This window comes from Rhyacophila brunnea, unplaced genomic scaffold (assembly GCF_057557595.1).
Source record: "Rhyacophila brunnea isolate RB1 unplaced genomic scaffold, BYU_Rbru_1.0 scaffold_15, whole genome shotgun sequence".
NCBI lineage: Eukaryota > Metazoa > Arthropoda > Insecta > Trichoptera > Rhyacophilidae > Rhyacophila > Rhyacophila brunnea.
The window spans coordinates 1,370,349-1,505,710 of NW_028232806.1; the positions used below are offsets into that span (position 1 = coordinate 1,370,349).

At 33.7% G+C, this 135,362-nt stretch overlaps 3 protein-coding genes and 1 non-coding gene across 6 annotated transcripts; 2 read left to right on the top strand and 2 right to left on the bottom strand.

Moving 5' to 3' along the window:
- The first annotated feature begins 12,202 nt into the window (after window positions 1-12,202).
- Window positions 12,203-54,004, top strand: LOC147074757 (uncharacterized). Of its 2 annotated transcripts, none has more exons than XM_085943168.1 (5): window positions 12,203-12,380; window positions 49,398-49,582; window positions 50,742-50,820; window positions 52,735-52,956; window positions 53,764-54,004. In XM_085943168.1, exons 2-5 carry the CDS (start codon window positions 49,432-49,434, stop codon window positions 53,789-53,791), a joined length of 480 nt encoding a protein of 159 aa, XP_085799294.1. In that variant the 5' UTR covers window positions 12,203-12,380; window positions 49,398-49,431; the 3' UTR covers window positions 53,792-54,004. The 2 variants fall into 2 exon arrangements, with proteins under 2 accessions (XP_085799294.1, XP_085799295.1); XM_085943169.1 differs by having other exon boundaries at window positions 52,750-52,956.
- Window positions 54,005-60,689: 6,685 nt separating this feature from the next.
- Window positions 60,690-87,716, bottom strand: LOC147074758 (presequence protease, mitochondrial). Of its 2 annotated transcripts, XR_015070026.1 has the most exons (4): window positions 87,572-87,716; window positions 76,132-76,571; window positions 73,227-74,067; window positions 60,690-61,680 (listed from the first exon to the last, which is right to left on the bottom strand). XR_015070026.1 is itself a non-coding variant. In XM_085942595.1 (2 exons), the coding sequence occupies exon 2, from the start codon at window positions 84,964-84,966 to the stop codon at window positions 81,841-81,843; it is 3,126 nt and encodes a 1,041-aa protein (XP_085798721.1). In that variant the 5' UTR covers window positions 84,967-84,986; window positions 87,572-87,716; the 3' UTR covers window positions 79,783-81,840. The 2 variants fall into 2 exon arrangements, 1 of the variants encoding a protein (XP_085798721.1); XM_085942595.1 differs by lacking the exons at window positions 60,690-61,680; window positions 73,227-74,067; window positions 76,132-76,571 and adding an exon at window positions 79,783-84,986.
- Window positions 87,717-93,022: 5,306 nt separating this feature from the next.
- On the top strand, window positions 93,023-110,190 carry LOC147074759 (uncharacterized). The gene is made up of 6 exons (XM_085942596.1): window positions 93,023-93,184; window positions 102,733-102,917; window positions 104,811-104,936; window positions 106,786-106,870; window positions 106,950-107,014; window positions 108,342-110,190. Exons 2-6 carry the CDS (start codon window positions 102,762-102,764, stop codon window positions 109,068-109,070), a joined length of 1,161 nt encoding a protein of 386 aa, XP_085798722.1. The 5' UTR covers window positions 93,023-93,184; window positions 102,733-102,761; the 3' UTR covers window positions 109,071-110,190.
- Window positions 110,191-125,649: 15,459 nt separating this feature from the next.
- LOC147074760 (signal recognition particle RNA) lies at window positions 125,650-125,946 on the bottom strand. Its single transcript, XR_015070135.1, has one exon.
- Window positions 125,947-135,362: the final 9,416 nt, after the last annotated feature.

Sequence of the window (135,362 nt, forward strand, 5' to 3'; positions counted from 1 at the left end):
CGATCGATCATAATTTTTTAGAACTGCTAATTTTTTCAAATACCGTAAGTCTGGGTACAGGAAAATCTCTCTAAAATTCAACGTTTGTTGGATGTAGTATCAATGTTGGATCAATAGTAAAGTTATAGACAGAATAATTGGAAATATTTGCCACGAATATTTTCTTTTCGAAATATGTTAATTCATCGCGACAATTCTATGTAGTGTAATTTGAGGGATTTTTTTTTAGTGTTATTTAACTTTTTTTGGTTTCAGTCAATATATTTGCGTTTTGGCAGCATAAAACCTATACATATTATAATATAGTAGTAAGTAATGAAAATTCAACATTAAATTCATTTCCGAAAAACAAACGTGTATGCTTTCTTAATAATACCGATATTTTGGATTTCTGAAACCGGTATTTCAGTATCAATAAATAATTGAATACCGGTTTTGAAATACCGGTATTTGAAACCCTACATATAATATAATATGTCTTTCAGGACGAAACTGAGTTGTTTCATAATTCTATAACGATTCAACAACATTAGTTTCGTCTCGCATATGTTTATCTTTAGCTCCAGACGAGAGAATAATGGTAATATTTTTATGTCTAATTCAGTATTAATCCAACACCAGCTGATAAAGTTACTAGTAGTTGACAGCTGTAGTAAAACTACACTACATTTATAGACTATTGGGTTTATATCAATAAAGCTTTTTAGTATCAAATGGTTTCTACTTATTAATAATTTATAATGCCACTTAGTGCAACGCATATAGAAAATACCTATGCAGCACGGTGAAGTGAATTTTACGCTCTGTCCTACATTACGTTTAGAATACGTTTATTGAGTGTTAGTTGTTTGGTTGGCATATCTAATATATAAAAATTAATATTTGTTTGTTTGTTTGTTCGTTCGTTCGTTCGCTGCCATACCGTTCATCCGATTGCGATAAAACTTTGTCAACTTATTGCTTGCACTTGCGCAAAGAGTATAGGCTATACAAATATATACATAATGAATGTCTGTCTGTCTGTATGTCTGTCTGTCTGTCCCGTATGCGTTCCTATACAATTCATCCGATTGTGATGAAATTTTGGTTAGTGGTTGTATGCACACCCATGAAGGTTTCTGAATTAGGAAAATTGGCTTGAAGAACAGGTAAGACATGTTTAAGTTCTCTTCTGGCATTCACAGCACGGCCAAGATAGGTCATACATCACCTCTTCACTCTCATCACGATGACTCTATATAACTCATTAGTAAGAAGCCGGCTTGAGAGTGGGTTGATTGTTTGAACCCCGCATCTGTTGAAATACGACCTTGAACGAGTTCAAAAGAAATTTTTGAGAATCCTTTACTTGTGGTTGTATGTTGTACTATCTGTGGCTTTATCCAACTGACTTCCTCTTCGGTATGCTTACATTCTGTAGCTTAAACACTATACGATATTTATATTTGGCCACGTATTTTTTCCGACTTCTACGCGCTGAAAATGAAAACTCTTCCATTTTTCTTAGTATTAACCTGTGTGTCCCTGATAAATATCTAAGAAATCGGGAGCATCAGTTGTTTGTTCTCCCAAGGTGCAGAACTAACCTGCCATTGGTAATGTCAATTGGGAGGGCAATAACCGTATTCAACCAAATCACTTCGGATATTGATATATTTCACCTGCGTGAGGATAAGTATAGGTGAGCATTGTTTTATAAATTATTAAAATAAGGTCTGCTTAGCTCATTCTGTGTACTTCCTTATGTCGAATGTATATATATCATATATATATATATATTTATATCCGACCACATTTAGCGGCTCATGTGTGAATAGACGACCTTCGTCGATCACTATTTCACATGTCATATATAATGACATGGATGAGGTAGCAACTTGCTGTCTTTTTCGTTATATTTAAAACATGGTCAGCTATCACTTAACTATAAATATTATGTTTATACCCAAAAAAATATCATCTATTTTTAATGTCTCTACATTGATCATTTTGATCAACACACTTGTTCGTTCATGCAACGTTGCCAAATTATCTTGAGAGCTAGCTTTGTTCAACTAATGTTTACAGCTGTTGTATTGTTATGATGAGAGTTTTTAAGACCATTTTATATTTGAATGTAAATTACAAGATAATAATATTAGAAAAATAAATAAAATTAAAATTTGTGTACTAACATTATAAGTATTTGAACATTTACAAAAAAAATCAAGTTGATACAGTTGATATATTTTGGAATGAGTTTGTTGCTTTGAAAAATGAAATTTGACTATCGATAAGAAAAATATCTTTTTAGTCGGTATCTTGATAAAATCATGAATAAAAGTATTTAGAAATGATTAAGACGATAGGTATTGTACCTAAATGAATGATGGTGTACCTTAATTATTAAGGTAAGTAGGTACATGCAAAAAAATAATTCGTCCACACCAGGGATATGTACATACTATTGGAGAAGACAGATGAAGGTGTGAACTGTAATAATTCTAATTAGTTTTTCGGCAATTATAAATATGTCTCCAGTGCCAGTGGCACCCATACTACCAAATAATATTTTATATGAATAAAATTATCTTGTGAAGTGCATGTAAAAACAATACATAGCATTATGACCACTGTACTGCTTGGGCTTATTTTTTTTCCACTAAACAATGGCTACCTTTTTTGTTTACTAATAATTGAAAAATTACTCATTTTACGAGATTCTCATTTTATGCCGTGTTTATTCATAAAAACTTTTTAGATTTTAGAACTGTATTAAATTTTATATTTGGCGTTTTTTAAATCATTCTGTTATTATGCCTACTGTTAATCTTTTCGATGCACCCCAACTATTTTATAACTTATTAATATAAATTCTCTACCTAAAAGGTACATATTAATAAAATAACCATACAATTTGAATTTGTGAAATGATACCATCTTATTATTAATTTTTATTTTATGGTTCTGTTTTTCACCCTATGATTATTGGTTTTTCTCTTGTGCAGCACAAATTCAAATGATTTTGAATAATTCATTTTTTTGATTTTTTAGATAAATAAAAATGTGTATAACGCGAAATCCAAATCTGTACCTTAGCGTTAACTTGACCCAAGATTTTATAATATTTGTATGTATGTGATGCAATTTTATGTGATATAATAAATTATCTAAATTTGATGATAATTCACATTTGGAATTTTATTTTATAATTATCTGTAGTGTGTTTCCTGACTAATATAAATGGCTATTTATCCAATATGTAGAAGGGTCGCATGTTACTGTGTTACCATGAAAGGGGGTCGCGATCAATGGTTCATAATAAGCCAACAACTCAATAATACAAGTGGATTTATTTGAAAATTACAAAAAATACACAGAATACCATACATTTTACCTCGCCAAACCCAGGGATTCTACGGAATATCATTTGGGGATAATATGGGGAATACTACTGTAGAACATCATACTGCCCTTAACGTCAGTGATAGGTAAAAGGGCACGCCAAACATCCTGGCATGGGGCCCCAGTTCGGGATGTGGGGACCATGGCCAAAGCATAATAAAGCAAAAAAAAAACTGTCTACGATGAGAATTTTCACATTCAATGACTGGTGTAATTTTGTCAAAGAATGCGGAAATTCATTGTATCAATGACGTTTCAGGTTTTTAAATCATTCGCATCTAAATATGATAACCCAACGCACCATTTAATTTATATTACAAAAAAACATTGTGTGGTAAAATAGTTCCCATATACAATATGGCGTGGTTTCACGTTTGCAGAGATGATTTTGAGAGACTCTTTTTATATAAACATCATTTGAAGAAAATGATTTTATGGTAGTTGGTTAACGACGAAATATAGAAAGAATTCCTGTTATTGTTCCAGATATGCCTATAATAATTAAGAATCCAAAGAAATCATATTTCTAAATTAAAATATCGTGATTTAGTGACAACGCTAAATACATACCAGAGGAATACCAAGACTATTTTCGTGGGCTTTCCAGACAGTGAAGATTAAGCCTGTTTTGTACTATTATTTTGTTGATAAATGCAAACCTAAAAAACAACGAAGATCTTAATGTTATCTAGCTTATGTATCTACCTACAGAACCCAAATCATTAAAAAACAAGAGATTATAATATTATTTATCAATAGTTATATTTTTTGTTATTTTAACCAATATGCAATATTTGAAAAAACATGAGAGCCAAAATTTCTTAAAAACCCTAAATACAGTCAAATTTACAGGTACCAAAACAAAACATTTTTCACATCATTTTTCAATAGTGCACGAACTGTAAAATTTTTGTTTTTTCAAGTGAAAAACAAAATACCATTTTAGTGATGCGTGTGTGTAAGTAAAGTGATTGGTATTATTTTGATTACATATCGATGGTGCAGATCACAAACCTTCTATGTCAAATTTTATGATTTTGACTTTATGGTAAGTATCAAAAAATCAACAAAAAATTAACGGATCTGTTGAACTTTACCTTCTATGTCAAAGAGAAAAATAGCCGAGTTTATTGATCTTTTAATTAAAACTCCTATGTCATATTCATCGTATTATGCTGCAAATAAATCAGTTCTAACCTTCCCCTGTAAAATCGTATTTTTTGACTAAGGAGGTTTGTGATCTGCACCATCGATATATGTAATTATTTTTGTCGGAAATAATTTTCGAAATTTCCATGTCGCGCCAAGTTGCATTAAATGCATTAACCAATGGTTATACGGGTTCAAATCTCGTCGAGTTTCGTATTTGTTTTCAAATATGATTTTTTCTAGTGGTTATATATCTGAGGTGTTTTCAAGTTATGTATGTTCAATATATGGAATGTTACATTCTCAAAATCTTGTGAATTATTCATTGAATAAAAGAAATGGTTAATTCAAAGATGTTTATTTATTGAGTGTATTTATGTATTCATATTGGATCAATACAAGTAAGCAAAATATAAAACATCTGGTAGGTCGTGCCATTTATTTCAACTTTAATAGTATGCTTATAGTTAAGCACATATCTACTAAAATGTAATCTATACAATTATTACGCACTTTTTTTTGCTATTCAAATCATTTGACGACCTCCGTGGACGAACGGTTAAGATTCTCGTCTACGAATCCGGAGATCGCGTGTTCGAACGCGGCGTGCTAAGTCAATTTTATTTGATTCATATGTGTTATTTTACGTTTAATTACTATAAAATAATATAGTATAGTATACTTGCGGCAAGTTCCGGAGCGGTGGATACTCTCAATATCGTATCGTGAAAGACAACAATTCAGAATCGAAACGTTGCTTGAAATGACTTCTAGTCCAAATACTAAACAAAAAAGTATCAAAATACTAAAAGTATTTTGATATCCATTAAAAACCCACTTAGGGTTTTCAAAGTATTTATAATATTACAATTAATAATAAGTATACAGGGTCATAATATTGTTTCAACGAATAAGAAAATGTATTCTGTCTTCATCTATACGTATAGTATTTAAGCAAAGGCAAACGGCCTATCTGAATAGTCTTGATAATGGTATCACTTCATTCAAATGTAAACAATGGACCCGTCTCCAGCACCTGTACCTACAGTAAAAAATATTTCTTATGCAGTTTACGCAAAGGATATTTTCGCATATCATTGAAATTATAAAATTTCACGCACCGTTCCCGTTCCGTCTCACCTTCCTATCACCTCTTCATTGCAGTGGCAACGTCGCACTCTCCGATCAGCTAAAGGCGATTAATAATGAACGGAAATAATCAACAAAGTCACGTTCTATATTCAGGGATAAAAAAGTATATAGGAGCCTATTTACTGCCTTCGAAATTATCACTTACCTTGTCAAATTGAGTTATAGGTACCTACGGTACCAGCTCGTCGAGCTGGTCACAACTGCATATAAATCTATACCTGACAATGATCAAGTAAGTGACAAATGAGCCAATAAGTCGAAATGATCAGGTAACTCCGGTAATTTGTGGACGGTTTGATTCACTAACTGCCCTTAGACATACTTATATATATATATATATATATATATATATATATATATATATATATATATATATATATTTTTTTTTTTTTTTTTGTATTTACACTTTTCTACTGTTTAATAACTTTTATATAATACTGGTTTAATAATATTTCGTTGTTTATAAGTGTCACGTTGTGAACATCTTAAATTAATAATTTATAATGTTTACTACTTATATCTAAAAATAAATAAATTTGAATATGACAGGTTGCTTGATTCGTTCTCTTATTTCATCGTTACTACTAAAGTCATACATCCAGTATACATCGCAAACATTTGTTCTAGACACTCATTATACCTTCGTAAGGTGCAATTATTCGCTACCGTAAAGCACCACCGTCAGAATACAATACTTGATGCTAATTCAAAAGAAAACAAAAGATCTGCTGCCTGATAAAAAATGCCTTATAGAAAATCATTCGTATACGGCCAAATTCGGCCAAGCCATATAACATCCTGGGAAAATTTCATAGTCCATGGCGTTGGGGACTCGAATTGATGTTGACTGTATGTTTTCTACTAATTACAATCTATAAACGATTTATTTTTAGTTTTTCTCTGGAATAAATGTCACATAAGTACTGAACTTCTGACCGTATGATGCTGCAGGATTAAATTTGGAATGTTTCATTACTGTGCTTACAGAAAACATAATTACATCGCCGGTTCTAGGAGGTTCTGCTGCTTGAATAAAGTGGTTATATGTAAGTTGTACGTATTACATTTTACCGTAGCACAGTTCGCCGTGATCTTTCTTATCGGATGATTTTGGCAAAGTTCATTAATTCAAGAATGAAAACCTAACCTAACAAATAATCCAGTATATCGGCTATTTTCAAAATAATTACATGATAAAAAGAACTTTTTATATACCACGTTTTTAAATTTTCGGTTGAATCATATAAACTTGACAATTCTATGTATTAATAAAACTTTTTATTGTACTTGATAGTAATACTGAATAAATATTATAGAATACAGAAATGTCATTTTGACATTTGACATATTGATTTCCATAGTAACGCACGTATATGTTAATAATTTAGTTGCTAGGAACCCCTTAGCAACCAATAATAGTGAGTAGTAAATATTACTTTTAACGATTTTTTTCCGAAACATACAAAACGGATATAACTGAAAATGAATTCAATTCTGCTTAAAGATGGCTAAAAGTATTAAAAGAATGCATTGGCATCATGTTCTGATATATTCTAAAAGTTTCAAATGTCTAGCTAGTCGGGAAGTTAGTTAACAATCGATTGCAAGATTTGTACTGGACAAACAACCACCGGACAAACAAGAATACGAGCTAATAAAAATGTTGTGATATGTTTGCTGCTGGCTTCCTGTAAACCGACGAGAACCGTATTTTATTTAAGTATGAATTTTATCTAAATACTATACGACCCAAATTTAATATGTCATTGTTGGACGGTCTCTAATATACCACCATATATTTCCTATACGACATTTCATGGTAGGCGGCTCTCGTGGTGCAGTGCGTAAGGCACTTGCCTTTCGCCCAAGAGTTCTGGGTTCGATTCCCGGTCAGGCCACAATATTAATGTGTTTTTCTCAAAGCCTGGGTGTTTGTGATTGTTTAAAATTACTAACAACCAACTTGTACAAAAAAAACAAGGACATGGTTATTAATAATTCTAAAGAAAAAAAAAATCATGGTGAAGTGTGATACGGCGAACTGCGTACGTACAAATTTTCTGACACGTAATAAAGTATGAGATAAATAAATATAATTTATAATAGCCAGTACGCACACCAAAAAATTATGTATTGTATTTTTATTGTTAAAAAACAGAAAACGTTTCTTGATCGTTATGTTTTCATGAAAACTGTATGATTTTTGTAATTAAGCTGGGATCGATTAAATTTATACGTCTGAATAGAAATATTGAAGAGTGATCCCTTTTATCCTGGATAAAGTATAAAGTTTTTAACCGATTTCTTCGTATGTCTAATCCTAACCAAGATAATATCCTACATAGGTATAAACAAATTATACAAAATCCTTGTAACCTGCCTGAACACAGATATTAGTGCATAGTTCACTGTTAGATAGTTTTGAAATTCAACACGACATGTCTATACCTGCAGACACTGTTATCTAATTTAATATAATTTGGACAGTTTACGTTATAATCATTTCTGCGATTTAATCAAAACATCATTCCAACTAATCATCGCTAATTCCGATAAAACACTAAAAAAAATCTCCCAAGTATGTGTTGTTTGTTAATAGTTTAACACAGGGTTTCCCAAACCTTTTCTGCAATGGAACACTTCTCAAACCCGGTAATTTTAATGGAACACTTAGCTTATTTTTTAGATTGATTCCTACTAGTTAAAATTAAAAAAATATGTTATTAAAACACATTATTTATTTAGTAATTACATATTTTTAAATATACAACGTGTAATGACTTTGATAATTTAGAGTCCTTGAATTGCATATCTTCTTGATATCAGGCACAATATTGGTAAGTTGCATTCTAATATCTGGAGTGGCGTTGAGCCTGTTCCTACACTTTGACATCGTTGCAGGATAAACAGAAAATCCCGCTACGGATAAATAGGTAGTAGAAAACGTAAAACAATCATGGCCCCCACATCCTGAAGCGGGCCATCAGGCTAGGATCTGATTAACATTTTTCAAATTTTGTTACAGCTCATTCAATGAATTATTAACTATTTTTTTTTCTATTTTTAATACATCTACTTTCACAATGGAGTTGTTGAGTATCAATACGCAATAATCAAAAATTAACAAATGCTAATAGTCATGAAGGATAATAGCGCCGCAGGCTTTTTTTTAAAACTATTAAAGCAAATTTGTGATGTGTATTTATCTTATTTATCTGATCAACTCGCCACGCCGGGCCCACCCAGAGCCCGTGCCCCCAGGCTAAAGCCCTGTCAGCCCCCCTTGTAGGGGCCATGAAAACAATAATAGCTTGTTTTGAAAAATTGGGGTACTCTTCTGACAGACTCGCCCATAAATCATTTAAAGGCTGAACTTCAAATCAGAGTCACTATTTAAATTAATAAGATTTTCATAGTCACGTGCGCATAAGCCTACTGGTTTAGCTGTCACGGAAAATGGATTCCGAACCCAGGAATCGTCCTTACTAGTTTTCAGAAAATATTGCAAGTGTATAAAGCCTTTCCAAATTGTCGCGCAGCACCTATTCAGGTTCGGCGGAACATAGTTTTGGAAACCCTGGTTTAGCACACGTTTTCCATCCGCGATGGAATAATGAAAATCATTTGTATCAAAACGTTTATAACATAATTAAAAATACAAATGTTTGCAAACAGTTTTATACGATGTGTATTTGTTCGTGCCAACATATTTTACTTAGTCAGGACACGGCATCACAGTATGTATGTATGTATGCAAAATTTGGAAACCATTTTCGATATACATAAATTAGTAAATAAATAAACAAATAAAATTGTCAGCGATTAGGTTAGGTTAGGTTAGGTTAGGTTAATAGATACTTATATATACATCATTATAACTAAGCCCATCTAAAGAAGTCTTAAGGAGAGTTGATTAAAATTGAATGTTAAGTAACTATGCTGGAGTGCTTTTGGCCGCCTGAATAAAGTGAATTCCTAATGTGCCTAAAGCGCAAAGTGTTCAACCAGTGTGTGCTTCTCGTAATCACATATCCGTGTGAAACATGGACCCTAAGTAGAAGAGAGATCCAGAAAGTTAGAGTAGCACAGCGTGGTATAGAGAGGTGCATGCTGGGCATAACACGAAAGGACAAAAAGAGGAATGTGTGGATAAGGGAACAGACAAGGGTTTGTGATGTAATAGAGTTTGCTAAAAACCTTAAATGGAAATAGGCTCAAAGCTCGAAGAAAGGTCAATCTTTGGACAAATTTAGTCATCCAGTGGTATCCAAGAGGTACAAAACGTCCGCAAGGTAGACTTAGAGGTCGCTGGATCGATGAAATGATAAATGCGGAAGTACGTGGCAATGCAACGCACAGGACCGTAATAAGTGGAATCAGCTTGGAGAGGCCTTCATCTAGCAGTGGCTGATGATGATGATTATTTAAATAAATTTTAATAATAAAATTTTCTTGCAAGATTTTCCAGATTTATTCAACGCCCAATTCGGCATACGGGGATTGGACTGACTAATCGTTTATCTCGCATTTTACGTCCATTTTTTTTAAATTAAAAATAACAAAGAAATAATATCTTACATTCACAAGATTCGAAATGGGAAAAAAGTCAATTGCCGGGGGAAAAAGTCGCGGGTCGGCGATCTACTCATATCTCGCTCCGGTCCACTACACTACCGGGAAAATAGTATGTTTTTTTATTGTTTTAAAGAATTAGTAACCCGCAGTTTTTGAATATTATAAAGTCAACGAATGAACTATAAGCATAGCTACATAAGAGGAATAGATGACTTGAAATTTGCCGCATTCGAAAGTTATATAAATGAGTAAAACTTAAATTATATTTTCTATTTATATATTTCACACACAGCTTACCTATAGAAATATGTCACTTATATGCAATATTAATTTTATAAGCTCTTTTTATCCCTTTTCAAATGAAAGTCAAGAAAGGGGAGGAGCTTAAAATAAGCTCTTAATATATTATACTGCACCGAGATAACGTCTTGAATTAATAATTCATAATGTATTCATCATCAGCCGGGGTCAATCGACTGTTGGATGAAGGCCTCCCCAAGCTCTCTCGATCCTGTGTCATTCGCTGCCACGCATTTCCGCCGAACTATACCAGTTAGTCAATCCAGCTTCTTTTAGGGAGACCCTGTGGCCGTTTCGTGCCCCTTGGGTACCACTGGATGACAGCAGTGCCCATGGGAATGTGCCCCGCCCATCTCCATTTGAGTTGTTTGGCAACGTCTATTACATCGCGTACTCCTGTCTGCTTCCTAACCCATTCGTTTCTCTTACGGTCCTTTCGCGTGATGCCCAACATACACTCTCCATGCCTCGCTGTGCGACTCTTAGCCTTTGGACATTTCTCGTGTTGAGGGTCCACGTCTTGCAGCTATATGCAAACTATCATGAGAGTAGGTTTCATTTGTTTTCTTTCACGACCCGATTAAAATAAACGATTAATTTTCATTTAATCCTACATTTTTGAATTTACGTTTACGTGTATGTTTAATTTTAATACGTCTTCTCCCCTGGCTCCGCTATATCGTATACATTTTCATTTGTTTTCTCGTATGCGTTACATATAGTTCAAGACAAATATATAAGTATATACATATTTAAATAACATAGATGTTTCTGTATTACGGTTTTTATAATCGTCTACATCTGCGCAACAAGTCGTTTTCGCCACTGTCATTGTATGTTAAAATAAATAAATTTAATTAAAAGGTTAACCTGTTTCGTATAGACACCATTATTCTAAAAGAGAGAATTATTACAACGTTTTTATTAGCTCGTATTCTTGTTTGTCCGGTGGTTGTTTATCAAATATTGTATATTATATGTACAAATATTGCAATCGATGTTTAACTAACTTCCCGACTAGCTAGACATTTGAAACTTTTAAAATACATCAGAACACGATGCCAATGCATTGTTTTAATATTTTTAGCTATCTTTAAACAGAATTGAATTCATTTTCAGTTAATTGTTTTGTATGGAAAGTTATTTCGGAAAAAATCCGTAATCCAATTCACTATTTTTGGTTGCTAAGTGGGTGGTCCTAGCAACTAAATTATTAATATATACGTGAGTTACTATGGAAATCAAAATGACATTTCAGTATTCTATATTTGTTTGTTTGTTTGTTTTTTATTTACTTCATATCAAGTACAAGTTTGAGCATATTGAGCATAATAATTAAACAGAAAATTTAAAAAAGTTGTATATAAAATTCTTTTTATCTTGTAATTATTTTTATTATTTACTTATATAATTTACTTATATAATATAATCGAACCACAGATCGTCAGTTAAATAAAACTAATCCAGTAAGCTATCCGCTATATCCATAGCGCATTATAAAAAATTCAGGCAAACCTTACCCCTCCCCTTCTAAGTTACAGGTACGTGTACACCTACACAAATTAACCGATCCCGATACAGGCGGCGAAGGTACTATATAAAGAAAAGTGAACGCGGATTTCGTCAAGTCCTTTCGCGAACTTTCCGAGTGACACATCACCCATTCCCAACTCGGAGCTCTACATTATATTCATTTCAGCCTGCATTCTAGAACTAGACTCTGTTAGATTCTAGATACATTGCACTTGGCTCTCAGAACAGAAACTGTGAAGTTGAACTACGGGAACCACTCAGAACTGATCGAAAACTGCAGAAACTTTGTAAGTAACTTTATTATATTTTAATATATAACCCCCCACATTAAAATAATTAATATATCGTAAGTTTCCAATTATAATTACTATGTTATTAATTGCATATTGTTTATTTATATTAAAATATTAAATAAATCCAGCGTATATCGGGATTATGACAACTTTACTGATAAACAAACTAACAGATAAAATCTATTACGACAATGCTTACATTACTTTGTTTAAATAAAACAATATGTAGGGAATATTCCACATTATTTAGTACCAGTTTCATTATATATAATCTTGCAGATATTTATTTCAACACATTTTATTGTACAGTATTTATGTAACAATTATTTAATTTACACCCACGATGGCCGCGCAAATTCAGCATCGGCCTATAGCGTCGTGAGTTCCAGATTCGAATCCTTTGTCTGACAAGTACACATATTTTTTTTTTAATTCGTTTATGAGTCAAAGTATGGACATAATAGGTTGAGCAAGTGGCTGACATCCATTTATCGTAAAAACAAAATCTGTTAATACAAACCTCTACTCTGTGGAGGCCCATATAATCTTATTAGGATTGGACATGGTCGGAAGCAGGAATTAAATGAATATTCATGTATTCGATAATTCACTTGCCTTTAAATTTGGTAGTTTGAATGTAAAAATATCCCATTAAAATGGGTGAAACCGATCACGATTATAATTATATAAACGTGGAATGAGTACTGCATATTGTGTTTTAAATTAAATAATACGTTGTCTTTTTATCAAGAATAATTGACAATTAACATAATTTAACTATTAATTGAGTTAGAATTTATTTGGTCCATTTTACAATACAGAATAATATAAATTATGTTAAATTCTACAGTGAAATGCTATTATTTCATTCGCGCCAATAGTAAAATCCAAAGCACTTAGGTATTATCATAGCTTCGAAAATGTGGTAAAACGTACGTGCGAAGCATCAATAATGGTTGAGTTTTAGTTACTAAACGGGTTATTTGCTTTTTTAGATGATTTTAATAAAATAAAACACGTTATTAATCAAAAGGAAAGTTAATTAGAATTTTTATTGAAAAAAGGTGTAAAACGTATTTGTTTGTTTCAACAACTGTAATAATTCACATTCAGGATTGTTTTTCTTTCAAGTCAAACATTCTTACATCTTGTTTATATTATTCAGTATTTAATAATAAATAATTACAAGATAAAAAGAACTTTTTATATACAACGTTTTTAAATTTTCTGTTGAATCATATAAACTTGACTTGACTAGCTTAAACGATCAAAAAAATTTGTACTTGATATGAATAATACTGAAATGTCATTTTGATTTCCATAGTAACGCACGTATATATTAATAATTTAGTTGCTAGGACCCCAGACCTCTAGCAAGCAATAATAGTGGAATGGATTACGGATTTCTTCCGAAATAAATTTTCATACAAAACAGAATTAACTGAAAATGAATTCAATTCTGCTTAGAGATGGCTAAGAGTATTAAAAGAATGCATTGGCATCGTGTTCTGATATATTCTAAAAGTTTCAAATGTCTAGCTAGTCGGGAAGTTAGTTAAAAATCGATTGCAAGATTTTTACTGGACAAATAACCACCGGACAAACAAGAATACGAGCTAATAAAAACGTTGTAAAAATATAATTTCCCTTGATTCTTCTTTCTTTTCGACCATGTCCGATCCTAATAAGGTAATATGGGCCTCCACATAGTGAAGGTTTGTATTAACAGATTTTGTTTTTTACGAGAAATGGATGTCAACCAGTTGCTCAACCTATTAGATCCACACTCTGACTCATACACAACTTTATAAACAATATGTGCACTTGCCAGACCCAGGTTTCGAACCTGGGACCCATGACGATATAGGCAGATGCTTAAGCCGCGCGGCTGTTGTGGGATTATCGGCAATAAAATCTGGAATCTTTAAATAAAAAATAAAATTCTGGTGACTTGAATTGGAAAACGATTGATACAATACGTCATTTATTGTCTCCTAAGCTTTGCAGTTAAGCCTATTTATTTAGGCAGTGGACAGACGAGTGTGTGCATTTATATCATTTCAGTTAACTTTAAATAGATACTTAAATAAAAAAAATAGAAGGTTTAGAAATTACAATAAAATGGTAGAAAAAAGACATTTATCAAATTAAACTGTTTCTTCCAGTTAAGAACATCTCTTCTTTTGTTAAATGATACTTAATATAATTTATATTAAATTCTGCAGGTCCGTTTATTAGTCGATAACTATTTCAGTTGTCACATCATTATCAACAGAAGTAAGATACACACAATTTGTTTCCATTTAACTCACAGAAAAACTCACTCCCTAAGTGTTAGGAGCAGTGGCGAAGGGTGGAGGTAGGCTGTGAAGATTTGACATAAATAGTGCACATTAAGCTTTGTCAGTCATACGTATTTGTTTTTAATTAACTATTTCTTTTATCCAACGAATAATTCACAAGATTTAAGAGTGTACCATTCTGATTATTGAACATACATAATTTTTGAAAACCACTTTCTGAGAAAATATATTATAACCAATAGAAAAAAATATTTTTGAAAAAAGTAAGCCACCCCCGCCTTTTTAATACCCACTCATCAGCGTTCTATTTTTATTGAACTAAAACTACAATTTTATAGAGAGAGTTGGTTAATTAAAAAAAATCAATTAAACCCTGCCTAAGCCAAACCATAATAGTTTCTGTATGCTTTGGGCGATCCGACAAAATTGTGCACACTTTTTCATTCATACTTTTATTTGTTTTTGTTGAATTAAGAATACATATTACACAATATGTTGTTGGTCAGTTTTTTTTAAATTCATTAAGCCCTGCTTATAAAAATATTATTCTATCTATAAATATCTAAAATTATGTATGATGTCATAATTATATGTATTTTATAGATATACGAGTATTTTTTGACTGTTATATTATATTATGGCTATAGTTGAATTTTAAAAACTAACTAACATAATCTGTGAATTGTAGTAGGTATTTTTTTTTTTTTTTTTTCGACCATGTCCGATCCTGATAGGATCATATGGGCCTCCACAGAGTGGAGGTTTGTATTGACAGATTTTGTTTTTCACGAGAAATGGATGTCAGCCACTTGCTCAACCTATTAGGTCCATACCCTGACACACACAAATTGAAAAACATTTTTTTTTGTACTTGCCAGACCCAGGATTCGAACCCGGGACCCACGGCTTTGTAGTCCAACGCTTATAATTGACAAAGTTTAGTATGCAATATTTATATTAGATCTTAATAACCTATCTTTACCCTTCGCCACTTGTTGGGAGCGCTATGTGAAGGTCAAAAATGAATTTGGGATATATTTGTAAGCTTAGCCTAGATACTTTGTAGATTTTGTAGGATAAAATATACATAGTCAATATTAATAAGAACGGTAGGTTAAGTTTAAAAATTTAATGACTTCCGGTGCTTTCATTAAAATCCAATATCCAATCTAATGTCTATGGTAATCACAACTGATGTAGAACACTGCCAACCTTTTTTTGTTCTCAGTTAAATAAATCCCTTTTCTACATACGTACAGCAACATTTGCATTCGTACACCATAAAGAACACTTTAATACATTATATATTGAGAATAGTCTCTGCAAAGAACCAGGAATGTCGATGAAAGAAGAAGAAAGAACACACGGCGACAATCATTATCATTAATTGTTATTTTCTCTCACCGTAGAGACCTCTACGCCGGTCTGTAGAGGTCTCTACGGTGTCTCACCCTTGCGGGCAAAAGCAAACGCCATTGGTTCTATGATATGCGTCTTAAAAACCAGCTGTCCACTTTACCTACTCATGGTAAATTGTTGCAAGTGTGTTATTACAACAAAAAGTTTTATCACAACCTTTGGAGATATAGAGATGAAAATTTAATAAACTGGTATCATTATTAATTTTCCACAGAGTGTAGGATGTATTAATAGATTTTGAATGGATTGTAGGCACTTGCTCAACCTATTAAGTCACTACTTTGGGTAGATACACGCATTGAAAAACAACATGTCAATTTGTAAGACCCGGGATACTAACCCGGCACTGACGACATTATATTCTTTTTTCTTTTGACCATGTCCACAGAGTAGAGGTTTGTATTAACAGATTTTGTTTTTACGAGAAATGGAAATGCCACTTGCTCAACCTATTAGGTCCATACTCTGACTCATACACAAACTGAAAAACAATATATTGTGTACTTACCATAGCCAGGATTCGAACCTGGGATCCACGCGGCCATCGTGGAGTATCAATGTATCAATATTGATCCAGTAGTATTTAATTTATAATGGAACAAACAGACTTTTTTACTTATGTAGGTATCATGGAAATAGTGAAAACCTCCGAGTAATGATATATAGAGAGGGCCTATTTTTCGGCAAAATGAAGCCGTATTTCTTGCGTATAACGCACAGTAGAACCTCGATTTTATTATCATCAACTTAACTATGAAACGTTATACCATCGAGTTGTTTCTCAGTACGGCTACCAAACAACATAGTTAACCATATTATGTTCTACTAAAATAACTAAAAATAATTACCAATAACTTTTTATTTAACACAATAACAATAAATTTCAGCAACACGTGCTTGCAGTTTATTAATGAATGTTATCATTCAGTCAAATCCTTTTTTTCCCGCGACGTTTACAAACAATATTTAATTTAGCCGTAGAAATTCTATCTTACTCTATAGTGTGGAGTTATAAGTGTGCCGAAGGCTTACTCACTCGCACTTATGGTTCATTTTTGTTCAGGCCTTAGTCAAAACGCTAATCAGAAGGAAAATACAATCGAACTTGGGTATTTCGACGAAGATGGGACCGACTGAATTTTCTCATTATACGCATTAGGTACCTACTCGTTATATTGTTATATAACATTTTTCGCGCCACGTTCTATTTAAGCATAGAACATAAAAAATCTGAAAACCACCGTAAAAATCCCCGAAACAAGCATGGCATTCATAAACTACAAAAGAAGTTGTTTATTGTAATGAAGTGCTGAGCCGCCGGCGCTGGTAGGTATCTACTGACGTCACAAAGCTTGGATTTTTTACATGCAAGTTCAATCATATGCGTTGATACTTTTTCAATGTTGTAGGCGAAAACACCAATTAGGTACTTAGACACTTAACTAGTGTCATAAACGTAATCCGATCGCGGCGGCATCCTGCCCATTCGGATTTTATTGCTTAAGGTCGAAAATGTTGTGTTTAAACGATCGACACATTGACAGTTTTGCTCGGTATACCCGAGAAGTAGCTCGTTATGAAAGTGAATAAATGTATGGAGAAATCATAAACTAAAATTCCAACGAATGTTTCTTCGATGTAATCATCCGAAATCTCGCTATTTCCGTGATCGTAATAACCAAGTTCGACCGTATTTCGATATTATAGATATGACACAAAGTTTTTCTTAGGTCGTATTCTTATTTGTCCGGTGGTTCTTTGTCCGGTACAAATCTTGCAATCGATTTTTAACTAACTTCCCGACTAGCTAGACATTTGAAACTTTTAGAATATATCAGAACACGATGCCAATGCATTTTTTTAATACTTTTAGCCATCTTCAAGTAGAATTGAATTCATTTTCAGTTAATTCTGTTTTGTATGAAAAGTTATTTCGACACCATTATTGGTTGCTGGGGTCTGGGGTCCTAGCTACTAAATAATTAATATATACGTGCGTTACTATGGAAATCAATATGACGTGTCAAAATGACATCTCAGTTTTATTTCTATCAAGTACAATTTTTTTTTGATCATTTAAGCTAGTCAAGTCAAGTTTATATGATTCAACAGAAAATTTAAAAAACGTTGTACCTATATAAAAATTTATTTTTATCTTGTAATTATTTTATTATTAGTATAAAAGGTATTAATCGCAAATGTTTAGTTACGCTACGGGTTTTCACGGAAAACTTATCGTAAATAATATTCGAAAAGAAAATTGAAGATTGACGAAATGGCAAAGAGACTTGCTGTAAAAATTGCTCATTTCTTTTCCCCGATAGAATTCAGGAAAGAAAATTCGCGGAGCCAACGTTTATGTTATTATTGGGTAACTTGCAAACAAGAAAACTGTTTTTTGAAAAGGAAAAAAATGTTTTTTTACCCGCTACACACAATATTTAAATCTTGTAAATCATGCAAAAAGAAATTATATAAAATCTAGAAAGTAATATATTTTATAAAATTTATATTATTTTTGTAAGTAGGTATCACGTATTTTTTGTTTTGTTTACGATACGTGTTTTTTTCTAATGTTATAATTAATGTATAACAGTGGCGAAGGGTGTAGGTAGGCTGTTAAGATCCGATATAAATAGTGCACACTAAACTTTGTCAGTCAGTTTTCATTGAACTAAGACTATAATGTGTAGATAGTGTTTGTTAGTTTTTAAAATTTAATTAGCCCCTGCTTAATCCAATCCATAGTAGATAATAATAAAAAAATAATAATTTATCTATAAAATTTTAGATTTTATAGATAGAAGAATATTTTTTATCGAATATGGTTTGGCGAAGTCAGGGCTTAATGAATTTAAAAAAAAACTAACACTATTTATTTTGTAATAATATATATTCTTAATTCAACGAAAACTCATCGCCCATAACATACCTAAACTATTATGGTTTGATTTAGGCAGGGTTTAATTGAATTAAATTAAATGAATTAAAGCCACTCATAAGGGAAACGGCAGCTTTTCGAAACAATCACAAACTGAGTTACTGTACAGATAATGTTCTACGTAAAATTCTGAACCATTTGACATAAATTCAAAAGCAGTATAAAATTTATTTCAGTGTAAAAATCGACATACTTATTATTTTTCGTTTTTTCACGAAAATGGTAGTTATTATAAATAAGAATACAGTATAAAGAGACTCATTAGCAAAAACACAGCATCGATTGAAATGGAGACTAGTTTTTGCTTATACATAAATCAAATGATTCATCCATAGTATTTAAAAATGTATTAAGAAAAGTTAAAAAAAAAACGTAATGTATCGTTACCTCAAAATGTGACTTTGGCAAATAGCTGCCTTTTTGCTTATGTATTGGCAGAATAGTAGATATGTGGGCCGCCTGAATATTTTTTTCAAAAATGACCTCCTACTGTACCCAAAGCGCAAAGTGTTCAACCAGTATGTGCTTCTCGTAATCACACATGCGTGTGAAACATGGACCCTAAGTAAGAGAGAGATCTAGAGTAGCACAGCGTGGTATAGAGAGGTGTATGCTGGGCATAACGCGAAAGCACAAAAAGCGGAATGATCGGATAATATAACAGACAAGGGTTTGCGATGAAATAGAGTTTGCTAAAAATATCAAATGGAAATGGGCTGGACACATAACTCAAGGAAGGGACAAATCTAGTCATCTAGTGGTACCCAAGAGGTACAAATTGTCCGAAAAATAGACCTAGATGCCGCTGGATCGGTGAAGTGGTTAAGTTCTGTGGAAGTGCATGGCAACACAACGCACAAGACCGAGAGATGTGGAATCAGCTTGGAGATGCCTTCATCTAGGAGTGGCGATGTTGATGATGATGATGATGATGTGGGAAAAGAATTTTTGATTACTGTCAGTACAATTTTCCTATTTCCTCTACTTAATTATTTTTATAACTATTATTAAATATAATTTTCCCATTTTATAGCACGATTTCTACACCATCACAATAATTATTATAACATTACAAAAGTCAAACGTAAATTTCGATACTCGCATTATAAAGTCCACTACGTTACCTTGAAACACTTGTCGTAAAACAAAGTAATATTTATACGAGGTATCTGATAAAGTGTTAAAAAATTATAACGAAGTAGCTACACTAAGTAAATATAGAGATTCTTGATTAGATTATAGATAGCATACTTATTGGCATTATGGTTGTAACAACAGAACAGAATAATAAATATAAATGTAAAATCCATCGCCATGGACTAAAGTTTTGAAGTAGGGTACTCTATGACGGTCAGGCCATAAAATCCAAGTATAACAAACTATGCAGACTGCCTTTAATATTGAATGCACGTTACATTTCGTCACCTTACTATTAAGACCTCGTCAGTCCGATATTATGGAAAAATGAAGTTTGTTCGACAAAATTTAAATAAAAAAATATTTTAAAACATATCAAAAACCTCGGTTCTCTAGACTTGTATGCTCTCCAAGTCTCGTGGTTTTAAACATGACATTAAAACCTCGTATTTCACAACCAGTGTTAGCAGATTCATCGATTAGAGAGATGTTTAAAATATTATTTTTATTACGTTTTTTTCCTTCCCTCAAGATTCTTCTCAAACAGACTTACGAGGTTTTAATAGTAAGGTGACCATTTTCGTGACAAACTTTAATACATATTATTATCATACAGACGTAACTATTGAAAATAATATATTCTGTAACACATGTTTGAGTTTATCCGATATTATTTCACACTCGAGATCCATAACCTGTTATACCACACCCAGTAGACCCTGGTTGTAACTCTGGGATTCAGGGATTAATATTTACTATCTTTGGATCCGGGGAATTCATTCGTTAAATTCTGTGTTATAAATTAGTTATAGCAGCCCACTTGCCATGTGAAGATTGCATATCTTTCTCTAGATTCTCATATTCAGCAGCAAAACTTACAATTTTCGAACTCAGAAATTATGTTTCAACAGTGTGTACTCGTGTCAATATCAAATGGAGAAAAAAAAACAATGCTTGACGTTGGTATTGAACGAATTTGTACCCAAAGCTAGGACCACTCACTATTCATGAATTCCGGAAACGGAAAACAGGACAGATTCCTCCAGGCTTAAAACAACTGTGTCCAAAATAATAAATATTATTCGAAACATTGTTCTTTTGGCGGTATTTTGACAAGTTTTCAAATCTTTCATTCATACCTATTTCTAAATTTATGAATAACCACTTAAGTATACCAAAGAGACATAGTTTAAATATTTAAATGCCGGTTGAAGATGAAAAATGTATTGAAATATAAAGTGTTTTGTTCTTCTTCTTGGTCGTATATTCATGGCTGAGGATCGTGACCACTTTTTAATTTTGGTGCCTATCCTTTGAGCGACCAAGAATTTCCATATTTCTCATTTTTTTATTCAGCGAATAATCCACAAGATTTAAGAATTTAACATTCTAATTATTGAACAAACATAATTTTGAAAACACTTCTGAGAAAATATATTACAACCAATAGAAAAAATCTTTTTTGAAAAAAGTAAGAAAGTAAACAGGAGTCGAACCTGCATCTCTCGGGTATCGCGCCCGCGCACATAGGCCACTATGCTAAAGGACCCATACTTATTGCGACAAAATTTAACTAATGGCTTTTAATATAATTCACTGAAGTGCTTTCCAAAATGAGTTACTATTGGCGATCGACTTTTGTATTTTAAATCAAAGTAGGTATTACTTTAATTACTAACCGACGTCACGGATCACTCCAAGATTTTTTGTTGTAACTTACTTGAACTTGCTAATATTTTTTAATGAACTATTTTTTTATTCAACGAATATTTCACAAGATTTATGAATGTAACATTCTAAACATTCAACATTCTTGCGAATTATTCGTTGACTAAAAAATTAGTTAATTAAAAATATATTATAATATGCGTATATAATATTGTAAGTATATGTGTGTTTGCAGTGTCTCTATCAGAATACATAGTAGCGTAGAGTGCTAACATCTTGAGCGTATCTATAATAATATTGAAACAATCTGGTAAAGGAACTTGACATTTGTGAAATTCTGACATGAAAATTATTCAACAACAGAATCATATCTATTTAACGCAATCACAAACCCCTATTATCATGGGTACATGCAGCGGTTTTAAAATGAAACTATAATAGACGGAATGACATTTAAGAGTCCATAGTAATTATAGTTTTTGTCTACTTTGGGCTACGAATGAAGATGCTAAAAATATATTATTTCGTCAATTTATTTAGATTAAGAGCATTATAAAAAATATAATATAAACTGCCACGCTTTCCATTCATCATTAATACTAATGCAAATTTGTTTTGATACTCTTCTGCTGAATAAATAAAAGTGATATCGAATTGCAGAGAGGTATCATTTTACATTATTTAGCGCGAATCGCTTAGGCCATTGAAAATTTTTAATCGTCCAGCTATCCATTATCTCTGGTTGATCATTGTTTTTTTTTCGGGAAAGCTGCGTCAATTATTATTCTACTAAAGATATGTTTGAACAAACTTCAAAAAATTTAATTAAACTTAAGTTAAATTCGAAAAAAATTGGCCAGCAATTATAATATTAATATTAGTACTATCGACCGAAGGTACTTGATGGAATTTGAATTTAAATTCTAATGGATTTAAGTTTTGTGCTATTCCACTTGAGTCGTTTTTTGCGACCCGGGTTTCGCCTTAATTTCCTATACGTTACCATTGTTCCCAGAATGGACGATTTTACACCTCTTGAGTGTAGTATTTTTATTGTTTATAATTACTAATGATCTATTATTAGGTTATGACGATTTATTATACGCTTATCGAGTGTATTTTTATTGATAAGGTAGGGGTTTTTTACAATCACTTCAACTATTCATAATTTGTTTGTTATATTTTTTTATTGTGATCCTTGACTTAATAGGTAGGTGATAAAGTTTTTACCTACTTAATTGTAATGATTTTTTATATAAGTTAGAGTTAATAGTATTGGTAGTCAGTGTGTGTTTGCCTTTAGGTGCTGAAGATGTCGAAAGGCGAAACCCGGGTCGCAAAAAACGACTCAAATGGAATAGTAGAAAACTCATATCCATTAGGATTTAAATTCAAATTTCATCGAGTACCTTCTGTCGATATTATTAATATATGTATATAATATATTTTGTTAGAATTTTATCATTTTTTGTAGACTTCAGATCGGTTTTTTGAAATACACGCCTAATAATAATATAATAAAATTGATTTTGCTTCGTAACTTTGATCAGAATAAGTGATATACTAACCAGCGCTTGCAAAGAGTATAGTGGTGTCGAGATCTTCAAGCCTGAGATTCTTTCGAGCCAGCTTGGCCAGTGGTCCTTTTTTTGCTTACATTTCATACATTTAGGCTCCATCTCTATAGAAGGTTTTATCAACATCTTTGGGTAAACCGTATTTTTAATAGTCAATGTCCTGTAATGGTATTTACGAAAGACGTTGAAGAAAACCCTTTTATATGGAGATGGAGCCTAAACGTATGACAAGGATGGCAAAAAAGGACTAATAGAGATCAACTTTCATACAAATTCTAAAATAATAAGTGTGTGTTTTAATAATTTTGCATACAAGTAAGTAAGCACTTACGTCAAACTGAATTTTTTTTCAGCGATTTTTTTAGGGAAATCTCAAAAATCACTATCTGGAATACGACTAGAGAATTTGTATTAATTTTTTATTTATTACGTAAGTAAGCATTTGTATCATTAAAAATTAGAAATACTCCTAAAGACAATACTAATAATATTAATATCTTCTTTCGACCATGTCCGATTCTAATACGATCATATGGGCCTCTACAGAGTGGAGGTTTGTATTGATAGATTTTGTTTTTACGATAAATGGATGTCAGCCACTTGCTCAAACCTATAAGGTCCATACTTTGACTCATACACAAATTGAAAAAATAATATGTGTACTTGCCAGACCTAGGATTCGAACCTGGGACCCACGACGCAATAGGCCAACGCCTAAGCCGCGCGGCCATCGTTCGTGGGTGTCAGCACTTATAAGTATTGATTATTTTTAATTTTAAAGCTAATTAATTACTTAATTATAATTTAAAACTGGTCAACTGTATCAAACTACGAAAGCATTCATCCCCAAGAGATGTTAACTATTGCAAGTCACGATAGAGACAGCCAGAGACAATATTAATTTAATATTAATTGGCTGATAAATTTTCTTCTTGCCAAAAGCCATTATTTATATAAATTTTCCATTTCCATTAATAATCCCTGTTCATTTAGATTAGATTATTTTGTAGTTACAATGATAAATTAAACCATAGCAAAAGGAATGAAATTCTTTTGAATAATTTAACGAAATCAAGCATTTTAAACGTTATGTAGCTATTCTATGGAAATCTTATTATTATAGTAGGTAATTCAAAAAAAAATGTTTTACGTCTAAAGAAAAAAATAGAAGCACATCTGCATCTCTTTGACATTAAAAACACGGTTTTGTAAGTAAATGAAGACATCCTGTCACCATCTGGTGCGATGCCGTCAAAGGTTTTCGTAATTTCATTAAATGGATAGAGAAAAAGCGCGCGAAAGGACGGTTTCCCGCCATTTTGGCGTTAATTTTCATGGCCGCCATTTCACGGTTGCTCATAAAAGCGCGGTTTGTTGTCGGAACGTTTTTTTAATTTTCGAACGCAGTCATGACAACCTGTTGCGTGGTTAGACTGGCACCTGTTGTGAATTGAATATTCTCTACCATGTTTCACGTAGATAACTAACCCATCTATAATATTATTATACTCGTGCCACTACAGACTACAAGATTAAAGTTTATTAACGACTTTTATACAAGATTGGTTTATAGCTACGTACAATATCAATCATCATATGGTAGACCAGGGATTCTTAACCTTTTTGCGGTAGCGGGCGGATTTGAGATTTGGGATAATAGTGGCGGGCGTACATCGGATTTATAAAAAAACAAGATTTAAGTATTATGTGTTATAGGTAAATCATTCTACAGTGGCACCATGGGTACGGAAAAAGCGACTTGCAGTTGTAGTGGTATTGTTTGTTAGCATTGAATCAGGCATTGCAGCAGACAATTCCAATACACACGCGAAACGCCTATGGTGCCACTGTAAAATGATTTATTTAATTTAATACCTCTATGGATTTACCTATACACATTGTATTATATCGGTAGATTATACATTTAAACGCCTGTAAGGGCATTTACTAAAGAAGCATAAAACACCCATACAGTTGCATATAGAAAATAAAAAGAGATAAAATACAATAAAGAGTGAAAAAAAAATATATTCAAAATAACACAGGCTTTTCGTGCGATCTTTGAAATTGCATTTCACTAACTAACTTTTCAAAGTCAGGAGTGTAAGATGATAATCCCAATCGTAAACAATTATCAAGATTGGTATTAGTAAGTCAATATCTTTCAATCTATCTATCAATTCTTGAAGAATTTCCGCTGTGGAATTAGCAATTTTAGTAATGTCTATGTCTGTTAATGAACGGATTTAAAAAAAATGTAGCCATCGGTTTGATAATGGGAAATTGCTGGAACTTTGCCGGGGCGCACAAAAATGGCTCCGCGGGCACGCGGTTTTAAGAACCCTTGGAGTAGACTATTTAACGCATTCACACCCTGAATCCAAAATACATAACCCACAACAGACGATATTAAAATTGTGTCCACAAATAAACATGTCCGCAGAGTCGGTCCTATCAAGTACAAGATCCGATTTAAGTATGTGCGCACGGCCTCTACGTAAGGGACGCGAATATTATATTAGTAGATAAATGAGGGGGGGAGGTATAACAAGTGCAGAATATAAGACATAAAATAGTGCACACTAAATTTTGTCAGTCATTCGTTTCATTGTTTTCATTGAACACATTGTCGTCAATTGTTTTCATTGAACACATGGTGTTCACATGGTGAACACACACTGCAGATGGTGTTGGTTAGTTTTTAAAAGTCAATTAAACCCTGTCTAAACCAAACCATAATAGGTTAGGTATCCTATGGGCGATCCGACAAAACTAATGCACATCTCTTCAGCCATGCTTGTTTTTTTTGTTAAATTAACAATACATAATATTACAGATGGCGCTAGTTGGTTTTTAAAAGTCAGTTAAGCCCTGTCTGATCCAAACCATAATACATAAAAAATATTATTATATCTATAAAATATTTTTTGAATATTATCCATTATGGTTTCCTTTACGCATGGTTTAATTGAATTTTAAAAACATTCTTTTCTTTTAATCAGATTCTATCTTAATAAGATCATTTATGGGCCTCCACAGAGTGAAGATTTTTGTTTTTACAAGAAATGGATGTTAACCACTTGCTCAACCTATTAGGTCCATACTCTGACTCAAACACCTATTAAAAAACATTATCCGTATTTTTCAGACTCAGGATTCGAGCCTGGGACCAACGACGGTAAAGGCCGACGCTTAAGCCGCTCGGTCATCATGGGCATGTATTTTAAAAGCTAACCAACATTATCTGCAAATTGTAGTCTTAGTTCAATGAAAATAAAGTATACGTATGATTTACAAAGTTCAGTGTGCATTATTTATATCGGATTTTAACAGCCTACCTCCATGCTTCGCCACTGATATACATATATTACTCTTATTTAGTATTAACACAGTAGATATATCATTGTACGCTTATAGCCCATTAATCTAAAGGTAATTCGAAACTAAGATACATTGCAGATACCCTGACGTCAGACGGAACACCCTGTTTGGATTTAAAACAATTAGTAGAATAATTGATCTAATGAGTAAGTACTCTGCGCGTTAGTTCAGAAAGTATTTATTTTATAGAATCTAATTATTAACGGCTTTAAGTAAGTTGCGTCAACCATTATTGAATTGGGATGCTTAGCATTACTATTAATTGCAAATTAAATGACAAAGGTCAAAATCGCTTTTAAGAGAATAATTATTGTGGTGTAGGGCAAAATTTCAAGTCTGACAGCTGTCAACAGTCAACGTAGGTATTATATACATCAACAGCTGTCAGCAATCCCTTCTTAAGTCGGCGCAATTATAAAATAATATTTTGATAGTATATAATATTATCTACTTTATTCACAATATGTTTTAATATTATAGATTTTGATTGGTTTCGTCGTGTAAATGGACATTTTTAAATGAAAATGTCCCGGTTAAAGAAACTGTTTTGTTTTAAAATTATGATGTCATTACAATCCAGATTTAGCTATTTGGAAGCTTTCGTATGTCTGCTAAATGAATGAACTACAGAAAATGAAGATATGTTCAAAAATCAGCTGAGAATATCAAAATGATGATTACAAAAGAAAATACAACTATGCCTTATTCCAAACTTTTATTCATTCATTATATAAATACAATTTAAAAATCACAAAAGTAGAGTAAACGTATGTTGACACGGTTCACTTTGACACGCCCCCACGCCGGGCCCCCAGGCTAGAACCCTGTCAGCCCCCCCCTCCCTCGTGGGGGCCATGACTTACAACTATATGTGTTTGATAGCAGCTAGAAATTATCTTGTATTATGGCTCGTCTTAAAACCTCTTCATTGATAATGTGAATAGCTTAGGATATCTTCATGGTACGCCGGTACATCTCGAAAGCCTTCAGCTTTTTCACTGTCCGGTCCAGGCTTCAAGTCCGTAAACCAGTGCAGGTATGATGTAGTACCAATGACAAATAATGTCATTGTGTAGTACCTACCTATTCGTCCATCATTGAATATTCAGAGCTATATCTAGACCAGTGTTTCTTAACCTTGTTGGATGTACTGACCCCCACCAGTTTCATATGCGCATTCACCGAACCCTTCTTAATTGGAAAAATAAAATATGGTTTTTTTCAAAATCAAAACATAGGTAGGTACCTATATATATATATTACTGGTGCACAAAATGAACCGTGCATCAACATCACTGTGTTCAAAAAACAAAACCATTATGATTTTCACACAAAAACATAATAATGAATATTTACTGCAAATCAGTGTGACTTCTGCTGTTGCCTTTCAGAGACCCGTTCAGAAACGCGCGGCTTAACCTTGGCAAGTGCCACTCTCATGTCATTTTCGCAACAAAGTCTGTTCCTTTTCTTCGTTTTTATGTCCAGCATCCTCAAAAAGGATCGCTCGCAAAGATATGTTGTAACAAACGGTATGAAAATCTCCAGAGCTTTCTTAGCAATAACAGGGTACGTTACCATCTGTTGACACCAAAACGTTGAGAGCGTTGTTGTTCTGAAGAGTTGCTGTTGAACCTGACTCTGTTGAATTTCAATGATTTCATCGAGGTATTCATCATTGACATCTGTTGTCTCAACACTAACCGTGAACAGATAGGCCAAGCGATGTTGCGTGATCACCTGCAGCCAATGATGGCCTAGCGGGGCGTGTCATCACGAATCATATGAGTCGGGTGTGTGTCTTGACCTCCGCCGAACCCCTGAGACTGACTCACCGAACCCAGGTTAAGAACCACTGATCTAGACGATGCAGAAGAGGTGTTTGATTTCTTCAAAAGTGTTTCTTACCATCTTAAGCCAGCTCTCACATCTAAACTCGCCTCGTCTGCTGCACAGACATAAATCAAACCTTCTAGGAACGTCGTTCCGATGTTGCATATGAGGACCGCGCAAATATACCTAGTGACAGTCGCGCGTAACGTATAATATACAATATTTGGATGCGGCGACTGGCGAGCCAGTATGGGAATGACAAATTCATAGGTGTGCATATGCGTTCTGGCGTCTTCGAGTCGCAGCCCAAGATGCATGCGATTTGTTGCTAGCAGCATTAGATGTTTTTTTCAAACTAAAAAGTGGCATTCGACCAATGTGCGGAGCTGTATTTAACAACGTGTGTTTTGTGTATAACGAGACGTCAAATCAACGTATTCGACACGTTGCAGACGAGACGAGTTTTTATGTGCGAGCCGGCTAAATCTGGTCATAATCTCATGGTTTGCGCTAGTCTAACTCAATGTATATTTTAATTTATATATAATTAAATCGTTGACACTAGAACAGTGTTAACATCATTACATATATAATATGTACCATACATAGAAAGAGTCTTATACGTTATTTCTGTTATGACGCGCATGAAGTATCTTTAAGTTGGTAAACTCCACAAATATTAAGATCGCTTTTTTTTCGATCGAATTTTACATGATTGTTCAACTAAATAATGCCGAAGTGTAGTATATTATTATCGGCTGTGTATCTACTCATTGTTGTCTTCTTATGCGCCCTGTAAATTACCAAATAAATTTAATAGAGTAGTGTGAATTTCTTAGCAAATGAACTTGCAATCCAGTCATGTGTAGCCAACTTAATCAGTGGACCAATGGTTCTTTTTTTTATTGAATTTCATACATGTTAGCTCTATCTTTAATTAGTTAATACAATAGTCAGTGTTAACATCATCAAAAATATTATCATCATCAGCCTGAATCCATCCACTGCTGAATGAAGGCCTCTTCAAGCTGTTTTTAGGGGTATTTGAAAAGCACACCCAACCATTATAGCAGGTTTTGAAATTTACCCTGATTTTTGATCATACGTCATCATCATCATCAGCCTGAATCTATCCACTGCTGGATGAAGGCCTCTTCAAGTTGCTTCCACTTCTCTCGGTCCTGTGCGTTGCGTTGCCACGTACTTCCGCAGAATTTTATCATTCCATCGATCCAGCGGCCTCTAGGTCTACCTTGCGGACGTTTTGTACCTCTTGGATACCACTGGATGACTAAATTTGTCCAACGATTGTCTCTTCTTCGAGCTATGTGTCCAGCCCATCTGCATTTGAGGCTTTTAATGAACTCTATCACATCGCAAACCCTTGTCTGCTTCCTTATCCATTCATTCCTCTTTTTGTCCTTTCGCGTTATGCCCAGCATGCACCTCTCCATACCACGTTATGCTATTCTAAGTTTCTGGATCTCTATTTTACTTAGGGTCCATGTTTCACACGCATATGTGATTACGTGAAGCACACACTGGTTGAACACTTTGAGCTTTAAATGTATGGACATATTAATGATAACATAAAATAGTAATGTTTTTAATGACCATTGGATACTATAATTTATAATTTGTCTATAATATAATTGTATTATAATATAATTTGTCGAAAATGTAATGTGAAATAGAATTAACAACATGTTTATACCAGCTTACGTCTGATATGCAAATGTCAGTCAACAGAATTTTATTGTTTTGTGGCATTTTGAGAATTGAAAATATATTTTTCCAGCAGCTGACTTAATCGTTTGATTTTATTTTATTTATTCTCAGTTCCTTGTCGATAATATTGACCCATCGCGCACGAGAACACACGTGAAAAAACAAGATGGGCGAAACCACGTATGTGAAAACATACTGTCGAAATGAGATGTTTGCCGCCACGGGCAAATTGTTTAGTGGTTTTGGTCGCGATTTGAAAAACCAAATGGGAAATGTAAAAATAATATTATGCTTCCATTAATGAAACGGATGAAGTCCGTATGAGGAATATGAAACAGGAATTAAGAATACTTTTTTAAAAAAATATTTATTTTGACAGTAAAGTTCATCTCGCAGAGATATTTTCTTTTGTTTCAAAAAAGGTTTAAAGAATTTAAAATAATGCACGTTATTAGACGCGAAATGGTATTTGGATATATCACAACAAATAAATGAGGAAAATACATAATTTTGAAAACACCCACGAAAAAATATAATATTTTTTTTTTGAAAAAGAGTAAAACACCCGGCAGGAAGCGAACCTGCGTCTCTTGGTTATCGCGCCCTGCGTATTACCACTATGCTACGACTGCCATGCTTAATTGCGACAAATTTCAACTATTGGTCTTTTTATCGCGTTTTTGTATTCTAAATTAAAACATTTATTACTTTAATTAGTAACCGACGTCACGGATCACTCAAATATTCTCTGTTGTAACTTACTTAAACTTATTAATAATTTTAATTAACTATTTATTGCCGATTGTGTTACTTTTTTTTTAAAAGATTTTTTCTATTGGTTATATTTTCTCATGAGTGTTTTCAAAATTATGATTGTTCTATAATTAGAATGGTACCTACATTCTAAAAATCTTGTGAATTATTCGTTGAATAAAAGAAATAGTTAATTAAATAAATGAGGGTTTGGTAGCTTTTACCAGAATAATTATTTTACATCTTAAAAAAACACAACACAACGTAATGACTATTATTTTGTTTTCAATAAATAAGTCTAACAATATTTTTATTTCAACTTGAATCTGAAAAAAGTTAAAAGCATTTATTTAAATTCATTATTAATCTCATCATAGATAACAAATATATTAAAGAAAGCGGTGGTGGAGGTCATTTTTGAGATTCTTAAGTTGTGATCAAATTGAGGTGCATGTCGCCTACTATCACGTGACATCACATTAAGCTGCCCCTACGGGGAAAAAGTGTGTAATGTCGTTTTTCTTGGTGTTTAAAATGTTATCAGAATGGTGGTCCCATTCTGTGGCACATTTTGTGCCTTTAAACGAACGTTGTCAGTTGGCAAAATCTGCCGAAATCACCAGAACAACAATGAGGTCACATCACGTTGAACCGCAGTGCATCGACACCTGCATGACGTGTTGAACGTTTTTATCATATTCTAGATGTCTACACTTTTTCGAATCATGTCAAAATCACGTTTTTTGTTTTAGTAGTTGGCACTATGTATTTTCTATAAGAATGTTGTCTATCAATGGTCTGCAGGTTGGGTACTGTTCAAATTATCTGTGGATATAATATTACTAGTAATTTTAACGTACGCACACGTAGAAACTGTTAAAATTAATTGAAATTAGCATGAATAATAATTCAAAATACAAATACAGAGTTGGCACTGTCTATAATTGAATTTAGAGAGGTGGTGATCGTTCAAAATATTATGCAAAATGAAGAAACCATAGACTAAATTTGCAGAAAGAAACCATAGGCTACTATAAATGGAAATTATTTAAACCTATACCATAGGTAATAACTCATAACAAAGTATTTTTTAGGTTCAGGTAATTAAGTCCACAAATAAAAATAATATTCAAATCTCTATACCTATATATATATAATAGTTCTATTTTTTAGTGTTTATATTGTAAGTACAAAACATACTGTAGATTCAAATGAAACCTCATTCATATTAAAAAAAAACATTTCATAATAATAAATGACTAAAAGATGTAATGTAAACATTTTTGCAAGTATATTATTATTATGTAACTTTTAAAAACTTTCGCTAGGCTGATAATTCGCAATTCTGATGTATGAGTGAAAGTTTTCATGCAGAAGGCACTTTGCTAATTATTTTTTTTTTATTCGGAGCGCCGCATTCAAAAATATGTATCTCAGAAATTTTGGTTTTCGAAACGTCATGTTACTTACTTAGTGGAAAAATCGCCCATTGAGTTGTCGTGGGAAGCCACGTGGGTTTGTAGAAAATACATTGGACTTTATCTTTTAAGGTCATGCACTAAATCAGGGTTTCCCAAACTATGTTCCGCGGAACACCAGTGTTCCGTCGAACCTGAATAGGTGTTCCGCGACCATTTGGAAAGGTTTTATACCAAGGCCTGAACAAAAACGATGCGTAAGTGCGAGTGAGAAAGTATTCGGCACATTTATAATCTCTTCGACACGCGCTAGAGTAAGATAAAAGGTTTACAGATGTGTGAGATGATTTGCTGTGGTGTCGCCGCCAAATCTTAGTTTCTTGCATAGCTAAGCGTCGATAACTTGCGAGCGGGTGTTGCTAAAATTGATATTTTTTGTGGTAAACATAAAGATAGTGTTAAATATTTTTAGTTAATTAAGTAGAAAAGATGACTCTGTGTGTTTTATTAAAATGTGGTAGCCGTACTGATAAGCAAGGAGATGGTATTACGTTTCATAGGTAATTTGATACATGTTCGTGATAATTTATTTGTATATTATTATATATTTTAATATCAGTGACCTAGTGTTTCTTTAAAATAAATTTAATTATGGATATCTTTACCTAATGGTTGCATTTTGACCGCTTAAAAATACTATATGACGAAAAAAATAGAAAATTATATTTTAATTCTGAGCGTCTAGTGCGAGCACTTTCGGCGAGTACTAGCGAAATGGTATATGGTCTCAAACATTTGTGTACGAATGCGTTCGCTCGCCCACAACCCAAACGCACGGCACGCAGCTTCATTTAGCAATGCAATGGGTGGCGTCTAGATGTGTCTATAATCTAAGTTTTATACACTGCAACACATTTAAAGATCTTCTACTAAGTAGAAGTAAAATAAGTAAAACTGAAATAATTAAAGAATCTTCTTCATATTGAAAGGCGAATGATGATCAATCTCCACTGATGTTTATGGCCTCAAGTATCTAGGCCATGGCTCCCACAAGGGGGTGGGGGCTGACAGGCCTCTAGCCTGGGGGCCTGGGCTTACGGGGGGGGGGGGGCGTGAGAGATCAACCAGCCAAGTGATATAAACACACATCACAAACATGTATCAATGTTCGTGATAATTTATTTGTATATTATTATATATTTTAATATCAGTGACCTAGTGTTTCTTTAAAATAAATTTAATTATGGATATCTTTACCTAATGGTTGCATTTTGACCGCTTAAAAATACTATATGACGAAAAAAATAGAAAATTATATTTTAATTCTGAGCGTCTAGTGCGAGCACTTTCGGCGAGTACTAGCGAAATGGTATATGGTCTCAAACATTTGTGTACGAATGCGTTCGCTCGCCCACAACCCAAACGCACGGCACGCAGCTTCATTTAGCAATGCAATGGGTGGCGTCTAGATGTGTCTATAATCTAAGTTTTATACACTGCAACACATTTAAAGATCTTCTACTAAGTAGAAGTAAAATAAGTAAAACTGAAATAATTAAAGAATCTTCTTCATATTGAAAGGCGAATGATGATCAATCTCCACTGATGTTTATGGCCTCAAGTATCTAGGCCATGGCTCCCACAAGGGGGTGGGGGCTGACAGGCCTCTAGCCTGGGGGCCTGGGCTTACGGGGGGGGAGGGCGTGAGAGATCAACCAGCCAAGTGATATAAACACACATCACAAACATGCACTAATAGTAAAAAATGTCGCTTGCGGCGCTGTTTCACTTCAAGCACACTAACATTGTGTATATCAACATAAAAGTGGGTGAATTAAATAAACAAAAAATCGCTAAAAATGCTCTTAATTTTACGTCGAACACCATTTGGAATATGCAACTGTAGATCGTCACATTGCTTTTAATCTGAGCGATAAGTAGGGGGCCCGCCAAAGATCTTCCCAAAGAGGGCCCGCTTCGGGATGTGGGGGCCATGATCTAGGTACAGGCGGAGGACCATGTTTTCTCATACCGTGCGCATGAAAAAGATCGGGTATATTGTTTTTACCTGACCGGCTAAAACGACAGTTGCCAAAATTGACAGAACGGTTAGCCGCGCTGATAAATAACCTAAAAAGTGTTCCGTTAAAATTTTCGGGTTTGCGAAGTGTTCGAGTGCAGAAAAAGTTTGGGAAACCCTGTACTAAATGATACTCTTATAGATATGTCATATGGTTTCATATCCTGGACGAAAACACTAGAAAAATACCACCTAAAAAGGAGAATTCTCAGTTCTAATTAGATAATTTATTGATTGGTGGAGGTAGGCTGTTAAGATTCGACACAAATAGTGCACACTAAAGTTTATCAGTCATGCGTATTTGTTTTCATTGAACTAAGATTACAATAAGCATACAATGTTGGTTAGTTTTTAAAAATCCATTAAACCCTGCGTAAACCATGCATTAATAGATAATAGTGAAAATGCATTTATCTATAAAATATCTAAAATTATACCATTCAATCATACAAATTTTTGGATATTTTATAAATAGAAAAATATTTTTTATTTAGTATGGTTTGGGATATCCACGGCGTAATGAATTTAAAAATAACCAACACCATTTTTGTAATATGTACTAATAATCCAACTAAAACAAATAAGTATAACTGAAAAAGTGTTGCACTATTTTTAGCAGATCGTCAATAACATACCAAACCTATTATGGTTTGGCTTAGGCAGAGTTTAATGGATTTTTAAACACTAACCACAGTGTCTGCTCATTGTAGTCTTAGTTCAATGAAAACAAATACGTATGGCTGAGAAAGTTTGGTGTGTACTATTTCGGTGGGATCTATTATGGTTTGGCTTAGGCAGGGTTTAATGGATTTTTAAATACTAACCACAGTGTCTGCTCATCGTAGTCTTAGTTCAATGAAAACAAATACGTATGGCTGATAAAGTTTAGTGTGCACTATTTCTGTGGGATCTTAACTGCCTACCTCCACCCTTCGCCACTGATAGACGTCAAGTGCTCAGAAAGAGGAAGAGGTCTGATTTATAATATGTTGATTTTTGATGAAAATGACACCAATACTTGGTAGTATAAAATATTTCTTCATAGTATTGTATTCATATACGTAAATCTATATTTTTTTCAACGAATTAGTTTTTTAATGAACGGAGGGAGGGTTAAATTCTGTTGTCATTTAGACAGGGGTGTTAAAGATTTTGTGGCGATTGGGGAGGGGGAATCAAAAATTCATTTGTGTACAAACCCGTTATGTAGGTACTAAACACATTTAATTTTATGTGCTTTGGAATAAAACACCTTAGTTACACCTTAGCGATATAATATGTCACCAAATACATACAAAATGCACAAATTATACATACTAGTATGTAAATTGTAGGCACTATGAACGTATGTCAAAATAAATTATGAATTCTTTGACGAGAAAGTAGTCAGAATTAAATTATGTCCATAAGTATGGAAGAGTGCTTTGGCAGATCGACTTTTTAACAAATATTCAAGAGGTACACCTTCCCTACCTGTGCGCAGATGTTAAAATGTACTTCTGTCAAAATCTTGGCTGAATTCATTGGCGTTCCGTAGATTTTTCACAGTGGGGTAAGAAAAGTCGTAATATCATATATTTTATAATAAAACATACAAATTGTTTTTAATATGCATTAGATGTGAATGTTAAAATTCTTCTGTCTTTCTTTTTATAGACTTCTATTATAAAAATTGGTTTGGGGTATATTTGCTTTTAGTTTCCCTCGCGACATTAAAATGCAACCAAATTGGGAGGATACATTCAATAATATCAGCGGATTTATTTTTTTTCTAATTTTAATGGTGCACACTGGGCATTAACTGAATAAATCGGATTTTTTGCGGGTTTATCAGTATTATAAAGTAAGTGTTATTTTACGGTATCGATAAAATTGATAATTGAAATTTCAGAAAACAATAGATTATAAAGTTATCTAAAAAAAACTATATAATGATTGCAAGAATTGAGTACTAGAACCCTCTTTCGTTAAAATATTTGACTCCGTATATCTCTAGTATTATTTAATATACAGCTATCAAACTTAGCAACCATGTTGGGTTTATCAAACAATAATATCACTCAAAATTTAAAAGTTTCATGTTGGGCATTAGCTGTTCCAATCGATATTCTATTGTAACATTATTACATGTCTTAAAAATAACATAATTACAAGATAAGAATAACTTTTTATATACCACGTTTTTAAATTTTCTGTTGAATCATATAAACTTGACAATTCTATGTATTAATAATTTAGGACAAATAAGGCAATTGTCAACAAATCATTTTTTTTGCTATTTTGCAACAAACAAATATAGAATACTGAAATGTCATTTTGATTTCCATAGTAACGCACGTATATATTAATAATTTAGTTGCTAGGACCCCAGTCCCCTAGCAACCAATAATAGTGGATTGGATTACGGATTTCTTCCGAAATAACTTTTCATACAAAACAGAATTAACTGAAAATGAATTCAATTCTACTTGAAGAATGCATTGGCATTGTGCTCTGATATATTCTAAAAGTTTCAAATGTCGAACTAGTCGGGAAGTTAGTTAAAAATCGATTGCAAGATTTGTACTGGATAAACAACCAAAGAACCAACAAGAATACGAGCTAAGAAAAACGTGGTAATAAAATGCCATATGCCTATCTGTAGATAACCATTTAAATTATAATGTAACTGATTCACACAGATGAAAAAAACTGAGACATCTAATTATTATTTTTTTGTCCCTTTTAGATAATGTAGCGTCCTTTACCGCCACCCTTTTCCCAGGGTATGCCAGAAGAGGCCATACAAAGTTTCACCTTTGTCACGTGTGCTAGCCATGCATCATTCATTTTTTTTTTATATATTCTATCCAAAAAGTCCACCGTACGCGCCGATCACTCTGTCATGCCAGCCGTGGCAAACCATTTCGGTTATTGCAAGTCGAGTTGACAATATTTTCCGCCATTCGTTGCCATCGATTTCAATATCTCGCGAACCTCTGTTAACCGCGTACGATTCAAATCGAATCACGTGAGATGGGGTTAACTTCGAAATATGTTATTATTCGGATACTTATGAATATGTCAAAGGGTGGGAGCTAAGGGAGGTATCTTTTATATTTTTGGAAATCCTAAATTGAAGCCATAATAACAAAATCTAATATCATAGTTATCATAATATCATTAGCGATCGGCTTTTGTATTTTAAATCAAAGTAGGTATTACTTTAATTATTAACCGACGTCACGGATCACTCCAAGATTTTTTTGCTGTAACTGAATTGAACTTGTTAATAATTTTTAATTACTTAACTATTTTTGTTATTCAACGAATAATTCAAAAAATACAAAAGCCGATCGCCATTAGTAGCTCAATTTGGAAAGCACTTCAGTGAGTATTAAAAGCAATTAGTTAAAATTTGTCACAATAAGCATGGCTCCTTTAGCATAGTGATTATAATAATTGAATACGTGTATTAAATAAGGCTCTAAGTACCAAAAAGTAGTATTGCCTGTAGTTACAAAATACCGAGTCATTGCAGTAAAATTTCATGAAGCAGACCTTTTAAAAATGTAGTTTTACAGTGTGAAGCAATCACGGCAGCTTCTATAATTTTAGGTATAAAGAACTCGCAAGTATCAACACACCATCGTCAGCTATTTTATATTGAATGCCGTTGACCACTGCAGGGCTACTTACACCATTATAAATAAAACACGCCAACAGACTTACAACGTCGACAGGTTTAATTATTTTGCTGTATTTTTTTGACTTGCTTGAGGCACTTAGACTATAGTTGAAGTTATTGGCGTTGGTATGTAGAACATTTTTCTATAAAAATGTCAGTTTTTATGTGTTTGGTACTTAGCGCCTTAATTAATACACGTATTCAATGTGCATGGATGCAATACCCGAGAGATGCATGTTCGATTCCTTGCGACTTTTTTCAAAAAGATTTTTTCTATTGGCTATAATATATTTTTTCGTATAGTGTTTTCAAAATTATGTATGTTTTTAGATAATGTTTTAATCACTTAAAATACCTTAAATGTAGTTTTTCATGAAAATTGCATATTTCATTATTTTATAGTCAGATTTCCCTAATATACATATAGTAAATAACATTGATTTACTATATAGATAGGATATACTTTCATTAGTCGACTTATTGGTATTAAATGCTATCTAGCCCATGGGGCGTTGACTGATTAGTATGGAGTGGTTTTCAGGCAATGGGATTTTATATTGCTATGATGTAAGTCAGCACAAATTGAAGGTGGGAAAAATACGATTTTCATTTGTAAGAACGCCTCTATGAGTGCATAAAAATAATCGAAACTCATAAGTAGCACTGCACTCTGTGTTTATCTTTAGTAAACGTACACTATACATAATTTTGAAAACACTCATGAGAAAATGAACTATCAAAAATTATGTATGTTCAATAATTAGAATGCTACATTCTTAAAATCTTGTGAATTATTCGTTGAATAAAAGAAATAGTTAATTAAAATTATTAGCAAGTTTAAGTAAGTTATAACAGAAAATATTGGAGTGATCCATGACGTCGGGTTAGTAATAAAAATAATAAATACTTTAATTTAGTACACAAAAACCGATCGCGTACCGTAACTCAATTTGGAGAGCGCTTATGAGCAGGTATTAACTCATTTAGTGCTAACACCGCGACTGGCGCGTTTGGAGTACTTGGCCATTAGATATAATTAACGTGTTATTTAAAAGGTCAAAAGTGATTGTGTTGAAAAGGCCAATAGTTAAAATTTGTCGCAATTAAGCATGGCAGTCGTAGCATAGTGGTATTGCACAGGACGCGAAACCCAAGAGACGCAGGTTCGATTCCTTCCGGATGTCTTAATTTTTTTTTTTAAAGATTTTTTCTATTGGCTATATTTTCTCATGAGTGTTTTCAAAATTATGTATGTTAAATAATTAGAATGGTACATTCGTTGAATAAAAGAAATGGTTAATTAAACTTACACTTAATATCGTAGTTGTATTCGTTGAGTTCCATCATTTAGTTTTTTTTTTATTATTCTCCCCTTTCATTTAAATATCGAAATAACGAAATAAATAAAGCTTTATTCCGAACAACAGAAATTAAAAGCATTCTAGACTGCGATGTCATTTTGTTTCTAATAGATTTTATATCATTGCCTACGTTATCAACCCATCTAAACAGCATACTAATTTGAGGCAATTTACAATTAACGGTTCGTTGCTTCCAACTGTAACCGCCCTGTGCATTTTCCATGCAACAAATCTGTCTGCTGGAAACGGGAAAGGTATTTCCTGACGGCATTTTTACTTCCGATTTGACACTCCAGCACACCAGCAATTGAAGAGTATGCCGGATAATTCTTTGTCAACTTATTCTTACATCAAAATATTTACAAAGAAACCTTACCAGTAACTACAAAATTGTACCTATTTCACATTCACTTTGAAAATACAAATTATACATAGAAAACACTACATTTAAAATATAATAATATTAATAATACCATCGATCAAAAGTACTTGATGGAATTTGAATTTAAATTCTAATGGATTTCAATTTTGTACTATTCCATTGGAGACGTTTTTTGCGACCCGGGTTTTGCCTTTCGGCATCTTCAGGCGCTGTGTACACTCTCCAACACTTTAACTATACATAAGTTGTTTTTTTTTTATTGTCGACCCTTGACATGATAGGTAGGTAATGGAGTTTTTACCTACTTTATTGTATTGATCTATTATATAAGCTAGACCTAAGAGTGTTCGTTGTCAGTGTATGTTTGCCTTTGGTGCCTGAAAACACCGAAAGGCGAAAGCCGGGTCGCAAAAAACGACTCAAATGGAATAGTACAAAACTTAAATCCATTAGAATTTAAAATATAATTGTTGACTTTTAACTTATCATAAAATGTCTTTAGTTCTAACCATTATCATCATCAGCCGAGGTTGATCCACTGTTGGATGAAGGCCTCCCCTAATCTCCGTCAATATTCTCTGTCCTTCGCCGCCACGTACATCCACCGAAATTTATTAGTTCGTCTAGAAATAGGATTTTAGTGCACTCAACGAGCAAGATATCCAGCCCGTTGCCATCCACTTAGCGACATCACGTACTCGTGACTGCTTCCTTATCGATTGTTTTTTTGCGATCTATTTGTGTTATACCCAACATGCACTTTTCCATGCTACTCGTAATTTTTGATTTCTCTCACATTAAGAATATATGTTTCACACGCATACGTGAGTGTTGGTAGCACATAGTAGTTGGACACTAAAGGTCACTTTTGGAAATACTATCCAGATGTTCAAAACCACTCCATACCAGTTTGGTTCTGAGAACAATCTCGTTATACACAACACCATCAATTGACATTTGTTGTCCAAAATAGTCGTACTTGTTGAACTTTTAGATTTGAGTGCCATTGATTAGGATAGATTTTGGTCCAGTAAATCCATTTATCATTACTTTTATCTTCGAGACATTTATCTTTAGACCTACTTTACGGTTTTAATTAGCAAGCTCCTGCACCCTGTTCTGAATCTCTTCTGGGTCCTTTGCAAAGACAACGATGCCGTCTGCAAAGGGCAGGTGACTAAAGTATGTGATGTTTATTTCGTATTACTTATAATATATCAGTAGCGAAGAGTGAAGTTAGGCTGTTAAGATCCGCCATAAATAGTGCATTTTTTAGTACACTTTGTTAGTCACACGTATTTGTTTTTATTGGACTACAATTTCCAGATGGTATTGGTTAGTTTTTTTAAAAATCAATTAAACCCTGCCTAAACCAAACCATAATAGTTTTGGTATATTTTGAGCGATACGACGAAATCGTGCACACTTTTGCTTTCATACTAATCAGTTTTCGTTGGATTAATAATACATGTTATTACACATATTGTTGGTTCATTTTTTTTAAACCATTATTCCCTGCCTCAACCAAACTATAATATATAAAAATATTATTCTATCTATAAAATATTCAATGTTATGTATGATTGAATTGCATCATTTTAGATACTTTATAGATAGTTTTCTTAGGGTTTTATTAAATTTAAAAACTAACCAACACCATTTGAAAATTGTAGTCTTATTTCATTGAAAACAAATACGCATGACTTGCACCATTTATGGCGGAACTTAACAGCCTACCTCTACCCTTCACAACTGATATATATATATATATATATATATATATATACAATCATTTGATGAGCTGGGTTCCAATTGAAAATTTAACCAAACTGAATACATTGATTTCAAAGATATAATTGTTCAGTTGAAAATTCTATATACCCACCACACTATGTCTACGATATATGGATTTATATTTTGATATTTATTTTTTACCACGTTTTTATTAGCTCGTATTCTTGTTTGTCCAGTACTAATTTTTTCTTGTTTGTCCAAGATTTGTATTGGACGATTGAAGATTTTTATCTAACTTCCCGACTAGCTAGACATATGAAACATAGAATATATCATAACACGACGACAATGCATTCTTTTAATACTATTAGCAATTTTTAAGCAGATTTGAATTAATTTTCAGTTAATTCTGTTTTGTATGGAAAGTTATTATTGTTGGTTGCTAAGGGGGTCCTAGCAACTAAATTATTAATATATACGTGCGTTACTATGGAAATCAATATGAAATGTCAAAATGACATTTTAGTATTCTATATTATTTATTCAGTATTTCTATGAAATACAAAAAAAGTATTTATTAATACATAGAATTGTCAGGTTTATATGATTCAACAGAAAATTTTAAAACGTGGTATATAAAAAGTTCTTTTTATCTCGTAAGTATTTATACCTATATCTACTGCTTCCGTTATTAATTTAAGAATGTATCAGTTTCAATCTGCCAAAAAGACATTGTCATTATATCGTTATTTGAATATATTTTCAATTCAGTATAAATACCGTTAACGTGGGATATCTGATCATCTATTACTGTAAAAATATTTTCTGATATCTGGCATGACTTTTTAAATAATGATAAGCTTTGTGTCAAAAATATCAAGGGCGAACTCATCGAAATAGATTTTAATTATTTTCACATCAATACCGATACATTGACACGCTCTCGCGATTGAATTTTTCTTTTATTTCTATCGCGTAGGGCAAAACAATAAAACAAGAGTACATAAGTCTGCTGACGTGATCATAGAACTCGACGACAATATAGACTCCCTTGGGTCCGGAACGAGGACGCGTTTATTTATTCCTAATTCAAAAAATGTGCGAGACACTTTGATGGCAACATTTTATTGTCTATTAATTCGAAATATTTATAACTTTTTAATTTTGTTAAAGGCTAATAAAAAAATTTTTAAATGGACGCTGGAGAATTATTTATTTATATATTTTATTTGATTTAGTATACTTAACCCAAAGATGTAAAAACCTCCTTTTATAGAAATAGAACTTTAATGTATAAAACTCAAGCAAAAAAGGACCAATGTTCACTGATTAAGTTAGCTACAGATAACTTTGCATTGCAAGTTTATTGATCTACACACTATTGTTATATTTATTTATCAAGGCGAATATAAGACAATATGTCTCGATGAGTAGATAAGTAGCCAATAATATTATACTTCAGCATCATTTTTTTAACCATGTCCGATCGTAATAAGAGAGGTATGTATTAACAGATTTTTGTTTTTTACGAGAAATGGATGTTAGCCACTTGCCCAACCTATTAGGTCCATACTCTGACTCAAACACAAATCGAAAAACAATATTGTATTTTCCAGACCCAGGATTCGAACCTGGGACCCTTACGTTATATTATCATCATCATCATCAGGGCCGCGACAACCCGGTGTGGGTCTTGGCCTCCTCCAACAGCTCCCTCCACCTGTCCCTATCTAGTGTGGCCGCTTTCCAATTCGGCACCCCTAGAACACGGCAGTCACTGGCAGCTCCATCCAACCAGCGAAACTTTGGCCTGCCTCTTCTTCTACGCCCCCATTGGATTGCCGGACATCACTATCTTTGCCGGTTCATTGTCATTCATACGGTGCACATGACCTAGCCATCGCAGTCTCCCAATCTTCAATTTTCAATTTTAATTTATTTTACATATTGTGGACATTACAAATTATAAGTTTAAGACGTTCACAACATGACATTTAGAAACAAATAAATATTATTAAAAAAGTATTATGTAATATTGTAATTATGCAATATTAAGTTATTCTATAGTATAAATGTGTAAATACAAAAAATATGAAGTATATAGGTACAAGGAAGTACACCGGATGAGTTAAGCAGACCCTATTCTAAGAATTTATAAAATAACGTCCACCTATACTCATGCTCACGTAGATGGAATATATCAACATCCGAAGCAATTTGGTTGAACAGAGTTATTGCTCTACCAATTGGCATCACCAATGGCAGGTTAGTTCTGCTCCTCGGGAGAACAAACAACTGATGCTCCCGATTTCTAAGATAGTTATCAGGGACACACAAGTCAATATTACCAAGAATGGCAGAGTTCTCATTCACACCACGTATTAGTCGAAAAAAATACGATTAATCTTAATTGATTGAACTGCGCTGCAATCTTCGTTTAGCTCAGCATTATATCTTCTCCTCCAATTGGTGCCGTCCCTGATCGGTCCATATATACGGCGGAGAATTTTTCTTTCAAAAATGTTCAGGGTTCGTTCATTTTGCAGGGTTAATGTTCAGATTTCCGATGCGGTGAGCGAAGTGTCTTGCAAAGAGTGCTTTTAGTTTAGCGAGATAGTATGCGGGACTTAAAATGTCGTTATATGCCGACGCTTAAGTCGCTCTGCCATCGTGAGCATCATTATTTAGTTGAAAAATCACAATGCACATAAAAAATGGCCAGCATTGCGTACCTATGTAAGAATAATCGGAATGGCAATTGAGCGATCTTAATATTTGTGGAGTTTACTAACTTAACCATGCTTCACGTGTTTGCTAAATAATTTCAAATGTCAGAAATAACGTATAAGGTTCCTTCTATTTATGGATAGTCAATATTATTGGTTTAACCTATGTTAAAATTAATATATGCATCTCTCTTTTGGGCGCGCCTGAATCTATTTATTGCTATACCTAATAACTACGAAAATACCAAAAATATAGCAAATCATGCTAATTCATAATTATTGTTTCATAAATATTCATATTGTGTAGGTAATTCTGTATTTTAAAAGTTAATTTAAGATATTACGGCTTACGAAGTTATGGCAGAGAAGGGATTTAAAGATTTGACACGTCGTCTCCAAAGTACTTTCTTAATAAGACTATTTAAATGAGTACCAGAAACATATTATTAAGACAATAATATTATTATTATTTATGTGGCAACTTTACAACTTGGAATAATATTGTGTAATAAGTCTTTGTGTCTAAGCTGTAGCGTAGTTTGTTTTGTGGGATTAACATGTTTTAAACTAGAAATCGAAACTTTGCACGGATTTCAAAGTTGTGTTTCAACCCTTATAATATTTTGTTGACGTGTCAGTGGTCAATATAGGATGTTCAAATGAGGCATCTGTTGAACAACCGAAAAAAAACAACAGTGCATACTTGACCACCATTATTTTGTCAAAAAACAATAATTCATTAAACAAAGCTATTTTTTGAAACATACTTACATAATTTTGAAAATATCACAACCAATAGAAAAAATCTTTTTGAAAACAGTAAAAATCGAACCTGCATCTCTCGGGTATCGCGCCCACGCACATATACCACTATGCTAAAGGAGCCATACTTAATTTCGACAAATTTTAAGTAATGGCTTTTAATATTTATTTATTTTATTTATTAAGGAAACAAACAGTTAAGTACATATTGATTAAAAAATTTTGAAATATAGTAGTGAAAAGTTATTGCAACCAGCAAAGTTTCCATGTATACATTATAATATAGTTAAGCCTAACGAGATAGAGAGTAAGAATAACATAAATATAAAGAATTATATAAGAAAATTACATGAGAAAAATGAGGAAGAATAATGAATAGTTAAATTATATACAAAAAAGTAACATAAAAAATATAAATATCTATTTATACAAAATTGTGGAGATAGCGCGTTTAAATGAAACTGGTGAATTATTAAAAGGATCAACGGTGGAGAAATACATATTATAATTTAAACAAGAGCGCCGAATAAAAGACTGTTGTGCATAATTAGAACCGCTACGACTAATATGTCTGATGATGATGATGATTCACTGAAGCACTTTTCAAATTGAGTTACTATTGGCGATTGGATTTTGTATTTTAAATCAAAGTAGGTATTGCTTTAATAATTTAATAATTACTAACCGTCAACCGACGTCATGGATCACTCCAAGAGATTTTTTTTAAATATTTTTTTTTTATTCAACGAATAATTAACAAGATTTAAGAATGTAATATACTTAATTTATGTCATAATTTGGAATCGCATCAGAATTATAGGTATCAATTAGAAAATATGACGCCGGACACGACTAATTGAAATTGCATTCATCGGAATCTGGTCAATGTGTTGATATATAATCTATAACAAATAGTCATGCAACTGAAGCACTTAAAAAATATCGACTGTGATTTAAATCAAAGTACAAATATAGACACAGCGTCAAGATTTCTTTATATTTTAGTCTTTAGCCAAGAAAACACTCTTTATACTAAGTTTTTTTTAAACCATATTGGCTCCAAAGGTTATATTAGCATATTTTTACGAGGAGTGATTTACCTTCCCAATCCATTGGGTTCTTATTGTAGTACAACAAACACGTACCTATTGAAAATATACTTGGCAACAATTGTGAGTGGAGTATTTTTATAAACCATAATTTATTATTTTTTAATTAAAAACTATTAGGTAAAAAAATCGTAATACTAATATGAGCTTGATAAATATCGAATTAAAACGAAACACTATTTTGTTTTTATTATGTGTGTATACACAAAGCTTTCTTTAGCTATTAATTTTTTAAACAAAACATTTTACATAAAATAACGTGTTTTAAACAATACTGTATCTTTTCTAACCATACGTTACTTCGGCGCTACAGAGTGTCGCAAAAAAGAGAAACAAAATAATAATTAACACGGGTTTCTAAAGTTTAATCGAGCTCAAAGGGAAGTCTGTTCTTTATGCTTTCGGGAGAATCGATTTAACATAGCCTCGTTTGATGACAGGGTCCTGTGAACAATAGTAAAAATATACCTTTCAAAAGATACTTTTTACATGTTAATATTATTTATTTAATTGAAAAAAAGACTTGTTAAAAAGTCATTTAATTGCTTTTTGAGGTACGTGTTTTTCAATGTCTTACCAAAGTAAAATAAATATTAGTTTTAAATTCGTTTTTAAATGGCTATCCTTCGTGTATTTAAATAATTGTATTATACTTTAAGTTTAATACTGATTATATTGATATTAATTGACTTTTACAAACTTCAGAATTTCATTTAATTTATTGAGTTTTTCGCCAATTATTACAAATTGTATTCAAACGGATAAAGGGTACAAAACATGACATGTTACCAACGAACACAAACATAAGGGAAGTGTGTTACCCTCTGAGTGTGGCTGTAGGTATTAAGTGTGGAGAAATATTCGATAAACTTAAACTTGGTATAAAAGAATATTATGTTATTTTCAATAATTACTAATATGTATAATAGATAACATACATTAATATTCATCACGTAAACGAAACGTGCACATCAATATTGGTAATAATTCAGGATATTCAGCGGATCTTATATTTCTTGCATTTTATTGGCTGACCGTCATTAAATAATAAACCAAAACATGTATCAAATTCTTGGTATAAGGCGACTGGTTTTTGCATTTTTTTTATATTTTGTTATTTTTACATTTATAATGAAGACTTATTTTAAATTTAAGACAATAAGATTGTTATAATTATAATAAATTTTAATCATTTTAATTCTGAATTTGTCAACGATTTCTGAGTATACGAGAAACAGGCGAAAAACCCGTGGACAGTTTCAATACTGATACAATTTTTTTTTGTGGATTTAAGTTTTGTACTATTTCATTTAAGTTGTTTCTTGCCACCCGGGTTTCGCCTTTTGGCATCTTCAATATGTGCACTCATCAATGGTAAGTGCACACTGACAACAAATTCTCGTTCATATAATAAATTCATACAATAAAGGTAGATATAAACCTTATTAAATAACTTAGTAAAGGATCAAGTATAAAAAAAATAATTAAATAAAAACAAATGAATGAAAAGCGTTTGTAAAAACCCGTACCTAATACCTAATAGATAAATCTACTAACTCACTAATAATACACTCAATAAGCGCATAGTCGTCATTAACTGCATTCATTGTTAGTGTGTATTTACTATTGGTGAGTGCGCATAGTGCCTGAAAATGCCGAAAAGCGAAACCTGGGTCGCAAAAACGACTCAAATGGAATTGTACAAAACTTAAATACATTAGAATTGTCCTCGGTCAATAGTATTAATATTAGCATATATGTATTATTTATTACACATAATTTATTGAATACAAGTGAAGTTAATATAAATAAGTGAACATAGTTGTTACATTTATATCAAGACAGTCAAATACAAAATACACATATAATATTATAATAGAATAAAAAGCATTTGTGAAACTATTTGATTTTCGAATGTATAGCTTTTTATTTAAATTATTCCAGTCGTATTTGTGATAATGCATACGGCGTAGACCGTAGCCCCTGATGTCTACGGTATGGCGTAGAGGCCTCTACGCAAGGAACAATTTAACTTAATTTCAACCTACACGATTCAGCATTGGGAAGGAAAAATATGGTTAAATGACAACGATAAAATAAAGATCTGTCCTTTACAATAAAATTATGAATGGTCACCGTATTTATAAGTGAAAATCAGTTTACATGCTGTTATCGCCGAAACATATTACTAATATATAATTGTATCATATGATCGTAATCGTAATAGTAATCATATATCACAGTGGCGAAGGGTGGAGGTAGGAAGTTAAGATCCCCCATAAATAGTACACACTTAACTTTGTCAGTTATAGGTATTTGTTTTCATTGAACTCTACAATTTATTGATGGTGTTGGTTAGTTTTTAAAACTCAATTAAACCCGGCGAAAACCAAGACATAATAGACAATAGTCAAAAAATACTCATCTATCTATAAAATATCTAAAATTATGCCATTAAATCATATATAATTTTGGTTATTTTATAATAATAATATTTTTTTTTGTCAGGGGATAATTTATTTAAAGAACATGCATAATATGTATTCCTAACTCAACGAAAACAAATAAGCATGAATGAAAATGTGTGTACAATTCTGTCGGATTCCCCAAAGTATACCAAAACTATTATGGTTTGGTTTAAGCAGCATTTAATTGATTTTTAAAAACTTAAACATAAATTGTAATCTTAGTTCATTGAAACAAATACGTATGACTAACAAAATTTAATGTGCACTATTTTATGTCAGATCTTGACAGCCTACTTCCACACTTCGCCACTGGCACTACATTATCAATTCATTCAATTAAGACTGACTGAAATTTATATTTTTCTGAAAGCTCAGCGCACATAGGTACTTTAAATATGACTGCGATATGTAGTCATATTTAAAGTCTGTCTATAGATTGCGACTTTAGGCTTAAACTTTCTACAAGAAAATGTAAATTATTATTGTTTGTAGTGTTGCCACTGTAATAATAAATCGATATTATAGTTCAAGTTGTTACATTTTTTTGTTTTCATATTGTTTTAGGTATAGAAATCCCACACGTATACAAACATCAGAGATGTCTTCCGGAAGTGTCCAGTTTTCCGCCAAAATGCTGTCACTGAGAAGCGCGCGAACCATCGCCAAGTTCATGCTGGTCTGCCTCATCATATCGTCAATTTTCTTGACGTTCACCACGGCACAGGAATACGCAGAAGATAAACGAGACGGTAAGAAACCGTATGATATATATAATATATATTATATATTATATTATCTCTAATTTTTCTATTTCACGTAAAAATGTCTTAAATACGTCATTAAGAATCATTGTAATTAAGTCTGCATGAAAATGGCTGTGTAAAACTTAGTATACGTAGGCATAAATTACAAATATCTGTTTACTAATATATTTATAATCTGGACCAAGATGTAGGATAACCCTAGTTTTGAACTGCCTTATAATTCTTATATTATGTAAAATTATTGGATTGTTTTGATAGTATGTATGTATATAATAATATATTGATTACTTTTTTTATTCAACGAATAATTCACAAGATTTAAAAATGTAACATTCTAATTATTGAACATAGATAATTTTGAAAACGCTTCTGAGAAAATATATTATAACCAATAGAAAAGATCTTTTTGAACATCCTGCAGAAATCGAACCTGCATCTTTCGGGTATCGCGCCCACACACATTGACCACAATGCTAAAGGAGTCATACTTAATTAAGACAAATTTTCACTAATGTCTTTTTAATACTCACTGAAGCCTTTTCAAATTGCTACTAACTGTTTGGCGATCGGCTTTTGTATTTTAAATTAAACTAGGTATTACTTTAATTACTAACCGACGTCACGGATCACTCCAAATTTGTCACAATTAAGTATGACTCCTTTAGCATTGTGGTCAATGTGCGTGGGCGCGATACCCGAGAGATGCAGGTTCGATTCTTGCAGGGTGAATTATTTCTTCAAAAAGATTTTTTCTATTGGTTATAATAAATATTTTATCAGAAGTGCTTTCAAAATTATGTATATTATATAATATATATTTACATAATATAAGAGGAAAGGTAGTTTACAACTTGGGTTATCCTACAACAATTTCACTAAAACCAAAAACACTGCCTTTTTAGTTAGCATGGAAGTATATAATACGAGTATTATAAGAGGTTTTTTTCAAAATATTATGTATGTTCAAATTATTAAGGAAGTATAATTTTGAGGCAATAAAACACAAACTGTGTATTTTCGGCATTCTTAAATATTCAGTCTTGGATAAAAAAATACATAATCAAATCATTAATAATTAAGCAGTAACTACCTAATAAAGAGCTTCCAAGCGCATGGCTTGATTTAAATTTATTATTTTTTACAGGTAATTCCAGGCCGTTCTATATGGGATCTAGATATGGGAGGTCAGGCACAAAAGCTACGGTCAAAGTCTCTGGAAGAGGGTAAGTTTGATTGCTGTTAAAAAAACTATACATCACCACGTAAGCCATAACAACGGGGTACGTACAATACAGGCTGCATAAGAATTACTTATTTAGGGGCTACATTTAGAGGGTACGTTTCAGTTACAAGACATAATATGGTAAATTTGGATTGTTTATTTCAAATGCAATATGCCAAATGCCCTATGTTTGAATATGCGTCCGCAGTTTTTGACGCACGGGAATGTCTCAGGAGCGGATACCCAAAACTGATATCACCACGTACTTAAGTGTGCTTTATAGAGACTTTCTAATAAAAATCCCCATGGGAGATCTATATAAATCCCGATGTTTATATATATCACATAATAAGAGAGATATAGATTAAATTAAACTCTCAATAATTTGATTGTGTCACGAGCTGTATGGCATGTTGCACCATCTTGTTGGAACCGCATATTGTCGTCCTGATATGCCTGAAAAAATCAGTAATCATGTTTCTGTAGCGTTCTCCATTGACAGTAACTGCATTGCCCTTTGCGTTTTCAAAAAATTACACCTCCAGACCATAAACTATACCAAACTGTTATTTTTTTTTTGGATATACATGTCTTAATGGGTGTAAATCGCATGTGGGTTTTCATTCCAAATGCGACAATTGTGCTTATTTACGAGGCCATTTGATCAACAATGAGCTTCATCGCTGGAGACGATTTTTTCATGAAATAATGGGAATGTTTCAAGTTGTTCTAAAGCCCAAAGAGCAAAATTTCAACGTACTAAATGGTCATTCGATTTAAACTCTTGCGTTAACTGTATTTTATACCCCTCCAAATGCAAATCTTTATGAAGAATATTCCATGTAGTGCCATGAGAAAGTCTAAGTTTTCGAGAACGACGTGTAATTGATTGTTCTGGATTTTTACACACACTTTGATTCACAACATCGATATTTTAAGCAGTACGTTTACGTTTTTGACACGTTGGATTTTTAATATCACAAACATTATCATTGAACTCGAATTTTCCAATTAAATTACGAATAGTAAGCTCTGTAGGTCAATTGTTTTGACTATAAATTTCACGTGATGCCCCAAACGTAGCTCGAATAGATTTGTATACCCTGTACAACTGTATATCTTTCCTTGATGATTTGCCAAATAATACTGAACAGAAATGTCAATTTTAGTGGGAATCAGATAAAAATGGCTGCTATGACGTTTTTAAAATCTATAGATCCACCAGTATAAGTTGTCCGCTGAGTGAGCGCGCCACATCCTAACATTTGACATATCATTCAATACTTCTTATACTTTGATGATGTTAGTTCTAAATTCGAACAGATTTATGATGATAAATCTATAATTTAAGAACCCTATATTATAATAATATACTTATATAAAAAAAACATAAATACATATTTCTACTTTTCTGTTTTATTAAATTATTTAGCGATGTTTTAAATATGACTAATATCACAGAACAGATAATAAATATAATTCCGATAGGCGATATTCAATACACTACATTTTGAGGCAGGGTTTTGATTGCGCGAGTGTCCTACGAAAATGAAACACACATTATGTACGTGCAATAGTGTGTGTAATACACCAATATTAAATTAGCGTCAATGCATAAACCGAGAGCAGTTATCAGTATTCGGACATATGACGTATTCTTGACATGTGTTTAAGTTTATCCCTGATTCTTCTTTACTCAAGATCGGTTACCTGCTACTCTTTACCCGTTAGGTATTTTATTTCTGAGTTCCCTGACTACTATGTATTTGTCAAATACATATTACGTACTCTTCTTTAGTTATAAGGTTGGGAACCTCTGCTGAGTGTAGATCATACCCATTATAAAAATACACATTTTATTTATTATTTTTTATGATTTATATTGATTATTTCCATCCCCATTGTCAATACACAGCTTCTATATGGGCAGATACGGTAAGCGCACCCTACCACAGCTGTCTCCCTTCGACTCGGCCGAGTCGAGGCTGGCCGGCATGCCGACCGAACTACTGGGCCGAGCTACTGGAAACTCGGGGGACTACACTTTCGGAGAGGCGATGGGTCACACGGCCAGCATGATCACGCCTATGAGGTGCAGTTTCTTCGGATATGGAAATCTTTACAAGTGTGTTGCCAGGTAGATAAAACCTTTTTTCAGTTTTTCATCATCAACGTTTCAGTCGTCCCGCCGGATGTCGTATTTTATTTCTAAAAAAGATTTTTCTAGTGGGTATCTTGTGTTTTTAAATTATGCATATATTATAAATTATTAAATATTGATAATAAAAGTTATATAGTGACACTAATTATATGAAAATAAATACACTGATCTTTAAAGCTCAGTCATTCGAGGGCGATTTTTTTCATGTTCACCAAAACTTTAATAAAACATTGAAATATTTATTCATATCTTATTCGGACCAGTTAATTACTATTTAATTACCACATTTAAATAACACGCTAATTGTATCTAATGGCGACACGGCAGCCGTATGAGAAATAGGTAATTTCGTGGAAATTAAAATTATATTCAGTGAAATTAACAATAACTAGCCCAATTAAAAATTGCTTTACCAACATCGCAAATAAATCCTTAAAGCGCCTGTAGCATGAAAATACTGGCACCAATGGTGTGTTTTTTTTTTTAATTATCGCGATAATAACTGTATACACGTAAAATACTGACTATCTCGCCAATCGCCACTACTGCGCATGCGCACCTCCATTCGAGTGCCAATTATTGCGTGAAAATTCAGAAGCTTCTGAATTTTTTGGATCCATACATGCAATCTTGCAACTTGCACGATAATACTTTTTTACTCGTTCATTTTATTGTTATGGCCGTGATAATACATACTGTCAGCAATAAATCCATGCTCGTGTAAACGGGCTATTACGAGTATGTTGTGAATGAATATTATTAATAAAAATTTTGTTTTTACAGTGATGGAAGCCTCCCTCCTTCTATTTAAGTTGAATAACAACACGAAGACACTTGCAGCGAAATTGGAAAAAACAAGCAATCAACTGAACACACAATTTTAAAATTGTTATATTTAATATTTTTTTATTATACACATTATAATATTATGATTGTCATACACATATAAAAGGTCATTTTATTTCTAACATATTTAATAAATTTATAAATTGATATAACGTTACCCAACTTAATTGTTATTTTACTACTTATTGTTGATATCATTGATATATTTTAAAATTTGTTTACAGGTCATCAAGAATATTTTTTACACGAGATAAAACAAAGATTTATTTTAAAATTCTATATTTTTGCCGTTCTTTTGGATTTGGTTATTTTATTAATACATTGTCTTTAAATTGTTTAAAGGTGTTAATATTTTGAATAGACAATTTAATTATCTAAAGAACGTAAATGACATTCAATTAAACAATTACCCAGAGAGAATAACTTTTAATTGAATATAAACTTGAACTCGAAATTGACTTCAAAACATTTTGCAATAGACAAAATTCAGTTGGAAAAAACGTCTTTATCTTGAAAAATGTTTCTGGTACATTTGTATTCTTTTTTCAAATTTTAATCCCTGAAATATAATAAAACTAAAATTATATATTGTTACGTAAGCAAATGAAACACTACAATATTCTTCAAGTGTTGCAATATAAAAAATGTAAAAAAAATGTTTATTTTTGCTTGTTAAAAAAACAAATAGTCGACGGGGTGAAATTTTTATGGCTGGAAAATTTCTAACTCGTTTGGTATTTGTGTTTAAAATTGTGCACACTGTAAAAATATTAAAATAAGTATATTTATACTTTTTAATTATATTGAAATAAAAATGAGTATTATATGAGAATGAGTACCTACATATTTATAAATACTATATTGTGACGCGTAACAGAATTTTTAAATTAATTTTGTATTGGCAGTGTATGTATTAATTGGTTTATATATTATCATAAATATATCGTTTAATAAAAACATGGTGTATATTGAAAAAACTACGCTATTTCGATAAACTTTTTTTGTAATAAAACTGTAATTAATAACCATTCTCTTGAATGATTATTATAATAAATGAAATCACAAATATAACATTCATAATATTATTATTATTTATTAAAAAACAAACCATTTTGACAAGAAAATGTTACAAGATCTGTCATCAAATTTCTGGGATGACCTCCATTTTTAAATTATAAAAAAATATGTAATGTTTATAATAATTAAAGTAATATTTTATTTAGATAATAAAATTATTGAAAATACATATTATATTATACTATACTTGTTAAATATAAGATGTTATGTATATTTTGAATTAAGTTGAAAATAAATTCAACATTCTCAAACAGCAATATATTATTTTTAATTCCTGTTATATTTCAATTTCAATTTATTTTTTTAACATATTGTGGACATTACAAATATAAGTTTAAGACGTTCACAATATAGCATGACACATTATTATAAAGAAGAAAGTAATAAAAATGAAAAAATAAAAATAGAACATAATATAAACATACAAAAGCAGTGAACATACAATTATACATATGTTCAAAGAAGTACACCGAGTTTTCTAAGGAGACGTGGACAAGTGGAATATATCAACACCCGAAGCAATTTGGTTGAACATGGTTATCGCCCTCTCAATTGACATTACCAGTGGCATGTTGGTTCTGCACCTTGGGAGAATAAGCAACTGGTGCTTTCTATTTCTAAGATAGTTATCAGGGACACACAGGTCAATACTGCCCACAATGGCAGAGTTCTCATTTATACTTCGTATAAGTCGAAATAAAACGTAGCTAAATAAAGACCTCTTCTAAATTGCAGACTGCAGTAGTGCAGTATGTAAGTATACCTAAAAGAAAGTCAGTTGGATAAAGCCACGGATAGTATCCACACAACCTCAAGTAAAGGAGTCTCAAGAATTTCTTCTGAACCCTCTCCACCATAAGGCCATACGTCAACTGATGCGGTGCCCAAACAATAGACCCACTCTCAAGCCTGATTCGAACTAAAGAATTAAACAAAAGTTTTGATATCGTAACATCCGAAAAGACCCGGGAAGTACGCATGACGAAGCCCAATATCTAAAGTTTGTTACAAATAGTAACTAAATGGCTAATAAATGTCAGTTTACTCTCAAACGTAATGCTAAGGTCCCTTATAGATGATATTCGTGACAGAACTCGAGCATCGAGTATGAGTACTGATAGTGGCTGACATTCGTTAGGGGATGGCACAATAAGAAAAATAATATATTAATTAATCTCCACTTTGGCATGTTATCCTCCTCTGCAAGTTTTAAATATCGGGGTGCACAATTCGTGGCAATCGACTGATTAATTGGTATGACCCTTTGCTTGTTTTGATTTTTTGTTTATTAGTTTGTGTAAGATAGCCGAAAATAAATAATACAATAGGTAAGTGGATACCTAACGAATAAGCAGATAATTTTAAACTAAAATTGAAAGGTACTTCAACTAGGGACGTCACTAGTTTTGACCTAGACTCCACGTTGGGTTTATAGATAGTATATAAGTATATGGCCATCGTAGTAGAATGTGTGAGGCACTGGGTTCTCATCTGTAGGCTCAGTAGATATACCACAATACATTTTTGAGATATTCTCAAAGTCTGGGTGTTTCTGGAGAATGAACCACATCTAATGGGAATATCCGGAAATGGGAAAATAATAATATGCTCAAGTAGGTCTAACCAACCATGGCCCCCACGTCTTAAAGAGGCCCCCAAATGACCTAGGTGAACGAGAAGATCTTTTCTCATCGAGAATTGACCGTAGTACATTAGGTATATCGAAGTAGGAATCACGCACACTCTAGTGCACGCCAACCAAGGTCTTGGGAAGTTGCCCCTGGGGTACTTTCAGCACAACTTTGAATAGTGCCTTACGTTCGTTACGCCACGAAATACGCCTGTATAACGTATTGTTTCCAAGTATTGTTTTCGGAATAATATATATCAATTGATTAGAGTCATTTTTTTCGTGTTAATAATTCATCCTGATCCTCTCTCCAATGTGATTTTTGTTAGAATCAGTCACAGTAAAATCAGTCAAAGCAAATTTGATGAGATTCTCAGGCATAAAAAACTGTTGGTGCTTCACATTCAAACGTAAGACCTCGTGATATGCTAGATTAAAACCGAGTGTAGTGTAGGGCGGGTTAGTTTAGAGGGGTCTATGTGTTTGTAGCCTTGGTGATTCTGTGATTGTTTCACTGTTACTATTACACTACTGTTTCACTACTATTGTTATTGAGCTTCTTTACATATTGTAGTATTATTAAAAAGAAAAAATATATAACTTAATTAATAAAATTCAGAGGTAATAATAATTTGAAATGTGTTGTTTTGCCGTTTACTTATATTACAAAGAAACTTAGTGCGTACAGCTCCGTAAATCTTTGTATAAATACTATGCTATATTTAACCGAATATCATAATATTATAATCATCACTGGTCACTAACCCATTGGAGACAGGGTGAATTTTTCAGGATCACATAAAAAGGCAAACTGTTTACTAAAATTGATATAACTCATTTATTATTCATTTAATTCAAATAAATCTTTTAAATATTTATAGGTATTGAATTCTTTTTATTATAGATTTATATTAAAAGTTAACTTTGTGTATAAGTGGAATCAAGAAAACATGTCAAATACTTTTTTTTTGGTTTTTTTAGTATTTTTTTGTACAAAATGACATAGATAAAAAGTCCTTGATAGAACTAAATAATAAAAGAAAGATATACTAAAACTGGAGCTAAATATAATACTCTTAAAGATATTTAGAAGATGAACGAAGGATTCTCTGATAAAAATAATTTTAATTATTTTCTTGCTTTGTTATGCAAGGAGTCATTTAATATTCGTGAATTAACGCACAAAAGGTTCTCTAATTTTGTAATTGAATTTGCTTCCATTGTAATACTATACGACTGTAGTAGTGTAGTACCTAAGTTTATTTTTGGCAAAATCTAGTTGGACTCTGTACTTACCTTTAACAGTTAATAAAGGTGATATCTGTGGACCCGTGTGTACACTTTACTTACAATAATCATATATGCACGTGAAACATATACACTCAATATGATAGAGTTTCGTAAAAGCGAGTTGAGTGATGGAATTTACTTTTAATAAATTTATTATTAAATTTCAAACAATTATATAAATGTATGGAAATATTCTTCCTCTTCTTCTTCGGCCATATCCGCCCCTTAATTGGAGCATATGGACACCACGCGGCGCCTCCAAGAATCCCTGTCACTCGCCAGTCTTCTTGCCTCGTTCCAGTTCAAACCAGCATTCCGTAGCTCCGCCGTATACACTCTATAGATAGTATTTAGCGGCCTTCCAGGACGCCGGAATCCGATCGGCTTGAAGAACAGGCAAGCCAGGTTGAGGTTCTCTTCTGGCATCCGCAGCACGTGGCCGAGCCAGGTCTAACGTCGCCTCTTCACTAGCGTGATGAGAGGCTGCTTGGTGCGTTCTCCTATCTCTTCGTTGCTCTTAAAGTCATACCACCCCACCGCACACCCATTATCCGTCGCAAACATCTGTTTTCGAAGCTCAGTATACGGTTGCTCTGAGCCTTCGTAAGGTGCCATGATTCGCTACCGTAAAGCAGCACCGTCAGAATGCAAGCGTCGAATAGGTGGCATTTGGTTTTGATCGAGTACAATCGTACAAGTCCCAGACATTCCGCATCGAGTTGAACGTTGCTTCAGCCATTCCTATTCAGATAACGAGCTCTTTCTGCAAAATGCCATCTCCCGTGATGTGTACCCCCAGGTACTTGAAGCTGTCGACGCTCTCGAAGTTTTGTCCGTCGCTAATCAAAGGGAAATATTTATGATAACATAGTAATGTTTTAATGACCATAAATTAATGACACCTATTCCGTACCTACATAGCAATCCAAAATGTATCTTTAGACTGAAATACATTACATATTGGATTGATATATTGGTTCTACGATAAACAAAGATATTTCCATGATATAAAAACCTCGCACGGTCCGATGTCTTTAATACTAGTAACACACACCTGTTTACTATAACCATTTATTTCCTTTCGATAACACTTCAGACGAGTATTTTTCAACTATCTTTCTTCAAGGCGTTCTCGGTGTTTACTCTCTTGGACCCCGTAGGTCACTTGAAGTATTTTTGCCCACTTTCAAATGATATCGTTTTCAATCCTTTTGTTTACCCGAATTTATATGCAAAATGCGTCGTCGCAGTAGTGACCTCTCCTGAATCAATTCTCTACCATCGTGTCAAATTTATTAGGCACCAATAGCGAGATCTGAAAGACTAATCAATGCACTCCCAAGAGACGTAGACATTGATTTTGTGTATTTTGTTTTTATTTTATTGAGCGTATGTACTAGAGGTGAGTTGGAAATACTGTCACCAGTTTGTGTACTCAAGTATCGGATGAAACTACCCATACTCAGTACGTGTGGCCCAAAATACTTGTGATGATATCATCGCGAGTCGCTGGATAGTTTGTAGACTTTCAATACTATTGACATTAAATGCGCGCGAGCGAGATAGCACTCGAATACAATTATTATATTTTAATTTATTAGTCTATGCATGTGAATGACATCATCTTATGTATGAACAGAGGTCATAAATTTTCTGTAGTAGCATATTATTCCCTCGGAAATGTGGTGAGTGACTGAGGTGACGCAGTTCACAATAAAAAAATCATTGTTATTCATTTTATGTAAACAAGAATATAATAACATAAAAACAACTCATAAATTTAAATTGTGTTTAAAATTTTATAATAAATGGGACATTTCGAAAAGACCAGCTCAGTGTATTTTTAGCGATTCTATTGAAGCCGATATTTCAAATACTAATCCATAGTTAAGTTTTAGCTCCAGTTTAGTATGAGACTTATGTGGCACACGCACGCCAAACGCTCTATATAGTATTCCAAATACTTGTAATTATTTTGGAACAAGTTTTGATACTAAGTATTTTTTTATACTGTTAGTAAGTATACTTAGTCTTCAAAATCGACAAGTTTTTCCACCTCTAGTATGTATATAATTTTGAAAACACTTCTGGGAAAATATATTATAACCAATAGAAAAATCTTTTTTGAAAAAATTAAGACACCCCGAAGGAATCGAGCCTGCATCTCTCGGGTTTTGCGCCCATGCACATATACCACTATTCTAAAGGCGATTTACCTAATTGCGACAAATATATTGATTATAATATTATATTCTAAGTGTTTTCAAAAGTATGTATGTTCCATAATTAGAATGTTACCTACCTTCTTCAATATTGGGAATTATTCGTTGAATAAAAAAAATAGTTAAACAAATTATTTTATTGTTTTTACATATCTGGTTTGCTATTCAAAATAAAAATCTTAATTTATTATATATGTATTATACAAAAATATAAAAATAATATTAATTAATATTATATAAACTAGATAATAAGTAGATATAACAATCATATATATATATATAGATATATATATATATACATAATAGATAGAACCATAGGTTATATATACATTAGATATAGTCAATTCACTGTCATTTACTTTTTTTTGTAAGAAATAAAAAGGCTTTTTTATTTTTATTATTTATATATATATATATATATATATATCTGGTTTGTACTTATATTATACCTTATTTTAATAACTTGTTCTAAATTCCAGGTCGTGAATGTCTTCAATTGATAATAATTTATGTAATACCCATTTTTTTTAAATAAATAAACAAATATATGCTACAAAGAATTAGAGCGGTAAAATTGTTACTACAATGGCTCTATTTTATATAATTTGGATCACTAATAAATAAACATCGACACGTTTTATTTTAACATATTTTTATTGATTTCAATATTACAAATCATTGATTTACTATATAGAATATGCCTTTTGACTCACATATACATTTTCTGACAATTCGTGAAGCATTCGGAGACATTCATTGGACGGCGTATTGGTATTAAATAGTATGCAGCCAATGAGGTATCGACTGATTAATATGGAGTGGACTTCAGCCAATGAGCTAAGGTTTCCTCAAACTGATGATGGGCAATATACGTTTCTCGTTAAAAAAAATCAAATTCTCATTGTTAATAAAATAAATAAATTCAATAATTTCATTTAGTTGCAACTAGAGCGTGACATCTCGGTGACAAACTGTCATTTGTAACTTTTATAAATTCAAAATGAAGATCTCCAATTGTCACATTTCGCTCGTGCAAAAACGCAATTTTATCTAACAAAACTAAATTTTCACACAACGCTTGTAAAGAGTCCTGCAATTCCAATAAAACAGCAGCTGCATTAAAATCTGCGTCACACAAATCGTCCCACAAAGCTAAAATCTTACGTTTATCGAATTCTAAAAATGTATTATTATCTGTGAAGGAGACGTCATTATTGTCTAGTTTGTGTTTTTCTATACATTCAAACATCGAACGGGCTTCGTTCGGTTTTCCGCCAGTGACATTTTCCTGTTGAATTCGTTTGCTTTGTTCGTTTTGTTCTTCCTCTTCGGTTCCGTGTCGGGAAACAGGATTTTTATTTTTCACGATTGAATCAGTACAATTACTACTGGCATTGTTCTCTTTACAATATTCATTGTTCAGTTTACTTGTCGAACTATCATTGAATTGCGTACTGACATTAGTAAAGGATTTTGAGACATTATTTAAATGATTATTTTTATATTTTTCTTCTGAATTTAATTCTAATACGTATCCTCTATTAATGGCATCATCTAGAAATGATTCAAAATCGCATTTTTTCGATTGAATTTTTCTGACAGCTCTTCGCTTGGTTTTCACTAACTTGGCATTTTCTGAAAAAAAAAATATAAGTAAGTATTATAATATCGCCAATGCAAATAAAATCATGTTATAGGTACATACAATTGCTAGTAAATTCTTTTAATTATTTTAGTACCTGCGCATCTATTCTATACACAAGATTACTATCGGCAGCTATCGAGGGTAGTTTTTCATATGTTTGTATCGAAGTATTATAATTGTTACAATAAGTTAGCCGTCTAAACAGTCAAAACTGTCCACCTGGCTCTAAAATTTAGCACAGCCAAGAGAGATGCTGTTAAAACATACCACTTATTGCATTAATTACAACTAACTTATTGTAATAATTGTTACAGTAAGTGCTAATACTTCGATACAAAAATATGAAAAACTACACTCGATAGCTGCCGATAGCAGCCTTGTGTATAGAATAGATGCGCTGTTGTCATTAACGCGATTTAAAAGAATGGTAGCAAAGATATTAAAAACTTCATTCTATAGAGATGGAGCGGAGCTTAAATGTATGAAATTTATGCAAAAAAGGAACCACTTAAATTGATTGGAGACTGTTTAAACTATGTAAAAATTACTTCGAATTGCAGGTTCATTTGTAGAGAACTTCATACTACTGCTATGACATTTATTTGCCAATTTGCAGGAAATATAAAATATCGGTCAAGATTAGTACATAAGCAGCCAGTAATATTACACTTTGGCATATGAAAAATTCTATAAAAAATATTTAAAACAGTTTATAACTGCAATCGAGTAAGTAATCACAATGAACATAAAAAATGGAATGTTCATATTTGTGGAGTTCACCAACTTATCCATGCTTTACGCGCTTGCTAAATAAATTCAAGTATCATTACAGAAATAATGTATAAGGCTCCATTTATTTATAGTCCAAATTCTTTGGATGGTAGCCATTTCTTCACCAGATGTATAAGGAACGAAAACGTAATAATATTAAAAAGTGGAAAATGCTTCTAATACTTTTTATAAGTTGGCAGGACCGTGGCATCCATAGTCCAGTGATTCCCAACCAGCTCCGCGAGAATTTAAAAAAGTTTTCCACATCGTTTTACGGTTAGTTTATTATGTGACTATAACAATATTATGTTATATGATAAGGATTCTATGGACGACAAAGATAACAAATATCTTTGTTCTCGTGAAAGACCGGGTCACATAATCAGAAAGGACCACAATAATTTAGAAAAAACACATTGTCAGCAGAAACATCGAGGGTCAACGCGGAAGGACGCTACGAGTTTTTCAGTACCGTCAGCCACGCGAACGGCAGAATGCAGGGATCGCTGGAGAGACATAACAAGGACATTTGATATGAGTCAACATTCATTCAGGAACACGAAAACAAAAAACATATGTAGGTATATGTCATCCCACGTAGGTAAGGATTCCCCGAAAATTTAAAAATGTTTCAAAGGTCTACCAACCAAATAACATTGGAAGTCACTGACATATTATAATATGATACAATATTATTCATAGCTATAATTAATGGCACATATATGTTAAAACGAGGTAGATAGGTAGCAGTAGCGAAGGATGGAGGTAGGCTGTCAATATACGCCATAAATAGTGCACATTACACTTTGTTAGTCATACGTATTTGTTTTTATTGAACTAAGACTACAATTTACAGATGGTATTGGTAAGTTCATTAAAAATCAATTAAACCCTGCCTAAACCAAATCGTAATAGTTTTGGTATACTTTGGGCGATACGACAAAATTGTGCACACTTTTTCATTCTGTTGTTTCATATTGATGCTTCATTTTTTTTAAATCCATTAATACCTGCCTAACCAAACTATAATAGATAAAAAATATTATTCTATCTATAAAATACTCAAAGATATGTATGATTTAATTGCATAATTTTAGATATTTTATAGATAGGCGAGTATTTTTTGATTATCTATTATGGCTTGGTTTTTACAGGGTTTAATTGAATTTTAAAAACTAACCAACACCATATTATGTAAATTGTAGAATTATTTCAACGAAAACAAATACGTATGACTGACAACGTTTAGTGTGCACCATTTATGTCGGATCTTAACAGACTACCTCCACCCTTCGCCACTGGTAGGTAGCATAGGGTATTGGTTAATTAATCAATTAGTTTTATATTAGAAACTTATTCATAATTATTCGCATGAAGGAGACTTGCATCGGAAGCTTGAAATGAGTACTTTTCCGACAAGCGAAAGATGTGTATTTCAATACACGATATTATTATTTATTTATTTCTAATACATGTATGTTTTTAGGTTTTCCCAATTAGGTACGTATGTTCTTTATGATTATATTTGAAAAACGAATGTTTTGAGTTTTGAATAAAGCGCCATTGCGTCGATTGTTATATTTAAAAAAAATACTTACATAATTTTAAATGTAATTACATATTTTCATAGTTTGAGCTAAATGTCGCTTGGTCTTTAAATGCATAGTTCAAATATAATACCTACTTCAATTAATTATTAAACTGTTTGTTTTCGATTTAATTTACTAACCTAACAAAACTTTAACTGAATTTAAATGGCCAACTACATTTATAATATTATTATGTGACTCTAAGAAAAGACAATTATTGTCGGGAAAATATGGTCATATAGTGGTAACTAAGAGCAATACGTAAAATCAATTGAATGTTTTTGTGTTATGTTAGTAAGTGAAGGATATGAATTTACTAAAAAAATTAAAGATAACTAACTTCTATAAAAATGGAGCGGATTTAGGGACATCATTTTGAGGCCACTCATGATAAAAAAATCCATGAATTACAACCATCTACGCAACTAGTAAAAACAACAATGTATCCCTTCTCTATCCAATTATTTATTAACGCTTTCGCTGCTGAATAGATAATGAGATTTTAATTGCCCCCTTTAAAATGCACGTTAATTACATCGATCGGCCGCCTGGTCATTACGCACCGTGTGCGTCTTCCGCGTCCAAAGTATTAAAGTTACACTTAATAGTGGTGTATTCTTTTGTGTATGTACAAATATGTAGCTGTTGTTCTTAGTTACACAAAATTTGTGAAAAATATCTACACATATTTTTAAGATTTTGCTATAATTTAATAATAAATATATGACAGTTTTGAACAATTTCGAGGCCCCCTTTAAAATCTTCTGACGAATCGATTGTGTTTTTTGCGTTAAAAAAAATCGCCGCTGTGGAGCCTAAATATGGAGTTACTGCCGAAAGTTTGTTGCAATTTGAAGTTTTACATGAGAAATCATACAATTTTTTAAGTACCAACTAAGTATCTTATCTATGGTACCAACGCAAGATATCAAAGCAGGACTCCCATTTTTTTTATTTTTAAATAATACAAACGATATTTCTATCGCCATAGTTCTGGAATCGCTATCAATTAATGGCGTAATTTAAAAAAGGTCATAATATTATTATGATTCCCTTTGGATATAATCCAATCACTTTTATAGATATTTGACAAGAATAATAAACGAGTAAGGTATATATTATGCAAAATATAGCTAGATTAATTAATAAATTCTTAAATATACCGTCTACAAACACTTTACTAATTTAATCCGATATTCACTACAATAAAGTAAGAAACATTAATATTTTTTATGGTCACATTTTTTTAAGATGTCCGAGATTGGAATCCCTCTGCCCTCCCCCCCTTCGGAATATAATTTAATTAAAAAACACAACAGCAGCGCACGTGTCGTATCATAAAAACGAGTCATAAAAATATAATCTTTTCGAGTACCTTGACAGTTTAAGTAGCAACCGATGGCATTTTATAAAGCTATCCCCAGATGGATACAATATTTCTTATTTAATATTTTATTGCCTATTTGGACTCTTAACATAATTTCCATTAGTCTACGTATAATAATGATTAAATACTTAAGGCTATACCTCAGTTGAGGCACGGTCTAAAAATATCGTGGCTAGGCGATGCGCGGATTGCGGGTCGCGGGTGCAAATGACGCATAGCAAACGAAATATAATTTGTCATATAAATCCAACATGTGTCCATTTAATGTTCTGTTTATTGTTCTATCAGTAATAATAATAATATATTCATTGACATGTTTTCTTTTTAAAGTAAATGGGTAATGTTTTTAGTCATCTTTACACGATTTAAGAATTAATACGCCCGTCGCCATCACGAAACAAATTGACGTGTTTCCTGGTCGACGTTCTCTCTCCGAATGGCAGCGAGTCCAAAATTTCGTCGCGCCTATAGTTGAAAATTATTTGCCGTTTCACTGATGTATCACCAGGATACTGAATTTAAAAAAATTGTGCGTAGTCTCCAGGCGCGGCATATTAAATCAAACTGCTTTCTGCCTTGCTAAGAAAAAAGACACTGGTTTTAGTGAAATGGATACCCAAATTTTAAACTAACTTTTCCATGGAACTCAGAAATAATGGGAACTGAAATACCTAACGGGTAAGGAGTAGCAGGTAACCGATCTCGAGTAAGGAATAATCAGGGATAAACTTAAACACGTGTCAAGAATACGTCATGCGTCGAATACCGGACAACTACTTCTCTCGGTTTATGCATTGACGCTCATTTAATATTGGTGTATTGCACGTGCATAATGCGTGTTTCATTTTTGTAGGACACTCGCGCAATCAAAACCCTGCATCAAAATGTAGTGTATTGAAAATTGCCTATCGGAATTATATTTATTATCTGTTATGTAAACTTTTCTCTTATAGTGTGTAAAATTATTGAATTGTTTTGACATAATCTCCAAATATACAGTGTATTAGAGTAGTACAGAGATTAAATCAAAACAATCCAATAATTTTACACAATATAAGAGAAAAGACAATTTAAAACTTAAAGGTTCTCATTTCACTAAAACCAAAAAACTTTTTTTTTTTACTTAGCAGAGCAGATTTGCTATGAGTGGGATCAGAGTTGTCAACTTTACTGTCATTCACAAAAATATTATGCCAAAAGGATAAGAAAATACAGTGACTTCCCGTGGGGGTAGGCAGGTTGAGCGTCGCTTGGGGGCGGGTGTTACTCGAAGGGCGGCAAATCTAGGAGAATCATTTGGTATATACAGAAATACCTGCCTAGACTAGTAATAACGAAAACAAAAAGTATTAATTAACATAAAATGTATAACAGGACTGTAATTTTTGTCGGGTTCGCGATGTCTAGTACACTTCCTTCGACGTCATCGGTAACCAGAAATGACACGTGCAGATTTGAGAATAATTACAGTCTAACTTATTAACCCAGTGCGCCGTAATTCCTCAAGACAGCAAATTGATGTATCGCAAAAATGACATGTAACAAACCACTAAATTACCAACGTCAAAAAAATCCAAATTCTTAGCGAAAAAATATATATAAATTTAATTTTGTATGTTTTAGTGGTAGATATGTATATATTTTGTTAGTAATGTATCCATACAACTTTTGACCGCTTAATAACGTAAAAAAATAGAAAATTATATTTTAATTCTGAGCGTCTAGTGCGAGCACTAGCGAAATGGTCTATGGTCTTGAACATTTGTAGACGAATGCGTTCGTTTGCCCACATACCAAACGCAAGGCACGCGGCTTCATTTAGCAATGCAACGGGTGGCGTTTAGATGTATCTATAGTCTAAGCATACAACACATTTCTTAGATATTGGAATCATGAAAGGATGTTAAAAAATACTGTGGTGGCATTTTGGCGCTGCCTAGGGGCGGCATTATGTCTAGGGACATCACTGAGAAAATACGCCAATTAATGGCAGAAAAAAATGCTAGATTTTCTCAAATTCCAAAAAGTATCTAGTAACGAGCATTTCAAAAAAATATGTCATAATAATTAACATTGTTCTCACATGAACATAAAGATTGAAGAATATTCAGAAGAACAACTAAGTATGTATTTTCGAAGGTCGCTGCAATATTCCATTTTTATGTACAAGTCTAAAATGAATGAAAGGGCAATGCTAGATCAGGCCAACAGCTCGAGACTCTATCTTGGAGTTAGAAAATGGCATCTGTCAGATTACCGACCGGTACAAGAATTATAGGATTATCCGCAGGTGAACGAGCAACTATCTAGGAAAAATATTCGCATGCGGAAATATACGGAAATGCGAACGCCATTCGCCATAAACTAATTAATACTTTGACATCAGTTTTGGTTTATGACTAAATGAGGAGCAAGTCAATAAACACAGTTAAAACCCTTAGAATGCTACGCAACGATATATCGTTGTTTTGATAATGGCCAGAAATGCTAACAACGATCGTCGTTTTGCTTTTAATGCCTGAAATGTTAAGTTAATTTGGGAACATACTACTGCACCAGTGGTACGAAACATTGTTTATCTATTTAGTTGTATTGTTGTGTAATATAACCCGATTCATATATGTTTTGTGACTGGGTAGGTTTAGAACTTATAACTATTGTATTTTTTTTCATGGCATCACCCTTTTTACAATAAAAACAATTCCAAATACAAATTTCAGTTTACCATATAAAAATTTGTTTACAGTCAAATTCTTGGTGGAAGGACAATGTTTTATTTTATTTTATGCATTTGAAATAATGGGAAAGACTTTTACTCAACTCAGTGTTTAAAGTAGTGTATTTGTGCTATATAAAAACAGTTTCATTTATAAAAAAATAATGAAATAAAATCATTTGCAATACATATTTTAAATGTTCCAATAAACAAACACTATGAAGACCTTTTTCACAAATCATGCATATTGCACGCGATCTTTTAACCAGGCCACCATGCAAAAGTTTTCTTTTCAGCCGGGTAGTTTCCTAATTCCACTACTTTGTATTATCCCTCGTGTGGCATGACCGATTGTTTCCAATAACTGATAAAAATCAAAACTCTGTGCGCGGATCGTGCATTTCGCTCGCTCTCGCGATCGCCCGTATGATAGAGCGAGAAAGAGATATGTCAATTACTTGCCTCGTTATCTATTCAAAACGATACATTAATTACGAAACGTGTTTTCATAATATTCCGATTTCGCAGAATCAATTAGAGTGGTAAGGTGTCTAAAAATAATACAATACTTTAATTTATCGACAATTATTGGTAGCAATCCTCGACCGGATTTTGCACAACATCGTAGCAGTCAAAGGGTTTTAATACAATACCCAGTGATGTCCCTAGACATGATGCCGCCCCTAGGCAGTGCCAAAATGCCGCCATATTTTACATACAGTAGTTTATATCATCCTTTCATGACTCCAATATCTAAGAAATGTTTTGAATGAATACATTACTAACAATATATATACACCACTAAATCTAATTTAAATACCATCTCTACTTCAATAGACAATATTGCGAGTCTACGGTTTCAGATAGGTACATTTAAAAATACACTTGACAACTTCCAAAACTCGCGAGTGATTGGCAAACATATTTGGATAAATTTTAAATTACGTATGCACGTGTCATTGCTGTTCACCAAGAACGTGACGTCCAAGGACAATGGAAGTAAACTAGACATCGCGAACCCGACAAAAAAATCCTGTTAAAACTTGTATAGTACCTACCTAATTAATACATTTTGTTTCCAACCAGTGAGCTGAATTTTTTAGTGGAAAGATATTTCCGTTATTACTAAGTTTAGGTAGCTATTTCTATATATAGATATACTTGGTGATTCTCCTCGATTTGCCGCCCTTTGCTTAACTGCCGCCCTCAAGCGACGCTCAATCTGCCTAACCCCACGGGAAATCACTGACAATACCCCCTGAATGTCCTCAAATATTATAGACGTATAGGACCGACGCACCGAACAAATTCGATAAAAAAATCCATGAAATCTACTATAAAAGATGTAGGTATGTAATGTGTACACCCACGATGACCGCGCGGCTTAAGCGTCGGCCTATAGCGTCGTGGGTCCCAGGTTCGAATCATGGGTCTGGCAAATACACATATTTTTTTTCAATTTGTGTTTGAGTCAGAGTATGGACCTAATAGGTTGAGCAAGTGGCTGACATCCATTTCTCGTAAAAACAAAATCTGCTAATACAAACCTCTACTCTGTGGAGGCCCATATGATCTTATTAGGATCGGATAAGGTCGGGATGTAATGTGTACAATTTCTGCCTTAATTTGCTGTTTCTTAGCAACGCATGATCTACACACTCTTACTGAACGTCACTGATTTTAATATTGTTGAAATATATAGCGGTTGTTATGTGAAATCTAAATCGATATTATTAAAAAATAAACCTACACATACTTTTATAGATGTTGGTATAATTTAATAATTTCATGACTGGCTTGAACTGTTTGGAGGCCCCCTTTTAAATTTTCTGACGAATCGATTGCGTTACTTGCGTCAAAGATAATCGCCGCTATTAATATTGAATGCGCGTTTCGTTTACATAACAAACTATACCGCATATTATAATGTGAACATATTCTGTAGCACGTGTTTAAGTTTAGCCCATATTTCTCCACACTAGAGGATCGTACCATCTTACAACCACACTTAGAAGGTAGCAAACTTTCCATTATTGTTGTGTTAGGTATAGGTACCTATGATCGCTCTCCATCAGACAGTGACGAAGGGTGGAGATAGGCTGTTAAAATCCGCCATAAATAGTGCACACTAAACTTTGTCAGTCATGCGTATTTGTTTTCATTGAAATAAGACTACAATTTACAGATGGTGTTGGTAAGTTTTAAGCCAAGCCATAATAGATTCTAGTCAAAAAATACTCATCTATCTATATATCCAAAATTTATCAATTAAAGCATACATAACTTTGAATATTTTATAGATATAATATTTTTTATTTAATATAGTTTGGTTTACGCAGGGCTTAATAAATTTAAAAAAATGAACCAACGACGAAAACAAATAAGTTTGAATGAAAAAGTGTGCAGAATTTTGTCGTGTCGCCCAAAATATACCAAAACTATTTAGGAAGGGTTTAATTGATTTAAAAAAACTAACCGACACCATCATCATTCAATAAACACAAATACGTATGACTAACAAAGTTTAATGTGCACTATTTATGTCGGATCTTAACAGCCTACTTTCACCCTTCGCCACTCGCACAATAGCAGTGTCGAATCCTCCAGTAGACGGCAACCAAGGAAATTGTTTTAAAATAGTAATTTTACGATGTGTAATGATAAATTACAATTCCATCTCCGTTCCTGTTTGTATTTTTTTTTAAACGGACGTTTAAAAGCAAAATTCAGCTTATTTCAAAAAGGTGTTTTATAGTGACACCTCCTCGTTTTTCCGCGTAAATAATGAGAAAAAAAATCGCAACGCACTATTAAGATTTAAAACGAAAACAAATTTGATTCTGACTTTACGCCTTTCTGTAAAGCCAAAATAACATAATTTATCATGTTTACTTTAAGCCAGCGACGGGTTTTGTTCGCGGTTAAAGACTAAAGGATTTGACGCTAACTTTTGAGGGAGAATTAGTACGGGTGGGATTTCCTTATGAATATTAAAAAAATGTTGTGAATACATGCCTACATAATATATATTTTTTAAACCTACATTTATTTTTTGAATTCGCATTAAATAAATGAAAAACCGACAAGATGGCATGACAACATTAAAATTGTGATTATATTGAGATGCGTGTCGCGTATACTACCCTCCATGTAACCTTGCAATTTGGAATAGATTTTTTGAAGTTATACTTCTTTAGGCGCATTTGGAAAATCAGATCAGAGTGTATTGTTGACGTGTGACATGTCACCACATAATTTATTTTTTCAGACAAAAATAAACGCACTCGATTGGATTCGAACCACCGATTGTTCGGTTATCAGCCGAACGCACTGCCTTTACGCCACAGTATGATATTGTAATCATGACGATTATACAGTATAATATTATAGTTTAGATTGTTCCGTTGCCTAGGCAGCGAATTTATTATTGTCGGCCATTTGCAATTCCTTACGTAAACAAACTATTAAAGGTCATAGTGGCAGTTGTTACTTTGAAAATAAAAACAACGATAAATAATTTAATAATATAAGTTAAAGTGTATAGAAATAAACCAACGGCGTTCCAATAAGCGGTCCTTTTCCTTGAGTGTGTAATTTAACAAGATAATTAAGAGCTAGTCGAAGAATCTACTTTATCACAAGTTTTGTTTTTGTTTTATTACGCTAAAGAAGTATAACTTCTAACGCGCGTACATAAGTACACACACCGATTTTTTTTTTTTAATTATTTTGAAACATTTGATGAAATCAGCCAATCAGGCGCCTGGAATTTACTAATACACTAATACGGAGTGCGTATTACACACAAATCTTGTCACTGTGTACAATTGCAAAGTTACGTGGATGATACTATACAGACCTAAAACTTATCTAAAGAATGGACGGGGGAACCTCAGTTGAAAACTACCCAATCAAGACTCGCAACTGGACAGAATCTGACATCCGAATGACGTTTTCAAAATGGCGTCCATTTGGTAGTTCGTAGTTCCATTTTGACCGTTCTTTAGATAAGTTTGTACGACGGTACTGACACCTTGTCACGACAACAAATTTATTCTATGGTTTCGTCATTTTGAACGATCACCACCTCTGTAAATTCAATGATGGAGAGTGCCAACTGTAATGTATTAGTATTTTGTATTATTATTCATTATTCATGCTATTTCAATTAATTTTAACAGTTACTACGTGTGCGTAAGTACCTACGTTTATTACTTATTATTACCTACCTACTAAATAATTTTATTATCATGCTGCACGTCGCGTACTATCACGTGACGTCACAATAAGCTGTCGCTACGGGGAAAAAATGTGCAATATCGTTTTTCTTGGCGTTTAAAATGTTATCAGACTGATGCTCCCATACCGTAGCACATTTTGAACCTTTAAACGAATATTGTCGGTTAGCAAAATATGCCGAAATCACAAGAACTACAATGAGGTCACCTCACGTTGTACCGCTTTTGGGGTATTATTTGTAATTTCTGCATAATTGTGCTATCGATTTTATAGGAAAGATGTGTATTATGTCGTTTGTGATTCCTTATCTTTTACAATCTTATAAATTAACATTTAATAGTCATACTATTTGTTATGACAGATGTCCGTGGTTAAGAAAATATTAGTCAACGCGTGCATTATTATCTTCAATATATTATTTAACATTATAAAGGTATAGAACAATATATTCGGTAAACTTTTCATTTGATTGGAGTTTGCAATTGACTCGTAATTGTATAGGGGTAAATGTGCCGCATATGCCCGCGTGAGTTTTTATAACATTCTTTTTAACCTTACCTAATCTAACCTAACCTACCCCAAACTAATATAATCTTAGTGTGTGATATATGGAAGAAACTGTTTTCGTAAAATATATATATATAAAAGCTCATGCGGGCATCTGCGGCATACTTTATTACTTTGTATAGAAATTGCAACATTTTGCAAATTTTATTTGCCATGACAGATATATTTTTATCTCAAGAGTCATTCTTTCCAGTTTAATAGGCACGAAACCATGAAGTACGAAACGGACACGATAAAATAAAACAAAATACAACTCAATGTTCTTACCTTCGATTGCGTACAACTGCAAGATAGCTCTGCTCATCAAATGGAAAACCCTAGCACCAGCTTTACCCCTGTCTTCAGTTTCTTTCCATCCAGCCTCCACCCGCTGACATGCCAGTCTCAGAAACGGCCTCCGCAGCAAAATGGCGGCATTCGTCTTCCGACAACAGCTTTTCAGTGACATACTCATTGGAAAATTCTCGAAAATAAATCCGTCAATATTTCCAGGATTTTTTAGTAACGTGTTGAATTTTTTTTCTAATAATTGATTTTTAGTTATATTTTGTGAAACACTGTATTCTGTATTTGAATATTTTTCTAATGTTGCATCATTCGTTGATACCATAGATTTTACTATAATATTTTCTCCTGTTAAATAATTATTAGATTGTCTATTGTCTTTTGAATTTGTCGAACTACTATTCATTTGTTTATTCGAACACGCAGTTCCATGACATTTGATTGTCAAATTTTCTTGTAAAAGTTCATCCTTTTCTTCAGCTGCTATAAACGCCATTTTATGATAACAACACGGCATGATTATCAAAGACTTGCATTTTTCAATCTTCAGAAACAGTTTAATAGCATTTACGGCCAAATCCGCGCATGCATGTAATCCGACAAGGCAGAAACTTTCGCATTTATCGAAATTTTCTTTCACGAGTTCCATTAAAGTATTTTCCGACTGAGCTGTCACAAAATGGCGGACGTATTTGACATTTTCTGCAGAGGATTTGTGGTACTTTTCTTGTCGTTTTAGAGCACTCGATAAACGGATTTCATCTGACTCGATTCCCAGCACATAATATCCGTGTTTTTCATACATTAACTGACTTAAGTAGCCCTGAAAAAAAGAAGGTTTGAGAAACAGGTAAGATAAAAATACACATATTATTATGATCCTCAAACGTAATAAAGTTTTATTTAAATTATTGCGTGTATGTGTTTGACAACACACACGACAGAAGTGAACTCCATTCTCGGATACCTACGTATTTTTTTTAATAATCATGCCCCATGCTTTTTCGTGCAATGTGGTTGAGAGGGTTATTAATTACATTGATATGCAGTAAAGTTAATTATGTTCCTTCATTTATATCTTTATAGCCAACATTAAATATTCTGTGTAATGTAGTGTTCTCGTGTTGTTTTGTTGTTACCTATCAGCCATAGTAAATTTCATATAGATATTTTAAGTGTATTAATGCAATTGATATTTTTATTAAAAGTAAAATACTTAATAGTCAAAATTGGAATATATTCGAACACCCAATGAATGAGGTTTGATTTTTTTCATTGCGATCATGCAGACGCCTTTACAAATGAAAATCGTACATTGCCCACATTGTTTAGGCAAACCCAACATCATAACGATATAAAATCTCATTGCCTGAAAACAATTCCATACTAATCAGTCGATACCTCATTAGCTGTATAATACCAATACGCCGACCGATGAATGAACCCGAATGCTTTATGAACGTGAATTATTTAGCTAAAGGCCTATCCTATAATATAAAAATATATGATAATTTTATTCAATGCTTCCACCTGTTACTGTCAAACAAAATATATAATAACAATTTAATATTACCATTTGTTAATATTTACACAAATTAATTTAAAAGTTATAATTTATTGGTTTGATGAAGGAAAATATAAATAAAAATTATCACTCGCCGCCCGATGGCCGGAATAGCAAAATCGGCAGCATGCGCGCTCGCTAATCCAAAGTTATATTATTAGTCTATGGTTATATGGGTCGATTTCGCCGGCTGCGGGGTTTCGTCACAGATCAACAGGCTTCACTCTCCCGAGAATTTAAGTGTAGGTACAAACTGTCCGTTTTATGGTGTTTTAATTTAATTTTGATTAAGTAGGTCAGACGACGAAATCATCAGGGTCAAGATCATCAGGCATGAGGTCCCGATGAAAAAGAAGTTCCTAGATAAGAAGGTACCCTGGTACCCATACATTTGATTCATTTAAACTTTAAACAGTACATTTACAGATGCAAACAGTTGTGAAACCGCAGATGGAGTTAGCTGGTCCTACTCATAACGGATGAGCTACTTTGAAAAGATAATCTGACGTAAATCGTTCGTAGCAGTCACATTATCTGCTTAGTCTCCAAAATAGATCGACTAGAAAATCATTACTACAAGTATATTATGTAAATGCAGTCTAGACCAGTGGTTCTCACGTGAAATTTAGCTGTGAACGCACAATTGACATTGACAGCTTTATGGAAACGTCGGTGGCCGCACCAAATTTCACTTTTTTAAAAGTGATTGAAAAAAATAAAGCCAAATTTTATTTACTGAAAAAATTTATTTATAGTTGAACATTTTAGTACATATTTATTTATTTAAAAATAATGCAAATGGATATTCCTCAATACTCTTTTTTTCAATGCGAGCCGCAAGGCTGCTTCTAAGTTTACCTGTCAACTGGCTTCGATATTTGTTTTTTATGAAGTGCATTACACTGAATGATCTTTCACAGTATACAGTAGTAGGAAAAATCGATAATATAAATAAAGCAATTGTTGCCAATTCGTTGAATTGACTCGATTCTTGGTCAACGTATAACTTCGACCAAAATGTTTCCACCGTGGTATTATTAAAATGGTTTTTAATAACTTGGTCATGACTCATTTCCAATAACACATATTTAACGTTAGCCCAGTTAATTAAATTAAATACTGAAAATAATGTTGGTGGCCGCAGCAAAATCCTCTGGTGGCCGCACATGAGAACCACTGGTCTATACCCACATAACTATAGAAGGTCACCTCATTATTGACAAAAATGTGGGAATGAGGACTATAGGAAGCCTTCATCCTGATAATAATGATGATGATAATATGTTTATTTTAAAAAGAATAACTTTTAAAAAAAATACTAACCAATCCTGAACCCAAATCCATAATCAATGTAATGTTTTTCTGTTGACAATGTTCATGAATTACTTTTGATAATTTAAAAATTTCGTGTTGCTTTTTCGGACTCAAACCTTTTAAAGGTTTCTGTTTTACCGACTCAAGATTATCATATTCAAAAACACTTATAGATGGCAATAGTTTACACAAATTTTCATAAAATTTTTCATATTGCTTCGATTTGTCACAAACAGATGGCTGAGTTTTTCTTTCATTTTCTATAGTTTTATTGTTTTTAATAATTTCAAGATGGTCCCGCCATTTGGTGGTCACATTTTTCAGTGTGTCATCCAGAAGGATATCTGTGTTTGCGAAATTGAATAGATATTCATGATCTTTTAAAAATGATAGAGCTGCTGTAAAATATTTATCGTATGCGTTGTATCCAACTGGAAGAGCCATTGAATCTGAAAATAATGGACATGATAAACAATTTAACATAATAATATTATGGTAAGATTTTATACAACACATTTCCGCAAACATCCATGACATTGGGTAATAGCAAAAATACTGTCACCTAAGTGTTGTAGGGTATTTCGTTGTATTTTATAACAACGTAAAAACGCAGTTATTAATATTTCATAATAGGAATATGTAGGTACTGTTACCACCTATAAGTAACCTCCCCTAGGGGACAATGTCTTAAATCAGTTTCGGTCTTTCTTACAGCAATATAGTATGTGATTCTTAAGGTGATTTCACTTAAAATTGAAAATATTTAAATATTTTATTTATCAGTTATAGATAGATTTTGTCTTTAGTTTTAATTTCATTGATACCCGCTTTAAAAAAAAAGAAATAATTAAATTTTATATAAAATTGAAAGAGAATTGATGTAATTTATATCTCTATAAACTTTTATATACTATATATAAAAAAAATGCATTATTCTTAAAGTAATGGTTTTGTAAAAAATTGTAAAAGATTGATGATTTCACTTAAAAATTAAATTTTTTAAATATTTTATTTATCAGTTATAGATAGATTTGGTCTTTAATTTTAATTTCATTGACACCCGCTTTTACCTACGTACATTAGAGGCACCTAGCGGAAAAATACGAAGCTTGCAATTTGAGACATTTTTTTGATAATTTACATTTTCAACTGTGTTAATTAATAAATATGTATCTGAAAACATTAAAAAGAAAAATATTTTTTATTTTAAGTCAACGATAAACTTACAATTGTAAAAAAATGTGAATTTGTCACAGGACCCCATCTTATTACATATAATATTTTCTTCTTTCTTTCGACCATGTCCGATCCTAATAGGATCATATGGGCCTCCACAGAGTAGAGGTTTGTATTGAAAGATTTTGTTTTTTACATTTTTCACAGAAATTGAAAAACAATATGTGTACTTGCCAGACCCAGGATTCGAACCTGGGACCCACGGCGTTATAGTCCAACGCTTAAGCCGCACAGCCACCGTGGACGTTATTGGAGGTTTATGGTCATATTTATTATTAAAATTTAGTTTATTAAGTTTTCTAAGCTTAACCCAAGACATTTTTGACTAATTCATAGTTTTAATATTTTTTATATCTATTTTAAAAAACATTGATTTTTATAAAAATATAAATGTGTAATATAAATGTGTATAACTTGAAATCCTTTTTATTTATATCAAATCGAGCTTCAATATTGGGACCATACCTAAAAACAATTTCATAAATGTCAATATTTTCAGAATGTTTCAGTGATGTAAAATTTATCTCTCTTTTTTTAAGTTTGTGCAAAAGAATATTTACGGCGGAGCTATGGGATGCTAGTATGACCTGGAACGATGCAAGAAGACTGGCGAGCGATAGGGATTCTTGGAGGCACCGCGTGGTTTCCATATGCTCCAACTAAGGGATGGATATGGCCGTAGAAGTTGTAAGTTATGTTTAAGAATTAATTAATTTATATAAAATAAATACCACAATAACATATTATGTTTTTAAGATTAGCTGTGCCACGCCTAGTCACACATTGAACATCGACTGTCTTGTAGTCGCGTTTATCTGGTAGCAAAAATTCTAAAGAAATCAATGTGCGCCTCCTCAATAAACCGAGCCCCTTACTGGGACCCAGTCATCTGATTTTATTTTTGAACATTTACATTCATAAATTTTATAATTATTTGATTTAGCCATTGTCTCTTGTATACGGTCGACATGCTGTCTGTCGTTATATCGAATAAATAAACAATGATGTATTGCACCATCTTTACTATTGGAAAATAAACATAATATTATGATCTTCTTTTGCTGGGTCCAGATGCGTGTAATGTAATGCTAATTTTTATGGACAGCACACGATCTCCACACGAATCCTGTTGTTGTTCGAGTTCTTGAGCACTGCAAGCACTTTGTGTTCGTGTTAAAAACTGAATGCCGATGGATCAGCGCGAACGTCACTACGAGCATTACATGTAAGGATCATAGCTACGTCCATACGACAAAATCGCGTTATCCATTATTTGATTTCCACAGCGTAACACCCTTCGCCACTGGTACATACATATGTACATACCGATGGCGAAGGGTGGAGTTAGGCTGCACATTGACTGCTGACTAGATAATTACTTTATAATTACCACATTTAAATAGCATGCTAATTATATCGAATGGCCACCTTAATCGTTGCGCGCGTCTTTAGCGTCCAACGTATTAAGATCCGCCATAAATAGTGCACACTAACCTTTATCAGTCATACGTATTTGTTTTCATTGAAATAAGTCTGCAATTTACTGGTGTTGGTTAGTTTTTAAAATTCAATTCCATAATAGACAATTGTCAAAAAATACTCTTCTACTCTCTACTTGTCTATCTATAATATATCTAAAATCAAGCAATTAAATTCAATTCAATCAACTTTGGATATTTTATAGATAGAATAATATTTTTTATCTATTATAGTTTGGTTTAGGCAGGGCTTAATGGATTTAAAAAATGAACCAACAATATGTGTAATATGTATTCTTAATCCAACGAAAACAATGAAAAAGTAAGCAAAACTTTGTCGTATCGCCGAAAGTATACTAAAACGACTATGGTTTGCTTTAGGCAGTGTTTAATTGATTTTTAAAAAATAACCAACCCCATCTGTAAATTGTAGTCTTAATTCAATAAAAACAAATACAGTGGGCGATCGGTAATCCGGCAACCATATTTTTTCACCTATGCCGGATTATTGGATTTCTGTAGGAAATAATAAATAATCTGTGAAGGTCGGGCACCGAACCGCCGAGCGAACGTCTCTCCGCTCTGTAATCCAGCAGTTTAATGTGAAACCTGCCGGATTATAGAGGAAGAGAGCTGAGTTGCAAAATGCCGGACTATTGAACGTGCCGGATTGGTGAACACCGGATTACCGAGCGCCTACTGTATATACGACTAACAATGTTTAATGTGCACTATTTATGGTGGATACAGCCTATCTCCACCCTTCACTACTGGTAGATACACTTGTTTAATAAGGAAACAACCAACTGAAAACTTTTTTCATAAATAATTTAGTTTTTCATAAAATGCTTCTTTAATGATAGCATTAATTTTGTATCTAGCAAGAACATTACGATTATTCAATAGGTGGTTCATATTTCAGAGGAAGAAGAAGACATTTTGAAGAACAATCGTTAGTAATTTATTTTAGATAAAACATAACAATACATAAAGATAAAAAATATTATCACAATGGAAAAATCTATCTATTAATTGCTTATTCTCTCTAATCTATACACACAATGTACTTAATTTAAAAATAAGTTTTAAGTCCGAACAATGCTTAACTGGGAAGGAATCGACTGAAAGTAGACCCTCACTTTGATTAAATTAAATGCCGATTTAGTGGGTACACACACTAGCAGGCGCGCAAAGAGGGATGTTTTCGGGTTCGGACCCCCCCAGAATCGAAAAAAGGACAAATTATTTAGGTAAATGGAATATTGCATCATCTTATTATTTGTCAGTACGACGTGACCGAGGATCCGAGGAAGGATCTGAGATGACCGAGGATGAGTTGGCTGTTGAACAGTCTTCCTGAACGGGTTGGGCTAATTCCTCTCAGTATTGTATGAGGCGCATATACACCCATGGCTTGCTGTATTCATAAATTGGTGCAACTATCTAGGCCAGGGGTAGTCAACCTTTTTACACATACCGCCCACTTTTTTTATCTCTGTTAGTAGTAAAATTTTTCAACCGCCCACCGGTTCCACAGTAATGGTGATTTATAAAGTAGGGAAGTAACTTTACTTTATAAAATTATGCGAGGGCGATACAAATAGCATATTTTCTGAAATTTAAATTGTTACGGGGAATTTTATGAAAACATAATGACAATATTTTTTAAAACCCCTACCGCCCACCACGAAAGCTGCAATGCCCACTATTGGGCGGTAGGGACCAGGTTGACTACCTCTGATCTAGGCCATCCAATGTTTGCTTGCTGTAATATTCGAATACGGAATGTCAAAAGACAAAATAGCGTGGATGACACAAATGGACAATGATGATCCTAATAATTACAACCAATAGGCCAAGTGCATTTGTTAACCGCGTGTGGATCACAATAACTCGTAGGTGATGCTACCAAATATCACATTAAATGCTTAAATCACCCACCAAAAAACCTGCAATCGACAGTTAGAAAGAAAAGAACTTGTATATAATATTTGTAACTGTATATGAGTCGATAGAGGAATGATAGACTGTGATGCACAGCGAAACAAATGAGTGAAAAAAATACCATTACCTACTTGTCTCTGGGTGTAAGGACAGAGGGTAGATACTAGCCAGTCGGGAACTATCCCTCGAACCTTGACCGTCGCGTCTGAATCCAATTCACTACCTTTTCGCACAAAAGTGTATGAGAACGTGAAATTGATAATAATTAACACGTTCACGTTCATGACATCTATAAACATTTTATTCTATGAGTTGTGATATCCCAGGACGTCCATTGACGTCTTCTACTGTGGAACGGAATACGACACAACGTTTACAGAAGTCGTATTTTGGATTAAAACAATATGTCCCCTGTCTACTTGTGTCATAGTGCGAACATATTTCCATTAGACAATGTCGTATCTTAAGACTTCACTTCTATATGTATCTAAATCGAAAAGTTAAAAAAGTAAGTGAAACATTCTTAATATGTACAATAATTTCAATGGGTCATATTATCACTAACATGTATTAGCTAACACGTGTCTGCGAATGTGCTAATTGTTACTTCAATCAATTTATAACACTTGTAACTCGTGTGAAAAGCGGAATATACTGAATATTTATTTTCCCTGAATCCGTGGATTTAATTATAGTAAAAAAAACTCTCCCACATGAACCCATACATATCAGCGAACACCGATAATTAAAGCTGCAGGCCAGTTTTTCATTGCTAGACTCAACGTGTGGAGTGTCTGGGTGTGGGGAATGTACCCGAAAAATGTGTGGGGGGTCCGCGGGGTAAATACGGAAGTCAGTAACATCGACTTGATTTTGTTTATCGAGCCCTATCCTGCCACCTTAAAAAAATCAATAATTTTTCAAAATGGACCCCTCTCGCGTTACACATTTCTGTGTGCGCGCCAGCACACTAGGGTCAATGTAACCAATGCTCTTCGAAACAGATTATCTTACACACTAATCACTTTACCGTCAGTCAAAAATTAAGTTAATAAATGCTTTACTGCTGCACGTCTTCAGTCATTTGTTGGATAACTTCCCAGCTCTCTCCATCCTTTATTAATGGATTATCACTGCCTTCAGCTTCACCAGGTCCAATAACGCATTTTCCGATGACTAAATCCTTCGCCGCTTCATTGGATAAGTATTTCTTACAAACCGCAACCATATCTCGTTTGGTAACCGCCAGCACTTCCTTTCTATGTTGCTGGAGACGTTCGGAATTCATCCCGTGTAGAAAATCATCGATGCCTTTAGCGAACTCGGCTACGGGAGCATCCAACTGTTGCAGCACTCCCAATTTAGCCTCGAATACGGCTTGCTCATCGAATACTGTCTCCGGGCATTGCTCAAACCATTCGGCAGATCTGTCGAACACGTCCAAAGTCACACGACTATTCGGATCTCGGTACGAGTAAAAATCGAATATTCCATCGTTTGTAATGCGAGCACCGCCTCCGTAAGCGCCATTCTGCTCTCGAACGACGGGATGTAAATACTTCGAGCTCAAAAACTTGGCCAAAACTTGCAACCGTGCGAAATCCGGATGCCCGAATGGAACAGTGACGATTGCTTTAGCGCAGAAGTTGATCGGAATATTCATTACGTGGTGGATGCATTTTGTTGTCTTGTTGAATGATTTACCTTGACTGTAGATAACTTCATTGACGTCTTTCTTTGGAGTATTCTCCGGTAAATTCTGGCAGAGTTTATCTAACTTTGAAATGACACTATCCTTTTTAGCCACTGTTAAATTAATGGCAATGCGTAGTCTGTTACGATCCAATACGATATCAGCGATTTGCGCCACTTTGTTCATTATTTCTTCAGGGCTGTGATTCTTAACGAGTTGTTTCATGTATTCGATGTGTTTTAAACCGCCCAACTTTTCTTTTAAACTAGAACTACTTTTTACTAAACCATTAGCGCTGGTCATGGCATACATGTGTCCGCTATCGGCAATTCCGTTTGTCATATTTGAAACATAGCTCTCGAGCAGCATTTTGAATCTATCGACATCTTTAAAGACGGGCTTTTCAAACAGCTCCGACCAAATAGAAAGCATGGCATCTACGTTCTCATCTAAACAATGACTGGATATAACAACGCCTTCTTGAAATATTTCTGGATTGCCAATCTTTTCCGAAATATGCGTTGCAAAACCTAATCCGCCAGTTTTCAAATTGATTAACTGATCAAATTCTCTAAATGAACGTTGCTTCGTCTCCATTTTACTGATTGTAGTATTAAACAAAGGTAATAACATCTTCAAGTCTTCTGGTAAGTCAGATATATTCAATATTCCTTTAAAATATGCGACATCGTTAGTATTCGCTTCGCAAATCTGTACCGGAACAACATTCAACGTTGTTCGTTTTAATTGAACCGGTTTTAGCTTTTCTGGAATATCTTTTAAAGTCAAACACGGTAAAATATCAATGTTTTGGTTTCCTTTCTGAGTTTCAGACAGTTTTAATCCTTCCTCGTACACCATTTTCTTATCCTCTTCTTTAAGATCAGCAATTTTTTTCATCAACAGTTCGTTTTCCATTTTATTAACGTTATCTTCATACTTTTCATCAGGAACCATAGTCAATGTCAATCTGTGACTGTTAGTTTTGAAGTAATGTTCAACTCTTTCCGTTAAATACTTAGGATTCTTCAAGTTTTCTTTAAACCTATTTAAGAATTCACTAACTTGCAGTGCTTCCATCAACGGGCCGTTGTGATTCCACAAAGCGACGAGATTAAAGAGAGTGTTCAATCCGAATCTAGTATGCTGATGTTTGATGGATAGTTCGATTCCGTGCATAACACTGTCGATGTGCTTCTTATCAAAACCTTCCCTGATGATTTTATCAAGGGTCTCGTCGACGATTTGCTTTACTTTATCAAATTTATCAACTTCTAAGTCTTGCAAACCGATTATAAACATTGTGTCTTTCATTTGTGAATCGAAACCGGTCATAGAGCTGTAACCGCCGGAGATATTCGGTTCAATTAAACTTTTATAAAATGGCGAATTAGGCCCCATAACCATTAACTGACTCAAAAAGTGCAAAACAAACGATTCATAAACATCGGTTATATCACACATTAGATATCCAATAGCTATTTGATTTTGCTTCTCGAACGGAGCTCCCATTTTATCAAACCTGCTTGTAATTTGTAACTCGTTTGGTTTCGACCAACGTGACTGCTGAGGGACTTTACTGTACGAAGAATCGATCCCTTCATAATTTCCTAAGTATAATTGATTGCAAACGTCCAAATTCTTTTCCAAAGGGAAGTTTCCGTACGAATATATCCTTGCGTTACTGGGATGATAGTATTTCTTGTGGAAATCCCGTAAGTCATTTACAGTCAGGTTCGGTATATGCAGTGGATCACCTCCAGATATATATCCGTAGGTGTGATCTGGTAGTATCGTGTTTAAAAACTTTTCCCCGAATACTGAAGAATTTTCAGAGAATGCTCCTTTCATTTCATTGAACACTACACCTTTGAATATTATATCCGATTTAGGATCGTTCAAATTTGAATGCTCCAATCTCCAACCTTCCTGCAAGAAGTCTAACCGGTTCAAATTCGGTTTAAAAACGGCGTCCAAATAGATAGCTTGTAAATTTCTATAATCAACTTCATTTTGTGACGAAAACGGATAAAATGTGTAATCAGGTCCTGTCATTGCATTCATGAATGTCGCCAGCGAACGATTCAACATTTTAAAGAAAGGATCTCTCACTGGATATTTCTTCGAGCCGCATAATACCGTGTGCTCTAAAATATGTGGCAAACCTGTCGAATTAAAAGGCGTAGTTCTGAAGTTAATTGAAAATACATTGTTCGGATCGTCACGTTTCAAATGTAAATATTCAGTTTTTGAGTGTTCGTGTTTTAATAGTATCGCCGTCATGTTGAACTCTTTTATGTGCTGGATATCTGTACACATGAAGCCGCTGTATACGTTGCCCACGCTGAATTCACCAGAGCCTGCCGCGCCTCTTGACAACTTTTCTTTGAATGCCGTTTTAGTGGACAGAGCCTTGACCGCTTGTTGTATGTTGGCAAGCCTATTTGGCTTCGCCTGAGTCCATTTGGTCGTTTCTCGAAAGCAACGCAACATTTTTATAGATTGCCAGCAATCTGAAATTATAACACGGTCAACTGTGAGATACAATATAATTGCAACACTTGTTATTACATCGTGCACAGACTAAATGATCACCATCGAAACTCAATTAGTTATTCACGTTACGCTCATTGTTTTAACGTAGATAAACACTGAGAATTTATGAACACACTACAAAAATTTAAATAATAAATTGATCCACTTTGACGGAAGGATTTTTTTCTTGGTACGTTGCTTCCAGTTAACGTGCCGTAAAATAATGTAAATTCTATTATTTCTATTTGACACGACGCCCACAACATGTGACTATTGATACAGTTAAAAGTGCACAACGCAACATGACGCAATGGGGTAAAATTGATAAATAATAATCATGCAGAAAATTACATATCGTGAAGCCATACCGAAGTTCATGGTAGCTAAATGTTCACTTCAAAAAGTATTTACAAATTTTTAAGAAGCTTACGGCTACTAAAGAATAGCTAAATTACCTCAAGTGGCCCGTAGGATACCACTGGAGTAGAGGTTATATTAGAATAGGCGTAAATTACCCCAAACTGGATAAAAGTGAAAGTTTTGAGAGTAATGGATACTCTAAAAACTATAATATACAAAATATCTGTAAGGTTTTTAAAATCGCACTTGTGCATGCGACAAAGTATTGCTGCCTTTTGTAATAAGGATTTTTTCTTTTATGAAAGTATACAAATTGCTCGAGCCCCGAAGACAGCCTCGTAAGTTATTATTCTGACCCTGATGTCGTATGGAGAAATTTATTCCTTATTTAAAGCTTCTTTTTGTTTAGTTTTGAAATTTGAGGGGGCCGATGATGCCCGACGATGGCTGTGCGGCTTAAGCGTCGTGGGTCCCAGGTTCGAATCCTGGGTCTGGCAAATACACATATTGTTTTTCAATTTGTGTACAAGTCAGAATATGGACCTAATAGGTTGAGCAAGTGGCTGGCATCCATTTCTTACAAAAAAACAAAAAATCGGCCCATATGATCTTATTAGGATCGGACATGGTCAGAAATATCGTTGGCGGACCGCGATGGCCGAGTGGCTACGGCGTCAGTTTCTAATATCATGGGTCCCGGGTTCGAATCATCGGTCTGGCAAATTCACATGTTGTTTTTCAATGTGTGTTTGGACCCAGAGTATAAACCTAATAGGTTGAGCAAGTGACTAACATCCATTTCTCATAAAAAAATAATAATCTGTTAATACATGAACATGGTTTAAAAAAATATATATCGTTTAATGTCAAGTAACTTTTGGGTAAACTTAAAAAAGTTCCCCAACCCCATGGATAATATTAAATATTTTTTTAAGAGAAATGACTATTAGGCATTCTCTCAACCAATTAAGTCCTTGCTCTGGATCAAACTCATATTGAAAAAAACATGAGATTTTTGGAAGGGAATTAAACCAATGACCCGTGGTTTCAGATGGCAGTAAAGCGCTACTGCACTGTCAAGTACCTACTCGAGCTCTATTATAAACCAAGAGAAGTCAAATACCCTCAATCATTTGACGAATAATACCGAGTGTTTTAGGGTCGTCGGTATTTTTTCTGTGGATCACCCCAAACTACAATAAAATAAAAATTGTAATGTACGACATTTTTTTGGCTATGTGTTAAAACTGTGAACTAACATGCTCCTCTCATTTTTAACCGCACTTCCATTATAAACTAACAATTTCCTCCCATTTAGTCGCCAACAGCGCTTCCTTCACGTAGTCAAGAAGATGTAGCAGAAGAATATATAATCCCAAAATCGTTAGTATTTCTTGTCATTGGATCGGAACAGAAAGCCATAGATATAAACACAGTAGATAGACCATGAAGTTACTAATAAATATATCAAATTGAAGAATTGATAAGTGGAAGTAAATGTTGGAAGAAAGTAAGAAAAAGACCGTGCTATGTCAAATCATGTCCGGAAACTTGTACGTATGCAGTTCGCTACATCACACTTCACCGTGAAATGTTGTATCGGAAATATATGGCTGTATATCAAAGACCGTCCAACCGCTTTGGGCCGTATAGTACTGACATAAAATTCATGTCTAAATAAAACACGGTTCTTGTCGGTTTACACTTTACAGAAAGCCAGCAGCAAACAAATTTTGAAAACAGCTGATATACTGGATTATTTGTTAGGTTAGGTTAGCTTAGGTTTTCATTCTTGAATTTTGCCAAAATCAGCTATGAAAATTGAATTAATGTTCATTTTGATTCTAATAAAATTGTAGACCGTATAGTATACGATCATCTCTTTCTGATAAGAAAGCTCACGACGAACTGTGGCACGGTGAAATGTTTTACGTACAATTAACATGTAACCATGTCAAATAAGATCATTTTGTCGGTAACTCAGTAGGTATGTGTTTTATAGATTCAGTATAGTTGTTTCCGTATTTTACCAGTATTAAATCAGCCTAAATTAATAGGGTGATATTGGAATTACCATTACATTAATGTCATTAATACCAAAAGAAAATCTAAACAAAATGTCGGTACATAACCTATAATTCTGACGCAATATGAAATACAGTGTGAAATAATATATAAATATAAGGTAGACAGATATTCTTACATTGTTTCTCAAGAAAACTGACGATGAGCTGAATTTGAATTCTGATTATTTTTTATATGAATTTGATCCCGAAATATGATACAATCATTTATAGGTAAAATAAAACTGTCAGATGACAGAACAGGACAGAACTCAGCAGTCATTCATTATTGGTCAAAGTCAAACTCAGAAAAAAGTCATCGGGAAAATCTAGTGTCTATGGAATTTTTCAGGCAGGGGTTGTCATAGCTAATTATTAGAGTACGTACATAGAAAATTGTATTTATTTATTTTATTGATAATCTGATTTTCATAATCTCCTATATATTATTATCCTAAGAGATTTTGGAAAACGCACTAACAGCTCATTTAAGCGACATTTTATTGTTATTTTTACATCTTCACTTCGAAATGTGCGCTACCGATTCATCTACCGATTGAATTGAACACATTTCAGAAATTTTCCATGATTTTACATGTACGTGACGTTTATATCCGATATTTTCTTACACACCGTATACAATCGCCATATTTACTGTTTACGCCTCACAGAATGACGTCTTCGTCTCTTAAGACCTTCTAATCCTTTATTTGACAAACGAATTCGATTATTTTTATTCAAATATCGTAATGTAGGCATTGGCGCACTTTTTCCGGTGAAAAAACCATACTCCTGGTACAATTCACTACGTATAATATCTTTTGACAGGAGCGTGCGCCACTGTCCGCCATTTCATAGATAACATGATATTCCAAATTTGATTTTTTTTAAATACTTCTTCGTGGCTGTTACGCACTATTTTTTTATTGAATAATTACCCAGGCTACTAATTTTCATAGATCACAATATAGTCATATTAAACTAACAAAGTTTCCATTGCAAACAATGAAAGAAATTAATACGAATTGTTATAGTTATCAAAATGAGTCATATTGTATAATATCTACCTATTTTTATCGTCCCTATCATCATCAATCTTGACCTATCCACTGCTGGATGAAGGCCTCCTCAGCCTTATTCGACTCCTTACTTACACATGAATTGTTATATTTATCAAAATCAGTGATATTATATTATTATCTACCTATCTATATATAATGCCATTATTATCACGAGCCTCAATAAATCCACTGCTAGATGAAGGCCTCTCTACGTTGATTGTATTATTGACAGTATTGAATTTCTAATGTTATTTATCTACATATTCATATCGTCATCATAATCATCATCATCATCAACCAGGATCAATCCACTGCTGGATGAAGAGTTCCGCAACCTGATTCTACTACTATTGGTTTAACGAATTTGTGATATTATACATATTTCTATCCATCTTATCATCATCGACTTGAACCAATCCACTGCTGGATAATGGCCTCCCTAGCCCGAATCTACTCCTTTCTATCATATGAATTGCTGTATTTATCAAAATCGGCGATACTATATTTATCTACATATTCATATTGTCATCATCATCATCATCAACCAGGATCAATCCTCTGCTTAATAAAGACCTCCATAGACTGATTCTACTCCTTTTTGTCATATGAATTTCTGTATTTATCAAAATCGGTTATATTATATTTATCTACATATTCATATCGTCATCATCATCATCATCACATCGACCTGAACCAATACACTGCTTAATAAAGACCTCCCTAGCCTGATTTTACTCCGTTATGTCATATGAATCCCTGTATTTATAAAAATCGGTGATATTATATATTTTATCTGCATATTCATATCATCATCATCATCATCAACCAGGATTAATCCACTGCTTAATAAAGACCTCCCTAGCCTGATTCTACTCCTTTCTGTCATATGAATTTCTGTATTTATCAAAATCGGTGATATTATATTTATCTACATATTCATATCGTCATCATCATCATTATCATCATCATCATCATCATCGACCTGAACCAATCCACTGCTTAATAAAGACATCCTTAGCCTGATTCTACTCCTTTCTGTGATATGAATTTCTGTATTTATCAAAATCGGTGATATTACATTTATCTACATATTCATGTCGTCATTATCATCAACCAGGATCAATCCACTGCTGGATGAAGGGTTCCGCAACCTGATTCTAGTACTACATTATACCTATTTCTATCGTCCTTATCATCATTGACCTGAACCCATCTACTGCTGGATAATGGCCTCCCAAGCCTGATTCTACTCCTTTCTGTCATTTGAATTGCTGTATTTATCAAAATCGGTGATATTATATTATTATATCTATTTATATTTCCATTATCATTATGAGCCTGAATCAATCCACCGGTGGACGAAGGCCTCTCTAAGTTGTTTGAATTTCTGTCGGTCATATGAATTGCTATGTTTATCAAAATTGCTGATATTATATTTACCCATTCATAATATCGTCATTATCATCATCAACCAAGATTAATCCACTGCTGGATGAAGGTTATCCCAACCTAATTCTACTCTTCTTGGTCATATAAACTGCAATATTTTTTTAAATTTGTGATTTTATCTACCTACCCATTTATATCGTCATTATCGTCATCAACCTGTATCAATCCACTGCTGGATGAAGGCCTCTTTAATCTGATTCCACATCTTTAGGTCTTATAAATTCCTATTTTTATCAGATATAATATGTATTGCTTCATTATTTATCAACATTTGTCTCGATATGAATGTCCCGCACCGGGAAACTATTGTTTAAGGTTAATTTTTAAATCAAAATATGATTTTTTAAATATTAAATTATGGCTCCGAGCATTTATTTTTTATAGACAATGAAACAAAACAATGTTTAAATTTATTTTTTATGCTGCTAACCTTTTTCTATTATGTAAATGTGACCCGTAAGAGATTAATATTCGCGTTATATTGGATCGCTGTTTATGATAATCACGATTGAGATGTATAATTATTTATCATATTTAAATGCACATACCTACACATATATTGTATTAAAATTAAAATGACAGTGGTAGCAATCGGTGATTGCCAGCTGTTCTGCTAGGCCTAGCAGCCTGAAATGGTAACAGATGATATTGAGAAGGCCAGACTCCAGAATAGACTACGCACATGACTCCAAATTTGTATTGGCAGTGACGACATGCAGATCGTAAAACTGACAAATCAGCTAAATTTTCAACTGTCTGACGTGAATGAAAATCCATCCCGAAGGGAAAACTATGGCGCCGTCTATACACGCTTTACAATTATTATATTAAAATCCAACACCAAGTCACTATGACGAAAAGCTGTCTGCAAGACCTAGCGAGACAGACTGGCGAGAGCCAGCTGGCTCAGCTAGTTAATAATGAATACACTAAAATTTTATGAACTATTTAGGAATCCTAGGAATGTTATCATGATTTTAAATATGTATATCGCGTATAGCCGCAGCAAATTATAGCTGGGCGCCTGTGGTTATTATGGCTGAAGGACGGGTGTACATAGCTAAACTACTCAAAGTGCGGAGTGTGAGAGTATGTGGAATGCACACGGAAAAGCAGTTGAAGCGGCGAGAAGCCAACATTATTAGTAGGTGGGGTAAATACCAAAATGCCCCCCTCCATCCCTATATAATTTTTTTGTGTACGTGTTTGGCTGAATTAACACAATATATTGAAAATATTCTTCTTCTTCCATCGCCAACTCCTGCGCCTCCCGCCATGTCAGACCTGTAGCACGTAGGTCGCTTTTGTACCATCGCTGCAGGGTGAGGGAGGGCCGGCCACGGCGACGGAATCCTTGAGGCTGTGCCACAAGGGTACGAAGTGCCGCACTCTTTGGCGGCATCCGGAATACATGTCCCAGCCACGTAAATCGTCTCTTCGTGATAACTTCAATCACCGAAGGCTGTTGTGTCTGCTCACGAAACCGGGTGTTTGTAACGTGGTCGTACCAATGTACCCCTAAGATTCGGTGGAGACATCGATTCTCAAAGCTCAAAAGCCGAGACTCTTGAAGCTTAGTAAGATGCCATGTCTGTCTTGGTCCTCACAGAATACAGCCTTGACCTCCATGCGACTCCAAGTTGGTTGAACGCAGAGCCCGCCACACCCATGCGGATTCCAAGCTCACTAGAAATACCACCATCGTCGGCAACCGTGGCACCCAATTATTTGAATCTGGACACCAGCTCGACGGGCAGACCAGAAACCCGCAGGGGAGTGTCGGCGTCGATGCATGCAGCACTGCACATGGATTTGGTCTTAGCGGCATTCAGATGAAGACCCACACGCATCGAGTTCGCGGCTAGCCTGTTCACGGTTACCTCCAACCTTTCGATCGTCGAGTCAAACACGACTGCGTCGTCTGCATACTCCAAGTCGCACAGTCTTTCTTCGCATAAATCGGTTGTGTCATCATGATGTAGATTCACTCAATACCATTTATTTCATGTAGGAATTTAAGAACTTGATATTAAGTATATTATTTTATAGGTGAAAATAAGTATTCATTATCTGTTTGCTTGAGCTTCCAGTACCCAAATTAATGTAATAAGTACATATTAGCTAAAATCGATTAAGTTCTAGTAAGATCGATTAAGTAATCGATTAAGGTAGGGACCTACGTATATTATCTGAAATGTTGAAAAAAAAAATTTTGATGAAATATATTAGATTGATCCACGTTGTATCGGTTCGTGAAGCAGCAGGCTGTCTTTATATAAATACAAAGCTGTGGGTCACGGGTTTGAACTTGCTTTGATTTGGTCAAAAATGCATGTTGTTTTTTTCAATGTGTATGTGATCGAATGGCTTACAACTATGCCTCGTAAAAAGTATGTTGATACCGTCCAACCTCTTTGGATAATACTACCTTCAACTCTGTGTGGTTTTTTCAGGCCTCCTAAAATATTTACTAGCTCAAGGAAGGTATGCAGGGGTCGGTCATAAATTCGGCATTGATACAGTAATTAAAGTGAAAATTAAATTTTTACACTTAATTATTAGTGAAATACCCCTGGCACAAAGAAATAAAGACGTGTACCTACATTGGTCGACGAAGATTCTCTCTTGAAATCGAAATATAAAAAGTATCAGGAAGACAACTTTGGATACTTAGTTTATGAATTACAGCTTATCTCTTTCTAGTGTCATATTTTATTGAATAGTTCTATTCTGCCAGTCCATTTAAAAAGGCTTAACAACAGAAACGACATGCTATATTTGTCTCGTTTTAACTTACTTCCCGATTCTATGTTTGATAGATAACATCGATTGGCGGCAAAATGAAACGTCATTTTAAGATATTTCTTATTATAATAGTAAAAGCGTTCAGATAAATGTTGACTTTATTATTGTACAGTAAATCAACAAATTAAACGGTGTGCTTGAAAATATTGACTTTAGTTTTTTTATGTGTGTAGGATTTCAATTAAATTGAATTGTACAATGTTGTTGCCATCTGTAGATATTTAAATGACGAAATGAGTTTCTCCCACCACCTGCGAATTTGCTCATCAATCTATTGTCTATGATTTTTACAACATTTGACAGTTTCTCGTTCATGTTTTGTATTGGGTTGCACTTTTGAAAATCGGCGATCGCGGCCCAGTTTTCCCGTGAAACATGCAGAAGTGAAGTGAAAACTAATCTAGGATAGCCATTTCACCTATAAGAGCATTAATGCAGGTAAATAAAAATTCCCAACTTCAAAAATTGCATACGGAAAGTTGACATCCAGTTATTGTGGTGATAACCAACCAATTTGATTCTGTTAACCTTTTAACTGGGCGATTTTCCCCCACGTACATACATTGTGTAAATTTACATTATCATGCGTCGAAATAGAGGATTGCTGATTTCTGTTGTCAGTCAATTATCAATGTGTTTTGCGGCGAAATGTTATTGTTTTGTTTGATTTTAACAAGCCACCGTCACACAGTTAACCGAATAGTTGTTTTGACCGTCATACTTATTTTTAAGTGCGTCTTCTTACCTAACTGACGTTTATGCCGTGGCTTATCTTTTTTGCATAGTTATCGAAAAAATCGCAATTTTGAATATCTTTTGTTTTTGGATATTTTTATCTTGATACTGACTAATTACATTTTTTTTATCTTAATACGCATGTAGGTACATCATAACCCACCACCCAAAAAAATATCGCATATATTCACGAAAATTAAAATCAAATTAATATTTTTATGAAAATTATTTTTTCAATTGACAAATTAAATAAACATGTCATCGAATGATTTTGTTTTTACGATTTTTACCTAAATCGAATTCCATTTTCAAATCATTGATATGCCATAGAATAAATAGATGTGTAATCATTGTCCTAAATTTATTCCCATGTTGGGTAAAATCAAATCTCAAATTTTGTTTTGCTTTGGGAACTACCTACCTACCTAAATAAGCAGATAATTTAAATATTATTTAATGTTTTATTAAAAAAATTTGAATCTTTATAATTAATGTCTTATTACTTAGGTATAATAATTTATATTTTGTAGTCAAATCATGCACGTCATCAATGTTCCCTCTAATTTTTCTATCGTGTGTGCGGATCGTCAATGCATCTGAGCAGTGGCGTAACTAGAGTTGGTGTCACCCGTTGCGGTAAATTTACACCCCTCCCCCCCCATAAACACACAAATACAATTTTTCATTAAAACTTATATTTTTAGGTATTTATTAATTTCAGTGATTTTACATAACACTACTAACGATAATTTTTGAAGTACTTAAGTTAATAAAAAAAATAGGAAATAAAGAAAAAAGTATTCGTTGATAAGATATATTAAATAGGTACTAAACTTGCAGATTTTTTTTTTATATCTATATTAAATCTAAATATTTGTATGTGGGGTTGTTTTTGTTCAATATAAACACTTTTATGCAAAATAAACATTTATAAAAAATGTGTTTCTTTTCACCCTGAAAAATGGGGTGATGCAACAAATAATTTTTAAGCGTATTGTTCACTTGAATTGTTTGTTACATACACTGAACACACCTGTAGCTATTTATTACGAAAACTTATTATTAGTTTTGTATTATAAATATTTTAAGTAAAAAACACTGCTTTTTGGCAGGAAGACTTTTCTTCTTCTTTCGACCATGTCCGATCCTAATAGGATCATATGGGCCTCCACAGAGGGGAGGTTTGTATTAACAGATTTTTTTTTACGAGAAATGGATGTCAGCCACTTGCTCAACCTATTAGGTAATACACAAATTGAAAAACAATATGTGTACTTTGCCAGACCCAGGATTCGAACCCGGGACCCTCGACACTATAGACCGGCGCTTAAGCCACGAGTCCATCGTGGGTGGGGGGGTAGGGGTCGGGGGGGTTGAAGACTTTTACCGTTTAAAAAATATTGTAAGAATTGTGATGTTTTCACAATAAGGACTACTATGAGACTGTACTGACAATGTTTCTTGCAAGTTGAAACATGTCAAAGACTAAGAAATGTGGAGGACCCGGCACACATGTGGTCATTGATAAACACTAAAATACGAATCTTCTTTTCGTATACTGCACGCAATAGAACGGGACGGATATAGTGATCCCGCTCGACGCATAATTTCACTTGCGTGCTCGCGTTAGTCGCACTTGACGTTCGTCTTCCTAGAAATGAGTCGAACAATTGTGCATGTCATGGTTTCGTGCATTTGAGCAAAACTAAAATCTGGCAAAGGAAACTGTCTTTGATCTTTGACGATCCTCGTTAAGAACATCAATTGCATTCGAACAGCGCTCGTGTTAATATCGAATGCAGAAAAAATCAATTGCGATTAAAAATTCTCTTGTATTTTAAAATAACTAAATTGAAATGATAAACGACGAATTTTTTTCACTACATTTTGGAAATAAGTATAGTCTTTGTTTTATTTCCAAATTCAATATTTTTGTGGAGTTGTGTGTGCATAGGAAAGAGCCATATCTAACTCGCGAGCTGCAATTTGCTGACTCCAGAAATAGACCGTTCCTTGATTGTTTTTCTAAATAAAATATTGTTCCTTCAATATGATGGTTATCTTTTGTTTATTTGTAAACTGCATAACAGTAAATGCGTCTTCTGAGAAATTATATTAATATAGAACACAATAATAATATTATGTACCTTTCACTAAGATAAATTATTAAGCTGTTTAATAGTTAAACAGTATTTCCACTTCTTTTTGTCTATTGGCACAGCCCGGGGTGGATCTTGGACTCCATTCCTCTGTCTGGTCCTCCGCTCTCCATCACTCCTACTGCTCACAAATTTCTCTCGCATTCCGTTTTCCTTTAGTTTCATTAAACGCAGTGACGTCCCGTGGGGTAGGCAGATTGAGTGTCGCCTGGGCGCGGCAAATCGAGGAGAATCATTAGGTATATCTAGAAATAGCTTTCCGTTAAAAAAATCAGTTCACTGGTTGGAAACAAAATGTAATTAACATAAAAGGTTTAACAGAACTGTAATTATTTTGTCGGGTTCGCGATGTCTAGTTTACTTCCGTTGTCCTTGGACGTCACGTCCTTGATGACCAGCAATAACACGTGCAGATTTGCGAAGTATATTTGAATTATAGGTAGGTACATACTTACCTAATTTAAAATTTATCCAAAAATATTTTCGCCAGTCACTTGCGAGTTTTGGAAGTTGTCATGTGTATTTTTAAATGTATCTGAAACCGTGGACTCGCAATATTGTCTATTGAAGCAGAGATGGCATTTAAATAAAATTAGATTTAGTGGTAATTATATTTTGTTAGTAATGTATCCATACAACATATTTCTTAGATATTGGAGTCATGAAGGGATGATAAAAAATACTTTATTAAAAAATAGGGCAGCATTTTGTCTAGGGACGTCACTGACTAAACGTGGTTGGCCCATCACGTTCATTGTGTTTTGAATCACCTGACGATTGTTGGCTCATCAACAGGCTTTATAAAGTTCATGACTGTGCCAACATTGCCAGATGAGGCCAAAGATCTTTCGCAAGATTCTGCGGTCAAATACGTGGAGCTTCTGGAAATCATCAACAGTTAGGCTGGCTGTGCACTAGACAGCCAACATGATCTTCGTAATTGTATTAAAACGTATTCACGTGAACGCACTAGGCACCCAAATATTGTTGGCTTATCATGGCTGCCTAGTGCGCGGCCAGGCTTAATGTCTACATCTCTGAACCGTAGCATATAGTAGTGGCGAAGTGTGGAGATCCGATACAAATAGTGCACAATAAACTTTGTCATATTTATTTGTTTTTATTGAACTAAGAATACAAAGTATTGTAGATGGTTTTTAAAATTCGATTAAACCTGCCTAATCACACTATTTACCTACGATGACCGCGCGGCTTAATCCTCGGCCTATAACGTTGTGAGTCCCAGGTTCGAATCCTGGGTCTGACAAGTACACATATTGTTTTTCAATTTGTGTATGAGTCAGAGTATGGACCTAATATGTTGAGCAAGTGGCTGACAGGATTTGCCGTAAAAACAAGCCTCTACTCTGTGGAGGCCCATATGATCTTATTAGGATCGGACATGGTCGAATAATATAATAAATAATCACACTATAATAGATAAAAAATATTCTTCTATTTATGATTTAATGGCATAATTTTAGATATTTTACAAATAGATCAACGTATCGTCAAATTTTGATTTCAATAAGTCGATAGTTGCTGTCACCGTATGGTACATCGCACCATCCTGTTGAAACCACATCCCTTCCGAATCAATGTCATCTATATTTTCAAAGAAAAAAATCATTAATCATGGTCCAGTAACAATCTCCATTGACCGTAACGTGATCTCCGTCCTCATTTTTGAAGAAATAAGGCCACCAGCGTGTAAACCGCACCAAAATGTGCATTTTTGTGGATGTAATTTAGTCTGTAGGGTCTCTTCTGGATTGGTTTCACTCCATATGTGGCAATTTCGCTTCGTTAAGCGAAAAATTAGTCTCATCGATGAATGCAATTTTGCGGTAAAATGGTGTCTATAAGTTCCGCTAATCGATGACTGATTTTAAAAGTAAATTTATATAATTTGGCAGCGTTGTTCAAATGTGACTATATTCATGATGATTTGCCAGACTATACTTATGATAAATGTCGAAAAGTGAGCGCAGTGGTATCATTGCTCGATTTGACAGTTAATCTTTTTACCTAAGCAAAAAAAAGCACCGTTAGAATGCGATCGACCAAAATCCGTCCTGCAATCGACATTTTGGACATACCTACATGTTGTGTGAAATTACACATAATATGTACACTCAGAGTAATAATATAGAACACAGTGGAACCTCAATTTTATTATTATTAACATAACTATGAAACGTCTACCATCATGTTGCTTCTCAGTACGGCTACCAAATTTAAACACATCATAGTTAACCATATTTTCTACTAGATAAACTAAAAATAATTACGACTAGGTACATAACTTTATATTTAAGACGATACATCAGTGAAACGGCAAATAATTTTCAACTATAGGCGCGACGAAATTTTGGACTCACTGGCATTCGGAGAACGAACATCGAGGTGTGAATACGTCAATTTGTTTCGTGGTGGCGACAGGGATATTAATTTTTAAATCGTGTAAAGATGACTAAAAACGTTACCCATTTACTTGAAAAAGAACACATCTCAATGAATATATTATTATTGTTACTAATAGAACAATAAACAGAACATTAAATGGACGCATGTTGAATTCATATGACAAATTATATTTCGGTCGGCATGCGTCATTTGCATCCGCGACCCGCAATCCGCGCATCGTCTAGCCACGATCTTTTTAGACCATGCCTCAACTGAGGTATAGCCTTAACACAAAAACAATAAATTTTAGCAATTTGTTCGCAGTTTTTGAATGAATGAAGTTATTTAAACCAGTATTTACCGGTGACGTGTACAAAAAATATTTAATTCAGCCATAGAAATTCTATTTTACTCTAATGCATATTGCGGAGAATATAAGCGAATGCTTTCTCACTCGAATTTATGGTTAGTTTTTATTCAGGCCTTGTATGTACATCTTTTTTGTTAGATTTTACCCTTTGTATGACTTACCATTTTTTTTAAATAGACGCCTCAGTTATTTCGATTCAGATTCTTGTAGGCTGCTTAATGTCTCATACTTTAAGGACACCTGCTTACGTGAATACTCTAAAAATTCGAAACTGAAATTCCAGTATCTAGCTAATGTATTTCAATGGTGGCTCGCTGACGCTCGCAAGACTGGATTCTTCCAGTTTCAAAACGTTCGCAACCGAAACCAAAGAGACACAATATGCTAGACTCCCAGTTTCCAGTCACCCATAAAACAGTGGTACCAATATCAGTAGATTCGGTGAAGAATCATATTTTCTTACCAATATTGGTAGCACTGAACTGAACTGAACAAGAAATAACAAGCCAAGACATCAAAAGTTAAAGATGGGCGAACCGATTTTTAATTTAAAGTATGTGACAGATTTTGAGAAATACTTCTGGCTGCCAGAAGATTCCCGTAAACATATTACAGAAAAGCTTAGAATGAAGTAGAAAGACAATGGGTTTGACAGTTTGAAGTTATGAGATTATTAGGTTTCAGTAGCGCCGTGTGTTGAGCATCAGTCACTGGCCAGTGTATGAGTTCCATCACAAACCAGTTCGTCAGATTTTAGTTTCTGCGTGCGCGGATGGCCTAACTAAAGAGCTGACATGGACCGAGAGAAGAAGATGGAGAAGCTAAATAAATTAACGTTGAAAGCATTTTGCGATATAACAGATACGGATTTAGTGAAGTATTTAAGTCATTATGATTACATATTTCTCAGTAATATTTTATCAGTGTGGAGTTAACTCGAATATTCCCCTGCAAATATGTATGTATATACAATATTGTGATGTTATCAGCTAATTCATTCACATTTTTTTCTATCTATCTCCATTCCAATATCAGATAGTGATGTGAGTTTGGAAAGTGATCAATAGTTAATTAAATTATACATTATATATATTAAATATTCTGTTATCAAAATACTTCTGGTTTTACTATCGTTTTCATCATATTATTAAACTGCTTCCTGGAAAATTGAAGTGATGTACTGACACATATTATTTTATTTAATCAACAATAACAGTGATTCCCAACATTACTCATGTCACGGCACACTTTTCAAATTACATATCAGTTCTAAATTATCACGATGGCCGAGCGACAATACGTCGGCCTGTAATGTCATGGGTCCCGTGTTCGAATTCTGGAATAAATTCGCATGCTGTCTTTCGATGTGTGTTTGGACCCAGAATATGGACCTAATAGGTTGAGCAAGTGGCTAACATCCATTTCTCGTAAAAACCAAAATCTGTTCATATAATCTCCCTCCGCCCTATGAATATGGTTGAAATAACTTGTAAATATAACCAGATCAATGAGTTTGAACTATAACTAGAGGATGTCGTATGACTTTTTTGTATTTCTTCTTTCGACCATGTCCGATCCTAACAGGATCATATGGGCCTCCACAGAGTAGAGGTTTGTATTGACAGATTTTTTGTTTTTTACGAGAAATGGATGTCAGCCACTTGCTCAACCTATTAGGTCCATACCCTGACACACACAAATTGAAAAACAATATGTGTACTTGCCAGACCCAGGATTCGGACCTGGGACCCACGGCGTTATAGTCCACCGCTTAAGCCGCGCGGCGCGTGGCGATTCCACTACGTTTTTAGTGTGGGTGAATATCAAGCAATAGAAAAATTTATATTTTGTATGTTGGAAAAAAATGGTGACTTTTTTTGATCTTATTTTATAATATAGGTTATTTTATAATATATTTATTTTATAATATAGGTAACCAAAGATGTTAGGTCTACTCTAATTATATGTTATTTTTGTTATTGCATTTGAAATTATTTTGCAAGAGCATGAAGCATGGTTAAGTTGATAAAATCCACAAATAATAAGATCGCTCAGTTGCCATTCCGATTTTCAGAGTGAAAATATTGTTTTTATGTGTTTCTTTTTCCCCCGAGCACCACCAGATCATCCGCATAGTCTAATACTTTGTGGGATCCGTTTAGGACGGCTCTGTCTTCTGCTTTGAGAGCTTCTCTTACAGCCCTCTCTAGATGAAAACTTACATAATTTATGGAGGAAATGGAATGAAATCCTGCGGCACGTTTCCTAGTCACTCTTGGTACACTGTTTGAGAATCACTGTTCTATAAAATATTATAATCTGGTACAAAGTTAAATACGTTTATGTTCAATCTATTTTTTTATCTACTTATTCGTTTTTTTTTATTTCAAACTGCATACCTTTAGTTATTAGTCACAGAATTGAAAATATAGATAACTCAATTCGAATATTTTTAGAAACAATATCAGTTACTTCATATGAATGATACACAACTCGTGTGAATTATGTGTTTTTTTTAATGTTGATATGAGTTGACGGCTGTTTCAGGCTACAGATATATCCTCATAACGGTTTATTGCAGACTTAAACTAAAACAAAAGACTTCTCAAGTGATCGTGTCGAGTCTATAATGTAGTTATCAGTTTTATTGGTTTTTCTCGAATGTCTGACAATGGCGAATCGTGCCGGTTGGACGAAGGTAAACGATGACTATATTAAAAAAATAATAATTCTATACCATTACATACATAGCAACGGGTAACAAATTGGTTCGGGTAATCTGTCGATGTCGAAAGTCTAGAAATTGAAATTAAAAGAAGAATTGTGCTAGGTAACAAATGTCGCTTCGGTTTGATGAAGATACTACTGTTCGACAAGAAGATCTAGGCAATAACCGTAAGTCGCTATTGCGGTTAAAGTAGTAGGAGCTTGTTAGTTCACAGTTTTAACACGTGGTCACCTCGACGCTAACCAAAAGGCGCTTCAATCGAAGTGCGGTTAAAAATGGGAGGAGCTTGTTAGTTCACAGTTTTAACACGTAGCCAAGAAGATCTTGTTGGACAGTACATCTATGCATCTTGTGCAAAACTCTAATAAGATCAGTTGATGTCATGTGTGGCTCGGAGGCCTGTTGCTTGACTAAAAGCATGATGGGCTCATTTGAGGGGAGCATGTTGCGTGGTATCTTCGGACACATCAATGACACAGTTTGGGTGAAGATACAATTATGAGTTGTACACTTTGTAAGGGGGCCCGCACAGTGTACAGTCTATTAAATTAAGCCATTTACATGACTGGGTTGTGTACACAGGATGGACGAGTCATGCATGACATAGAAAATGACATTCGGGAAGCCGGAAGAAAATCGAAGACTTGAACGATATTCTTTCGCGATACTGTTTTGATCATTGTGCGGCTGATTTCATCATAACTGAATTGACAAAACTCAATACAGTACGCTCTCAGTAATCCGCCGCTCGATTAGCCGACGACTACTATAATCCGCTGTTATTTTTACTAGTTGAAAGCACAAAATCAAGCTCTATAATTCGCCGGTATTAGATTGTCAAATTCAGTAGTCCGCCACATACAAGTATACAACGCAGATGAGACGGGTTTATTTTGGAAACTTCTCCTTCATAAAACGTACGTTCATCGCGAAGAAAGTAATGTACCAGGGAGGAAAGTGCCCAAGGACCGCATCACAATAATTATTATGCCATGCTCCAATGCAACCAGGACACACAAAATGAAGCTTTGGTCATAGGGAAAGTCAGTAATCCTAAGCCATGCAAGAAAATCTGCCTCACTGAACAACTGCTTGTGTCAAGTGATTTATTGTTTAATATTTATTTAATAAACTTAGTTTATAAATATGTATAATTTAGTAAATAGGTACTTGATTTTGATTATAAATAAAACCGTAATTTGCTAGTACAAATTTCTCAAAAAAACTATTTTTACGAAATACCTGTTTTAATTTTTACCGTATTTTGTATGTATGCACTATAATCCGTTGCTTTCACTAATTGGACACTTGGGGTGGCGGATTACTGAGAGAGTACTGTAGTTAGTCAAAAAATTCATTGCTTATTTTGCTTGACAAAAAATAGTTTCAATGGCGTATGAGCCTGTCTTGTCTGGAAGTTCTAGACAGTATTTGGGTATCGCGAGTTGTCAGGACTTTTCATCAATTCTCGTAGGTACTTAATTAAATTATTTTCAGAGTCATGGTGAATGTTAAATAGTCATTTAGTAATGTACTGCAAAAGTTTGACTTACATAATCCATATTGAATAAATTATCGTCTCTTGCAGTGGCACAAGTGGTGGGTGAAGCGGTCAAGATGTCGACAAGGAACTCGGTGCGCACTCGCAAAAACAAGGAGCGGTCAAAGAACTTCACGGAGCTGGAGAAGAGAACCGTGCTGGAGCTGATCAGCCAGCACAGGGAGGTGCTCCGACAGGGACGCTCCAACAACGCCACTAACCGGAGCAAACAGGTACCGTCATGATCTCATTTTACCAAGCTCATGTACGAAGAATAAATTCCTCAAATTAAAATGTAACATAAATTGAGCGTAGTTATGCACAAAGCAGCCAAGCCACAATTTTGAAAAAAATGAGTTATTGTGATTTCCATAATCTCACACGTTTGTTTTACGTTCTGCACAAATCAGCCAAGCTGCTGTCATACAAAAATGTCATATAAATGCGTTTTAAAGATTTTGCAAATCTCAGAATATGACATTTTCGATTTGCGTAAAGCAACCAAGCTGCTATCATACAAAAATGTCATATAAATGCGTTCTAAAAATATGCCATATTCGTTCTGCAAAAAGCAGCCAAATGATAATATTATGTACTTACCTAATTTTTAAAATCGTGACTGTAAGGTGTGTTTTTCTACATTCAATTAATAAACATTATTTTCTCAATTACATTATATGTTTTCATTTTATTATATATAATATAATATACAGATTTTTCATATAAAAAATAGTGCCAGGCAGCTAAATATTGATGTATAATTTACAACTTTTTCGAATTATTTTCAGAATTTTGCAATTCCCATAATAATTTAGTAACTTAGAAGGCAATTTTTAAAGAAAATAATCAAAAATAAAGACTTTTCTTACAAAAATAAGAGATGGCTGCATTCTGCAGAATGAACATTCCAAAAAAAATCGTTTTACACAAAACACCCTGGACTGCTAAAACACCAAAATTTCATAGATTATATGCTTTTATCTCTTCAAAAGTTATACAAAATCATATATATATAAAATATCTATCATTCAAAAAGTATAAACAGTATACAGAGGCTTTGCTGATTTAAAAAAACACAATTTACATAAAAGTACTTCTATCTCTGTTTGGAGTTTGTGTGGCTCGGCTGCTTTGTGCATAACTACGCTCAATTAATGTGTAGTTGAAAAATAAAATATCTGAATCCGATGCCACCTCCGTTGATTGAGGGGGATACGTTTTGGACATGATCACGAAAAGTGAAATTTCACAATCAACAGGGAATTGGGAAAACAAAACAATTTAAAATATGAAAATACTTTATTAAAAAGAAAAAATAACATTCATTTTATTCCGCGTTGTAAAAACGAATCTACATACTTTAACCGGAAAAAATAACATTCATTTTATTCCGCGTTGTAAAAACGAATCTACATACCTTAACCGGGTGCCGGACGAAATCCCGAAGGCCGAAATTCCGAATGCTGAAATCCCGAATGGCTGAAATCCCGAAAGCCGAAATCCCAAATGGCCGGAATTCCGAATGCCGAAATCCCGAAAAATAAAAAAATATAAACAGTAAGTAATAATTCTCAACAACTACCAACTCGAAAAAAACTCGATATATTTTTTTTTGTTGCATTTTCTTTTATAAAAAGTAGTATTTTTTGCTTTTAAGTTGGTAGTTCTTGAGAATTATTACTGTTTGTATTTTTCGGGATTTCGGCCTTTGGGATTCCGGCCATTCGGGATTTCGGCCATTCGGGATTTCAGCATTCGGGATTTCGGCCTTCGGGGTTTCGACCCAAACCCACTTTAACCTGCTTTGCCCCTCTGCACTTATTATGAGAGACTTAAATTTATTGATCACTGTCAAATATTCTGTTCATATGGACATGATTCCAGTAATTATGACTATTCCTGTCACCGGGCACATGTCAAAATAAGTGCGGGACAAAAATAATATTATTAACAATCAATTGCGATATAATGAATTCCCACTCATGATGATCATTTGGGTTGGGTCATAAAATAATGAAAACAGCCCGGCTTCAAAATCTAGATCTAGGGCAACTGGCCTTCACATTTCTATCTTATTAATCTGTTCTGTGATTTTGTTGTTGATGTGGTTATATTTGATTTTGCAGATGGTTTGGTCGCAGATCTGCATAGAGGTGAACAAGAGATGCAAGGCCGAATGTCCCCGCACACCCGCCCAGATCAAAATGTGGTACGAGAACTTCAAAAAAAAATGCAAGACGCGTTACATAGAGGTATACACTGCTCACAAAGATCAATTTTACTTGCAACACTACAAATAACGTCGGCAAGCTCTCGAGTTTCCAAGAAACCAAATCATCAGAGGGATCGTATGTTTGCAACATGGCCCTTTTAATTTTTTTTTGTCATTGCGTAAGGAACCTGTGAAATCTCTTGGAAAATCTTTCAATACAAAAAGATCAGTGGATATCATGAGGTTGACTTGCCCGTTGGAATATTTTTTAGAAAGCCATTTGATACTTATAACAGCACATAAATTATGATCCAGTGCTGACACACTCCAGTTGTTTTGACCGAGCATTTTGAAATCTCTCGTGGCGCAGTCCAGCCATGTCAATTTCGGCCAGGTCCAGGTCTTCTCTTGGTACAGGGAGGTTACATACATAGCCTGCTTTGCCGGTATATCCTCCGGCATTCTATGCACGTGGCCGATCCAGCACAGTCTCTGCATTTTCATATACCACGTGATCTTTTTGCGTGCTCAGCTCCTCATTATACCTTTACTTCCAAATGCCACTGTCTTAAACAGCGCCAAAGATTCTTCTCAAAACCTCCTCTCAAAGATATATTTCTCTATCCTGTTTGCTGAGTGCCCAGCATTCTGATCCATATGTTAATAACGGGCGCATGAGAGTTTTATATAAGGTTGTTTTGGTTTTCCTTGAGAGTGCTTTGTTCTTTAGAAGCTTTTGGAGACTAAAATAGCACCTGTTGGCAAGGGTGATCCGGTGTTTTATTTTATCGCTCGTGTTATTAGTGTTTGTGACAAGGGACCCTAGATAAACAAATGAATCCACAATTTTTGAAAAGCATCACTGCCAACGATAAAGGTCTTATTATCATCTGTTGCACTGTGGAGAACTGGCATGTATTTTGTTTTAATTTCGTTTATCCGGAGGCCTATCTTTGCAGCAGCTGACTACGGAAGTAAATCCCCTTTGAAGGCTTCTAAGGACTTGCCAATGACATCAACATCGTCGGCATATGCCAATAGTTGTGGTGATTTATAGAGTATAATGCCATTGGCTTCTTATTTGCATCACGGTTAATCTTTTCACGTTAAATAGTAGGCAGGCAAGTGCATCCCCCTGTCTAAGACCGTTTGTTGTAAGTAGAGGTGATGCTAATGTATTTTGACCCGCACACTTGATTCAACCCTTTACATGCTTAATTTGACCATATTCACGACTTTGTGTCATATGTTTAGCTCCCTCATGGCGGCATATAATTTGTTTCTGTTTACAGTGTCCACAGAGTGTATATTATTTAGGATAATGCAAGAAGACTTGCGAGCGATAGCGACGGGTGCCGTGTGGTGTCCATATGCTCCATCTGAGGGCGGACATGGTTAATGTCAACATTTTTGTTTGTTGATTTTTTTATCCACTCCCGAAATTTCTTCAATTTGAATCGAGCATATATATTCTTATAAAAATTTACATTTTCAGAGATATGTCATACTCATTTGTGTTTCCTATCCGACACCATACTTCTTCATACCTTTCCGTCAATCCATAAATTAATTGTAATGTCATTTTATACTTTCTTTAATTATATAGAAAATTACGATATGGTAGGAATGAATGGACATGGTTAAATTGCATTTCACAAACATGCTGTTACAGAGAGCAGGTCTAGCTTAGTCAGACAAGACATCATAATTATACAGAATGTCACGTTTTGCCGTGTTAGCAGAACGCAGCTATTTTGGACATAGTTTGGTGTCTACGGAACTATGAATGTAGGAAATCAAATGGTGATGTCACTGGAGTCATAGATGTGTGATCGTATATGAGATACTGATAACGTCATTAATACAGTGTGAATTTTTAAACGTTGCAGCCAGGATCTGAGGAAAGCGGCGGTACCAATCTCTTGGATGGAATGCTGTGGACGGTGCATCCTGCACAAGACATCACCATTAAAGGTATAGCCTCATGACTTGTTAATATTATATATCATACAATTTTTTTCTTGGTATTTCAATAAACTGAACTTTTTTTTAGATGAACGAAGAGACTTACCGCCCTCTGTGATTTTAAACACATATGACGAGCACCTTCCTGTCAATGTAAGTACATAATCAATAAGTTACTATGTTCAATTCTTCGACGTTCGAAAAAATCTTCTACTATAGATACAATCGGGGGCAATTAAGAGACAATCGACAGGCTGCATGACAATGTTTTCTGTGATAGCACCTGCCCTGGTCCAGATTTCACCCTGATTAGCGATGCGTAGAAGATTTTGTGACGACAGCTTTAAATGCTTGGGAGAGCACATCAAAGAGATATTGATATCCAAATATAAATGACTGGAGCAACATTCAACTCAATGGGACTACAAACTGTTTGGGAACCAAATGTCGCATTTTCAATGATTGCATTCTGACTATGCTGCTTTAGGCCCTCCTCCCACGGAGCAACTGAAACTAAAATTCCAACCAGTGTCTAGCTAATGTATTTCAATGGCGGGGCTCGCTGACGGCGAGACTAGAATCTCTCGATTTCAAAACGGTCGCGAAGAGACGCGACATGCTAGTCCGCGGTCTCTCAAGTTTCCAGTCACCGTAAAACAGTGGTACCAATATTAGTAGATTCGGTGAAAAATCATATTTTCTTACCAAAATTGGTAGCACTGCATAACAAGCATCATGCTATAAAAACCATAACAACCCAAGACGTCAAAAGTAGAAGATAAGCAAAATTGAAATAACCTAATTGTATTCGAGTAAACGCAGCAGCGTGCATGTTGTCGGTTTTTGTACAAAACAGCTGATGGTCCAGCTTGACAGTTTGAGGTTATGTGATTATTATTTCAAGTGGGTTTCAGTAGTGCCATGTGCGAAGTATCACATTGGTCAGTTTACCACCATACGAACGCTCAGAGTAACCATATACTGAGCTTCGAGAACAGATGTTTGCGATGGATACTGGCTGTGCGGTGGTGGTATGACTTTAGGAGTAACGAGGAGATAAGAGAACGCACCAACTAGCCTCTCATCACGCTGAGAGTGCCACACCCGAGTCATGGCACATTATAAATGCTCAGAGCACCATACTGAGTTTTAAGACGACTGTTACGACTGATACTGAGTGTCTTTTAATCCTCATGAATCATCAAAATGTTCATAATATCAATGCCTCCAATGTATCTATCTGTATTTGAGAGCCATTGCTTTGTATGTCCAAGAAAAAAAATTTTCAGCCACTTGATGTTTATGGACAATTTTTTGTTATGAGTAAAAGATAAATTGGCACCATATTTTTTTATATAAATAATTTAGTTATTTCATTTTCTGTAAAATCGTACTTGCGACATACTGGTTCTTAGGTACTGATATTATAGTCTTATTGGTTTGTTAATCAACACATTGATATCTATTTTGCTTATTCCAGATGTCCAACGACCGGCTAGACGACGCGTCCACGATCTCCGACGGCAACGATTCCAAAGACGAGCTCCTCCACGCGACGCCCATCAGCCTGCTGCAGCCGCAGGTCTCCATCCACCATTCGCCGCTGTCCATGTCGCCCGCCTTCCGGACGCACTGCGACGCCAAACCCTCCACGTCCCGCTGCGAGTCGCCCCAGGACTCCAACGGGCCCTTGAACCTCAGCCACCTAGAGCCCAGCATATGCATCGTGACTCCCCCACCCCAGACTCAGACCAACGGGATGTTCAACACGGTCGTTAATTTCGCGGCCGGTTGTCACCACCACAACAGCAAAGGGAACAACTATAACCACAGTAGCAATTATAATATTAACAGTAAAGGGTGCAGCTCTTCTTTAGGGGGCGTTACGGCAATGCATAATTCCGGAGTAAGGATCGGTCACGATACTACGGTGGACAGAGGTAACGCCTCGGCACCATTACCTAATAGTAACAACAATAATGATTCCCATGGCAGTTATTTTTGTTCGAATGGCGCTTTGCCAACCGAGGAAGAGAAGTTATTCTACATGGCCAAAAGGCAGCACGCCATCTGGGAGCATGAGGCGAAGATGAAGATACTCCAGATGGAGCTGAAGCAGAAAGACGAGATCTTCTCGCTTCAGAAGCAACTTTTTTTAATAGAGCTCAAGCTGCGAATGGACCTCTTGGAAAAAAATAGCAGCAAGTGATTTCTTAATGATTTTTTTTTATTAATATTTTTGTTTTTTTTATATATTGTTTGTGGTTATCATCTATTTTATTTTAAAACTTGGCTGTTTTTAACGCGGCGGTGATCTTTTGTCAGCCGTACACGGAGACGTTGAAGAAATGACTTTCTTCTATAAAGTTCGAGACTTTTGGACGTACAGTAAAACCCCAATAATACAAAAAAGGATTATTTTTAATTTGCCGTAATTCGAAATATTTGCTAAAAATTATAAAATCGATTTATTAAAAAAAATTCAATTAAATTGTAACAAAAAAAACCTTTATCCTGTTGATTTTTGAATTAACGGAGTTCTGTGCAACTAATCCATCGATGTAATATATGGGTCAGAACCAGTTTAGATGAAAAAAATTAACGATTAGTGCGGGAAAAAGATGAATATGGGGAACCATCAACACGATTATTTTTTGATAATTTTGTATAAATTTTTCGACTGAACATAATGACAGATCGAGAATCCATTGTAATATCGTAAAATGAAATTCTTCCAATCAAATGCTTAGTAAATATTGAATGTAAAAATAAAAAAATAGTATATTTTTTATTAGGTAGATATTAAAAATGATTCTGCACAAACAGCTAATATTTATTACAATATAAAAATTACATTTTCGGTAACATTATGGAACTGGTAATTAAAATTACCATCAGCATTGTGGCAAAAGGGTTTATGAAGCGTTAATTTCAAGGAGAAATGGAAAAAATTAGAAGCAAAACTAGGAAAATTCTCAATGTAGATTTTGTCGATTTTTTTTTTGAAATGGTAGCTAAACTCTATGGGTCTTTAACCGGTTCTATGCCTTCAGCGTGTTATCTCTATGAGGCCGTGATCGACAGGCCGCACATACAAATTTCGCAAGTTATCTCGTCCGACTTTAAACTCAAATTACTAGCCAATGTCGATTGATTTGCATAACCTGAAAAATTAAACACACTGACATTGTTTGAATAATTATGAAATACTAAGCCACAAATTATCGGTATTACAGCGATAGTAGTAAGAGCTTCTCTCTACATTCAGCGTGTGTCATAAAAAATCTGCGGCCAGTCAGATACTGCCATAGTAATATCGTCAGGCATAGAAAAAAAAAATCTAAACTGTTGTGATACTCATATTTGAGTGTTCTGAGTTAAAAGTTTGCCAACTTTCCTAGTCTTATTCAATACATAATCAAATAGATATATTTGAATTTCAAGGAACTCTCCTATAAAATATGTTAAATTATGCATTCAATTTACGATTAGCATTCGAACTTATTTTTTCGTTTAGAGAAGATTTTCTTATTTTCTTCAACGTCTTTGGTTATGCAGCCATGTATGTGTACGCTGACATAAGTCGTGGCCGAATTGAAATAAAGAATGCGGTGTTATGTATTTTCATTTACTTAAACGCTAAGTATAGTTTTTATATACAAAAAAATAAATATATTATTGTATATTTAAAATGAAGTTAACTTAGTTTGTAAAAACGCATCGTTGTGTGCTAGTGGAGGTGAATTTGATGTTTGAATGTATTATTAGACGTTAGATGCCGTTTGGCAAATGTTTAACGCCATGTAATTGTCTTGTCAATGTCACGTGATTGATTTTGTCACTGTCACGTCGTTGTCTTTTTCGTAAACGTTATAAAATATTGAGAACTGGAAAGATCCTACGAAACAAATATATGTTATTGCACTCTATATTAATACCGTTGGGGATTGCAATTGAATGACGGGATTCTGCTTGATTTCTTGATCGTGAATTTTCAGAAGTTTTTCCACGATTCATGTCAAAAATAACATATTTTCGTGAACAGAAGAAACAATAATTTTTATCAAATTTCCAATTTAAGTATGTTCGTTTATTCTAACATTATGCCAACCATATAATCAGTATGTATGCTATACACATACTATAGTTGGAGTCGGATGTACCATAAAATGATATGTAATATAGGGTTGTCATCGCACATAAGCTTTAAAAAAAGTTTTGAATCTGATTTCCGGAATTTTTTTTCAATTGGCAGCTCAAGGAAGCTAAAAAAAGCGTGGTATGTCAGTATACTCTACTTTGAACTGATATTAGCATGCCGTAAGTTGGGCCTCCACAGAGTAGAGGTTTGTATTAACAGATTTTGTTTTTTACGAGAAATGGATGTCAGCCACTTGCTCAACCTATTAGGTCCATACCCTGACGACACAAATTGAAAAGCAATATGTGTACTTGCCATATTCAATACATATTAAAAAAAAAATGTTTTTTCCAATCCTATCTTGGGATGAAAAATTATGTCTTAAATTGCAATCTCTAATTGGTTAGTTAGCTGACACTGTTAAAGAAATATTTTTTTAAATTAACCAAACCGTAGTAATTCGTAATTCAAACTGAATTCATCATTTTGATTAATTCATGAGATTACACAGACAGTTTCTGTAATCTAAACACAATTATTCCATAGACAATTATTGCTATCCATTTTAATGAATGATGTACTGTAGTATTTAACACAGATACCCTCAAGAAATATGAAGTTCTATTGAGTCATTTTTTGATTGATATTCAACTCATGTTTTCAACGAATTTAGTCTTCTCTTTCATGTTATTCTAGCTTGAACCTAGCAACACAGAAATCGCAGCTCTTGTGAATATATTCACGTATAATATAAAAAAATGGAAATGGGACGAATCGTCGCTGCCGTCTGGACGCCGGGACAACTGGTCGACTAATATTTGGGCGCCGAACAAATGAATGAAAGACGCGTGTATTATGATTTGAACGAGCAAGTAGACAAGCAAGTCTAATGTCTATAATAAAGTGAGGTTTATGGTTGTTGTAAAAACTCATGTCAATGGTGTGCTTTCACATTCCAATCTTGCATTGAACTACAGCAGTATTGAGTCTTTACTACAGGTATAAACCTTTCTTTATTATAGGTAGTAATTTACATTCGACTCGCTTGTTCATTTACTGGTTCAAATCGTAATGTACGTGTAGTTCTTCTGCACATTTCATTCATCCGTGCAGCGACCAAGTGTCTGTCGTCCGGTTGGTCCTGGTTTCCAGCCAGTGGCGCCGAATTGTCCAAGATCCTAAAATATGAACCACATTTTTGTTTTTATTTAAATAAATATTCGTGAAAATAACATTCATATGTGGCTGTATTTTACCCTTTAAATGCTAAACAACGATATATCATTATTTTTTATAATACCAGTGAGAAATGCTAACCACGATCATTACTGACGTCACAATGCTTCGAAAGGTAAATTTTTTTTGGGAACTTCGTACTGCGCCATTGTCAAACCAGTTTTATATGATTACTTTTGCAGGTTAGATGATTTATTTATTGGAAATCCATATATGCACGTATGTTGTGTTAAGACATCTAATTGACATTAAAATGATACAATTAATTACGTACGCTTAATAGGCCGTTAGTGTTTAATTCCAATTAAGACATACATACCTATTAATATTATTGTGTCATATTCTGAATATAGGTAATACAATCAAAACATAAAGAAATATGGTAATCAAGTGTAAACAATCTTAGGTTATTGGAAGATATTCAATCTGTATAACGTTTGGAATTATACTCCCGGGAGGGAGCTGCCAAACCATTAGAGAGAGTATCATAAGCTTTTGAACTCGAGAAAAGAAAGACTGCGTATGTGATAAATTATAAAAACATCATATGTGTGAACAGATAGTGTAGATTCATCTAGCCTTAAGTTTTCAGGCAACCAAACAATCCTCTATTCAATTTAATCTACCGCGAGTTGTTGTTATTAGTCTCCCGCACGCTCAGTGTCCGATGCCACATGATCAATAATATGATATTTTTGTTATTGACAATAATTGTAAATGGTAGTATTTCTCGCTGGGATTTTGAAAAACAGTGCAGCCAAAGGGTCATGTTGACTCTGTAATTTTTATTGAATAATTATTGACTAATGTTCAATTGCAATGTTCTTTATAATCTGCTTTATATTTATATATTATTATAGTAGATATGTTTCGGTGTTCGTAAACTATTGATGAATCAAATGACCAAATCGAAAAGTGCAAACTAAAATTTACCGACTTCCGCGGACACATTTATCTTTTCAGTTCTCCAAAGTGTCAATTAAAAATGTTCAACCGTTCAGCTGAACCCGTTCAGTTGTAATTACGAAGGATTAAATTATTATTGTATTGTGCCAAATATGCTGAATAGTCATTTTTACAGTGAGTATATTTATTTTAAAATATACAAAACGAAAGCTGTTATCGATAGCATGTGAATTGATAAACAGTACTGTAACCGCTACAAGAGCCATAATGTAATGCCATATTTATTAATTCGTAACTAATATTTTGTCTTTGTGTGAATTTTCGTAAAGTCTAATATGCGGGGATGGAAAACGTTTCATAATAACAACTGATATCGTAATAATTACGATCAAATTACCGTTTATTTTAATGAAACATTGTCATAACAGCTTAATAATGTTATTATTAGTATATTTTCTATTATACTAATTCCGTTCATTATTCCATCCCTGTTAATTTGCTTTGGGATTTTCATAATTTGTAACAATAATTTTTCACGTTTAATCTATGTCAAAATTAATGCCATATTACTCTTGAGAATAATTAATACCTCAATGTCAAATGACAATAACTTACGGAAAATTCCACGTAGGTACGATATTCATTATTGTTCAACTTAATTGTAATGGATTTTTCTTTATTTATCTCGTTTTGCAGTCATTTTTAATTTTGTTGAATCGTTGTTAGGTGTTTTACGAATGTGAAAAAGCTGTTAATGTTTATTGAATAAAAACGCTTATCAATTTTAAAGATATGTATTTATATGAATGCACTTTAAAAGTAAACCTTAAAAAATATATAATTAATAAATAAATCTGTCGTGTTCCGGTAAAACTACACATTGGTAAAAAATGTACTTTCATTACTAATTGAAAGCATATTTTACCTTTAGATAAAAGTCAATACAATATGTCAATACAAACCTCCACTCTGTGGAGGCCCATATGATCCTATTAGGATCGGACATGGTCGAACGATGTTTCATCAGTTAATATTCTTCTCTTAGTCCTATGTCCGCACGGTCCTTCTAAGAATCCTTGTCACTTGGCAGTCTCGAAGCTTGCTGAATAAACCCTGTATGTAGGGTGTCACAATCCAGTTGACTTAAAAAGGGCAGGCCAGATTTAAGCTCTGGAGGCATCTTTAGCATGTCGTTGAGTCAGGTCCAACGTCGCTTCTTCACATTCAATGTGACAAGAGGCTTTATCTCTTTATTGTACCACCGTAAGCATCTGTCCTTGAAAGTGAGTATACAGTTATTCTGAGGCTTAATACAGTCGTGAGTCCTAGACATTCCTCATCGAGTTAAATATTCCTCATATAACAGGGTTTCTTTGCAAAGTGCCACCTCCCGTGATGTGCACTTAGCACAAAGCTGCCGACACTCAATGTTTTACCCAGGATATGTGCTATTGCACTGAAACGTTGATCTTCAAACCACCAGAACAAGACAATTTGTTATATAAGCATGTCAATTGTCTTTTGAATGCTCCGAATAGTACAGCGTCATCGGCGTACTCGCGCGGCTTCACTGCAGGGGTGACAGCTACGCCTCTAGTCAGGTATTAACTTTCTGGCTGTAAGTTTTGAAATACTGCTTGAAGAACATACAACTAATTTCACGTTGAGTATAAAATTACTGGTTGATTCACCCATTCCAATTTACTAAATAAAAAAGTTAGTTGGCTGACTAATATTTACGTAATTTTTTAAGTGTCATTACATCTAATCGAAACATTTAATAAACTGCTTATTTTCCTGTGAATTTTACCCGAACATCACAGAAATATTATATGTTACCTACCCAAATAGTTTTGAGTACCTATCTATATATTCGTCGTAAAACTTTAGTAATTTAAGTGTAGGTATGGAAGGTTGTATTGGTGCGCCATCTCAATTCTAAGTGCTCGGCCGTAGTGATTTGGCGGGCGCGGCGCGGTGGCGTCTTGCGAAACTCAAACGTATAACTGTGTGTATTATGCCCCAAAAAAGACACTGTCTACGAACATTTTACACACTGTTATACGTTTGAGTTTCGCAAGACGCCGCCCCCGCGTGACCACTACGTTCTTGCACTAACTGTCTTTAGACAAAAATGCTGCTAAGTGCGCCAATCGGCATTCCATACACAAACAATGCAAGAGTTTTGTGCAATTTCTATATTAATTGAATTTCAAAATTTGTTTTTAATTGCAACCGCAAAGTCTACCTCTGATAAAGACAATAAACAATAATTAATATGTATTCCCTACACCGTTAAGAGGTTTTACTTTTAGTGCATTTATATATTTATTTTAATAATTACTAATAATTGTCATTTTGTTACCATAATCCGATAGTTTATAAAATAGATTATAATATTATATTATTCTGTAATAAATTGCCATTATATAATAATATGTATCCAAAAACCTGCCATATTAATATTCTGAAGTGATTGTATTTTTACAGTGCCAAATGGAACTTCCGTTACAAAAATTGTATACGTACTATTAAAACAAAACCTTGTAGTAAAAATCTACAGGTTCTAATAATTATTGCTTTTCTGGTGCTTTTTAAAACTTGCTAAAATGTTGATTATTTAATTTTTCGTTTATTTTTTTTTTTAGATTAGTTTTCAAATTTATTTGTGCCATGTTTATTATTTGTCGTTTTGCTCTATTTAATTATTAAAATATAATTATTTGTAATGTCGCCAGTTACCAGAAGAAAGTCACTCAAAAAAAAATATTTTTATTTACGATATATATTTATTTTATTGTTTTCGGTGATGTGTTATTTATTACAAATTTAATTTCCTGTAGCAATATTAACAATATTGTAATATTGTTATCCAAAATGAATTGATTCGATTGAATTGAATCTTTAGTACGAGTTAGAGGTAAACCAGTTCACATCTATATGTTAAAATCGTTAAAAAAGTAAATGTGGTTATAGCTAACCGACGGGCCGCATAATATCCTCTTTGAGCGAGGCACTACATCTCTATGCAGTAATGTCACTTGTCGTCTAGTTCAAAAGGCTAGCTTAATTAATATGTAACTCAGTTTATGGTTTATTAACAGTCAAGAAATAAAAACAATTTACATTTTTCAGTTTACGATTTATTGACAGTTACGAATTATTTCAGATGTCTATAATAATTATTAATTGACACGTTTTGAGAAAGTAACATTCTTATTAATTTAAGATTAATTACTAATAAAATATCTTAACGTTTTGTGAGATTATTGGTAGATTGTAAAAAAACTTCTTGCACCTGAAAGGAACGTTTTCGATTTACATAAGACACATAAGCTGGCTCTCACATCAAAACTCGTCTCGCCTGCAACATGTCGAATATGTAGATGTGACGTCATCGTTATTCACAAAACACATGTTCTCAAATGGAGCTCTGCAGATTGGTCGAATGCGACTGTTTAGTATGAAAAAAACTGTTGCATGCTTCTCGGCTGCGAGTCGAAGCCGTCAGGATGCATACAAACACCTACAAATTGGTCATTCCTATACAGGCTCGCCTATCACCGCATCCAAATATCTATACGTTTCGAAGGTTAGATATGCGCGGTCTTTATATACAACACCGGATCGACGTTCTTGGAAGGTTTGATTTATGGCTGTGCGGTAGATGAGGCTAGTTTAGATGTGAGAGCCAACTAATACGTTATCATAACTACGGTATGCCATTAAAATCTGTCCCTAAAGGGGTACGGCATAGCATGTTGTAAGTTTGAGAAAATTTGAATTATGTCATACACTCACATGACAGCAGGTCGTCAGTGACAGAGAATCTAATAATTATAAACGATGCGAATTGGTTTATCTCTAATGATCATTGTTAGTATTTAAAAGAAAGAAAAAAACAGCTGCATTTTATGATCGCTTGGTTTAACACTTATTACTAAGTCATTAAGTTATGTGTTAAGTGTTGAAAATGTGTCAACAGTCTAACCATTTAATTATACAAAACAATATTATATAATTTCATTTAGAAATGGATATTAATCGCTGTGAATTAAGTGTGAATGCAAATTATTAATTTAAGTATATAAATTTGATAAAATACAATAAAAAATATAATTATTAACAATTATAATTACTATTGTACAAGCTATATGAAATAACATTAGTTTTCTAAGCGAAAGATGAATTTATATTGATATAATAATATATTATAGTTTTATAATAGATTTTAATTACCTATATATAATTATATATTTTGTAAGAATAACTATATATTTTTAAATCGTAAATAATATTAATATATTATAAATGTTTAAGAAGTGTGAAAAAAATGTACTTTTGAAATTGAGTTTTCATAGGTTGAGATTTGGCCATGCCTTCAAAAATGATCAAACTCATATAATAGGCATCTATCGAAGATTTTGCAAATTTTTTATCGTTAATAATTAGCTTAGCGAAGATTTACACCGATTTGAAATAAAACTGCATAATTTAGTAGGTGGTTTTTAATTTGATAATAATTATTATGGTGGAGTGTTACGACACTAGTGACATCTAGTGACAGAATTACCAAAGATCCAATTGAATACGATTTACTGAAGAATTACTTGGTTTTACGTTATCAATACGTATCTAAAAGCAGTAGAAAGTAAAATAAATATTTTTTTTTATTAAAAAACGAGCTTTCAATTTAACGATATTTTAGATAAATTCAGAATCAAATATTAATTCCACAATTTATATGATATTTAGTCGACACTGATGAACCTAGAAATGCTATCATCTATGACAATGACGGAATTACGATGTGTTTTTATCATGGTTTTAGATTTTAAATGTATCTTAATCTTAATATTGTGGAAATTGAGTTAACATTCACAAAACGTTTGTCAGCATCGTATCTTCATGCTGTAAAAATATTGTACATCCAAATAGGATATATGAGAAGGTATTGTATCTTTCAAATACATAATAAATGTCCATTTCTCATGCTCAAATCTTAAAATTCGATTTTCTCCAAACATACAAAACTGGACATACAATATATTTACACTAAACCATCGAATATTTAAAATTGCATAGAAACATTCAACTCTCCAATTTCTTAGTCCCCCCCCATATGAAGTATATTTTTTGAAAACTTGTTTTTATTTTTATAAATTGTACCTTTCAATCAAACAAATAATGCACATGGTTTAAGAATGTAGGCATTCTTCGGGTCTTGCCAGGCACCAGTATGTTTCTAGGTGTTTCAAATCATCTAACTTATAATTAAAAAATATGTATTGATTAACTCATTCACTGCGGACCTGTTAATTAATATTTAATTACCACATTTAAATAAAATGCTAATTATATCTAATGCCGTCAGAGCGTTGTAAGAGTTATTTGTTATTTAAACACTTGGGTCGGTAAATTGTATATAATTGTAGGTTTCGTAACATCGTCACCAGATGTCACTTAGTGTTGCGATCCTCCGCCTAAATTGATATTGGGGAAAGTGATGATAATATCTTGTTAATTGTATGCAGCAAAGCATGGCCAATACACGTTTGATTGGTGAGATCTCATAACAATGTTACCTTAATACTGTTTTTCATTGACAATAAATTTTGATATTATATTTTTCATTAAGAATGGAGATCCACATCTTTTGTGTATATTATTGTAAAGTATTCCTAATATTATAATAATTATATTTTTCATATATATATGATATTTAGTTTTATTTCAAACCATAATAATAAAATTGGGTATCGCCAAAGAATTCACAGAAATATTATAGATTTTCGGCAATTATAAACAAAGCTGGAAATTTAACCAGAACCAAACAGACAGAATCGGAACCCCTTACTGACAGGTGCTTCATTGCCATGCAAATAAAATGATTTAAGGCAATACCAATCTAAATAAAGTACCTTAACCCAGTGGTTTCCAAACTTTATGTTACTACGCCTCCCTTTCAAAAAAATCTAAATGTACTAATACACAAAATGAAGAAAAAAAACATCATTAAGAAAATAAACAAGGTTTCTACATATTCATTTTTTAAATTATTTGTTTTTCATGCGATTCATCAGCATAAAGTGCTCTTTGTCTACTAAATGGGTATGCATTGATTTATTCACTCAATTTTACCCAAATAGACAAAATTAGCAATAAAGTTATAATTCCTAAACAAACTTTCTCTTCAATATGATTTCACCATTGTATATAATTTTTTATGATATAGCTAGCGCACTTATATTACAATGGTATAGAAGTGAGGTGTAATAAAATTAGTCTCCATATCTTCAGACAGGTTTGCAAACAACCTAGCTTTTTAAGGACTGTTTTTTTATGTAGTTTAATAACTAGCAGCCGTTTTATGAACTGTGGACTTGCAAACTGCAAATCTGTGGCTACATTTTTCACGCCTCCCTCAGCGACAGTTCACGCCTCCCAGTTTGGAAAACGCTGTCTTAACCCATTAAATGCCGGGAGGTGGTACCCGGCGGGCCACGAATTTCTATAAAAAAATAAAACCTTAGAAACATCATTATTCAGAAATATATAAAAATTATATCATAAAGACTTGTATATCGGTTAAGAATGTCACCATGAATACAAGAGATGGCGGTATATTGTGTACAATATATTAATTTAATTAAAACAACTGACCGGGGCTAGTGTAGTGAGTATAAAGTACCGCATGCATACGCGCTCATTTTCTATGGCCGGCCTTGTGTGCACGGATTTGTGGCATACATCAGGTTAACAGTAAAACAACATGGCAGCCAGAGTAGGCCATCGTGTAAGCAATTTTGTTCACATGGAGGGCACATCATATTGCACTATACAGTCTTCAAGTGACCATTTTAATATTGAGATTTGGTATTTAAGGGTGTATTCTTATTGTATGAATGTCAGAAATTAATCAGCCGGGGTCAATCCACTGCTGGATGAAGGCCTCCCCAAGTTTCGGTCCTGTGTCATTCGCTGCCACGTATTTCCGCCGAACTTTATCAGTTCGTCAATCCAGCGGCTTTTAGGGCGACCCTGTGGTCGTTTCGTGCCCCTTGGGTACCATTGGATGACGGCATTTGTCCAGCGGCCGTCCTTACGACGAGCAATGTGCACCGCCGCGTCTCCATTTCAGCTGTTTGGCAATGTCTATTATCTCGGCCCATATTCTCAGAAATTAATAAGAGAATCAAATCAGCAAACAAATGATACTTCGGTTTATTAGAGTGTTTAACTCTCGCCTACAATTTCAATTAATTAAAAACCAGTGTTCAACTCGCACCGTGAGTGTAAAACCAAGGCACCTGCAAAAGATATATTTTGGATATATTAGGGTTTGAAGTCTTCGTTTTGTTAGGAGAAACAGAGTTTCTAAAAAAAACCATAATATTTCATTTATATCTACATTATATTGCATGTTCTTTCAGTTACTTTACTTTTACATTATCAAGTTCACGACTTTTGCAGTTGTTTTGCATTTAATCTCGAAATTGAAAAATTTGTAGATGCCTTGGTTTTACACTCACGGTGCGAACTATACCTCATAAATCAGGACATTAACTCTGCCTAAGGAACAAAGCCTAATTTTTTTAGAAGAATAATCCTACATTGTATATTGGGTCAATCACAGACAATTATTGTTTGCACTTAGGTGCTACACATGCACCCTTACGGTGTGCCCTCAAGGATTCTGTTATTGCAGCTGTCTACAGCAAAGCTACACAAGTGCACATCTGACATTGCAAGAAGTGCTGGACCAATGGAAATTGATTTATTTTCTTTGTTCAAGCATACGCAGGAAAGTGTTATGGGTCGATAATTTATAATAGTTTATTATTGATGTACGTACGGAGAGGAACAAAATTAAATTAATATATTAATTTTTTTATTATATACTTGCTGTGTGCCTTATTGATTATTGCTCATTGTCTCCTGCACTTTTCCAGGTACATACCCCTTTCCCAGGCCCTCCACACTTTAATTGAGATGTCTAACAAGGCGCTGGCCTTTCAACCGGTAGCACCGAGTTTAATTCTCGGTGAGATCACAATATATTTCTGTACCTTAGAGCTGAAAGTCTGGAAGTCACATATTCAATATTTTGCAGGAGAGCAGTTTTAACATAGTTAATCTTATCTAGTTAAAATACTCACTCGCATTCTGACTAGAACTCCGTATGTTGGACTTCCATACTTTTGCAATTAAATTTTTTGCTATAGACTTAAAGAAAAAATGACTTAAATTGGACATCCACTTTTTCAGCTCTAAAGTATAATAATTGGACTTCCAAATTTTCAGCATTAAGAGAACGTGAATACACATTTAAATCTGCATAGGTACTTAACTCAAAAATGATAAAAATATGACTTCCGCACTTTCAACTCTAAGGTACAGTCTTTGTGATTGTTTCTCTTCTATTACCAAATACACTACTTCCATTGTGCCTCATGGCCTATTAGTGTTAAAAAAAAGAATATATATATTTTTAGCGTCCCGCTCAAATCAGTCAGTCGCAGCACACGCACATTACACACTCATGCACACAAGTCAAAATTACATCTTTATTTAACCAACTCAAAAAAATCTAATGTCAAAAGTGTTCACATGTGTTTCCCATGTCACCTACCACAACAAACTGATAAGTCACATAATACGAGTATATGGTCAAAATCTAACAAAAATATGTCTATATTCTATGCGCAATGTCACATAATAATATGTAATGGTTTATAACTTCTAAACATGGAGGTATTAAATAAAAAGCAAGGAATCAGCTACATCATACAGCTGAATGAAGCAGGCCGACAGTAGCCGACAACTTACGAGAAATAGCGACACGATAAAAAAATGCAGGGCATCACGGAGGATTTACTTTGGCCCTTTGACCGTCGTTATAATGTACCGATTTACTATAATAATGTTCAGCGAATGAAGGATTAACATAACAACACTGTTGAGATTTTAGCATAATTATATTTGAAAATTGGAAATTCATTAAAAGATAGGTAGGTATTTAGGTAGGTACTTGCCTATATGTTTTCGAAAAGTAATAAATAAAATGAAAAGTGTAAAAGAATGTAAGTAGGTACTTAATCATATTCATTCAATTCATTCCCTGTGGACCTGTTAATTACTAATTAATTACCACATTTAAATAACATGCTAATTATATCTAATGGGCAATGCAATAATTGCGTTGGACGGACGTAACTTGTTAATCAAAAAGAAAGTTTACATAAAGATATATACACATACTTAACAACTTTCCAATATTTCTGTTATGATAAATATTAAGGGGGAGGGGTATACCTACAGAGGCACCTAACGGAAAAATACGAAGCTTGCAATTAGAGACATTTTTTTGATAATTTACATTTTCAACTGTATTAATTATTAATATATATGTATCTGAAAACATTAAAAAGATTTTTTTTTAAGTCAAAGATAAACTTATTATTAAATTAAAAAAAAATATTGTAAAAAATGTTGTAAAATGTGAATTTATCACAGGACCACATCTTATTATTACATTATATTTTATGGTCATAATATGTATTATTAAAATTTAGTTTATTAAGTTTTCTATTTTTTCTCGTACAGATTTTTGACTAATTCATAGTTTTAATATTTTTTATATTTATTTTAAAAAACATCGATTTTTATAAAAATATAAATGTGCATAACTTCAAATCCTTTTTATATAATAGCGCCTGTACACGTGCATGGATTTACTGTCGTCAATAGTGCCTATTTTAAAATATCGTGACAATAACTGTTTAGACGTAAAAGTGATAACTATCCCTCCAATTTCATTCTTTAAGAGTAAGCGAGGCGAGATGTTGTCATTTTATAGTACTATTTGACAGGACGTATTGAAAATCGGTTAACCTCAAAATGAGTAGTTCGTTTTTTACCGACAGGTTCGCCATTATCGTTCTACTGCGCAGGCGCATATCTTACTTGCGCATTAAAATTCAGAAACTTCCAAACTTGTTTGACTCATGCACGTAATTTTGCCAACTGCAGGATAATATACCCCGTTTACACGTGCATGGATGTACTGTGCACAGTAAGAAAATGTATGGGGAAACATCGATTATCCTGCAATTGGCAAGATTGCGTGCATAAATCAAACAAGATTGGATGATTCCAAATTGTGATGATTTATTTCGCGCAAGTAAGATTATTTTCGATCTGCGCCTGCGCAGTAAAGCGATAGGTGCGAACATGCCGGTAAAAAAACGAACTACTCATTTTGAGCTTAACCGATTTTTAATACGACCTATCAGCTGATAGTACTATAAAATGACAACATCGCGCCTCTCTTACTCTTGATGAATGAGATTGGAGACAGTCAGTACTTTTACGTGTAAACAGTTATTGTCATGACAGTTTAAAATAAGCACAATTGCCGACAGTAATTTCCATGCATGTGTACAGGTGCTATAAAGCTTAACTGCCAGTAAATCCATGCACGTGTACAGGCGCTATTATAATATTCGGTATACGTATCAATTATTTTTTCAACGGAATATGTGATAAATGCGATTTATTTGACTACAGATTTTATAGTTACTTTCTCCATTGGATATCCACACTGTTGACTAGAATTGACATTATTAATAGCTTCGTTATAATATTTTGATCCGTACGTTGACAGATGATTTTGACAACCTCAATTTTGTTGATTTGGTTGGGCTTGGCGGCATTAATTATCTATGAGCGGAAACAGTATTGTCAACTGTTGAAAAAATATGTCACATTTAAAGGTCATGGTATTAGAGAGGTATGCCCTATAAATTACCAGTTTTAGTGTCTATTGCGCATGTCGTCATACACGACCAAAAGTCACGTGACAATATTATAATATTATTTATGAAAAATTTTCATTGTTTTATCGTAATTATTATCAAATACACATCACAAGAATGTGCTTATAGATTTTTTTAAATATTATCTGGCATTAATCTAGGGGTTAGGAAAAGTCGAATGGCTTTGTAGCCATGCCTATGACTAAATATACATAGCGATTGCCTAATAAAATGTTAATAAGTGATCCACTGCTGGATGAAGGCCTCTCCACTTGTCTCGGTCCTGTGCGTGGCGTTGCCACGTACTTCCGCAGATCTTTATCATTTCATCAATCCAGCGGCCTCTAGGTCTACCTTGGGAACGTTTTGTACCTCTTAGATACGACTGGATGACTAAATTTGTCCAATGTTTGTCTCTTCTTCTAGGTATGTGTCCAGCCCATCTCCATTTGAAGCTTTTAATGAACTCTATCACATCGCAAACTCTTGTCTACTTCCTTATCCACTCATTCCTCTTTTTGATCTTTCACGTTATGCTACTCTAAGTTTCTGGATGTCTCTTTTACTTAGGGTCCAAGCTTCACACGTACATGACGTGATTACGGAAAGCACACACTGGTTGAACACTGCGCTTTAGGCACAGTGGAAGCTCACTTTTGGAGACATTATTCAGGCGACCGAAAGCACTCCAGCCTAGCTTTACTCTGCGAACAAATTCATCAAATATACATCCATCTATAGATCGTCTTGTTGTCCCAGATAGATGTAGTTTTTCACCTGTTCGAGCTGAGTGCCATTGATGAGGATCTCTTTTTGGCCCGCAAAGCAGTTGAACATGACTTTCGTCTTTGTTACATTTATTTCAAGCCTACTTTGTCGCTTACTTCAGCGAGTTCCTGCATTCTGCTTTAGAGGTCTTAGTAAATAATAGGTACATGCGACTGCAGTGACGTCCCTAGACAAAATGTCGCCGGTGGACAGCGCCAAAATGCCACCACATTTTTGTATACTTACAGTATTTTTTATCATCCGTGCACTTGTAGTTTCTGGTCACCAAAGACGTCAAAGAACAACGGAAGTAAACAAGACATCGCGAACCCGACAAAAAAAATTACAGTTCTGTTAAACCTTTTATGTTAATTATTAATACATTTTGTTTCCAACCAGTGAGCTGAATTTTTAATGGAAAGATATTTTCGTTATTACTAAGTTTAATTAGTATATATTTTCTATATAATATACCAAATGATTCTCCTCGATTTGCCGCCCATCGAAAAAGGCCCGTTTCAGACAGGACACCGGTGTCGCGCTCGATGTAGTATAGGAGGCCTTTGTATTCTTATATAAATCTTTATTTATAAAGGGACCTTTGTATTATGTTTATGAACGCCCAGAGCTAATGAGTCAACGCATAATTTCGCGTTATAAATTAGAACATAAAACTGGCTATGGTAATAAAAACAAGTGTATCGGCGGCTGGAGAATGTAGCGGCCGACGGAAAAGTGTACCGAGACGCGTTGACTCATTCTCACCGGTGTCCCGTCTGAAACGGGTATAACTGCCGCCCCCAAGCGACGCTCAATCTGCCTACCCCCACGGGACATCACTGTGCGACTGTAATAATCAAATTTAACCGGTTACGATCCTCAGCAGTGAGTACGAAAAATAAACATGAGAAAAAAAAGCAAAAGAATCGGGTTCGATTATGTCGGACGGGCTGCCACTGAGCGCGCACTCCCGGTCGCTATCCCACTACTGCCCCCCACGGGGACTTTTGGCTGCTGGGTTTCCCCCCTGGCCCGGTTCGCCCCTCCTTAGCCAACCTGGCCACCCAGAGTTCCCTCCGGGTGCCCATATTGATGGCAGGCTTAGTGCGGACAACCAGTCGACGTGAGCCACTCAGCGACAGTTGGACCCGGCCTCAAACCGTCCACCGACCCCGACCTCCGAGTAGCCGGATTACAGGAGACGCCACGCTCCCAGTCGAAGAAAGCGACAAAACACACGCATAAATACAAAACACCGCGATCGAAACCCATCGCGACATTTTTTTTTATAAATTTATGTTTTTTAATTTTATTATGATTAATATATTTATTTTATTACTACAATATTATATTTCACACAATAATCGATGAATTTAATTATTATAAAATGAAAATAAAATTATTTTTAAATAACAAAATAACGACATCTGTGGTGTAACTGCTATACAAAATACAAAACTTATTAAAACTGCTATGGTAGATTCAGATAACAATATTTACTTACGCATTTTCTCAACAGATGGCCAAGTTACAAGTAATTTATTAGTATTATTGTATGTGTTACACTGATGTGTGAAATTGCGTATTACATGAAATCGGCAAAATTTTGCCTAATTCATGAAAAACGCAAGCCGTTGCCTTATTCATGAATTAGGCAAATTATCTGCCGAATCCGTGAATTCGGCAGGCTATGGAATTCTTAAACTGTCAACGTGACAGTTGAAAAAGTAAATTTAATACGGATGGATTTATTAGTTATAATATTGGACATAATATAATATTATTATTAGGTTAGGTTTTGTAATTCTGAATTCAACTGAATGTCCATTTTGAGGTTAGCTAACAACTGTCAACAAACTATCAAATCATACTTTCACAAACAAACAATCGACCATTGCCTGATACCCAAGCACGAATCAAATCGCGAAAATACCTATTAATAAAATTCTTCCGTTATCATATTATAGTTCTAGTTTTTTTTGGGCATAGTAAATGGATATGAACGTCATTGTAGTTATTGATTGGTATATTTTTATATAATCAATGACATTTGACCAGTGACGTCCTGTGGGGGTAGGCAGATTGAGCGTCGCTTGGGGGCGGCAGTCACTTGAAGGGCGGCAAATCGAGGAGAATCATTAGGTATATTCTAGAAATAGGTACCTAAACTTTGTAAGTACCTAATAATGAAAATATCATTCGATTAAAAAAATCAGCTCATTGGTTGGAAACAAAATGTACCTATTGAGAATTGATTTGCGAATTATATTTTGAATTATAGGTAGGTACATAGGTACTTACCTAGCTCGCGTGTTTTGAAAATTGTCAGGTGTATTTTTTAATGTATCTGAAACCGTGGACCCGCAATATATTTTATTGAAGTAAAGATGGCATTTAAATTGGATTTATTGGCATATATTATTTTGTTAGTAATGTATTCATACAACACATTTCTTAAAAATTGGGGTCGTGTAAGGATGATAAAAAATACTGTATAAAAATGGGGCGGCATTTTAGCGCTGCCTAGGGGTGGCATTTTGTCTAGGGACGTCACTGCATTTGACACATTTGGTTAGTTTTATTAGTTGCAAAAAACACCACCTAATCCACTATCTAATTTGCCCAATTCATGAAGTAGGCAGAAAAATTACTGCCGAATTCACGCACTCGGCAGATATTTTGCCTAATTCATGAATAAGGCAACGGGCTTGCATTTTTCATGAAATAGGCAAAATTTTGCCGATTTCATGTAATACGCAATTTCACACATTCGGCGTAACATAATATGTGTAATTAATAAAAAAATAATTCTTATACAATCTACATATTTATGTTCAATCATAACAAGAAGGTATGTGATTATTTGTGTCAGTAAAAGACCCGTATTGGTGCAAACATCTGCGGTATCCAATGTATAAAAGAGAAGACAGCGCAGACAACACAAAAAGACACTAACAACCATAATAATAATGAACACGCGTAATCGATAACTACTTTTAGATGCGATAGCTTGGAACAAATCGTAGTTAATACTGTAGCCCACGTGTGTCTGGGTATGAGGAAAGTAGACGGAAAATATGGGTTTTCGTATTTGTAAAAGTGAAAGTCTATGGTCCATGATAGATTTAAACCCCTCCATCCTGTCGCATTAAAAAAGCAATATTAAATATTTATTATGGTCATTTTTTCGAAATGGATTTACCATATCATTTTTCTGTGTGCACGCCTGGCTCCATATCGATGCTTACTTTCGATAACCAATCCTGTATCGATAGTTTTTGTTTAAATATATTATTATGATCCCTAATCTACATTTTTCAATTTTGGCCACCCATTTGCTAGGAGTGGCCCTGCAAAGGTTCTTTACATTTGATGGAGAGTTTTTGTAGTGATGACGATTTATCTGGAGAAACGAGGAAACGGCCTTCATCCAACAATAATTTGATAATATTAAATTGTGCCAATTTATAAAAAAACTAAAATAATCTAGTAATCATGGCCCCCACAAGGGGGGGAGGGGGCCTGACAGGTCGTCGCTATAGTACTTGTTTTCCGAATATCCATTTTTGTCAAAATCGACATTTTAATGCAGTTATATTTCTTTTGTCTAACTACACCGAAAACATTTATAAAAATTGTATATTTTCATGTAGAAACAGAGATATTTTTTTAAAAACTCCGAATACGCCATGTTCGCAACGATTGCTTTTGCTTATTTTCCGAATGTCAAATAGAATAGCTCGGTCTCACTCTCGCATATCGCTTTCATATAGCGCTGTTTACTTCTAATGTCGCTCACTTCATATGTGACTGATGTCTGTTTTTCGTCTTTCAAAGCGCGCGATTTTGACTACTATTGTGTTATTTTAAGTTTCTATCGTTTAAATAGTGAATTTATCAAATTTAAAGTTATCAATCTTGGCTGGTACATCACCAGTTCGCTCTGAACTTACAGCAGAGTTATGGAAGTAAGTATTTTTAACCTAAATTACTGTATTTTGTACTGAGAAACAGAGATAATATCCCAACGGTCATACGAATTGTACAGTGTGACTCGGTAACTACGGTCTTGAAAAATAATTATTATTAATGTCTATAATCAAAACTTTTTCTGTTTTTAATTTACTTTTTATCTATTCATGCTAAAATGTACGCGAATATTTAATCTCATTTATTAATAAGATGTATGTTTATACCTATTTTTTTTTTGGTGGATTTCCATTGAATTACAGTACATTTGATTGTATTTTCATTAAGTATAATTATAATACTATTGGCTATCCAATAGATATTTTAGTTAATGTACGATCTATTAAGGTTAATTCTGGTTTCGTGAGTGAACTATTTTATATAATAATATTATACTCAGGATAGAATATTCTCAATCAATGGTTATTAAATAACACATGCCCCTATTATTTGTTCCATGCCAATAAAACATAATACCTAATATGCAATATATGGTTTGTAATAAGTTTAATTGTATCAAGTTCGATTAAAATCCATAATGACGCATTATTTGTGACCAATAAAAATATCATTGCCACCGTTTTAATATAGAAATTAGGAAAATTTTACTACCTACATTATTATTACGTAAATCTATGGATACAGTTTTTTTATAACTATAATTAGATATATAATTTTATGTTGATTCCCAATTTTGTAAACAGAAAATGGTGAATGGCATATTTTATAATTACCTATGGAATTAGATAAAAACGATCATTGATACAACTTGATCACCTATTTACAAAAAATCATGTACCTATCAGTAAATTTATTAAAATTTACGTAAATAAATATTAAGTTTTTAAGTTTGTACTTTTTGACCACACGGTATACCGTGGTCCATGCAACGATACGCTACGGTCTTCCGAATGTCCTTGTTTTGTTCCGAATATCCACTTTTCGGAGCCAGCGCTGAGAATGATCCGTATATCCACATTGCTTACTTGTAAATAAAACGTATTTTCTCTTAGTTTAATGAATTATACTAATATATTATTCATCAAATCTCTTCTTGGATAATGTGGCAATCATAAAAAGGAGACAGAGTGCTTGATATATGTACTGATATTTAAATATGTATAAGACAGGGAACTTTGTTTTTCGTTTCCTGAACAATCGACAATTGGTCTATTCGGAAAACAAGTACTATGGCGACGAGGTCTCTAGCCTGGGGGCCCGGAGTGGCGGATCGGCCAGCTAAGTGAGATTATCACAAATTTACACTAATAGGTACTTAAAAAAGTCACCTGCGTACTTTACTTCAGCGGGTCTATTCTATACAAAATGCTGCTTTCGTCCGCTAAAACTGCTAACTAGGGTATGTTTGTATCATATTATTAACACGTATTGTAACAATTATAATTAGCCGGTATTAATTGTTGCAATAAATGATATATTTTAACGGCATGCCCCCTGCCTGTGCTAAAATTTAGAGCATGAGCGATAGAGAGAGAGCGAGAGAGATACAGTTTCGACTGATTAACTGATTACAATTATAATATTTCAATAGAAAATGTATGTAACAAATACTAACACATTATCACGTTAGCACGTTAGCGGTCGATAGTCGCCTTTTGTAAAGAATAGACCCGCAGGACTGTAAAATATTTAAAACCATAATGGTTGTGCATTGCAATTTGATGATTGATAAGTATACTTAAATGATAATTCCCTTGTAAAATTTGAGAAACACTACAGTAGAGTACACTGCCAAAGATCCTGGAAAGCTTCTAGATGTGTTATACAGGTAGGATAGATTAAACCAGTCAATAAAACAACATTTATATTTTATTATGCTTGACATACGTTTAATTCCAATATGCATAGTAATATTATTTTTTAAGTAAGCTTGTTACAATTATTTTAAACCAAATAGATAGTTATATTTTAACATTTTAAAGCCTAAATAATATTATTTTGAAGACAACATTCATTGGTTAATACCAATCATATCAGTTTTATCATTCAAGAGTATATTGCACATATCTTTAATTGCAATCTAAAATCTTTATAATTACATCAATTATTTATTCACACTCAAAAACAATTCACATCGCCTAATAAATATAGATAAGTTGGTGGCGAAGGGTGGAGGTTGACTGTCAAGATCTAACATACCTAATAGGTAATATGTAAATAGTGCACACTAAACTTTGTCAGTCATACGTATTTGCTTTCATTGAACTAATACTACAAATTGTAGATAGTGTAGGTTAGTTTCTTTTTTAAATTCAATTAAACAATGTGTAAACCAAGCAATAATAGATAATACTCAATAAATATTTGTCTATTTATAAAATATTAAAAATTATACCATTAAATTATACATAATTTTGGATATTTTATAGATCGATTATGGCTTGGTTTAGGCAGTGTTTAATGAATTAAAAAGAAAACGAATTAACACCATCAGCTGTAATACCTATGTATTCTGACTTCAACGAAAACAAATAAATATGACTGAAAATGTATGCACTATTTTTGTCAGAACCCCCAAAATTATTATGGGTTGGTTCAGGCAGGGTTTAATTGATTTTTAAAAAACTAACTGACACTATCTGCAATTTGTAGTTTTTTTTTCTCCCGACCATGTCCGATCCTAATAGGAGCATATGGGCCTCCACAGAGTAGAGGTTTGTATTAACAGATTTTTTTTTTTACGAGAAATGGATGTCAGCCACTTGCTCAACCTATTATATCCATACCCTGACAGACACAAATTGAAAAACAATATGTGTACTTGCCAGACCCAGGATTCGAACCAGGGACCCACGGCGTGATAGTCCGCTTAAGCCGCGCGGCCACCGTGGGTGTGGTGTTTTACTTCAATGAAAACAAATAAGTATGACTAACAATGTTAAGTATGCACTATTTATGTCGGATCTTAACTCAGCCTACCTCCAACCTTCGTCACTGAGATACGTATGGATAATATTATATATTTTGATACGTCAATATATTTTTTTTTGGTAATTTAATGTTTACATTAGAAGCAATTTTTTTTTACAATGTATTCCAAACCATTATAATGGAATAATTCTACCACATAAACGTCAGTTCAAATCCCATAATACCTACTATTTTTTAGTACATTAAATATTTTGTGTTTTGTTATAAGTATAAGTAGTTTTATTAAATGCATTTTAAAATTCTTTAAATATGTCGTATGTAATACAGAATAATGTCTTTCTATGACATCTTTGATTATAACAATGATAATTTAAATTATTAGTAATCTTATATAAACAGGTATTTTTTTATAGAATAAAAATATCATTATTAGTCATACACAGCAGATAATCTTTCGTTATTTATTCTAGAAAACTAATTTATATGTTAATTATTTCACAGATTTCGTTACATGTAACATAGAGTTAACATAAAAGTTTGTTTCTCACTACAGGGGGCCCTCGACTTTTGAACGTTCTACTTTCGCAGAATTCGCTATTTCGTACATTTATTAAAATTTAGATTTTAGTTGATAATGCAAAAACTCTGCGCTTCCATGCAGTCGCCCCTCTCTCCTCCACTCTCCGTCACATTTTCAAAAACGTAAAATGGTGGTATTCAACTATCTCTTGACAAGTTTATAAAGAAAACACCTGATTGTTACTAGGTACACCTCGTTAACTTTATTATACCCATTGATAAATAAATACAAATAAAGTACACTGTTTGATGTTTTTTTTTACATTCCTCTACTTTCGAGCATTCAACATTTGAACACATTTTCAGGAACCAATTACGTGCGAAAGTCGAGGGCCGCCTGTACATACATACATTATTAGGTTTGTTCCTACTCCAAAATACAAACATGTTTGAGACAATTTGACAGATCGTTATGTGCACACACGAATCCAAAATAATTGGCTGATAATAAAATTTGAAAGTGATTAAATGGGCAGTGATGTCCCATGGGGGTAGGCAGATTGAGCATCGCTTGGGGGCGGCAGTTACTCAAAGGGTGGCAAATCGAGAAGAATCATTAGGTATATATCGAAATAGTTATCTAAACTTAGTAATAACGGAAATATCTTTCCATTAAAAAATTCACCCCACTGGTTGGAAACGAAATGTATTTAACATAAAAGGTTTAACAGGACTGTAATTTTTTGTCTAGTTTGCGATGTCTAGTTTACTTCCGTTGCCCTTGGACGTAACGTCCTTGATGACCAGCAATGATACATGCAGATTTGTGAATTATATTTAAATTATAGGTAGATACATACTTACCTAATTAATTTATCCGAATATTTCTGTCAGTCACTCGCGAGTTTTGAAAGTTGTCAGGTGTATTTTGTATCTGAAACCGTGGACTCGTAATGTTGTCTATTGAAGTAAAGATGGCATTTAAATTAGATTTAGTGGTATATATTTTGTTAGTAATGTATCCACACAACACATTTCTTAGATATTGGAGTCATGAAAGGATGATAAAAAATACTGTATAAAAAATAGGGCGGCATTTTGTCTATGGACATCACTGTCAATGGGACATGTAATTTATGTATAGTGTTTTATATTTATTGAAAATGCCGAAAGGAGTACAACAAGGATATATTCTCTCTCCCAACATATTCAACGTTTACGGGGAATATATTGTGAGAAGCAGTGTTTTCTACCTTATTACTAAAGCGGTACACTTGCCAAACTCCTATGGCACAACAAACATCGACATATTAATTAGGTATTAGATACAACACTTGCGATAAACATAATCCGATTCATATATTTAAACCGTGATATGGCGCAGGAATGAGGCAATCACTGATAACTCTCTAAACGTGAGAGTGGCCAGTTCGCTGCTCGATCCTACGGATAAAGTGGATAAACTAATACACTTGTAGATGTAGAAAGGCCACTGATGGAATGAATAGTGCATGTTTCAAACTCTATCAAACCATCCTACAATGTTATTTGGAACAAACCTATTATAGTAAATTTCTACATAAATGCCAGTTCGATCAATTAATCGTATAAGTAATACACCAATTAATAATTATTAAAAAATATATATGTATATATATTCTATTTTTTAATAATAAACCAGGCCATGAGGCCCGATGACACTAGTGTAATTAGTATCAGAAGAGAAAGTATCACAAACACCTAGGTTTTGAGAAAATCATATACATATAATAATGTGTGACCTCACTGAGTTGAATCTGGAGTCCCCGGATTAATAATGCCTTACGGCACTTGCCAAGCTGCCTACCATGTTTATTGTGAGAAAAATAAATCATCTTTGAGAAATGAACAGTCAAATTAAAACAATAGGTCGTTAATAGGTACAACAGAAGTTAACCTAAAAAAACATTGTAAAACGGTTGAAGATATAATGGGGCAATTTGATTGGAAACCATTTTGTACTACTGACTACTGCCATCTATTTGTACATGTTACGCCAAATGTGCGAAATTGATTATTACATGAAATGGGCAAAATTTTGCATAAATCATGAAAAATGCAAGCCCGTTGCCTTATTCATGCATTGGACAAAATATCTGCCGAGTGCGTGAATTCGGCAGTAAATTTTCTGCCTAGTTCATGCATTGGACAAATTAAATAGTAGCGCTACGGTGGTGTTTTTTGCAACTAAACTAAATGTGTCAAATGCTCATGCATTGGTCAAAATTTACGTATATTATCTATGCCTTAGAGCCAGAATTTCGTTAACTGTTTACGATTGAAACTATTTTTCAGTGACGTATCTTCTGATAAATCAATGAGTTCTTCACTTGCTTTTGTTGCCATACTAGTTGGTAAGTCGTCTTGAAATGGGTTACAAATCCAATGCAACGAATCAAACTATTTCATCTCTTCTCCAAAATAGTCGTCAGAGTTATTTATTAACTGGCGATATTTCGCGACTGTGCTGCCATCTGTAATGCATTGGCAATTCAAATCATTATTATTTTATCATACATATTTTCCGTAACTTAAGTTTATTTCATTTTTTAGGAATTATAAATAGCTGAATGAAATATCAAATTTATCACTTCCTATTTTTTTAATTCATGTATACAGTGGCGAGGGCCCACTCAATATTCGGTGGTACCCACTGGTGGGTCGCGACCCATAGTTTGGGAAACCATGATCTATGGTCAAAATATATGGTCGCGCTCCGGTGGTATTTTTTGCAACTAATCAAACTATCCAAATGTATCAAATGTCATAGATTATAATAAAAAAAATACCAATCAATAGCTACAATGACGTTCATATCCATTTACTATGCGCAAAAAAAAAACTAGAACTATAATATGATAACGGAAGAATTTTATTAAAAGGTATTTTCGCGATTTGATTCGTGCTAGGGTATCAATCGTGCAATGGTCGATTGTATGTTTGTAATAGTGTACTTGTTAGCTAACCTCAAAGTGAACATTCAGTTGAATTCAGAATTACAAAACCTAACCTAACCTAACCCAACCTAACCTAATAATAATAATATTATATTATGTCCAATTATAACTAATAAAACCATCCGTATTAAATTTACTTTTTCTACTGTCATGTTGACAGTTTAAGAATTCCATACCCTGGCGAATTCACGTACTCGGCAGATAATTTACCTAATTCATGAATAAGGCAACGGGCTTGACTATTAAGTACATGAATT

What these genes read in the sequence shown, in the direction of transcription:
- LOC147074757 (XM_085943168.1), top strand. Translation starts at nt 49,432, where the DNA reads ATGTCTTCCGGAAGTGTCCAGTTTTCCGCCAAAATGCTGTCACTGAGA. An exon ending in CGCAGAAGATAAACGAGACG is followed by an intron (nt 49,583 to 50,741) that starts GTAAGAAACCGT and finishes TATTTTTTACAG; the next exon opens with GTAATTCCAGGCCGTTCTAT. An exon ending in CTTTACAAGTGTGTTGCCAG is followed by an intron (nt 52,957 to 53,763) that starts GTAGATAAAACC and finishes TTGTTTTTACAG; the next exon opens with TGATGGAAGCCTCCCTCCTT.
- LOC147074758 (XM_085942595.1), bottom strand. Translation starts at nt 84,966, where the DNA reads ATGTTGCGTTGCTTTCGAGAAACGACCAAATGGACTCAGGCGAAGCCA.
- LOC147074759 (XM_085942596.1), top strand. Translation starts at nt 102,762, where the DNA reads ATGTCGACAAGGAACTCGGTGCGCACTCGCAAAAACAAGGAGCGGTCA. An exon ending in ACAAGACATCACCATTAAAG is followed by an intron (nt 106,871 to 106,949) that starts GTATAGCCTCAT and finishes ACTTTTTTTTAG; the next exon opens with ATGAACGAAGAGACTTACCG. An exon ending in ACGAGCACCTTCCTGTCAAT is followed by an intron (nt 107,015 to 108,341) that starts GTAAGTACATAA and finishes TGCTTATTCCAG; the next exon opens with ATGTCCAACGACCGGCTAGA.